Here is a 121,391-nt window from a genome sequence, read left to right on the forward strand (position 1 = left end):
CAAATAAATAGGATGGCAAATAAACCATAGGACCTTCTGAAGAAGGTCTAATGCAATATACCTTTCGGGAATATGGTACGCTTATTACACCAGAGCTTTCTGGGTACAACTGCTCCAATGCTTAAAACCTCGATATTTAAATCCAACTTTTCAATGGGTGGTCCATTTAGAGAAGTCTTTAGGCAAGGACTGGTAACCTTAGTTGTAGTTCTGATAATGGTGCTTAAGGGTGAAGATGATTCTTGATGGGAAGTCCCAAGATCAACCCCGAACAGCTTATTACCATTACCCTGTTGTCCAGCATCCCTTGAACCTGATGGGAGATTTTTATTGCAGAGAACAAAAGGAGAATTCAATTCAACAGGACTTCGAGAGACTGATGAGCTGCAATCAGAAATTAACTTCATAGGAATACTATGGGACCTTCCACCACAATCAGAACCCACTCTTCCGGTTTCTACTACATCTGAACCAAGAACTTTCTGTTTCTTAATCACAGGTAGACAGGACTCAACCATATTGAGAGAGTTTTTATTATTAGCACTATCAGGCATTTCTCGCAACCCACTGCCATATTCATCAGAGAGACCCTCCAGATTTAAATCAATACACCCACCCAGCTGCTGTCCACTGTCATCTTTTATGATCACTGCTGCCTTATTCAAGAACCCATTCTCTACTTCTGGCCTGGCACAAGGTCCACCACATAAACTAGACAATCCCAGTTTCAATTTTGGAATAACTACTTCTGAGGAACTACAAAGATCAAATTCACAAGTCATGTTACCGTTAGGGGATTTCTTCCATTCCCTGGGAGCAACAAAAACTTCTTTCCTTTTGCACCAGACAATCAGGCCTGGTTCCCTGACTCGATTGGTCCAGCTTCGGGATGCCAGCATTAGTCTGATTGAGAGCAACCAATCCAAGGTCCTTCAAGGCCCACTGATTTAGAGAATTCAATTCACCTTCTAAAGCTTCCACCAGAACATCCAATTCATCCAAGTCATAGCGGAAAAGTATAAACTTCTGGCCTACTTCACATGGACAGAGAAGGTTTGCATGTTTAAGACATGCAAAGCGATCAGGAGAGCAGTTGCAACTTGCAGCAGATAGGTGTAAGTCATAGAAGCATGAAAAACATTCTCTATCATGCGTCAAATCAGCTTCAGTGTCCATTTTTCGGGACCGCAAAAGAATTGGAAGAGAGTCTATTCTTTCATGCTCCATATTAACTCGGATCTAGAAACCAAACAAAATCACAAGTCACATCTAACACTTACTTTAATATAAGTTAGCAGATTATAAAAGCCAGACTCACCTTAACAGCCCTACTGAGTATCCCATCCTTACCACAGACACTTTTCCACCTAAAATTTTCCATGCTTTCCTTCCTGAGTACTGAGAGCTCCCATAAAGCCCGTATAGCTTCACGAGCTGCCCCTAATAGCAGCTTGTCATGGGATACAGATGTCTTGCGACATTGCTCACTATAGAGCTCAACAGCACTTTGTCCATGTCGGAACCAATCAACTGGAGCAACGTTCACAGCCTCCGCACAGTTGAAGCCACAGTTGAAGCCAGAGTGGTATGCCCTTGGAAATGTCAGAACAAATTCTCCAGAATGTTGGATAGCACGGTAAACTGGAACACCCTCAGATTTTAAAACTGATGGGGATAACTGAGTAACCTGTTCCAAATGTTGAAATATAAATTGCCAAATCTTGAGTAAGGGGAGAGAGAAGGCTACACATCTCTGTAACAAGGGGACAAATACATTGCAAAATAAACAGAGCACCAATCAGTGGTACCTGTTAATATCCGAAGCTAAATACTACTCTATTTTGATCTTGTGAAGGCTCAATTCTTTGGCAACTTAGGACAATTAAAAATATACCAGGCCTCCAATGAAGAAGCTGTGCATCATCAACCAGTAAAAATGTTACAGGAAAAGCCAACTTGCAATTGGGCGTCATTGTCCTGATCTTGCATCACAAATTATCTCTATCTCTAATGTTCTAAGGACCAATCTGAAAGATGACTTACATGAAAAAATAAAGGGAACAAACCAAACAACATACTTGGGATGTGGCAGTTGAAAGATGAAACTCTTTGTTTTGGTTGCTAAGTTGGTATAATATATGAAAACAGACCATTCAGAACTGGAAAATTAGATAAAGCTAGAGAACCAGAACCATAGATTGCAAATTTCTGGAGGTCCACAAGGTTCACCACTGAAACTTTACAAAATTTTGTACCCATCTTTCTGTTTTAAAACCAAATGCTCTACTTTAGATCCAATCATGGTCAAACAAAAATGTGAAAAATACCAAACAAACTCACCAGTTCATGAAGTAAGTCAGGCTGCTCTTCAAACAAATCCGGTAAATGCTTTCTCATTGCATTTTCCAATTCCACAGCTCTGCTTCCAGGGACTCCATACCATATTTTTGGTTCACCCCAATGAAGATAGTTTAAAGAGTAAAGGTGATGGTCTTCAACATGCTATTGCCAGCAGAGAAAACAAAAGCAGGAATAGAAATCAGCTTTGATAAAGAAGGTGAAAACAAAATACATTTTTTCTGTAGTCTAGAGATTCAAAATGAAGAAATGTATCAAAATGCAGATGTAGATGGGATTTCTGGAAAAAAATTCTGCCAAGCACATTCTCTGGCCTTTTGGAGGATGATATGGATTGTAAAGTATACAGTACTACAGCACATCTCTCTACCATATTGGGTACATGAACTGTACAAGTGACTTGGTTTTTGACAATCACCCCCCCCCCAGCGCACGGGAAGAAAAAAAAAGACGACTCCAAAAAGAAAAAGAAGAACCCACTCTTTGCCAAGCAGATAAGAACCTTAAGTGAAACTTCACAAATATAAAGTGACACGGCATACCAATGGAATCACTAGTCATATCAACCATAAGTAGTCAGCTAGTTCAAGATCAAAATTATATCGTGAAATGCAAAAACTCCAGAACATAAAAGATAAAATCATTTTTATATAAAAGATTTGTCCTTCAAAGAAACCTACAAGATGATATGGTTAGACAGTACAAGTTTCCCTAACACTACTAACAACAACAATAACTCAGCCATGTCGAAACTAAATGGAATTGGCTACATGGATTCTTTCAAAATGAAGTACGGAAAACTGACTTTCTCAGAAAGAAAGTAAATAAGGGAGGGCATTTTACCGTTTCTATTGTATCAATCTACCCTTGTTTAATTCCTGTAGAAGGTGGAGCGTACAGGGCAGATGACTTCAAAGTGGCCTTCCCATTCATAGTAATTATAAGGTTTTCAACATCATCTGGGTATTAAAGCTAGTCTCTTATGGTAATGTTTAACTATATAATATATCCACCACACAGCTCAAAGATTCTATCAGAAAAACAGATAAAATCTGACTATATCATAACAACATTCCTCTCCAGAAGATGATATTCACTGAAATTAACAGTTCAACAAAACAGCCTTTGTTACCATTATGCCAACTATGCTGTACAGCACACCTTCCTTCTACAATTGCTTTGACATTTAACATTTTAATACGTGAATACAAATCCCTATGTTTTTATATTTGGCACTCAAGAAATTGGGGGGGAAACATAGAGTAAGTATTGAAAAATAAGCAAAACTATATCAGCTTTTGCATACAACAGAACAGCAAATTTCAGGATAAAGTTTTCCTTGCCTGACCTTCATTATAGTAGGATACAAGGATTCAAGACTTACCCAACAAAAGGATGAGAAGCACATCCCAATATATAACCATGGCACTAAAACCCCTGAAATATCTTCTTTTTCAAAACTCAGTACAGATCCTGGTAGGCGAGGGAAGTTGTTTAAATTCCACCCTGACACCAGATACCGATCACAGTTGCTTCCAGTTACAGATGATGAGACCTTCGGAAATCCACTTCCGAACACTCCGGTTTCCAAATCAGCACCATAGCAAACCTGCAGTTACAAGAATGGGAAATCATGTACATTCAAGTGAAGGAAAATATTTTGCAAAATTATTTTTCCATACCTCAACCTCATCCGTTGGTTTCTCAATTATCCGCCAATATTCACCTTCAATATCCTCGACTGATGGAACCCACTGCTTTTTGGTCTCAACACTGCCTCCTCACCTTCCTTTATTCCAAAATAACGCTTTTTGAAGTCATTTGCATATTTTTGAAAGTCTTCGAGAGTAAAATCTAAACCACTTTGGAACCCAAACTTCTCATCCATGTCAGACGCAACACATTCACCAGCTTCATGAGCTCCTGAACTGATCCGTCTACGGGTAGTTTCCATCCCTGAACACCGCCTTCTTTTGCGCTTCCTTTGGCTACGACTTTTGTATTTTTTTCTCATGGGCTCCCTGTTTTGAAGTAGATCAATTTGCTGGACACGTGTTGAAAACTTAGCACATTCCCAGATGCTCATATCTCTTAAAGGGCAGGGTGGCTTCCATGAAGGAGGTGGTACAATCCGGCATATGCCATATGGCTCAGCTATTTCACGTATCCTTGCTATGTAACCAATGGTATCTTCAAATTCCTGACAAATGAAACATCATGACAAATAGTAAACAACATGTGGCTCAACCAAACTCATCAGATGATTTCAAGCCTCCATAGTAAGGATGAAAGATTACCTCTTCATTGGGATAAAAAACGGGAGCATCCTCAATGAGTGGCCTGCATGCTTCTTCTGGATGCCATCCAGCAGATACCTAGTTTAACATCTCAACATTGTATAAATCTCAATTTTCAATACAGGTATAGATTGTCATCAGTAACAAAGCTGGTAAATGCTGTTTAGAGTTTCCACAGAATTTTTCTTGTTACCCTTAGTCAAGTTCCATGCTAAATCCACATTCTCATAAAAATATTTTTTACAGAAGTTTCAAGCAAGAAGATTTTGTCATGACAGTAGCAGTGGATGCTTCAAGTACAACAGTAAGGAGTAATATATTACACATTGTGAAAAGGCTTATCTCAGACAAGTTGAGTTGAGTTGAAGTAGGGAACAAAGTACACAATGAGAAATTGTACACTGTACTTAAAACTACACAGTGTGGAGAACTTGTATGGTGCAATATTGCCTCCAACACATGAAAGTTATGCCTGTTTTAAGTATTCGTAGCTTAGCTGAATACAGATTCCATAGAGACTGCAACTCAAGTGAATTAAACTATTTAGCCAATATATGGATAACAGTTCCCACAAGTCCACGACTAGGAAGGATTAAAATTTAAATCTGAGCAGGAAAGGAAGGGTCTAGCTTTCTGGCCAAACATCTAGGGAAAAACATAATTATTTTTTTTTTCAATAAGTAAACAACATCAAATTAAATGAATCGATGGATTAAAAAAGTATTTTCTTCATATATTAAAGAAGGCACAATAATATAGTCAGAAGAAAACTGCTTATGAAAGGAAGCTGATGGTATTAACAGTGGGCTTCATCTTTGAGGAAGCACAATAATATAGTCAGAAGAAAATTGTTTATGAAAGGAAGCTGATGGTATTGACAGCTGGCTTCATCTTTGGGTGCATAAAATTCACGTTTGAACTCTTTGTTGTTGCACATAGGAAGAGAGGGAAAAAAGAGAATGAGAATGAATTTCATTATGGATAACCAACTATGATCATACCCTTCATTGTGACCCACATGAGATAGCGTCAGTAACTTATTATATTGTAAAAAATTCCTTCCCACACCAAACTAAGTGATTCCTTTGAAAATTCAGCAATTTCATCTGTTTCCACCAAACTATAATAGAACATGAAAACAAGGCATCTGATTAAGAGTGATATCAAAACATGCTGTTTCAAAAGCCCACTTCTAGACCAAAACATAAAAAGGGGAATAATAGACAATAAAATTGTTGCTCTAATGCTGGTTCTCTATCTGGGACACATAATATTTTCCTTGAACAGTCAAATTGTTTGTCTATATGAGGAACATATTCCATCCAAGGTGACAACTCTGCTAGATTTTATGTTTTTATTACGTACTTCAATATTGTTAAGTACTCATGTCTTAACTTCAGCTTACCTCTAAAACTCGATTATTCCTATTTTTATTACTCAGGAATGTCTCATCAAAACTGTGAACACCACAATTCAAGAAAGCCACTAAAATGAACTTAACAACTAGGATTAGGGTTATCACTTATCAGTAATACTATCCACAAGATACCACCATTAATAGGCATGACCACAAGAAAAAAACAAAAACGATCATACCAAGTGACCACTTCCAGAGTGCTTGGTATGACCATTGCTCAAATGTACACAGCCTTAACCCTGTTTCTAGAGAGGCAGTTTCTAAGACTTGAACCCATGACCAAGCGTCCAGCAAGTGAGCACTGGACCTTCTGTATGATTACAAAATATAGCCACTAAAACCAGAAAAAATAAAAGCACTTAATATAACAACTAGTCAGTGTACCTTTTGAGGACTGCTTGAGCATTCCATGGTGCCATCAGTTTGCTGGATGCACCTCATTGTTTGTTCCTGAATAAACAGTTATTATGAGATGCATATGGTCAAAACACAAATTATTCCCTGTCTGCAACAATGCACCTCTCTAACATAATCCACCTATCATGATAAAGTAAAATATTTTAAACCATTCACCGAAAAAAAATTTTTGAAAACCCAAGCCATAGGAAATCCACAGGTCCAGTCACCCATGTTCAACTGTTGGGCTAAAGCAGGTTCTACGTATGTCAATTAATAGGCAGCCTAACTTTTGGCAAGACAAATAACGAAAAAACCATGTAATGCATTTCAATATTACTACTAGTATGTTAAAATCCATATTATAGAGTTTTAACAACTTTGAAAACCCTAGTGAAGCAATATAATAGAAGTAGATAGAAACAATAAATAAATCTAAATTTATTTTTAGTTGCAATACTAATTAATAATTACTACATTATTTACCATGGATTAGATTTCAAAAGTACTAGTATATAACTATACACCAAAAGGGCCAAATTAGATTTAAGAGGAGCTGAACAGGATGCATCTGTGTACTATTATAAAAGACAAACATTGATCCCTTTGATTTTATTTCACCCATGTATATGCACTGAAACCAAGAGATTGTTGAGTCCAGCTTAGCCATCCAAAGAAGATGTTAAAAGGTTTTACCATGTGATGGAAAAGAGAGGACAGAAAAGAAGAACTCTATGCAACTTTGTAAAGTTTAACCCTCCAAAATCAGATTGAGAATAAAAGTTACCAAAATAGATCAAACTAAGGATGCACCTCACGAAATTAGGACAGAAACAGTTGATGAAAAGCAATGAACTAGAAAGAACTTGAGATATGAAGAAATCATATAAAAAATGTAACAATAAAAACAAGCTCCATGAACTTCTCATCCACTTCAGAACTAATATTGAATACCCTGTAGCAAACCTAGTTTTTATGCAGAAAAGAATGCTTAACCTTCACTTTCTTAAAACTGCTAGGCTAAATGTCCATTTTTTTACCTGCTGTGCATCATTAGTCACTTCCATGACATTACTGCTTGAAATTATTGAAGCAGTATTTGATCCCCTACTTATGTTAAAGGGAGTATCATGCACAAACTTTTCATGACTCAAGATTCCAGGATGTTCTTCTTTTAAGCAACTCTGAGTCTGGACACATTTTGTTCCCATTGAAAATTGTCTGCAAAAGAAAAATATTGGCAGAGGAATCTATATCAGGGATCAAAATTATCAAACTGCAAGACTAATAGATAAACAAATACAAAATTAAGAATAACGCAGGAAATTGAGTAAAACACACGATCCCATTGTGTGTCTAGTAGCATGTAAAGTAGGCCACATAGAAACTAAGAATAACGCAGGAGCTCTACATGAACAGTAAGCATAGGAAACAAAATTGCTGACTGAACATACAAAAGGCCCTAATAAATGAACATCTGAACATTCATCTCAATACTCATCTTACCTGAAATCATACCTTCTTCTACGCTGCTTACGAGAACCCATCCCCAAAACTAAAAATTTGAAAATCAAATGTTGGATCTCTAACTCTTCCAACAATGAACGATAAAACTCTTATTTGTATACAGAATCACAGATAAAGGACATAAAATTCTTCACCCAAATATTAGGTTCCTATCAGATTTGTGATTCCAAATCTGGTCATCTGTCCATCCGCAAGTTCTCAACTGTAACTGAATAAGGTAAACAGATATCCAAAACAATTAAAACGCATCTGTAAATGGCAAAATCCAGTCTGATGGAACAAATAATCATTCACAAACAATTGCCTTTCTTCCTTGGAAGTTGTGAACTGAAGTAAACCAGAAAACTGAGAGATCGACAAGGAGAAGAAGGAGGAGGAGGAGTAGAGAACAGCGAGCAAAGGGAAGACAATAGAAAGTATGAGAAGCCTCTATCGTTGTGAGGATCTCCAGCAAACTGCAGTTTTATTTATGGAAAACCTTCAAACTAATAATTAAAACCAAAAAAGGAAAGAAGAGTCCAATATGGACTTAAATATTTTCCAAAATCTCGCTCAAGATTTCAGCCATATTTCCCTTTCCCAAAATGCCCTCCCAACGCTCCCCCTTAAGCTGGAGAATAAACAGCAAATGCTGCCAGCTTGTTACAAATATAACTCACTCTTTCTACCCCAAGGATTTAAATAAGTCAGCCAATTCTTTTCCTGTTCAAACCATAGAGAAAATTGGACCGAAATTGTCGAAATGTCGGCGTTTTTCAAAACCGAAACAAAATACAAGGATAGGCACACAAAATGTTTCGTATAGACCGAAACGATACGAAACTTCTGCCAATACGACACGAAATTTTGTATCAACCCGAAACGATACTTCACATGTTATAAAAATGCATCTATTCGACAGAATTTCGACATTCCACCATTTCAACCCATATCACCCACTAAAATTTCAACAAATTTCAACTTTTTTTTTTTTTTCTTGCTTTCATCTTCTAGAATTCCATTTCATTCAAACACTAGATTTGGTCTTCTATTTGTGGATTTTCTCAAATCTTGCAAGGTGAGTAACAAACTTCCTCATTTTTTTTTTTTGTTTTGTTTGTGCCTTAAATCTTCTTGGATTGCTTCCAAATTTAAGTATGTTTACTTTAGACTTATGAATTTGTAATGTCAAAATTAATTTTTGGTTCTTCCTACTATTTTTTATTTTTCTGTTATTAAAAATTATTTTGTAAATTATGTATATTGCTAGACTTGTATTGTCATTTGTATGGGGTGCAAACGGAAGAGGGAGACATGGAACAAAGTAGACTTGTAATTGGTAACATTCTTACTTCTTCTTATATATAGTATATACTTGAATGTTACCTTTTCAATGGTTTTTTTGGTAAACTAGTAGTTCCATTGTGTTTATTATGCATGAAATAGGTAGTATGCAAGAATCCAAATCATTTTGAGACCATATGAGGCCCGAAATTGAAGTTCGAATTTTCAAAAAGAAAAATCACTAATTTAAACCGAAATTTCAATCGAAACTTCAAAATTTCGGCCTTTTTCAAGGTCAAAATTCCTGTTTCGACCGAAATTTTTTTCCTTCGTTCAAAGGAGATCAGTCCCTATTACAGCTTCTCAAAAACAAAATGCGAATCGACTTCAATATGCTTCATACAATTATAAAATATAGGATATGATGCTATGTGAATAGCTGCCAACTTGTCACACCACAAAGACGTAGGAGACTTATGACTAAAGCCAAGTTCGCCCAAAAACAGCCTAATCCACATCAGCTTATGAGTGACAAGTGCAATGGCTCGATACTCTGCGTCTCTGACTCTGCATTGGACCAAACAACCATTGTTTGCTACTTTACTCTTCCAAGACAAAAGATTCCGTCCAACCAGGGTACAATAGCCTGAGGTAGATCTCTTATCAATTGGTGAACCAGCCCAATCTGCATAATAAAAAGATCCCTCAGTTCTCTTGTGTGTTTGTAACCGTAATTTGTGTAGAGGAGCCCATGGCTAGGAGCTTTTAAATACCTCAAAATGTGTGCCACTGTATCCCAATAAGTGGTCCAAGTACTAGGTAAAAATTGTCTCACAACACTAATAGGAAAGGCAATATTAAGTCGAGTCACAAACAAATAATTTAGTTTTCCAACTAGCCTTTGATACTTCTTTGGACCATCAAGGGCTTCTCCATCTCAGGCACAAATTGTATATTTGGATTCATCGTGTTATCCAAAGGCTCTGAACCAAGCATCCCTATTTCAAATAATAAATCAATCACATACTTTCATTGGGATAAAAGGATTCCTTAACTAGACTGAGCCACTTCTATTCCCAAAAAATACTTGTCTCCTAAAATCTTTGGTTTGAAACAATTTCTGCAAATAGGTCTACAATGCATCAATCCCAACTATATCATCTCTAGTAATAATAATACCATCCACATAAACAAACAAAGATATCCTTCTTGTACTAAATTGACGGAAGAACACTAAGTGATCACCTCCACACTGTGTCAAACCAAAATCTATCACAGGTGGAGTAAATCGGCCAAACCATGCACGTGGTGACTATTTTGGTCCATACAATGATTTCTTCAAATAACACACCAAACCATTCTCTACCTAAGCAACAAATCCTAGAGGTTACTCTGTGTAGACTTCCTCATGGAGATCCCCATTGAGAAAAACATTCTTCACATTTAGCCAAAACAGGGGCCAAGGAAAGGTAGCAGTTAAGGAAATCAAGATCTGAATAGAAGTGAGTTTCACCATAAGGGAAAAAATCCAGATAGTCCATACCATAAACCTGAGTATATCCCTTTGCCACAAGTCTAGCCTTCAATCTAGCAAGAAAACCATCAAGATTTACTTTCCCTGCAAACATCTAGCAACATTTAATAGCAAACTTCTCAACAGGCAAAGAAACAAGTTCCCAAGCATGATTTTCCTCTAGGGCTACCAACTCCTTAGTCATCACAACTGTCCACCTAGGACGTGACAATATTTCAGACGCAGACTTAGGAAGAGGGTGAGATTCAATGGTAGAAAACAAGTGTCTAAAGTGGGAAAAATACCAATGCATGAAACAAAGTTAGAGATGGGATACTGGACACAACTTCAAGTGCATTTGCAAAGAGCAATAACATGGGGACATACCACAAAATCCATGGGTGTAGGAGGCAAAGGTGGAAGATCAGCATGAGTAGGAGGGTCCATAGATGTTGTCGAACGTCGCCAATACACAGTAGTGATCTCCGTTGGAATAGGCAAAAACGGAGGCCGAGCTGTAATAGGTGAAGAAATAATAGGGAGATCCTCATTAGGGAGGAGTCAATCACAAGCTCAAAATAATAAGAAACATATTCACGAGAATGAAACGTGAACAGTAATAAAATAGTTTTAAAATCCAAGTGAATGACAATGGTAGCCCTTCTGAGTTCGAAAGCATGCAACCAACATGCACTTAAGAGCTCTTGGATCAAGCTTGGACAACCCAAGACAGTGGTCTCTAACAAAACAAACACTCCTAAATACAAAAGGAGGCTACTCATGTAAAAGGATTAGTAGTATAACGAGGAATATGGGATACCACCTCTTAGAATAGGCGGGTTAATGAGATAGCAAGCAATTAATACAACATCAGCTTAAAAAGATTAGTGGACCTATATTTCAAACAGTAAAGAGTGGGTGACTTCCATCAGATGGAAATCCTTCCTTTATGCTACAACATTCTATTGTGGGATGTCGACACTAGAAGATTGATGAAGAATGTCATTTGATGTCATTTAAGTGTTAAAAGAAGAGGAACAAAATATTCTTTTGCACTGTCATGTTGAAGAATTTTATTAACTTCTCCATTATGTGCTCTGATACCATGAACTGTGGTAAACCAGAGAAACAAAGAGATGAAGAAGAAGAGGAGCAAAGAACAAGGGAGAAAAGAGAAGACAAAGGAAAGTATGAGGAGCCTCTACCGTTGTGAGGATCTCCAACAAACTATAGTTTTGTTTATAGACTATCTTCAAACTCACAATCAAAATGAAACAAGGAAAGAAGAGTCCAAAATGGACCCAAATATTTCCCTAAACCCAGCTCAAGATTTAGTACCCTATTTCCCTCCCCCAAAATGCCCTCCAACAGAAGTCAACCATGTATTCAAAAAGACAGTAAATTTATCCTAATAAAAGTGAGTTTCTCAAACTTCAAAAGCAGCAGGCACTCACTTATGACATATGGCACAGAAGCAAGGGATAAAATTGAGGTTGAAAACCGTAACAAGATTCATATAGAACTACCGAAAAACATAAAGTCTCATATATCATAGCGGAGCTAAATAAGCATGACTGTTCATTTTTACCATTTTTTTCTCCAACCCCTGACAAGAGGAATTATAAGGTAATAAACCCCTCATGGAAGGACTATAGCTATATAATTTTAAGATTTCATACACAGACGCTATTAATAAGTCATGTATCTTAGGCTACATCACAAGGATAGTGTAAACACCAAACCAGAAAATTAATTGCTAATGGAAAGATTCTAAAAAGCTTGAAGCTCTACTTGAAAAGAACAACCCTAGCTTAACAAATCAAGCATCCTTGCAAGCAATGCCAAATTCAGGGCTTTACTGTTGATCTTTTATAAGTTCTGCAACATGTAATGGATAATTGAGCTGGAGTTTACACTCTTGTAGAATAGCTAAGAGCACCTTGTTACTTCATTCTGTCTTTGCATATAACATTAGATGACCAAAGAATGACTTCACTTTTTCAGTAGCTTTGTGATCATGAAGAAAACACAAATGATCGTTCTTCCCCCCCCCCCCCCCCCTCCTAAAAGCTTATCCAGGGTTGGGAGAGTAGCATCCTTCTTTCTTTTTCCGCTTTCAGGAGAAGGGCTTTGCCTTCTCTCTTCAGCAGAAACAGAAGTCATGCAAGTGGAGGCCAATCTGACTCCGACTTGGGCTTCTTTCTTTTTCTGCTTAGCCGGTGCTCCCTCACTCACTCTCTCCTCCTGCCATTTTCTCTCCACATTGACATGTGGACCCATGTGTGCAAACCATGCAGTTTGCCCTCATCTGCTCCTCATTGCATTGATTTGAGATATTTCATCCCAAAACAGCAGCAGGTAGATCCACTATGCTGAATTAATTTCAAACTTAACTCCCAAATCTGCATGAAATACAGCTCATGAAAACCAAATCGGATCTAACTAGACACAATGCTGATTCCTAATCTTGTTGAGGAATTCTGTATATTGTTGCAAAACTTCCAAAAGAAGAAAGCTGTGCAATAGATTGACACAGAGTGTACCATCCAACCCAGAAGAATATCTGTAAAAGCAAATCCATATCTGAAACAGGGGCAAAGAACAAAACTAACCTCTACAACACAGAATCCTCTAGCAAAAAAAAAAAAAACTATTCCATTGACATAAAATAAATCCAACCCATTCCCTCCCCCCAAAATTGTGAAAAAATAAGAAACCTGATTCTGACACACCAAATCGACTTACAAAGATCCATAATTTTAGAACTGCTATAGAGAATTTTTCCAGCACCAAACCCCAGAAGATAAAAAGGTATGACGGAGGAGGCAGCTGGATCCTCAGAATTCAACAAAAGCAGTTCTCATAATGTAAAAACCCTCAAATACCAAAACCCAGATACCCAGTAATGAGACTTATTCTGTCTTTTTTGATCTTTATCACAACAAAATCATCTTATGGAATCTAATAACCAAAAAAAATGTCAATACGGACAAGAGATTCAAGCAAATCAAACCATCCAAATCCAACCACGAAACCTAAACATTTAGCGTTCAATCATTAAAGATAACAATTACAAGAATGATAAAATAGATAAGACAGAACAATACCAAAACTGAGAGAACTCAACGACCCAGGATCATACTTTGAAGAAACTCTTAAATTAAAAACACCAAAAATATGGATACTGGAACACCTAATTTGCAGCAGACCCACATACTCAAATTCTCCAGTTATTTCATGAAAAGGAAACCCAGAAAGGAAAAGAAAAAATCTAGAAAGAATAAAAAGAATATACATATAAGGAGGCAATGTAAACTGCCCCAAAAAGATAGAGATACCTTAATAGCAGCTAAATTTCCACATCAGATGTAGCGTTGTTGCAGCCTACAATCTTTTCTACATTAAAATTTACACGTCCTTCTCGTTATCAACAAAATGATAACAAATCTAATCCTAGCACACTGAAAAAATTACTCTTAAAAAGCCGTATAGGAAAGTCGGAGAAGGTAGTTGTTCCTGAAAGGTAGAAAGAGAGAGAAAGAACACGTATAGATTACAGCACGGATAGAAGGGTTAACTAACGACGCTCAAAGGCACGCAATATTTAACTGAAATCGGTGACTCCAACCAACCAGGACACAGCTACCTTAGCTTCTTTCCTTGATGTCTAAGAACCCAAATGTGTCTTATGTCCTGGAAGAAAATATAAATAAAATACGTTTAAATAAGAGTGTTAATTTGTAGACCGAATCGTTAAAACTGAATAAAGTCCGATCCGAACCGAACCTTAATGGGCTGTGTTTGGGCTGAGGGTGGCAGAGCTCGCACCAACCCGAACCCAAACTGCAACCCGTTATATAGTTTAACATTAAATATTGTTTGAATCATCATATTACTACTAGATAGTTGGTATAGACTATCAAAAAAATTGAACATGAATTCATGAAGTAGATCTTGTGCAACAAATTCATGAGCCGACTGGGAATTTCGTTGCATGTTCTTTTGAATATATTGTGCGTGCAGTGAACTCTTGTGCGGACTTCCTGGCTGGATTCTCGCAATCCACCCAAGAATTCCACCTTCACCCCCTTTATCTCCCTTGAAGCTCTTTCTGTCTTATTAGGAATGATGCTAATGGGAAAAAATTCTATCGTCTGTAAACCCTTTATTTTTTAAAATTTTAATATAAAGCTACCTTTCTCCAAAAAAAAAAAAAAAAAAAATTGAACATGAATTCAAAAAACAAATAGTCATTCTACTACTTGTAAGAGACAATTAGAAGGATTAAGTATGAATATCCAATTGAATGTACAAAGTTTTTTTAAATTAAGTAAATATTTATTAAGTATGAGAATGTTAATTAAGCATGATTATATTTATCGAGAAATATTTCTTTTGCATATCAATTAAATACCAACCCAAAAGAGAGAGATTTCAAAGAAGGAAAAAAAAAAAAAAATCAACATTCTCACGGGACAAGCAAATTTCAAGACAAATCAATCATAGCACAAGTTAGAATTAAAAGGTTTTTTGTTTGAAGATTTGTTTCAGGACTATCCGGTGAAGCCTAAGGAATGAGCTTGTAGTTTCAATGTTACTACTTATTATTTGAGTTCTTGATTTCTGTAAGGTGGTAGAATTTCTACAACATGGAATGACTTTCCATTTTTTAATGAAAATTGATCAATAGCAATTTTGTTTTTCATAGAATTTTGGCTCTTACTGTAGGATGCTCGACTATTTATTTTTATTATTTTTTTTGCATACCATAAATTATTAGCCCAAATCGTTAGTCAACCCGAATATAGACCGTTAGCCCAAATCGTTAATTAGCCCTAACCGAAACCGCACCAAACGAAACCGGCCCGAAACCTCTCCAAACCGCACCGTTGACATCCCTATGTTTAAACAAGCCCAAAAATATAAACAAAAAATTACAAATTGCACATTTTAATGTGGCCCAAACTTTAGGTTGCACGTTTTACTGTCATAAATTACAAATTGCATACTCTCAAAATTACAAGTTGTACGATCATAACTTCCATCCAAAATTCTGTTAAGTCAAGTGTGAAATATCCATATTACCTTCAATATGGTATAATGACTGTTTTACCCAAGGTTCGACATGTTGACTCGTGTCGCCGTGTTGGACCCTGGCGACACGGGCGACATGTCGTCAAAAGTCTCTCGACTTTTGGCAAGGGTTCGATGAAAAATCGAACCCCTGTTTCGAAGGGTATTTTAGGTCATTTTGACATGAAATTTGATGTGTAACCTAATTTGAGGCCAATAAACACATTGGGAGTGTTATTTTGACCTAAAACATCACCTAACCTAAAGTTTATAATTGGCATATGTCCAGCTATATGCGAGCAAAACTGGAAGTTTGGAAAATTCATACAAACTAATGTAAATATGCAAAGAGAACACAAATACACAAGTAGTAAAGAGATGTATTAAAGTTTACAATTCATTATACAATTATGTTGAGTATGGATCATGCTTCACATATTGTTGCCGACGGATATGGGCGTCCCGCTCCCAGTGAGCAAGGCGGGGGTGTGGGGGCAGCACCCTCGGAGCTTTTAGAGGCCCTATGTCAATTTGGCAAAAAGCGAACGAAAAATCGGCAAAAAACAAACGAAAGGCTGTTATATATGGCGAATGTAGCGATATATCGCCTATTTTTCGGCGATATATCGACTTGTCGACGACATATCGCCGACACAGGGCGATATGTCGCCGATATTTTGTATATATTGTGTCGCTGGGGGGAGTCGTGTCGCCCCCAGCAACATGGCGACATATCGCCCTGTGTCGGCGATATGTCGCCGACACAATGAACCATGGTTTTAACCTCAATTCATATTTAAACGTATAATTACTCAAATACCCTCTTAATGTTAGATTGTGTAAATACCCCCCAACACCACATTCTAAATTTATAGCTTCAATGGGGGGGGGGGTGAGAGAGAGAGTGTGTGAGTGTATGCGTGTAAAGGAATGAAAAAGACGATGATGGAATAGGTGTGAGGGGTATTTCGATAATTTACCTCAAAGGGCATTTGAGTAATTGAAGTTGTAAATTTAAAATGAGGTGTTGAGGGTATTTACATAATTCAACATTAAGAGGGTATTTGAATAATTACACATTCAGATATGAATTGAAGGTAAAACAATCATTATACCATATTGAGGGTAATATGAACATTTCACATTTGGCTTGACAGAATTTTGGATAGAAAGTCATGAGCGTGTAACTTGTAACTTTGAGAGTGTGTAATCTGTAATTTAAGGCACTAAAGCGTGCAACCTAGAGTTTAAGTCTCACTAAAGCATGCAATCTATATTTGAATGCTTTAGGGTCCGTTTGATTACTTGAGTCTGGAGATTTCAAAAATCTAGAGATTTCAAATTTATGGAATCATGATTCATAAAATTAATCATTTGGTTAGCTTGAATCTTTGGAATTAAATCAAAAGATTCATCCTAAAAAAACATCTATGGAGTCATGGTTCAATATCTAATGCTTTTATAGTAGGGGTAAAATCTAGGTGAAATCTCTAAATTTCATGAATCTATATATTCACTTTTTTAGCGTAAAAAGATGAATCCCTAGATTTTTTGAATCTAGGGATTCACACAACTAAATGGATATAAATTTCCCATTTGTGAATCCAAAGATTTCAAATCTCTAGATTCATGTAATTAAATAGGCCTTAGGAATTTGAATACTTTCAAAGGTGTCAAGACCGCTAAGGGTATTTGAGATTTCACATCTTTTCTTTGCAGATGACCCTTTTTATTTTTATTTTTCTTTCATATATATAATGGAGGTGTTATCTAAGCTTCTAACTAGCTTAAGGTGTCAAGACTACTGGAGGACATTTGAGATTTCACATCTTTTCTTTACAGATATACCATCTTATTTTTTAGAACATTCTAGATGTTATTCAAATTGTCCTTGAGTTGTTTGCAATCATGACTACGCAAGTGATTTGTTTTGAAAAAAGTGAAGTGCCATTTAGCCGGAATGTCTCACAATCACAAAGGCAAAATCGGAACAACTCAATGTGAGCCATATTTGGTGCAAATGACCCACAACTCTTTGATCTTCTACCATCACCTTAACACATACCATGGCTGGTGGATTTTATATCCCAACTTCTCGATGTTTTGGAAGAAAGAAGTAAAAAACTTGAGGCTTTCCAAAATTAGAAACTAATTAGTTCAAAACTTAGCACTACAAGCTAGACCAACTACCACAGGGGATTGGGAGGATGTAACCCCAAACTCAATATGTATTTACAATGTATAATACTATAAACTCTTTCTCTCATCAAAAAATAATAAAATAAAACACCACTTATAATGTATTCTAAGCTTTAAATTATAAAAATACTTTGCCCTTTAAAGTCAATGCAAGGTTGGTAGAGTGGTAAATATCCATACTTCTCAGTAGAGAGGTCTTGGGTTCGCAAACAGCGTCTCCCCCCTGATGATGTAATCAAAGTGCGCACAAGCTGGTCCGGATGAACCTCAGCTTCCAAAAAATAAAAATAAAAAAACTTTGCCCTTCAATGGTTTTTTTTTTTAATTTGAAAAAATTTTAGATACAAATTTTTTTTTTCTTTTTCTGAAACAAATATAATATGCATGTTTTTTTTTATTTATTCTAAGGCCCATAAATCCAATACAAAAATCACTTCTTAAAAACATGCTCAAATCATGTTATTATGCAGACCCAAGTTCCATATTTGCTTATAAGTTGATGATGTGCTTTGAAACTTATCTTTGAATGCATCTTTTTCTTATTGAATTCTGACAGACAGTATTCATGTCTAGCTTTCATAGCTCAGTTGGTTAGAGCACCCGTTTAGTAAGCGGGAGGTCTTTTTGAGAGTTCAACTCTCAATGAAAGCAATTAAAAATTTACTATAAACATTTTTTTTACATATAAAATTTCCCTTAAGAAAATACCATAAACATCATTTTCACATATAACTTTTTTTTTACTTCAGTAGAAGAGTGGCCATTGGAGTGCTCATGCCACAAACCCTAATTGTATATTACTAACATAGTCTAGAGTAAATTCAATTCAGTTCCAACCAAACAAATTCATACTTGAAACCAAAACCCAATATTAGGGAAAAATTTTCTCTATATTTGAACCAAAATCGATTCATTGCTGTTTGTATTATATTAATTGGCTTACTCTAAAGCTTATATGTGAATATTGTGTTCCTATGTGAAATTCAATGTTCAGCTCTCTTCTAGTTTTGTTCATAAATTTATGAAATCTTTTTTCTTGGAATCAGCCATTTTTGGAACTTCCAAGAATCTGTGGGTTTCCTTCAAGGGATGCTAGATCTACATCATCTGATAATCATGATGTTACCATCTAGATTAGATGTGATCCAAAAAGAAACCAAAATTAGGATTTGGGTCAATTAATTAAGATTAGTTTTGTTGAACTTTGTTGAGGAATTTGCACAAACATAGCAGGGTCACAACAGGATTTAGGCTCGATTCGCGTTGTACAATGTTTGATCCTTAATCCCAAATTAATATTACATAAGTCCTTATCATATATAAAAGAGATAATCAGCTCCTCATAGCTCGATATGGGACTAAAGTTTCCGTTATAAAAACCATAGGATAGAAGACACGATTAAAACATATATTTATATAAAAATATAAAATAATAAACTTTAAGTTTTAAACATATTTATAACAAGTTTGACGAAATCTAGGGGTTTTGAGACTAGGATTAAGAAGGAGTCTACTTGTGAAGGTTTCTGTTAAGAAAAAACCAAACAGGAGCTGAATAAGGTTGAGCAGCAAGGTCTTATGGTGGTGATTAATGCAGTTAGAAAAAAGCTAAAAATGCAAAGTTTTAGGGCACGATGGTCGCTTAACGATAGCTTTAATGGTGGTTGTGTTGAAGATGTAGAGATGTCATTTGAAATCTATACAATGATGTTGACCACGGGTCTCTGTTATTGGTTACTTGCCATGAAATTAATTATCCGTAACAAGAAATAGTGTTGTAGTCTCTGTTGTAGGGATGAACCTTTTGCCTTTCTAGATTTTAAGGGTAACAGGTGAATCGTCTACAATGATAGTGGGTTGTGATGGTTAGGATCTTTCCATCGATGATCACGACTAAATCACACCCAAAGATGGATTCTCATATCCGAATCAAGGGTTGATTTAGTTGAAGGAGGTAAAGGGTAGTAGCACTGGTCATTCAGCTTCAATACCCTTGCCAAAAGGGTAGTAGCATGTATGGGTATCTAACCGTGCAATCTAGACCTCCTAGGTATGTAATTCAACAACCATGATAGTGCTGGGGGCATCAAAGAACAATGTCCCATACCACAGTCCATTGATATCCCAAGCTAAGGAAACCCAGTAAGGATACCCTCAATCATAGTTACAACACTTCATCATTCAATATCACATAATAATTCAAGTACATCCAATCATCATTCATAACATATCATTATCAATGGGTTATTTAAACTATTGGCACAACAAATTATATAGTCACTTATGCATTCAAGTTATAAACAGCTCATCACATTACATGCCAATTCATATATAGAAATATAACCTTACCTGTCAAAGTGAAAAAGTTACTAAAAGTGCAATCAAACTTCACAAATAACAAGTTCAGTAAACCTCAGAAATCACCTATATTAGGGCTAAAAAGATTCATTAAATCCATAAGTCAAAACAGAGCAAAGATCAAGCTGACAGGGCCACTGTGACTCAGCCGGTCGCTTATGGCAGTTGGTTGGGTCAATCAACCGCCCTAACCGACCACCCCTCTTTTAGGCAGAATCTCAAGTCTGAAATTTCAACTTTTGATCATGCATCCTTGATATGTTTTTGGGATGATCCAAATCCGAATTTCATCCTTAACATTCCAAAGAGTTCATCTCATTCTACATATACATAGGAGGAAGATTTAGAATCTACTTTATCTCCTTCAACTAGATCAACCCTTGATTCGGATATAAGAATCCATCTTCGGGTGTGATCTAGTTGTGATCATCGATGGAAAGATCCTAACCATCACAACTCACTATCTACAGAATCATGGAGGAAAGAAAAACACACTACTAATAAAGAGAGACCAGTAGGGAGAGTGTGTGATTAACTAACCTCCAACCGATTCACAAGACTGGTCAAGAATCAAACCTTCACCGTGATTCAAGCATTCTTTACCACTGAACACGTGTACTTTGCCTCCTAACTGTCCACAGTAACCTCCATGAATAAAATAATATGAAATTAGGTCGTGGGTGACTATTTATAAAGGGTCAAGGGAAAATAAGGGTTTAAACTCACAATTCTACCTGGCCGGTCACTTGGGACAGTTGGTTGGGTCAATCAACTGCCTTAAGTAACCACCCCTAGTTCTTTTCAGTACTTGGGTGTTTTGCTCAACCGGTTGATCCCTGACACCAATCTAACTTAAACCAACAAGTGGGGGATCCTTACCTTGATCTTGGACATCTTCAAACTTGACTTGTCTCAAGCTAGAGATCCACCTTCCCAGTCCATCAGGATTTCTACTAGATCTCCTTCGGTTTCCCAGTATGGCAAGTTCTTCATCAATATAATCCAGGTCCATGGGCTCAAGGTATGGATCATGGGCTTCAATTAGGATTGTCCATAGCTTCTTCCGACGAGAACTTCGAGTACTCAAACTTGTAATACAGATCCCACGTTAGAATTACGGGGGTTGTTACAACCAATGCCAAACTCTTGAGAAGAGCCTCCCTTCCTGTTGACAAGAGTAGTGGTTTGGTCCGGCCTTCTAGTTTCTTCTCCACCCGATCTATAATATCATGGAACAACTCAACCTTTGACACCCCAAACACCAATGGAAGACCCAAATTCTTGGAGGGGCCACTTCCATATGGAATCTTCAAATGTGAGAAAACCAGTGTTTGATCTTTGGTGGGATGGTGGGGCCAAATCATAGTGAAGATTTTCTCAAGTTCACCCATTGACCTATTGCTTTACAGTAAGAGGTCATAATATCCGTAGCCTTATGCACATCTTCCAAATTCACCTCTCCAAATACCAAGCAGTCATCAATGAACAACATATGGGTTTGTCTAGGCCCTTTGTTTATAATTGGATGCCCCCTATAGTTCTTGCTGATTCAACTTTGTCCATCACTGCACTAAACGCATGTGCACAAATGACAAACAAATAGGAGCAGAGGGGTTCCCCTTGGCGCAACCCTTCTAGTGGGTGTAAAGGAACATCAAAAATTTCCATTAATTAGTAAAGAGTATTCCATAGTAGTGACACAAGCCATGATTCTACTGGTGAAGACCTTTGAGAACCCCATCTTTTTCAAAACACTCTCCAAGAAACCCCACTCTATTCAATCATACACCCGTTTCGTATCCAACTTTATCACCATTAGCCTCCTCTTCCCTTTAGATCTCTTCTTAACACAGTGAAAAGCCTCGTGTAATATCCAGCCCTATTCTAACCTTGACCCTGACCCGGATCCACTGTTGTATTCAGGTCCGAGGACCCTAAGCGGTGGAAGAAGAGATTTATGGACCATCCTGATTGATGATCATGATTTGGAGACCGAGCCCATGGACATTGACAATGATACCCCTTGCTTAAATGCATTGTCAGTGTTTAAGGAAAGTCTGCGCATCGGAGAAGATTAATATGGTTGATGTACCAAATGACCTCCTGTGCACAATCCGAAGGTATTCCCCGAAACTAGACTTCTTGATTGAATTGTGGAAGAAAACCTCACTCAATTTGACCTTGTATAGCCTTTCAAATCCCTACTTGAAGTTGTTGTTCTAAACCTGAGTTTTCTGCTGAAAACATTTTGGTCGATACCATTGACCAAGGACCATCGATCAAAATGTCCCAGTCTGCCAAGTTAATGATTCCATGGAGTATTCCTTTTCTATTTAATATAACCTCGAGCCTTGAGCCTTTTGCAATCATTTTTCTCACCTGGGAACGTGGGGAGAGCTTCCCAAAGCAGCTCCTTGGTTAGTGTGAAGGGTATCTCATCAAAGACACTTAGTTTATCATTGATTCTTGCCTTCATCTTCCACACTAAGGTATGACTCTTCATTCCACTCTCTACCCTACCATTTCCTGCTCTTTTCTATTGTCATCTTGCTGATGGGACATTTGGAATGGTGCTGCAACCTTGCAACCACCACTCCAAGTGCCTACTCATGCTCAATCCATGATTCCCTTAGCCATTCATTGATGCTAATGCTTATATCTCATGCCTAGCATATGTATTCCATGATTTACCTATTAACATCATACCATTTGATATCAAACTGAGCTATAGAGTGTATTATGTTCATGTTTAACATTGCCATATGATTCCAATCGAATTTCTATTAGTTCCTCTAGCTATTGCATGCTATTCCTCATCAATGCAATCAATTCAAACTCATGCCATGATGTTTATCACTTGAACTTGATAGCTCAAATTGGGGCTTTTTAATTAGACCATTGGATTGGGTTAATTCCTTGATTTATAGTGTCCTACTACTGTTGTTAAGTATGCCTCCAAGTTTCGATTGATCCGAACACCGGAAGACTCATTTCGGACCAAAATCCCCAAAATCCACTATTCCGCCGAGGACTATTTTGGTCGATCATTTTGGTCGATACCATCGACCAAGACCATCGACCAAAGTTGTTGCCGACGCAACCTTGGTCGGTTTTGACTCAAATGACATCCGATCTTCCCGACTTCTTTTCTAACTTATTATTGATGCTTGTTTAGGGCCTTAACACTTCTATTGGACTATTCTTGGTATTCTAAATTCATCATCAACTCATCCAAGGTAAGGATGGTTATATCCATAAACATATAAGTCATCAAGTATTGACTGTGCTTTATTCAAAGAATGAAATCCCTAAATCTCTTTCAATCATTATGATCTCTGTTACATATGTGTTAGAACAGTAACATTTAAATCTTTATACATTGGTTGTGTTACTTTATCATTTTGATTTGCTTATGTTTATAATGATTCGTTTCAATATCATGATTTGATTACTATTATGAATATGCATTGGATGCATGAGAATGATGAGATTTGATGTGTGATTGCTTACGTATGACTTGGGATTGGAGGGTGTCCTCCTGACACTTCGTCCTTGGGCATCGGAGGGAATAGTATGGGATGTTCTCCGATGGTGCCTATCGACACTCTCCCGAGTTATTGGATGACATACATAGGATTGTCTAGTTGTGTGGTTAGGTTCATCCTTGTCGTGTCGACCCGAATCGGAAGGGCATTGAGACCGAACAACCCGTGGTAGTGTATGGTTGGATGGGCGCTCTAGGCCGGTAGCCAATCCGGTAGGGGACATAAACCATGCTACGAGAACGAAAGGGGGCCATTTATTGGTAGAGTTGCATATGGATAGACTTGGGCTCACGGGCGCTCAAGATCGGTAACCAATCCGTGAGAGGACGTGAGAGCTTCCCGTTTACTATATGTGGATGACCAATAGGGTTGATGAGTCCGAAATCCAGGTTCGCTGACTCTAGTGTGAAGGATACCGGAAAGGATCGCCGGGGCGGGGAATGGACGTATCCTGAATCGGCTTGACCGATTGAGTAGATGACTTGCATTGGGCTAGGCTTGCTGTGACATGCGCCAGATGTGACCAAATGGTGATGTGAGAGAGCGGTGACCGATCCCCTTATCATGGTTTTTGATGACTTTACCGATCTTCCCCGGCATTCCCAAGATATGGAAATGGGAGAGTGACTGACGACCCGAGAAGTACGGTGCTATGACTTAAAGCATGTCTACCTTAGAGACCAAAGCATTCATAGAGTTAGGCTCATATCTCGCATCATATGTTCCATATCACATTGCATTATTATATGTTCGAATGTGTATGATTTCTAATTATGGAATAACTTCCTTGCTGAGTTCTTCGAACTCATTCCTTTTGTGCAAATGTTTTAGATTACATTCCGGACCGAAGATTACGATGGCACCTCCTATGAGGCGGACTATGATTCCACATACTACCCTCCGGGTAGTGGCGTCGGTGAGGATTCGTATATTGGAGCCGAGGAGGATTATTATTCGCACCGGGGTTAGCCCCACGGTTGGCGGGAGCGGCAGCCTGGGTTTACTTCATCCGTCCTGGTGAGGAGACTACCATTAGTATAGAAGAAACCCTAGCATAGTGCCCCATTCCCCCGGTGTGTTTGTGGAACCTTGGATTTTGTAATTAACTTGTCTTTGAATTATTCCGGTGATACTTGGATATGTAACTAACTTGATTTAATACTTTTCCGCTGCTCTGAGAGGGTGACTACCATACCTTCTCACCCTTTATGATTTTGATCATACCTTATTTATTATCTATATTCCGCACTCTGATTTAGTTAATCTTGTCTTATTCATGATACTTGATATTAGCTGTTTTACCATTGATTATTACTATTCATGATTGTGTTACCATGTATGTGGGAGGCATGGACCTCAGATCATTGATCCTTGGACTGTGGATCACATCCCGAGTATTCCAAATGGGGTACCGGCTGGGTGGATGTGACACCTTGTGTGTCATCATTATATTGTCTGAAATTGATTTGCCTTCAAGAAAGCACATTGTTCCTCTACAATGGCATTAGGAAGCACTATTTTTAATCTGTTGGTCAGAACTTTGGTAACCACTTTCATACAAACTCTTACCAAGCTGATGGGTTGTTAATGATCAATTTCCTCTTGTTTAAGCTTCTTCGGGATTAAATTGATTAAGGTGTCATTGGCCTTCTTGGGTAAGGTACCTGTAGTAAAAAATTCTATAACAAACACAATTAAGTCAGCTTTAATTAGTTCCCGGTATTTCTAGAAGAACAGGGGAGGGAAACCATCCACTCCAAGAACCTTCAGAGCACTAATTTGATGATGTGCTTGATGAATCTCTTTTTCATTCGAACTAGCTTCTAGCCATTCTTTGTCAGATTCCCTAACGCAAGGACAAATATTTGCCAATAACTTCTCCATTCTCTGCTCATCACAACCTTTAGAAGAAAACAAGTCTTTATAATAATTTCCAAAGAGGGTGTCGATTCTACCTTCTGAATTAGTCCACTCCTTTGAAATTGTAAGTTTCTTGATCCTATTGAGCTGCCTTAGTTGGGTAGTTACAACATGGAAGTAAGACGTATTACGGTCGCCACTAGTTAACTAGTCCACTCGAGATTTTCATAACAAAGTCCTCCTCCTGCAGTAACAAACCTTCTAATTTTCATTGCAAAGCCTCCTCTTCCTCATATGACACTTCCTGTGAAATCCAACCCTAACTCGGAAACCCTGTTCTTTGTAGGTCTAAAGACCCGAAGTGATGGTAGAAGGCAACTATGGGCCATCTCAATGGAAGACATGGTGTTTGACCTAAAACCCATGGAGATTGATGATGGAGTTCCATCTTGGAAACCTTGTCAGAGTAGGAGAAGAAATTGCACCTTGAGGAAGAAGAGCTTGGTTGATAGACTTAAAGCCTAGTTGGACATGGTTTGAAGGTATCCCTCAATGCTAGGTGAGTTGCTTGATGAGTTGGGAGAGGTCCCATTGAAAATTTGGAGGTTTGGAGCTTCAATTCCCTGACTTGGGCTTGTTGTCAACTTGGGTCGACTGGGCCAATCGACCCACAGTCACAGGGACTATTTTGTAAAAACCTCTGATTTTAGGGTTTTTGATGCTCTACTTAATGGGACTACATGGTTTTCAACCACACTTGTTTCTAAAACTTCTGGAAAATGTGGAGAACCTCTCTCAAGCCCTCTCCTTGGTGTTGTGGAAGATCCATTGCGAGTTCTCCAGTTCTTCAGCAATTATTCCTCAGTAAGGTTAGTAATCTCCATTAATCTTCTATTGATTTCTTCTCATTGCTGTGATTATGAAGATGGTTTTGCATCCTTGCAAACACCTCTTCTTCAATCTCTGTAGTTGCGAGTGAATCTCCATTCACTCCAATGCTCCTATGATCTACGCAATTGAATTTCATGAAAATATCTTGTGAAATCTTCATGAAGGTATGATCATTCTATTGTTTTTTATTTCAAAGCATGTTAGATTCATTCTTGTATTAGTTTCTATCATTGATCTACTGTTGTTATTCTTCTAGAGTGAATTCTCATTCTCTCTAGCCTCTTCGTTGAATCCATAGATTGTTTTCTCTGAAAACCCTATTTTTTATTAAATTAGAATTCCATTCTCTTGATCAATGTTGATGTCTAATCTATGTAGGTCATCTTAGATTACTGTTCTAGAAGTTTCTTTGAATTTTTGAAGTGTTTTGAATACCGGAAGATGAGTTTCGGATCAAAATTATGATTTTTGCTTCATACTGTTCATTGGGTTGACTAGACCAATCGACCCAGCCAGGTTGCCTAAGCTGACGTAGTAATTGATTTCTTCATCTATTTCAATCCATTTGACTTCTAATCTTCTAGGGTTTGTTCCTAATGATTGAACTATGCTTATTTAGGGTTTGTTTGCTAACCTTAGACCTATCCTCTTTGTTCCTCCGGAAATCTTTGAAGTTATTTAAGGTAAGGACGGTTGATTCACTAATAAATTAGAATGCATGATCTTTGGTTTATTGATAAGGATTTGCATGATAATACTATTGTTGTCTTAGTTTTCTTATAATTATATTACTATTGTAATTTCTTCAACTACAGTAGGTCTTGTTCATGTGATTCTTTTATCAATTTGATCATGTATGATTGATTATCTTTCAGTGTATTGAATTATCAGTTGTGTATGAGAATGATTGATTTTGGGAATGTGATTGCTCAAGTATAATTGGGGAATGGGAAATGTTCTTTTGACATTTTTGTCTTTGGACATCAGTGGAAGTGGTATGGGGCATTTCCTATGGTGCCCCTTGACTCTTTCCTGGATTATTGGTTGACATACCTAGGGCTTGTCTAGCAGTGTTTGGCTAGGATGTCCTTGTTATATCAGACCCGATTCGGAAGGGTATTGAGACCAAGTAACCCATGGCAGCAATGGGGGTTTGTGGGCACTCAAGACCAGTAACCAACCCGTCACATTGTGGGGGCCATTCATTGGTAGGGTTGCAATAGTAGACTTGGGCTCAAGGGCACTCAAGACTGGTAACCAACCCGTGAGAGGACATGAGAGCTTCTCGTTTACTATTTGTGGATGACCAATAGGGTTGATGAGTCCGTAGTTCAAGTTGGTTATAGCCATAGGATATGCTGACTCTAGGGAGAAGGATACCGGAAAGGATTGCGAGAGGCGAGGAATGGAAGTATCTGACTTTGACTTGATATAACTAAGTAGAAGACTTGCATTAGGCTAGGTTTAACCTTGACATGCACCAATACTCATACCAATGGTGATGTGAGAGAGCGGTGATGTCACATCCCGCCCTAAATTCACCAAGGGGGTACCCTATCTGGATTACCCGGGGAGTGAATCACAGTCCCGCCGATCAAGTTTAGGAACGATCGTAGCCACTTAGCACAATAATATAATCAAAAGCAAGAATAATTCCTTGTATTCAAATAATTTAATAGTAAAAGTCAAGAAAGGATTTCAGAAGTATCACAAAGGACATCAGAGTGCGGAAAAGATACCAATAAAATAAATGATCAACATGCGGAAATGAGGTGGAAATTCACTCTACAACATTAGCGGAAGGTAGATCGAATAAAATTAAGGGTTACAACCGGTTCCCAAAATGACAAGGGAACGAACTAAACTACGGTCTCAACAAATCAATTAAAAAGGTTAAAAAGAAAATGGGACGATATCCCAACACTAGCACACAAGTGCAAAGGCCAAACTGCTCCAGATAAGTCCCAATCTCGGACTACTAGTCTTTATCAACTTGTACACCGTGACCAGTGGGGTACGGGTCATCAACTTGGTCTTCAGAGTGTTGACCATCAAAATCAACAGTGGTGGTACCTGCAGTAGAGTCTAACAAAAAAAGTGAGTTCAAAAGAACTCAGCAAGGCAGGTTATTCCACAATAACATAGATACATGATACAAAACATAGCATGATGCAATATGATATGAAACACATGATGCAATTATGATTCTAACTCTATGTATGCTAGTTTCTATTGGTAGACATGCTTTAAGTCATAGCACCATACTTCTTTGGGTTATTAGTCACACCCCCTCAATCATACAAGATATCTTGGGTCTGCTAAGGAAGTTCGGTAAGGTCATCTAAAAAAAAAACCATGGTAGGGGAATCGGTCACCCCTCTCTCACATCACCGTTTGGTATAAGTACTGGGCGCATGTCACAGTAAAGCCTAGCCCAATGCAAGTCATCTACTCAGTCGTATCAAGTCAGATCCAGATACGTCCATTCCTCGCCCCCGGCGATCCTTTCCGGTATCCTTCACACTAGAGTCATCGTAATCCCGGATTACGGACTCATCAACCCTATTGGTCATCCACAAATAGTAAACGGGAAGCTCTCACGTCCTCTCACGGATTGGTTACCGGTCTTGAGCGCCCGTGAGCCCAAGTCTAGCCATTTGCAACCCTACCAATAAATGGCCCCTTTCGGGTATCCGTAGCATGGTTTATGTCCCCTACCGGATTGGTTACCGGCCTAGAGCGCCCATCAAACCATACACTACCATGGGTCATTCAATCTCAATGCCCTTCCGATTCGGGTCTGATACGACAGGGACATCCTAGCCATACATCTAGACAAGTCCTATGTATGTCATCCAATGATCGAGGAAAGCGTCGATGGGCATCTTCGGAGAACATCCCATACTATTCCCTCCGATGTCCAAGGACATAAATGTCAATAGGACATTCCCCAATCCCAAATCATACCAATTCAATCACATTCTCAATTCCATCATATCATACATAAATGACATTTCATCATATAGAAAGATACATACCATAACATGATCAGTTACATATGAATTTATTAAGAATACATAATCATGATAACAAAAGAATATGTAAACATGGCACTACTATACTTGAAGTACTTATAACAGTCATATACTGTAGGAAATACGATAAAGAAGGTAAATCTACTAAGTCTCTAACATAGAAGCAAGAATCACATAATCTATGTAGTTATGGTAACAACCGTCCTTACCTTAAGTCGCAATGATGATAATCCAACAATCTTAAAAGAATGATCCAAAGATGGTAATAAGACCCTAGACAAACATAAATGAAATGTTAGAAAAGAAATCGGGAAAATCGGAGGTCGAACGGATCAAAACGGAGCAAGGTTGCTGTCAGCAACAAGTTTGGTTGATGGTCTTGGTCGATGGCATCGACCAAAGAGGATCGACCAAAATTGTCTTCGGGGCTGCATAATGGGTTTTGGGGATTTTGGTTCGAAATGGGTCTTCCGGGGTTTGGATCGATCTGAAACTTGGAGGGATGATTAATAACAATGTAAAAACACTACCTAGCAAGTATTATCACCATCCAATGGTCCAAATGAAAACCCCCAAATTGAGGTCCTATGTTCTAAAGACAAGAATCCTAGCATTCATGAGAAATTGATGTAATTGAAAGGGAAGCTAGAGAATTAGTTGGGGAATAGGTTAGGAACATGATTACAATCACTTGCAAGCCAGAGATTAGACTAATCATACTCCACATCTTAGTTTAGTATAAGAAATCAAGTTGTTAAGCAAGGAATCATGGTAATGTATATGCAAGGATCAAGATGCAAGTGAGGCATAGCAAGAATGAAGGAAAAACAAGTATAAATGGGAAGAGACATTCATGGCAAGGTGTTTGCAAGGTTGCAGCACCTTGGCCATGGTCTCATCAGTAAAAAGAAGAAGAGAAGTGGGTAGGATAGAGAGCAAGAGAGAGAATCATACCTTGGAAGATGATAGTTGAAGAAGAGAGACAATGATTCTTGTAGAAGATCATCACCCAAGCTAAGGAGGAGCCTAAGAGGAGCTTTCCCATGTTCTCAGGTGTTGAAATGAGTGAAATATCATTCTAAGTTCGAGGTTTCACTTAAATTGATGAAGGAATATCCAAAAAACATCTTTTTCTCGATTCTGGGTAACTTTGGTCGATGGTCTTGGTTGATGGTATCGACCAAAAACATCGACCAAAACAGGTAACAGGTTTCAGCAGAAAATCCAGAAATAGTTCAGCAACTTCGAACAGGGATTCGGAGGGCTATACAAGGTCAAATTGTGTGAGGTTTTCTCCTACAAATCAATCAAGAAGTCTAGTTTCCAGAAATATCTTTGGATCAAGAATGGGAGTTCATTAGGTCCACCAACTAAGCTCACCTTCTTCGATGTGCAAGCAGGATTTTCCAGACATAGTTCAGCAACTTCGGACAGGGATTTGGGGGGCTATATGGGGTCAAATTGAGTGGGGTTTTCTGCTACAAGTCCATCAAGAAGTCTAGTTTGGGGAAATATATTCGGATTGAGCACAGGAGTTCATTCGGTATTTCAACTAATTCACTCCTCTTCGGTGCACAGATTCAAAACTAACACTGACAATGCTCTCAAGTGAGGGGCATCATCGTCAATGTGTAAGGGCTTGGGTTCCGACACCAAAACATTAACCAAAAGGGTCCACAAGTCTCTTTTCCCCCACTTTGGGTCTTTGGTCCCACAAACATAACAGACTCCGAGCCGGGTCAAGGTTAGGATAAGGCCAGATATTACAGGTCTACCCTAAGAGAAAGGTCTGGCATGACTTCTTAAGGCTTTCAAAGATAATAACACTGAAATCAAGGTCCAACTTTAAGGTCTAATATCAAACGAGTCTTTCTTCACCCAAAACAAATAGGGTGTCCTGGGCTAGGTTTGGGCTGGATGTCACAGGTGACCTAAATCCCAGCCATGGAATGTTCGAGAGGGATGCAGGACCCAATTACCACCGGAGAACCCAAGATACCGAGATGGTTGAGGGAGAGTGATTTGAGACCTACCCAGAGGAGTATGGTGCTATGACTTAAAACATGTCTACCAATAGAGACCAGCATACATAGAGTTAGAATCATACATGCATGTCTGTTTCATATCATCTTGCATTCCTTATGTTTTGCTATCATGCTTTATTGTGTTATTATGGAATAAACTGCATTGCTGAGTTCTTTTGAACTCACTCCTTTTTGCAAACATCTTTATTAGACTTATCTGCAGGTACTGATGACTATTAAGGCTAGTATTACGAAGCCCAAGCGGATGACGCATACTACGCCCAAGGATGATGCATACTATGCCCAAGGTGCTGGCTACGATGACTATGACAGTGAAAAATTCCACGATGACGGTGTATCATACCGGGATTAGTCGCACCCATGTGCTAGTTCAGCGTTATCTAGATACTGAGACTTATACTTTTAGAAGTGTTCTCTATAGGCTTGAAGAGACACTAGTTTAGTTTTTGGTTACTTCTTCTCTATTCCTCATATTTTGGGAATCGGTTGTAATCTTTCTTTTTACTTTTGATCTACATTTTCGATGTACTATAGAGTGATTTTCCGCTACACTCTACACTTGATTATTATATTGGTATCATTCTTTTTCCGCACTTTGATTATATATCTATGTATTCTTTTGAATCTTATCTTGATCTTTCAGTTAATATAGTGTAACATTGATTTAGTCTTGTTCTTGATTATATTATTGTAAATGTGGGAGGTTGATTTCCTCGATACTAATCTTTGGGGCTGTGGATCACACACTCGGTTATCCCAGATAGGGTACCGGCTGGGTGGATGTGACACTTTCCTTACAAGTTTACTTTGTAATTTCTCCAGTTGTCGTTGTGCATTTACAACGTCGTCATGTATGTTGCGAAATGTCTGCTTATTCCACTCTTGAAATTCTTTTCTACAGGTACAAGTTTATAGAATATCCTTTCACCATCACTTTTGCATACCTCTTTCTCCCAGGAGTTCCAAACCAGTTGGTTGAACTCCACATGTCGTAGCCACATGGCTTGAAATTGGAAGGGGCTTGGGTCTCTCTTCGGTGCTCCCTCTGTCACACCCCACCCAGCCAAATTTGGCCATACCCGAATACCCGTGGGGGTGATACACCGCAGGACCTAGGTTCAATGACAATACCATACAACACATGATATAGTATAATTAAAAGGACAATAATAAACCAAGTGCAAGTATACAGTTATCAAATCTGAATTATAAAGAGGTTACAATAATCCGTCATCTAAAGTTAATCAAAATGGACATCAGAGTTTGAAGGAAGAATAGATTGTCGCAGCTGGAATTTAAACTAAACTGGTTCCCTAATGGAATCCAGCCTTGTAAGAACAGTCTTTGCAAGGGCATGAAGCTCCATGTGAATCTAGATCTCTTCAGTCACTCCTTTAACAAGGTCTACCGATGACAAATCCTCCACTTGGAAGGAGTCCTCATAACCTGCAATATATTCTAATAGAAACAGACATATAAAGAGGAATGAGTTCAACAGAACTCAGTGAGGTCAACTCAATTATAAGATTCCACACCACACATATAGCAAGAGTATTGACAATATAATTAATGATAATGACATGATATATGAATGATTATGATATTATGCTCTTAATTCTATCATGAGGTCTCTATGGTAGACACACATTAAGTTTAAACACCAATCTCCTTTGGGCAGTCTCAGTCACTCTCCCTCAACAAGAGACGTCTATTGGGTTCTCCGCAGTTATTGGGTAAAGTCCTGTCAAGCCATGGTTGGGGTATAGGTCACCACTCTCTCACATCACCGTTTGGTATGAGATTTGGCGCGTGTCAAAGATAATCCTAGCCTAATGCAAAGTCATATGGTCTTGTACTACATATGGTCCGGATATCTCCCCTCATGCCTAGTGCCCTTTTGGTTCGATACCTTCCCACCTATGAATGGAATCCTCAACGGGAGGCATCTGTTGGATCCCATTCCTTAACCCAATGGTCATCCACATATAATGGACAGGATGCTCTCCATGTCCTCTCACGGATCATTTCACCGGTCTTGATCGCCCAGGAGCCCTTATCTATTATATGCAACCCTACCTCTCTATGATGATGGTGGGCCTGCTTGACACTCAGGACCCAACCACTAACATCACTAGTTAACCGGCTTCAATACCCCTGCCGGAAGGGTAGTATTACTCATGAGGTTACCTAGCCAAACACTTCTAGACACTTAGCATTCATGTACTTAGCTCTAGATGATTATTCATGTAAGTTCACTAGGGTAATGAGCGAACCCACAACCCTAGTTTGAAACATAAAATAAAAAGAGTAATTTAATCCAACATCATCCATATATCTTCACATCAATAATTTAGGATTTGAAAATAAAAGAAAAACTCACTCCATTCAATCTCATCCATCTCATCCATTCTCATATTATTTTCAAAGAATATTGAAAATGGAAGCAAACATACTTTCATACCTTTCATTCGTGCAAAGTCCCACACATGAATACAAGAAAATAAATACTAAAGCAAGGCAAGATATCAATAATGAAATTTAATTAACATGATTAAACATGCAAGATAAGGTTAAATATATTCCTCACCTTTCTAGTTAGTATAAGCTCTCCAAAGTTCCACAAAGTCACACTCACGAGTTGGTAATTATAATAAAAATAAACCTAATCATGTAAGAAGATCAATAGACATAAATTAGAAGTCAATTGGGTTTTAATAGAGTTCCCATAATCACCCAACAAAAGCTTAATCTGCCAACTAGGTTTGAACCCATCGTTCTCAACCTAGTTTCGGCAAAAATCAATATTTCACCATCGATTCGAAGTCAAATCGAAATGAAACCTTGGGAATGTCTAATTGGAAGCAATATGGTCCTAAGGGTACCTTCAATTTGATCCAATTCATTCTGAATCAAAAAGCCCCAAATTTGGCTCTCGCGAGTCGCCCAAGAGCGTCTCTGAGAGTCAAAACGCGAAATCGTTTGCAACGATCCGCACAAACCACTCACAAATTAAAGAAAAACATAAATAAAACTATTTACAAGCATTTAATAGACCTAACATGCAAAAACTACCCAAATCCATCATTTATTGCAAAGAACACCCCATGAAACCAAGCTTAAAGAAGTGGGTTTGAGAATTCTTACATTTTCTAACGATTCCACAATGATCCGAGTGCCGACACGCTTCTGAAAGGTTAGAAACCTTTCTCTCCCTTTGGTTTCTCCTCCTCCTTTAGCCTCAGCCTTGTACTAGCCTTCTAAAATGTGAGTATGAGAGGTTAGAAACTCAAAATAGGGTTTTAAACATGAAAAACCCGATTTTGCCCCTGAACTGGGCAGGGGTGGGCGGGTTGGCCGACCGGCCGTGATTGAGGGGTCAAACAAGGTCCAAATTAGGATATTTTTGGCTTGGTAGAAAGGTCTTTTGACGCTCTTCGATTTTATACCTTATTCGCGTTAATTGGATTCTCCATCGCCAATCTACGGACGTTCCAAAATTGCCCTTTTTACACCATCGTGATTAATCTTCTCTCTTCTCTTAAACTCTAGGAGAGTTCTTGAGTCATCAAAATGGTCATCCACCAATATTGGATCCATTTCCAACCCTTTAGGCTCCACTTGAATGGCCCACAATTGTCGTCAACTCGAGGCCCATTTTTCTCGGTTTTGAAGTCACGGGTTTAAGGGGTAGAAATCTGGGGGATTTCACACCCTCAGTGTCAATTAAAATGGGTGAGTGATCCAATCCCAACATAGCTTGATTGTATACTAAAGCCTCTGCATACTCCAATCACCAATTCACATTTGCTAGAGCTCGATCAACTCTAGTTCGTATATTTGCCTCCCATTTTCATCAATTATTCCGTGTAAATGACACTCCTTGTGATTGCAAATCAATAAGTCCACCGCGATCTATCATCTCCTGAAAACCTAACATTGCTTGACTACCTATACACTTCCCCCTTAATTTTTCCTGCGACCTCTGAATTGAGTTAAAATCCCCTGCTAACAATCAACTGCATGATCTTCCTTCTCCCAAATGGATAATCTTCTCTCAAACTGTGCAATGTTTTGATTTGTCTGTGTCACCCCCCAACCAACGGGATCTGGTCATACCCGAAAACCCGTGGGGGTGACACACTTCAGAACCAAGGCTCACAGCCAAATCCAGAACACAACACAATATAGCATAATCAATGAGCAAGAAAATATTAAAATGACAAGTATTAATCAAGTTTTAAAAATGTTATTACAGTCATCCAATATATAATTCAAAATCAATATCCAAAGTTAACCAAGTTGATTCATCAGAGTTTAAGAAGAATACTTGTTTGTAAGCGGAAGACTAAGTTTTTGACAAGACTTCCAAGGAATAAGTAGCACTCCCATCTATGGGTTCACAACAAAGGACATAGCAAAGGGCCACGAGGGAAACTACAATCTCAAAAGGTACCGTCGAGCCCTCAATAATACCCAGCCCTAGAGGAGCGTTTGAGCATGGGCACGAATCTCCATATGAGTCCATCTCCTCGCTAGCCGGTCCCTCAAAGCATTCTATCTGCAGCAGATTCTCCATTTGAATAGAGTCTAGAGTCCTCACAACCTGTGATAAGATATATATATATAAAGGAGTGAGTTCAATAGAACTTAGTTAGGTCAACATTGTCATATATCATGCATCCATCATGATTTTCCATAGCAACCCATTTATGTATATGATAATAATATGAATAATGAATAAGCATGCAAGTATATGCCCAATTCTAACCATGAAGTCTTTGTGGTAGACACACATTAAACTATACACCAGCCTCCTCTAGGCAGTCTTGTCACTCTCCCTCAACAAGAGGCGTCTCTTGGGTTTTTTTTGAGGTTGTTGGGTCAAGTCACATCAATCCATGGCTGTGGAATACGTCACCACTCTCTCACAACACCATTTGGTTTGAGAACTTGCACGTGTCAAGGATAACTTTAAGCCCAACGCACAATCATATGGTCTCGTACTACATATAGTCTGGATATCTTTCCACAACGGGAGGCATCTCTTGGTTTCCATGCCTTAACCTTGTGGTCTTCCACATATGTATAGGCGGACGCTCTTGTGGCTTCCACATGGAAATTGCACATCGTGCTGAAAGTAACATGAGCCCAACACTATACATGCAACCCTACCACCTTATGATGGTAGTGGGCTTGCTTGATGTTCACAAGACTTAGGCACTGACATCACGGGTTACTCGGCTTCAATACCCCTACCGAAAGGGTAGTAGTATTCAAGGGTTCACTAGCCAATACATTTAGACACCTATTGATCATGTATTGATAAGCATGCATTTACCATTATTTATTTGATTTAATTCCCCATACTTATTTAATTAAAGAGATCTAATTGAGTATTTTTGTGTATTTTTCAGGAATAAGGAGATTTTGGATATTAGAGACAATATGGAGTAAATTGGCAAATATATTAGATATTGGTGGATTTTAAATCATGGCATTCAATCTTGCTGCTCAAGAAATCATGAAAGTGAGATCTTGCCAAATTGGAAATAGGTTGAGGTCTAAGGAACAATTGGTAATAAATCTGAAAATCGGGAGCAGACCTACCTTCAGTATTTTGGGCATATCTCTCTCGTATGAGCTTGGATTTCGATGATTCAAGATTCTATGAAACGATATTAAAAATATCTACAACTTTCCAGTTTTGAGTTTTTCCAAATTCAGAAAAAATAAAGGTCAAATAGACGGGTAAAGAGGGGATTCATTGTGTGCGGAGACATAAAGAGAAGCCAACCCGGAAAGAAGGCGGCGAATCGGCTCTCATCTCTCCCATTGCTGAAGAAGAAGCCACATCTCTCTCTCTCTCCCTATGTTTCATTTTTTTTTTCTTATGAACTTTGTAATAATGAGTAGCTAGTTCCTTTGCTTTGGGATGTAGATGAACCATGCTTATTTCATCAAGTTGATTGTTCTATATCTTCTAGTTGATTGTGTTTGAGTTTGGCCAAAGATGTTCTATAACTCAGCGAACTAAGCGTGCCAAGCTTCCGCGAAGGACGTTAGTCTTGCGAAGATAGGGCATATCTAGGAAGATCATCCTTAATTTACTTTGAAGTGTAGAGTATATCGGTTAGGGAAAAGCATTGGGGATTCGAAATCCCAAAGATCTTCACATATTCACAGTTAAGGTTTTACATTAATTAATAGATTTAGTTTAAATATAGTTTTGTTAAATTCAATCTTAGTAACTTAGCCTTTTAGTTCCCCATAGTTCGACTCCGTACTTTCTGCTTGCTAGATTAGTATAGGATTTTATTTTTGATTGGTTAGCGACACGATCATATACCTAGGTCTAAGTGAATGTAAGGTCACCAAGGTAATGGGTGAACCCACAACCCCAATTGATATATATACATACCCGAGGACAGTGTCCCACCATCAAATCCACACACACATCATAATCACTTCATCATTTATGTAATTTGAAAAGTAAATAAACAACACATTACATTACATTACCTTCTGTTGTGCAAAGTCTCACGCAATTCAAATAATTATACAACATCAATGAAATTAAACAATTTAGATGAATTCAAATGCACAAGGTAATGGTGATGTATTTCTCACCTGTTAATGTTAGCAACACTCTCCAAAGTCCAAAGAAATTCACCAAGAGGGTACAATCAACTTAAATTAAGCCTAGAAACAAGAGAAATCAAATGGAGGTAAGTCGGGGATTGATCGAGGGTCAAAGAGGGTCAATACACATGCCCAGTATAGGGGGTGGTTGAACAAGCCAACTACGGCTGGTCGATTGCCCCGGTCGAACTCTAGGGTTGCGACAAAAATGGTCAATTTTGGCCTCGTTTCAAAATCAACTCAAAAATGGGGGCTTTGGGGTCTTCAATCTAATAGGATTAGGGTCTCCAAAACACCTTTCAAACATCCCAATTGATTCCCAGATGAAAACCCCCAATTTGGGTTACCTGAGTCTGCCCGCGGGCTTCCTAGAGAGGTCAAATCGGTATCGAATACAAAGCTTTGCACAAACCAACTGTAATATCCAGCCCTATTCTAACCTTGACCCTGACCCGGATCCACTGTTGTATTCCGGTTCGAAGACCCGAAGCGGTGGAAGAAGAGATTTATGGACCATTCTGATTGATGATCATGATTCGGAGACTGAGCCCATGGACATTGACAATGATACCCCTTGCTTAAATGCATTGTCAGTGTTTAAGGAAAGTTTGCGCATCGGAGAAGATTAATATAGTTGATGTACCAAATGACCTCCTGTCCACAATCCGAAGGTATTCCCCGAAACTAGACTTCTTGATTGAATTGTGGAAGAAAACCTCACTCAATTTGACCTTGTATAGCCTTTCAAATCCCTATTTGAAGTTGCGGTTCTAAACCTTAATTTTCTGCTGAAAATATTTTGGTCGATCATTTTGGTCGATACCATCGACCAAGGACCATCGACCAAAATATCCCAGTCTGCCAAGTTAATGATTCCATGGAATATTCCTTTTCTATTTAATATAACCTCGAGCCTTGAGCCCTTTTGCAATCATTTTCTCACCTGAGAACGTGGGGAGAGCTTCCCAAAGCAGCTCCTTGGTTAGTGTGAAGGGTACATCATCAAAGACACTTAGTTTATCATTGATTCTTGTCTTCATCTTCCACACTAAGGTATGACTCCTCATTCCACTCTCTACCCTACCATTTTCTACTCTTTTCTATTGTCACCTTGCTGATGAGACATTGGGAATGGTGCTGCAACCTTGCAACCACCACTCCAAGTGTCTACTCATGCTCAATCCATGATTTCCTTAGCTATTCATTGATGCTATGCTTCTATCTCATGCCTAGCATATGTATTCCATGATTTACCTATTAACATCATGCCATTTGATACCAAACTGAGCTATAGAGTGTATTATGTTCATGTTTAACATTGCCATATGATTCCAATCGAATTTCTATTAGTTCCTCTAACTATTACATGCTATTCCTCATCAATGCAATCAATTCCAACTCATGCCATGATGTTTATCACTTGAACTTGATAGCTCAAATTGGGGCTTTTTATTTAGACCATTGGATTGGGTTAATTTCTGGATTTATAGTGTCCTACTACTGTTGTTAAGTATGCCTCCAAGTTTCAGATTGATCCGAACACCGGAAGACTCATTTCGGATGAAAACCCCCAAAATCCACATTTCCCTCTCAGAAGGAAATTTTGGTCGATCCTTTTGGTCGATACCATCGACCAAAAACCATCGACCAAAATGTTGGCAGACAGCAACCTTGGCCAATTTTGATCCAAATGACATCCGATCTTCCCGACTTCTTTTCTAACTTATTATTGATGTTTGTCTAGGGCCTTAACAATTCTATTGGACTATTCTTGGTATTCTCAATTCATCATCAATTCATCCAAGGTAAGGATGGTTATCTCCATAAACATATAAGTCATCAAATATTGAATTGTGTTTTATATAAAGAATGGAATCCCTTATTTTCTTTCAATCATTATAAGACTATTACATATGTGTTAGAACAATAACATTTAAATCTTTATACTCTTGTTGTGTCCTCTTATCATTTTGATTGCTTATGTTTATAATGATTCGTTTCAATATCATGATTTGATTACTATTATGAATATGCATTGGATGCATGAGAAATGATGAGATTGGATATGTGATTGTTTTACGTATGACTTGGGATTGGGGGTGTCCTACTGACACTCCTGTCCCTTGGGCATCGGAGGGAATAGTATGGGGTGTTCTCCGATGGTGCCTATCGACACTCTCCCGGGTTATTGGATGACATACATAGGACTGTCTAGTTGTGTGGCTAGGTTCATCCTTGTCGTGTCGACCCAAATCGGAAGGGCATTGAGACCGAACAACCCGTGGTAGTGTATGGTTGGATGGGCGCTCTAGGCCGGTAACCAATCCGATAGGGGACATAAACCATGCTACGGATACCTGAAAGGGGCCATTTATTGGTAGAGTTGCATATGGATAGACTTGGGCTCACGGGCGCTCAAGACCGGTAACCAATCCGTGAGAGGACGTGAGAGCTTCCCGTTTACTATATGTGGATGACCAATAGGGTTGATGAGTCCGAAATCCGGGATTTCGCTGACTCTAGTGTGAAGGATACCGGAAAAGGATCGCCGGGGCGAGGAATGGACGTATCTGAATCTGACTTGACCGACTGAGTAGATGACTTGCATTGGGCTAGGCTTTACTATGACATGCGCCAGTACTTGACCAAATGGTGATGTGAGAGAGCGGTGACCGATCCCCTTACCACGGCTTTTTGATGACTTTACCTATCTTCCCCGGGCATTCCCAAGATATGGAAATGGGAGAGTGACTGACGACCCAGAGAAGTACGGTGCTATGACTTAAAGCATGTCTACCCTAGAGACTAGCATTCATAGAGTTAGACTCATATTTGCATCATATGTTCCATATCGCATTGCATTATAATATGTTCTGAATGTGTATGATTTCTAATTATGGGATAACTTCCTTGCTCACTTCTTCGAACTCATTCCTTTTGTGCAAATGTTTTAGATTATATTCCAGGTACCGAAGATTACGATGGCACCTCCTATGAGGCGGACTATGATTCCACATACTACCCTCCGGGTAGTGGCGTCGGTGAGGATCCGTATATTGGAGCCGAGGAGGATTACTATCCGCACCAGGGTTAGCCCCACAGTTGTACGGGAGCGGCAGCGTTGGGTTTACTTCATCCGTACTGTGACACTCAGCCTACCATCTAGCCTAGAAGAAACCCGAGCATTGTGCCCCATTCCCCTCGGGTGTGTTTAATGTTGAACCTTTGAAGTTTGACCGTGATTTCAGTTTTACTTATCTTTTAAATTATCTTTGGAAGCACATGTAGACCTGTCCCTTTGAGTTGATCCAATGTCCCAAAATGAGGGATGATGTCTTTGTGGGCCACCTCGAGAGAGGTATGGTTATCATGACCCATTCTCTCACCCTATGAATGTATACTTTAATGATATTGTCTTCCTTATGCAAACCTTATTTGATTTAATCTTGATCTTATTTGTGATGAAGAACTTGGTTGATGGACCTAAAGCCTAGTTTGACCATTGATTGAAGACATCCCTCCATGACTAGATAAGTATTATGATGGGTTGAAAGAAGCCCATCCAAAAATCTTGAAGTTAGGCCCATTAAATCCCGGTATTTTTCCAAATGGGGTACCGGAGGCGGTGGATGTGACACCAACAATCTTTGGGGTTTGGAGAGCTTTATGGCTTTAATTTCGTGGGAAGCTATTCCCATTATGTTCTACCCAACATCAACATAGCGCGGGATCGACCTTGAACATTCCTTGCTTATAAATAACCAATCAAAAGATAGGTTAGAAAAGAGGGTTTCATGAAACCTGCTCACCTTTCACTATTTGTGCTATCTAAAAGGGGGAACTCCTGTGATTCACGCTTAATCTGTTTCTAAGCCTTGGGACGAGCAAGGGAAGATCCACCAAACTCCTTGGGTTTCTCCACTCCCAAGCTCTTAGCCCCACTCTAATAGGGGTTTAAACCCAAAATGTCTTCTTAATTCATTCTTTCCCACACTTGGGTGGGGGTGGTTGAACCAACCATGCAACTAGCCCTTTATCTCTCTCATTCGTGAGCTGATTCCGATGATCTTCAAATGGGTAGAAAGGTCATTTCAAGGCCTAATAAATGGTATAGTTTATGTCACATCCACCCATCCGGAACCCATATCGGCGATGATTCCTGAGTTTGTAATCCATAGCCCCAAATGATCACTTTCCGGAATTATTATATCCACGTAGCACAATGGGGAAGTATAATCAAAAGCAAGAACAAATCATTGTATCCTCAAGTAATTTAATAATAGAAGTCAAGAAAGGATCCTCGGACCATGGATCACCCAAAAGGAGACATCGTGAGTGAAAAAAATGATACCAACAACATAAATCAATGGAATGTAGAGTGAGGCATTGGAACCTCACTCCACAACCTTCTTGATTGTAAAAGTTTGATCAAAAGGAAAAGCTTTATTCCAATAGGCTTTCCAAAATAAAAGGGGAACAACGAACTAAGGTCTCAGACGAATCTAATAAAGATCAAAATTTTAGAGAAATGAGACGATGTCCCTATCGCTATCTTGGGTTGTATTAGTCAAACTTACTTGATAAGTAACTCTCACTGGGAGTAGTCTTCAACTCTCTTGAGGGTCACCATATGCCCTACTGCCTTGAGTACCATAAGAATCATCAACCTTGGTCTTCATAGTATTGATCATCATGATCAACATGGGTGATATTGGTAAGTCTAACAAAAGATGTTGCAAAAAGGAGTTAGTTCAAAAGAACTCAACAAGTATTCCATCATCCGGGCAATAAACATCTTCTTTGGGACACACAATCAAATGTAAACATAAATGCAATGATATGAAATAATAAATCCGTAGTATGATCTTCTTAACTCTATCAACGTGTTTTCTTGTCTCTAATTGTAACCTATCATTCTTTAAGTCTTTACGCACCATACTCCTTCTGGGCCTGGGTCACAAATCACATCTCTCATCAGCCTTCCCAGTTCTTGGGTTCTCTGTTTGAGATCGGAAATGGGTCCTGAAACCTTCCCCGACATCCTTGGTCCGGGGTTTAGGTCTCTCTCACATCACCATTTGGCCCGAGATCCATGAGCGTGACCCTGGACAAGAGATAATCTTAGCCTAATGCAAGTCATCTATTGAGTCACATCTACTTAGGGTTAGAAACTTCTGAACATTCCTCGTGCGGGAAACCTCATCGGTAACGTTTCCCTTAACCTAAACTAGATTTCCTTCCCAGTTCTTGTTAGTCTCTTGACCCTAACAGTCATTTCATCAAGTTAACGTGAGGTCCATAATCCTCTTCACGGCCGTTTGTTACGATGAAACTCTTGAGTTCCAGGGCCCATGTTCCACTTCTGCAACCATACCAATGAATGGCCTCTCACGAGTATCCACAATGTGATTCATGTCCTCTCACGAATATAACTCACTGGTCTTGAGTTCCCACAAATCCCCATTGCTACCATAGGTCACTCAGTCTCAATTCCCCTTCCGATAGGGGCAGATATGACAAGGGTTTCCTAGCCAAACACTTCTAGACATGCCCTAGATATGTCAACCAAAAATCAGGGAAAGCGCCAAGGGGCACCATAGGAATGCGTCCCATACCACCTCCACTGGTGTCCAATGACAGAAATGCCAAAAGGGCATTCCCCATTCACAACCTAGGCATTCACATCACATCACAATCATGATTCCAAACATGTCACACCATAGTCCAAATCACATTCAACATCATTTATAGTTGAATCCAGTATGTAAGTCACAACATGAGTAACCTATTGTAATTGCAGAAGTAATGTAATGTAAAGAAAGTAAAACAATAGTAGTTGAATCATACATTCGAATCACATCATAACAAGGTATGTAAATATGCATATTGTGAGTGGAGTACTCACCTCGTATTCGACTTCATAAACTTCGAGAAGAGATCAATGGGCAAGTCCCAAATCACCAAAATAACCCTAAACAAACATGTATTGAACATAAGGAACAAACCCTAATGATCGGAGACGAAATGGAAGCAAAACAAAGCAAAACTGAGGTCACTTACTCAGTTGGTCGATTGGTTGGCAGCTTGGCCCAGTCGACCAATGGAACAATACGGGGCTGTAAACCCTAAATTGTTCATAACTTCTTCGTTTGAAGTCCGATTGGTCCAAAATTCGAAGGGGAGCTTCCTATAACAGATTAAGACTATCTAAGAAGGTCTAATCATCAAATCATGGTCAAAATATAGGATCTTGATTGAGCCATAAAATTAGGGTTTCAACATATATAGTCCATGGCTATCATGGAAAGATTAGGGAGAATAAAGATTCACCCTAGGTAAAGAGAAGCAAAGAATTTACAATCAAGAAAGTGTTGGGGAGGATCCAACAATTAATAAAGGATTAGGGTTTCCCAATTTGGTTGCCCTCTCATGAGGGTTACCTAAAATCAACTCTCAAAATAACCCAATGTAGGTTCAGAGAGGGTAAGGAAAAAAGGGGGATCAACCCAACAATCATGGGGATGGAAGGAAAGATTGTAACACTGATGTGAGACCTTTCCCACATTCACCAAGATTAGTAGAAAACTAATGAGGGAGTAATCAAGAAAACAAGAAACGTCACCATATGGCTTCAAGAACTTCAAGAACATAGAGTGAATTAGGGGATTCACTCTAAGAAAGAAAGAATAATATTTTAAAATCAAGAAAGGTATTGGGTAGGGTATAACAATGAGAGAAAACAAGGTTTCACATAAAGTTAAAGGAAACAAATTCTAATCATACAATTAGGGTTTTACCAATTAGAATCTATGTATCCCACGGGAAGACTAAGGAAAATAAAGATTCACCCTAGACAAATAAGAGTAGAAATACAAAATCAAGAAAGGTGTTGGGGAGGACCCAAATGAATTAAAAGTGGATTTGGATTCCCCAATTTGGATATTCTCTCATGAGGGTTACCCAATTTGGATAAACTCTCATGAGGGTTACCGAATTTTAACTCTTAAAATAACCCAAGGTAGGTTCACAAGGAGTAAGGGAATCATAGAATTAGTATTAATTCAAAATCAAGAATAGCATTGGGGAGGATCCATAAAAGTAATAGAAACATTAGTTTTAACCAATTTGGTTACCCTCTCATGAGGGTTACCCAAGGGTTTCCTCCCAAAATCACCCTACTTTTGGTTTCCCATGGTAAAAGGAAAATTAGGGATCAACCCCTTATCATGGGGATAGAAGGAAATACTATAACACTGTTGTGAGACCTTTACCACAATCACTAAGATCAGTAGAAAAATAATGAGAGAGTGATCAAGATCTTAGGTAAAGACAATTTCAAGAATCATCACCATATGGCTTCAAGAACTTCAAGAACATAGAGTGAATTGGGGAATTCACTATAGGAAGGAAAGAATAGTATTTTAGAATAAAAAATGGCATTTGGGAAGGATCCATCAAATTAATAGAAATTTAGGATTTTCAATTGGATACCCTTTCTTGAAGGTTACCCAAAAATTCCTTCAAAAACAATCCATTGCAGATTCTAGGGCTGCAACTGGGTTGGGCTGGGCCGGGCTTTTGCAATCCCAAGCCCAGCCCTATATGTTCTAATTTGAATCCATTTCCACCCTAACCCTAGTTCAGGGCTAATGATTATTGTCCCTAGCCCTAAGCTCTACAAGGCCAAGCCAAGCCCATTCCCGCCCTAATTGGCCCTAATTGGGCCGGGTCAAGATGGGTTGGCCCTGATTGGCCCTGACCCTCACTAGCCCTAACCTTGATTAGCCCTGATTGGCCCTGTCCCTAGCCTTAATTGGCCCTATCTTGGCCCTATCCTTAATTGGTCATATCTTTGGACCTAAAATATCAAATGTAAATACATAAACAAATAAATAATTATATAATAATAATAATAATAATAATAATAAAAGTATCATAAGTAAACAAAAAATAAAATTCATAGAAATATAAGATGATTCAAGCTCATACAATAAGTTTTTTTTTTTTTTTGGTAAACAATAAGTTGATAGTGTTGCTTTAAACATAAATAAATTCATACTCCATAATTCTATATTGATCTCTGAAAGTCTCTCATTGCTTTGATGATGAAAATTGAAAACCTCTCCCATTACTTTGGTGATGGAAATTGAAAACCCCTCTCATTGGTATCCTTATTCAACAAAAAAAAAAAAAAAAAATCATATTCAAAACTTTGTTAATAAGTAAATTAACGATAATTTAGTATTGATATTTTTTTACTAGTTAAAGAAAATTATATTTTAATTACAAACATAGCAATCTGTCCTTAATAAGTTTTTTTTTTTCCCTGAAATTTCACATTGGAGGCAAAAGAAAGATGTCAATATTCATGATGAGAAGTTGGGGTGTAGATTTATTAGATATTAATTCTCTATATACTAGCTTTTATTATTTATAATATATTATCTCGCCTTAATAAAATAAAATAAAATCAATGGTTTTTTTGAACTAAAAATGACTTAGTTCGAAAAATAAAAATTATCTTAAAAACAATATAAAAGTGAACTCATAGTCTAATATGATTAAAATGACTGAAGGTCAAAGTTTGAGACTTATAGTTATATCAATGTTAATGTGAAGATTAGGGTAAAAATCTAATACATGATAAGGGTCAAATTAACATTAAGACTAGAGCCAAAATTAGGGTCAGGATCGGGCCAAAATCAGGTGGATGCTTTACATTGCTAATGAAGATATAATTTATTTTTATTAATTTTTTACAAACATGATCATGTTTTTAAAATTTGACACGTGTCAAATATTCACCCATGTGGATTATAATTAATTTCTCTACATATGGGTGGAAGGTCTAGACTCAAATCATGGCCAAAATCATGGGCCTAGATCAAGGCCAAGATTAGGGCCACTATCGGGCACAGGATCAAAGCCAAAATCAGGGTCAAAATTAGGGCCAAAATCAGGGCCAAGATTAGGGTCAAAATCAGGGGCAAAATCAAGGTCAGAAACAAGGCCAAAATCAAGGCGAGAATCGGGGCCAAGATCAAGGTCGAATCGGGGCCAAGATTAGGGCCAAAATCAGGGCGGAGCCAAAGAGTAATCCCAGGCTCCGCCCTTGGCCCTAGTTCAGGGGCAGAATATTTTGGCCCTATTCAGGCTTAGGGCCGCCAGGGCCAAACTTGCACCCCTAATGGCTACTCCTCTACAGAAGTAAAAAAAGTTACATGTGAAAATGATGTTTATGGTATTTTCTTTTAAGGAAAATTTGTTATATGTAAAAATTAGTTTTACTTACCTCAAAAAAAAAAAAATTATAGTATTTTCTTAATTGCTTTCATTGAGAGTTGAACTCAAGACCTCCCGCTTACTAAACGGGTGCTCTAACCAACTGAGCTATGAAAGCTAGACATGAAACTATTTTGTCTCTATTTGATAAAAAAAAAAAATAAAAAAAAATAATAAAAAAAAAGATGCATTCCATATAAGTCTCAAAACACCTCATCAACTAATAAGCAAATATTTTACCAAAAAAAATTATGGGGATAGAAGGGAAGGTCATGGTAATGATATAAGACCTTCCTCACAATCATAAAGATAGGTAGAAAAATCATAGAAAAAGTCATCAAGAGACCCAGGTAGGATCAAATACAAAGAACATCACCATATGGCTTTAAGAAAACATAGAGTGAATGGGGGATTTACTCTAGGACTAAGAGAATCAAAGAAGAGGCCATTACAGTAGTGTAATACCTTTCTCATAAACAAGAAATCAGAAGAATAGAAGAAAGAATAAATCAAAGAAGAAACAAGAAGATTACTAACCTTTGTAGAAGAAGAATCGACAAAGAAACTCGAACGGATGCTTGGAGATCTTCCTTGGCTTTGAAGAGGAGGTTCTAAGGTCCTTCCCATGTTCTCCAAAGGCTTAGGAACATAATGGGGTTGATTACCACGAAATTCCAATAAATAGATCTTCAAAACCCTAAAAAAGTAGAGTTTTACCAAACTACCCCTTCCTGGGCGGCTTGCCCAAAAATAGGGATTTCAAGCTCTAAACTTCAAATTTTTTGGATGGGCTTCTCACAACACATCTAACAACTTACCTAGCATGGAGGAATGCCTTCAAACCATGTCCAACTAGGCTTTAGGTCCAACAACCAAGCTCTCCTTCATCAATGAGCAGTTCAACTCCAAATCAAGTAACGTTTCATGAGCGAACACCATCATTAATATCCATGGGTTTCGGGTCAAACTGTTAAATTCAGCCCTATCCTAACCCTAACCCTAACTCGGATCCATTGTTGTTTATAGGTCCGAAGACCCGAAGCGGTGGTAGAAGAGACTTGTGGACCCTTTTGATTGATAATTTTGAGTCAGAGTCCGAGCCCATGGACATTGACGATGATACCCTTTACTTGAATACATTGTCGGTGTTTAGTGAGAATCTGCACTATAAAAAAGAGTGAATTAGTTGAAGTACCTCATGGACTCCCATGCACAATCCAAAGGTATTTCCCAAAACTAGACTTCTTGATTGAATTGTAGAAGAAAACCCCACTCAATTTGACCCTGTATAGCCCTCCAAACCCCTGTCCGAAGTTGCTGAACTAATTCTGAATTTTCTGTTGAAACCTGTCTTGGTCGATCCTCTTTGGTCGATGCCATCGACCAAGACCATTGACCAAAGTTTCCCAGACTCAAAGTTAATGATTCTTTGGAATATTCCCTATTCTATTTGTACAAGCCTCGTGTTTTGAGCCCTATTCTAATCATTATCACTCCTGAGAACGTGGGGGAGCTTCCCAAAGCACCTCCTTGGCATTGGTGAGGAAGATTCCACCCAAATCATTGTCAATCATTGTTCATTGTCTCCATCAACAACTACAAGGTATGATTCATCACTCTCACTCTCTATTCTATTCTTTTCTACTCCTTTTATTACTATTGAAACCTTGGAGTTGATGCTACAACCTTGCAACCATCACTCCAAGTGTTCACTCTTGCTTAACCTATGATCCTCTCCCATGTCCATTGATGCTATGCTCTCATTTCAAGCCTTGCATATGCATTCCTTGATTTTTTTTTCTTAATTTCATGCATCCTTATCATAAACTGAGGTATATAGTGTTCTATGTCTATATTTAAGGCTAGCATATGATCCTAATTCAATTCCTATAAGTTCCCTTAGCTAATTCATGCCTTTCCTATGCAAATGCAATTGATTTCAAATCATGCTATGATTCTTGTCTATTGAATTTAGTAGTCTGATTTGTAGTGTTCTTATACTGTTCTTAAGCATCCCTCCAAGTTCCGGATCGATCCGAACCCTGGAAGACCAATTTCGGACCAAAATCCCCAAAATCCAATATGCACCCCGAAACTATTTTGGTCGATCATCCTTGGTCGATGCCATCGACCAAGAGCATCGACCATACTTGTTGCTGGCCGCAACTTCAACCAGTTTTGACTCGTTTGACCCCCGATCTTCCCGATTTCTTCTCTAATCTCTTATTTATGTTTGTTTAGGGTCTTAACACTATTATTGGATCATTCCTTTGTAACTCTTGGATCGTCATCAACTCAACTTAAGGTAAGGATGGTTATCGCCATAAACACATAGGCTATGTACTTATGTTTTGATGTTTATAACTTAGTGAACATAGCCTCTTAATTGCTTTTGAATATCATAGGACTGCTATACATGTTTTAGAACAATAGTATTGTGATTTCATATACTCTTGTTATAATGATTTATTATTCTTGCTACTTGTATATATGATGGATCATTTCGATGTTATGATTTAACTTTTATCATGATGATGTATCAAATGAATGCGATATGATGGACTTGAGTATGTGATTGCTTAGGTATAACTTGGGATTGGGGAGTGTCCTATTGACGCTTTTGTCCTTGGGCATCGGAGGGAATAGTATGGGATGTTCTCCGAAGGTGCCTATAGACACTTTCCTGGGTTATTGGATGACATACATAGGATTGTCTAGTTGTGTGGCTAGGATTGTCCTTGTCGTGTCAGACCCGAATTGGAAGGGCATTGAGACCGAACGACCCGTGGTAGTGTTTGGTTTGATGGGCGCTCAAGACCAGTAACCAACCCGGGGGAGGACATAAACCATGCTACGGATACCGGAAAGGGGCCATTTATTGGTAGGGTTGCAAATAGCTAGACTTGGGCTCACGGGCGCTCGAAGATCGGTGAGTCATATCCGTGAGAGGACGTGAGAGCTTCCCATCTACTATTTGTGGATGACCAATAGGGTTGATGAGTCCGATGGGTAATATCTGTGACCAGTGTGAAGGATACCGGAAAGGATCCCGAGATGGGAGGAATGCAAGTATCCGGATCTGACTTGATACGATTGAGTAGATGACTTGCATTGGGCTAGGCTTTACCTTGACATGCGCCAATACTTAGACCAAATGTTGATGTGAGAGAGCGGTGACCGAAACCCCAACCATGGATTTGTTCGAGAGGGATGCAGGACCCAATCCCCCCGGTATTGAGTGATTGAGACTTACCTAAAGAAGTATGGTGCTATGACTTAAAGCATGTCTACCATAGAGACTAGCATTCATAGAGTTAGAATCATATTGCATCATGTGTTTCATATCATATTGCATCATGTTATGAATTGTACTTATATGGTTATGAATTATGGAATAACCACCTTGCTGAGTTCTTTTGAACTCATTCCTTTTGTGCAAATGTTTGTTAGATTATCCCGCAGGTGTTGAAGACTCCAATGGTGCACCCTACGAGACGGACTATGATTCCACATACTACCCTCCGGGTGGTAGCTACGGTGAAAATCAGGGTTATGGTGCCGAGGAGGATTACACTGCGTACTAGGGTTAGCCCCATTGTGGTGAGGGAGCGGCTGTGCTGGGCTTTCTTTGTCCACACTTATAAAGATATAATTATTAAGATAGAAGAAACCCTTGCTTAGTGCCCCCATTCCCATAGATTTTTGTTAAACTTTGGGATATGTAATTAACTTTCACTGAGTTACTCTTTAGATATGGGATTGTAACTTAACTTGATTTTACTACTTTTCCGCTGCCACTGAGAGAGCGATTTCCGCTCACATTCTCTTTCTTATAATCATACTTTTACACTTGGTATCATTTATTTTCCACACTCTGATTATCTATTCGTATCTTATTCATGATATCTGTTATATATTGTTTTTACCTTGATTATCATTGTTCATGATTGTGTTATCGCGTATGTGGGAGGCATGGTCCCCGATGCTTGATCCTTGGACTGTGGATCACATACCCGGGTATGCCAGATAGGGTACCGGCTGGGTGGATGTGACACAAACACCATGTCTTCTACTAAGATTTTCCACAAAGTCTTCTTCCTTCACTTCAGGACTTCGGATCTACACTAAGGGAGAGGTCTGACTTGACTTCCTAGGACCTTCCAAAGATAACAACACTGTACTTAATGTCCAACTTCAAGGTCAAACATCAAACAAGCCCTTCTTCACCCAAAACAGATAGGTGCCCAGTTAGGGTTGGGCTGGATTTCACATTCTCCCCCCTTAAAAAATTTCATCCTCGAAATCGGGAGAGTGCTTGGCTTCCAAAGAGATTGAGATACTTCACTTTTATCTTGACTTCATTCTCCCAAAATTTTCTTTTGGGGTAAACTTCTACCCTACAACTTCTTCCAAACGAAACTAGGTAACTCATATGGCAGACAATAAATCAAACAATGCATATGGTATGTATGCAAGGCACAAGCAAAGAGTAGATTAACAACAAGAGTTTAAGAGTAACGTATTGCTCATGACATCTTGATTTGGTTCTAACTGTGAAACCCAACCCTGACCTTGACCCGAAAACCCTGTTGTTTGTAGGTCTGATGACTCGAAGCAAAGGAAGAAGTCAACTATGGGCCATCTCAGTGGAAGACTTGATGTTTGACCCAAAACCCATGGAAGTTGACAATGGTGTTCTATATATGGAAACTTGTTCGGAACTAAAAGGAAACTGCACCTGGTTGAAGATGATTGTAGTTGAGGGACTTGGAGTATTATTTGACTTGGTTCGGAGGCATTTCTACATACTAGGTAAGTCATATGATGTGTGTGGAGAAGCTCTTTAAGTTTGGTCTTGGCTTGGTCCTTCAAATCCCTATCTTGGCCTTGCTATCATGCTTGGTCGATTGCTTGGTTGATTGGGCCAATCGACCAACCAATCGACCAACAAGATCTGTTTTGTTGTTTAGGTCTTGGTTGCTCTATATATTGTTGTCTATGGGATTAATCCGTCTCCTCTGCGTCCTAAGCCCTCTGGAATTTGTGGAGACTCATTTCCAAGCCTCTCCTCTGCATTCTTGGTGAGATTCTTGCAAGAACTCAAGCAATCCTTCTTCTTCTTGCATCTAAGGTTTGTAATTCCTCTCATCTTCTACTTTTATTGTTGTTTTATATTTCTAATTGTCTGAGACAGTGAAGATGATGCTGCATTCTTTGTTAGCAACCATCTCTTCACTAATCTCTTTATATTCTTAAGGTTTTATGATCATCAAAGTGATCTTAACCTTAATCATTACAAGTTTTTCATGAAGTCATGATCCTCTTCTTTGATTCAATCTTTGATTCGATCCTTAAGCATGATTAGATCTGTTTTTCTTGGTAGATTAGTGTATGATCTCTGTTTATTCTTTACTAGAATGAGAATCCCTCCATCTCTGGTTTTCCCTTTTAGTCCATACTATGTTTCCATCAAAAACCCTGATAGTTACTATTATTGAAGGTTTTGTTTCCAAATTTGTATATTTGTGTTTTGATCAATGTTAGTGTTTCGTCTTGCTCTTTAGTGTTAGAATACTGTTATAGTAATCTCCTCCAAGTTTGGTGATGTTTTGGATCATGTAAATCAAGTTTCGGATCAGAAACATCAATTATGTCTCTTATCGACTCAGTTGACTCGCTTGGTCGACTGGGTCAGTAGACCAACCAATCGACCAAGCAAGTTAGTAACTCTGTGTTTGGTCTGTTTAGAATGGTTTGACCTTCTATCTTTTAGACCCCTTTCCTAATAAGGTATCTATGATTGTTTAGGATCTTCTTACTAAGTTTGGAACCATTCTCCTTGATTCTTGGGATATTCTTCGAAGCTATATAAGGTAAGGACTGTTACTTCTTTAATTACATAGATTGCATGAATCTTAGTTTCTATGTTTGGAATCTTTTGGATTCATTACCATAAATGTATTCTTTTGTTGTTATACTACTGATGCAAGTACTTCAACTGCGGTAGCATTACACATATGTAATCTTTTGTTTATGAATATCTTTTATTGTTAGTTGTATATGAGATTGTTCATGTCATTGTGTATTTTCTATATGATGAGTTACTGGAAGTGTGTATGATATGACTGATTGGTGAATGTGACTGATTAGGTATGGTTTGGGATTGAGAGGTGTCCTTTTGACACTTCTATCCTTGGACATCAACGGAAATAGTATGGGATGTTTCCGGGGGTGCCCATTGACACCTTCCTGAACTATTGGTTGTCATACCTAGGGCTATCTAGTAGTGTTTGGCTAGGATGTCCCCATTATATCAGACCCTAATCGGAAGGGTATTGAGACTGAACAACCCGTGGTAGCAATGGGGATTCATGGGCGCTCAAGACCAGTAACCAATCCGTGAGAGGACAGGAATCACATTGTGGATACTCGCGAGAGGCCATTTATTGGTAGGGTTGCAAATGGATAGACTTGGGCTCATGGGCGCTCAAGACCGGTAACCAATCCGTGAGAGGACGTGAGAGCTTCCCGTTTACCATTTGTGGATGACCAATAGGGTTGATGAGTCCGTAGTCAGGGACTATGAGGACTCTAGTGTGAAGGATACCGGAAAGGATCGCCAAGGGTGAAGAATGGACGTATTTGAATTTAACTTGATGTAACTAAGTAAAAGACTTGCATTTGGCTAGGCTTAACCCTGACATGCGCCAATACTTAAACCAATGGTGATGTGAGAGAGTGGTAACCTATACCCCAGCCATGGATTGTCCTGAGGGAAGCATGACCCACTACCAAACGGCGTTGTGTGATGAAACCCTCTTAAAGAAGTATGGTGCTATGACTTAAAGCATGTCTGCCAATAGAGACCAGCATACATAGAGTTAGAATCATACATACATCGTCTGTTTCATATCATATTGCATCATGTTATGCTCTGTAATCATGTTATTTATGTTGTTGTGGATTTAACTTGCCTTACTGAGTTTCTTTGAAACTCACTCCTTTTGTACAATATCTTTTGTTAGACTTCTCTACAGGTTCTGAGTACTATGACAGTCCATATGAGGAAGCGCAAGGCGAAGAGGTATACTTCACACAAGGTAATAGCAGTTACGACGATTTCGGTGAAGATCTCTCGTGTGATCATGCTTCGTACTATTATTAGCCCAACCGTGGAGTGGAAGCATCCGTGCCTAATTTCAGAAGTCTACACTTATAAAGACATTCTTTATAAAGTTGAAAACTCTTTAGCTTAGTTTTATTACTTCCTTTTTGAGAACAGTTGTAATTTCTTTTCTTTCTTTTGAGCTACTTTCCGCTGCACTTGTGGAGTGAGATTCCGCCTCACCCTACTTCTTTTGATTAGATACTTATATGTTATCTTTTGCACTCTGATATTATATAGTCTTACTCTTTCCTTATTTGGATCTCTTATTTATATTATTACACATTGATTATTTCTGTTCATGATTATGTTATTGCTTATGTGGGAGGATGATTTCCTCGATACTTGATCTTCGGGGCTATGGATCACACACTCGGATATGCCAGATAGGGTACTAGCTGGGTGGATGTGACAGAGTGGTATCAAAGCCCAAAGTTCAAGGAAATCCTAACCACAGAAAACAATAATGGAACATCCCTGAGTCATAGATCTAAAAATGACTCAACTACTCTTATAAGTGAATAATAGAACACTTGGATTAGAAACTTACTTAATGAAGCATAACTGGATCTTTTGAATAATACTCAATAATTATATTTTAACGAATCTCATATGATGCAATAAAAGGAAGTGCATAATACACAATAATAAAGAGAAACAAAATGAACTTAATTAATTTTAAGAAAAGTTTACAACGATTACATCTGATAAAACATAATGGAAAATCCTAGTACAATCTATCTAGGTGCTCTACTCTGATCTCTGAATGCTCTAAAATCCTCGGCCATCTGAGTAAGTTGAGACTCTATACGCTCCTGCCATGACTCCATAGTATTGTACATCTGTTCCTATCTGACCTCCATCCTCTCTAGCATGGAAACCATCGATCTCATCTGTGCACCTAGATCCGAAGTCTCTGGAACTGTGTGTGAAGGACCTCCAGTCTCAAAATGTGATGATCTAGGAATCTCATGATGCTCTGGATCAGCCTTGTGCATCTCAGTGTCATCCCCGGCCTAATCATCGGAATCTGAACCAGCATCACCCACATTTGCTGGAACCTCATCCTCCTCAGTATCATCATCATCCTCACCCTCTAGACCTAGAGATCTCACAGTCTGAGTAAGCCGCATCTGTCTGATGGTCCTCGTCCCGATCGTATACCCCAATGCTCTAGTGACTACATCTGCGCCCTCTAGACTCACCCCGAAGTGCTGGAAAGACTAATGTCGTAATCTCCCAAAACAAAGGTTCCTCATACTCGGATGCGCCACTAGATCTATCATGATGTTCTAGATTATGTAGGATAAGTCGCTCTAGAATCCCATGAAAATACGGTATATGGCTAAGGCCTCCATCATTGTGACCCTATGATGATGTTCGGCCTTCGGCATGATGTTTCGGCCCACAATGCGACTGATGATCCAAGCCAAATCTATCATTTGCCCACTGTTCCGTGGAAAGTAACACTCTAAGTCGCTCCAGAGAGTGGCACATATCTCGTGAAGCTCATAGGGCAACAGGTAGCGGTCCACCTCAGCTCTTGAGGGTATCTATATGCACTGTCGTGGATAGTAAGGCACCTGGAGGATCTGTGTCAGTGTCCTTGTGTAGAACCGAATCTCTGTCTCCATCACCCTGCTCTCAATGATCAGTCTGAAAGGACGGCCCTGTCCTCTGACCTCCTCAACAAACGTGAGGTTACTGAAAAACAACCTCACCAACTCTGGGTAGACGGGCAAGTCCGCCATGAAAAGATGGGTCCACTCTAAGGTGTCGAACCTCTGTCGGATCCTAAACACCCTCAACTCTCGTAGGTGAAGTAGTTGCCCGTACTTGATGTGACAGTAGTCGAAGAATGCCTCATTCAGGAACTCTACCTGCGGCGTATCAAAGCGGTCAAGTCGTAGAACCTCCGCTCTCGGCTGAGCAGGAACTCGACCTCTACCTCTCCGAGCTCCAACTAGACGGCCTTGACCGCGTCCTCCTCTCTGCATGGTGTAAATGTCTGTGGAAAAGACAAAAGACATTGTTTGTTAGAGTTGTTTCGAAATTTCAGCTAGAAGGGCATTTTCATAATTTTTTTGGAAAATTTCAAATTTGGGGAAAATGTGAATTGAACACACTAGCATGTGCGCAATACTTGGAATTGCATGATTATGAAGTTTATTTGAAGAAAATCGATCGAAATCTTGGTTTAAAGTCAAAAATTCAGCAAGAAGAAATTTGGAGATTTTTTAGATTTAGGTCAAAATTGGATTTTTGAAATTTCAGAAATTGGTTGAATCAAACTACATGTACACATCCACAACATCATTTCAAGCATGTAGCAATTGATTTCGTGCGAAAACTCCAAGCGATTTGTGAGAAATCGAAATTTTTCTAAAGATAGGCGATTTCGGTTACGAAAGTGACGTGAAAGTGCAAGATTGTGTTAGAACTTGTTGTCTAAGCATGACATAGTGTTAAAAACTCATGGAATATGTTTCTAAGTGCTCCTAGACATGATTTCTAGCAATAGACATAAGTAAAACATGGTTTTTGATGAAATGATAACATGAGAAGATGCATTTGAGAGATAAAAGAATGGCTTACCTTGTTGGATGATGTATGAGTGTTGTAGAGTTGTTGTTGAAGCACTAATCTATTCCTAGAACACTTAAAAGAACCCTAGAACTTCTTCCCAGTGCTCCCTCTCAAGTTTGCAAGGTTTGAAATGAGTTTTGAATGAGGATTTGTGACTTAAAATGTGAATTTTCACGTGCTGTGAGCCTTGGTCGACTGATTGGTCGACTAGGCCAATCGACCAAGCTATCGACCAAAGGACCTAGTAGCTCCAATTTCTAATGAATTTTGGAAAAATGTGATTTTTGTCCTATGATTAATTGTTTGATGACTAAATGGATATATTTGAGCATGATTTAAGATTTTAATCATTTGGACTTGTGGATTATGTTGAAACTTCGAAATTCGGTGTTTTTGATGTTTTGGGTTTTGCAGAATGGTTATGTTGAGAAGTGGTCATGGTGGATCTAGTAGCCACAGGAATGGTGAGATACCTCTTGGCGGTTCTGAGATACCCCTTGATGGTTCTGATCAGCAGACCCACACTGGTGATCAAGGTATTCATGACATACCCGATGCCCTGAACATCGGAAATTTCCATGATATTGCCAATATTATGGGCAATATGATGCAGCAGCAAGCGAACCAGTTTAATCAGATGCTAGCGGGTTTCATGACTCTGCACAATGAGACTTGTGCTGGTGCTAACGGAAATCCTCATGCCACAATCTTGAATGCGGAAAGTGATAAGCATGCATTTACCATTATTTATTTGATTTAATTCCCCATACTTATTTAATTGAAGAGAGCTAATTGAGTATTTTTGTGTATTTTTAAGGAATAAGGTGATTTTGGATATTAGAGATAATATGGAGTAAAGTTGACAAATATATTAGATATTGGTGGATTTTAAATCATGGCATTCAATCTTGCTGCCCAAGAAATCATGAAAAGTGAGATCTTAGCCAAATTGGAAACAGGTGGAGGTCTAAGGAACAAAATTGGTAATAAATCTGAAAATCGGGTAAACAGACATACCTTCAGTATTTTGGGCATATCTCTCTCGTATGAGCTTGGATTGTAGTGATTCAAGATTCTATGGAACAATATTTAAAATATCTACAACTTTTCAGTTATGAGTGTTTCCAAACTCCGAAAGAATAAAGGTCAAATAGACAGGTAAAGAGAAGGGATTCATTGTGTGCGAGAGACATAAAAGAGAAGCCAGGCACAGAGAAGAGAAAGGAAGCTTGTTGCTGAAGAAGAAGACCACATCTCTCTCTCTCTCTCTCTCTCTCTCTCTCTCTCTCTCTCTCTCCCCCTATGTTTCATCTTTATTTTTCTTATGAACTTTGTGATAATGAGTAGCTAGTTCCTTTTCTTTGGGATGTAGATGAACCATGCTTATTTAATTAATTTGATTGTTCTATATCTTCTAGTTGATTGTGTTTGAGTTTGGCCAAAGATGTTCTATAGCTCAACAAACTAAGTGTGTCAAGCTTCCGCGAAGGACGATAGTCTTGCGAAGATAGGGCATATCTAGGAAGACCATTCCTAATTTACTTTGAAGTGTAGAGTTATATCGGTTAGGGAAAAGCATTGGGGATTCGAAATCCCAAAGATCTTCACATATTCATAGTTAACGTTTTTGCATTAATTAGTAGATTTAGTTTAAATTTAGTTTTGTTGAATTCAATCTTAGTGACTTAGCCTTTTAGTTCTTTGAAGCCTGACCGTGCTAAGGCAAAGAAATTCTTTAAAGGATTGCGACCAACAATTAAAACATATCTCACTGTTCAGCCTATAGAGAGCTATGCTCAAGTGGTTCAGAACTCGAAAAAGTTGGAAGAGACTGAAAAGGAGAGCGCTCGTGTGCAAAGACCATGGCAGTCAAGGAATCTTGGTTTAGTGGGTCGTACAGAGCGGCTATATGAGAGCTGCACCTTACCCTACTCCTGTTTTCCAGCCTAGGAGTATAGGTCAGAGTCCTGGGTTTCAGCAAGCTGACCAGCATGGTCAGTATGGAGGGAATCGGAAATCAGTGAACATTCCTAATGCTAGGCCTGTGAATGCAAATCCTAGGCCTTTGGTTCAGAAGCCCCCAGTTGCAGCTACCCCAGTGGGACTTAAGGACTCTGTTTGCTTCTTCTGTAAGCAGACCGGTCACTTTGCTCGTGCTTGTCCAAAGAGGCCAGTTCAACAGTCTGCTCCTTTAGTGAAGAGTGCTCCTGCCCCTCCATCTGGTAGAGTGTTCAGTATTTACAATACTGAACAAGATGCAAACCATGATGTGGTTACAGGTACATTGTCAGTCACTTCTATTCCTGCATTTGTCTTATTTGATACGGGTGCCTCCCATTCATTCATATCATCTGCATTTATCAAGAAGACTAACATATCACCTGAGAATATATCTAGTTGTTTATTGATTAGTACTCCTACTGGATCTATGGTGAAACTAGATAAAGTGTTAGCTAAATGTCCTGTTTTGGTTGGTGAGAGAAGAACTTGGAAGCCAATTTAGTACTTCTCAATATGAAAGACTTTGATATCATTTTGGGAATCGATTGGTTGACAACCCACAAAGCTTTAATTCTTTGCTCTTCAAAGAAAATTCAGTTTCAGATTTGTGGAAGTTCAGTTTTCAAATTTCAAGGCGAAAGAGGAAGAATTGATAAGAAGACCTTGAGCGCATTGATGCAAGTCTGTGCATTAGTAGAAGATGCTTCATCTGAAAGCAAGGTTAAGGAAGAGAAGAAGATAGAAGAAGTCAAGGTTGTCTATGACTTTGTTGATGTCTTTCCTGGTGATCTGTCATGGGTTGCCTCCTGATAGGGATGTTGAATTTTCTATTGATCTAATCCCTGGAGCTGCTCCAGTATCTAAGGCTCCATATAGAATGGCTCCTACCGAACTGAAAGAACTACAAAACCAGTTGAATGAGCTCTTAGATAGAGGTTTTATACAGCCTAGTGTATCACCTTGGGGAGCTCTGGTTTTGTTTGTTAAGAAGAAGGATGGTAGTATGCGTCTATGCATTGATTACCATGAGTTGAACAAGTTGACCATCAAGAATAGGTATCCTCTGCCTAGGATTGATGATCTCTTCGATCAGTTGAAAGGCGCAGCCATATTCTCGAAGATTGACTTGAGATCTGGATATCACCAGTTGAAAGTGAAGTCAAGTGATATTTCCAAGACAGCGGTTCGAACAAGGTATGGGCATTATGAGTTTAGAGTCATGCCTTCCGGTTTGAGTAATGCTCCTGCTGTGTTCATGGACCTCATGAACCAAGTATTTCATGATGTGCTTGATAAGTTTGTAATAGTTTTTATCGACGACATCTTGATTTATTCGGAGAATGAAGAAGAGCATGTAAGGCATCTAAATCTCACTTTGCAAAGACTACAAGAAAATAAGCTTTATGCCAAGTTCAACAAGTGTGATTTTTGGCTCAAAAGGGTAGCATTCATCAGCCATGTGGTTTCAGCTGAAGGTATTTGTGTTGACCCCAAAAAGGTACAAGCAGTTGCCGATTGGGAAAGACCGAAGACTGTGACGGAAATAAGGAGTTTCTTGGATTGGCAGGATACTACAAAAGGTTTATTGAGAACTTTTCTAGGTTGGCTGCTCCCATGACTATGTTGACTAGAAAAGAAAAAAAGTTTGTTTGGACTGACGTGTGTGAGAAGAATTTTCAAGAGTTGAAAGATAGATTGACAAGTGCCCCAGTTTTGACTATACCTGATAGTTCCGGCGGTTTGACAGTTTATACCGATGCGTCAAAGATTGGTTTGGGTTGCGTGTTGATGCAACATGGTAAGGTCGTAACCTATGCTTCTCGACAATTGAAATATTATGAGCGCAATTACCCCACTCATGATTTAGAACTTGCCGCTGTTGTCTTCACTTTGAAGATTTGGAGACATTACCTCTATGGTGAGAAAATTTCTATTTTCACGGATCATAAAAGTTTGAATACTTCTTTACCCAAAAGGAATTAAACATGAGACAAAGAAGATGGTTGGAATTGGTCTCTGATTATGACTGTGACATTGAGTATCACCCTGGTAAGGGAAATGTAGTTGTTGATGCTCTTAGTAGGAAAAGTCAGAAGAAGGTGCTGGACTTGAATGCTCTGAGTCAACCTCTGTTGTCTTCAATTGCAAGTGTTGCGTTTAGAACTTCTTCAAGGGCCGGATACTGAGATGACCACCTTTCGAGCTCTTCAGCCAAGTTGGAATTGCTGAGATGCCTACACTCACAAAGAAAACAAGAACGGACCGGCCAAGTTTTGGCCGGGGAACCGCCTCCGACACCCAAGTCAACCTAGGCAACAATAAGAGTTCTTGGGAGAGTTCTCAAGATGTAATGAATAACTGGTAAGATGAATCTCATACCTTTCTCCATGTAGGATGAGGGTTTATATAGAAGATACCTGGAGGTGGCGCTTCCTCGGATCTCGCATAGTTAGTTGAAGAGTGGGTGAGATATCTTCGGAATAGTGACTCCTTCTTTGGTTGGCCAGATAGAGCCGTTATTTGCTAGTTTATCTCCCAAGTTCTTGAAACGGATATGTTGAGTAGTTATTCGTAACTAACTCCTTTGACATAGTCAAGAAGGTCTTCTGGGATGAACTTCAAACGTGGCTCCTAAGGGAAGAAAGCGCACTTTCCCGAGTGGGGTGTGTCTCTCCCATGGAGATCGTCTTGAACCTTCTGAAGGAGGGAGACACACCTACCCGAGTGGGGGGGGGGTGTCTCCCCAAGGGTGTAACAACCCCCGTATTTCTAACCCGAGATCCGTATTGAAGGTCCAAGAACCCGAAGGTCTAGTCGGGTAAATTTGTGGAGTGTTCGGATAGAAGTCCATGATCCATACCCTAAAACCATGGATCTAGATCCCTTGTTTGAAGAACATGCCTTGCTTGGTAGTTGGTCTTCTGGAAGGCAAGTGATGTCTGGAGATGTCCGGAATGAAGGTAAGATCTCTCCCATCTCTTCTTTAAGGCTAGGTTGTACTTGGATATCAACCCCCTAGCAAAAGCACCCTTGTATGGCAAAATACATGGGGGCGGTTGCTAGTGGTGGTCGATCAAACCAAGCGACCGCCTGGAGCGACCGCCCGGTCTGTTTTTGGGGTTTTGCCCTATTTTGCCCCCTGACTTCTATAAAAGGTAATCCTCGTCCAATTTACAAATATTTTATTCGTGGTTACCGTTTTTGGAGGTTAGACGGCTGCGGAGAAGTGCCGAAAGCGGATCTGAAGTGCTAGCAGTGATCTGGAGATCAATCCTTCCCTGTTTCTGGTATTCTGAAGTGAGCTAATGGATTCACCCTTCATCCTTTATCTCCTTTGTCTTTCAATTTTGTGCGTGTTAACCCATCCCCTCATCATGGTGGTTACCCTTTTGATCAATTGTAACTCTCTTTCCAATCTTCTTGATGTGATTAATCCGAAAACGAAACCCTGCTTTCGTAAAAAGGATAGATCCAATCAAGGGGAAAGTTCTGGGTAATCCAATGATGGTAATTGTTAGGTTTCCTTTCACCCTTTGGCTATAGGAGTGTTAGATTCGAGATTTTGGCCATGATCACTCGAAATCAGGATTGAAAATAGGAGATCAGAAGCTTGAGTTTCGGATTGAAACTCTCTGTTTTTGGGGCGGTCACTAGTGGCGGTCGCTCAACCTAAGCGACCGGCCCAAGCGACCGGCTGGTAAACAGTGACCAAATGACTTTTGGTTTTGATCCAAATTGATTCAATTGACTTATGCATTATTGTAACCATGTGTTTAGGTGTTCTCTGTTTGAAGAGAAAGTCTTGTAATAGTTTACGGATTCCGTTTTACAGACGATTTACTTATATGCAGGTAAGGACATTCAATCCTATCTTTATGAATAGACTTAAACATGCTAGTCTAGTGTCTGTTAGCATTAGTCTTTCATTATGTATGCTTTTGTAGTCATGTATTACATACTGATCTTGTTATATTACTGTTGTTTGTCTTGTTTACATATATACTTTGTTGGTTATGAATGTGATATACTGACGATGCATAGTATGAGGTTCTGATGGATGAGGTATTCCTTTGGGATATCTTAGCTTGGGATATCAGAAGGCTGTGGAATGGGACACATGCCTGCTGATGTCTCCAGCACTGTCATGACTATTGGATGACATTCTTAGGTAGAGTCTAGAATTGCATGGCTAGGAACCCCACATGCTACTACCCTTTAGGTAGGGGGATTGAAACCGGATGACCCGTGATGACAGTGATGTGACGTTGGTCCACTGTTAGTCATGTAAATGGTAGGGTTGCATATGTTAGGGTTGGGCTCATGGACGTCCAAGGAACGGACCGGGAGTCGTGAGGAGTCATGAGAGCTTCCGCCCCAATAATATGTGGATGACCATAGGGTTAAGGAGTGGAGTCCAACAGCAGTAGCCAGTCCGTGAGAATTCTCAATCCTAGGTTGCGAAGGATATTAAACCGAGTTGGTTGGTGCCATAGGGGATGTATCTAGACTTCATGTAGACATGTTACCTGTATGACCTTGCATTGGATTAGAAACCCCGACATGCGCCAGTACTCATTACCAATGGTAGTGGTGAGAGAGTGTTGACTTAACCCCAGCCATGGTTTGAGAGCCAGTGTGGACCTTCCATTTTGCCCAGGATCCCTACAGAGGTAACCAGTCCTTGCCAGACAAGAGTGACTAGACTTACCCAGAGGAGGGCTGGTGTATATCTTAAAGCATGTCAGCTGTTAGAGACTTGCATAGTTAGAATCTTAGAATCATTCATACTTTGCACTCATTCATATCATTTATGCATTTCTACTTTGTTGGATAATTGATGGGAATTGTAATTGTTCTTACTGAGTTCTCTAGAACTCACTCATTTATTGTATATGTTTTATTAGCCTTGCACGATGGAGGAATTATGCCGGAAGATGGACTGGTTTCCTATGAAGGAACCTTCCCGTATGAAGAGGATGTGGCACCGGCAATGGGAAATGGAGATAGCTTGTGCGGGAGCTCCTGCGAGTGCATAGAGTGCACTTATCGCACCTATTGATGGACAGAGACGGAAAGTGGTTAGACAGTTCGCTCAGTGAATAGAGAAGAACTGGAGGACCCCTTTTCTTGAGATTCATGAAAAATATTATTTAGCCTTAGAAAAGGAAACTGGAAAGAAAATAATATAACTCTTTTTGATTGCTTCCGCTAAACTCGTATTCATTTTAATTCATTATTCTTTCCTTTATTATTTTTATTGGAGTATTGGGGCTCCTGTAATTCTTTAATTCATTTATTGAACATTTTTTGCTCTCGATTGTCTTTATTTGTATTTGTTATTGTTGATAGACTAAAACCATGGATCCTGTGACGGATCACTCCCACGGGTTGTTGGGCGGGTAATCGAGACCGGTGGGTGGGGTGTGACAGAGGGGGTTCTCTTGAACCTTATGAAGGAGGGAGACACTCCTACCCAAGTGGGGGTGTGTGCCTCTCACCTGAGGGGGTTCTCTTAAACCTTATGAAGGAGGAAGACACACCTACCCGAGTGGGGGTGTGTCCCATTAATGCTTCCCGACCTTAGTGAGAGTTGGTTCATGCAATCATTTGCATTCGAAACCGATTCAAACCTCTCAAAGACGCCCGCAAGCAGACACTAACAACCTAATTTGGGGGTTTTTGCTTGAGAACCAATTGGAGTGTTTGAAAGATAATTTGGGGATCCTAATACTGTCAATTGAAGACCCCAAGGTCCCGTTACAAGTTGATTTTGAATTGGGGACGAAATTAAGCTTTCTTGCTAGGGCCCTATACTAGGCGGTCGACCAGGACGGTTCAACAGGCCCTATATGGCCCAAACCCCTACCCCCTGTTCGGGTGTATGTTATACCCCCCTTTGATTCCGGATGATTCCCGATTATTGCTCATTTAATTTCTTATGTTTCTATGGTTATTTTAGGTCTCTTTTTAGTGGACTTCATTGGGACTTGGAGATTTATATAAGCTTGAAAGGTGATGAATATACCTAATCATATCTTGTATGAATGATGAGTTAATTAAATCTTCAATAGTTATCTTGCATTGTTTAATCTTTTACATTTTGTTATAAAATTGTGTGTGACTTTGCGCTAACGGAAGGTAATGCTAATTATATTTTTTCTACTTTTAAATTTTCATGAATTGTTATATGAGAATGGGTGTGACTGTGTGGGCTTGATTTTTGGGACTATGTCCTCTTATACTTATATACCAACTAGGGTTGTGGGTTCTCCCATTACCCTAGTGACCTTGTATATATATGCACTTAGACCTAAGTACATGATTGTTAGGTGTCTAGAAGTGTTTGGCTAAGTAACCCCATAAGTACTACTACCCTTCCGCTAGGGGTATTGAATCCAATTAACCCGTAATGTCAATAGAGGGGGTCCTGAGAGCATCAAGCAGGCCCATTGCCATCATGAGATGGTGGGGTTGCATATGTATGGAGTTTGGGCTTGTGTCACTTTTAGCTCGATGTGTGATTTTAGCAGGGAAGCCACGAGAGTGTCCGCCTATATATATATATAGATGACCATAGGGTTGAAAAATGAAATCCAACAGATACCTCCCATTGAAGATCCCATTTCTAGGTGGATAAAGATATTGGACCAACAAATGCCTCCCATTGAGGAATGATATCCAGACGATATGTAATACGAGACCTTAAGAATGCACATTGGGCCTAGAGTTGTCCTTGACACGCACCAGTTCTCATGCCAAACGATGATGTGAGAGAGTGGTGACTTATATCCCCAACCATGGATTGATGTGACTTGACCCAAAAACCGCGGAGAATCCAATAGATGTCTCTTGTTGAGGGAGAGTGATTGAGACCGCCTAGAGGAGACTGATATACAACTTAATGCGTGTCTACCATAGAGACCTCATGATAGAGCTAGAAGCATAACATCATATTCATTTATTAGTCATATTATCATTATTAGTCACATATGTGTGATGTGGGAATTATGTGGATGAATGTTTGATATGTTGTTAAGTTGAGCTCACTGATTCTATTGAATTCATTCGTTTTATATGTATGTTTTGTTAGATCTTACTGCAGGTTATGAGGCACCATTTAAATGGAGGATTCGTCGTCGGCAGAATATTTTGAGGGAGCGACTTGCGAGGAGGTGGACTCGTATGGAGCTTCTTGCCCGTGCCAGGACTACTCCTATGAAGATGGGTATCAATGGAGAGTCAAGAGATATCTCCGAGTCGATAGTGTCCCTCGTAGTGTTGTGTTTTATTTTCATTCTTAAAACTTTAGAGAGGGGCGATGTCGCCTTCCATTAAAGTAACTAGAATTTTCCACTGCAAACAAACAATTCTTCCTTCTAAACTCTAATGTTCAGTTTTGATTAACTTTAGTTTATCTTTTAACTTTAGTTGATGGATACTTGTAACCTCATTGATAATTCAGTTTTCATAACTTCAATGTTGATCTTAATTTATTCTTATCCTTTGATTACGCTATGTCATCTGACTGCATGGATTTGTCACTAAAACTTGGTCATGTAGTGTATCACCCCCATGGGTATTTGAGTATGACCGGATCCAGCTGGGTGGGGTGTGATAGCCAGGGTAGGCATTGGGCTGGTAAGAGAGTGTGATGTGTGGTGTACAGTGCACATGACAAAGCTGATTCACAGTACGGGCAAGAGGGATTACAAAAATAGTATATGAGCCTTGTAGCTTTCAATCATCCTCCTAGTTTGTTGCGAGGATTAACTGGAGTGAATTCCCTTCCTCTCTAATATTCTAGCCAAAGGATTGTTCACCTTCCGTAGAAATCGCGACGTTCAACAATTTTGCTTGTTCCACTAAATGCCCATCTGGTGGTGTGCCACAAAGCAGTGCCGAGAATCTACGCAATGGGTTGAAGATCCTGCTGTTCTCACCTTCTCTAATACCATAGAACCTCATACACCAAGTACCATCATAGCCCAAGCATCCATATATATGGTAAAAAATGGGTAGCCTCTCATATTTCACTCCCACCTCCACAAGATCATCTGCATTCAAAAGCATTGGTTATAATAGCCTTCAAGGGGTGTGAAATATTTATCCTTACTCTGCAACACAAATAGCTAATATGCTGCCCAAATTGAACTCTTGCAATCTTCATGGCCTTTAACAATATACCAATCTTCCGCGTGAGCTGTATAGCCATTTCATCTTCTGGGAGTTCATCAGAAAGATTGTGGAATTGAACCCAAATATTCTCCTCTTCAATTGTCCAATCCTCCTCCAGCTTCCATCGTTCCAGAAGAAGTAGATTTCCAAAACCGACCATGGACCCTCCTCCAAGACATTGAAAACATTCACTGGATGCTAAAACACAAACTTGAATCTACCTTCCTTATAATCGGAAATCTGCACCGGAAACCGTAGGTTCCAAGGCTTTCAGTAGAGCCTCCATAATTGCCTGTTTACAGTAAGGCTTCCCCAGTAAGACTGTGCCAATTAGTGCGTTTTTTGGAGACAACACAATTGCCTTCACACAACCACCCAAATAAACCTCCTCATCCTCTTCATCATGTGGTAAACCACCTCCTGCTTCGGAATGTGGTGACCTTGCATTATGCCAAAGCACACTCACAAGCAGGACACAACAACACTCACGGGAAGAAAACAGAGGTATAGTCATCAAGTTGCTGAATGCCTAGGTTTTCATGGGGAGTTTTTTGTGACTGAAAACAATTAAGTGAGGTTTTGTAAAATAAAAAACTTACATTTCCCTTCACCCAATGGGCAAAATGATCATTTCAATTTCAAAGTTACCAGAAAAGTAACCGTGGTCTGTGGGTAACTTATAATCTAACATTGATGAAATTATTTAGTTCTTTTGCCTTTAGTATTGTTGTGGTTATGTGTATGCGTGGTTATGGTATTTCAAAAATGGAACCTGTTATGCATAGCCAGAAGAAGAGATCATTCCTCAAGTCTGTCTTACCCGATTCATTTCAACAACTTGTACTCAAGTTCCTCTCTGTCTCTTCTTGGCATGCATAAATTTATCTAACAATACACTATTTTTTTTTACCAATCTACAATAGACTTAAGACTATAAGGTTGCTAACTTGTAAATAAGTTCTATTGCATGCTATCCCAAAAATGCCTTTTGTGAATTTGTAGATAAGAAGTAAGAGACAAGGGAAGACAAATTAAGAAACCATCAACCACATCAGAGGTCTAGCATGATAAGATGAAGGGATTCAATTTTCACCAAGGTTGAAATAGTGCATGTCAGATGGATAGAAGCAAAAATACGAGTTGGAAACCAAAGGGTTAGAGCAACATTTTTTTTTTTGTAGTGGATGGTTTCCGGTAGGGGTGAAAGAAGAAGATGAGTGATTTTCTGTAGGGTGAAAGAAGAAGATGGGTGAAGGTTCGGTATAGTATGAGAAAAAAATGATGTTTGGTATGAGAAATAATGGTATATTAGTAATTTTTTTTTTTCTATTTTACATGAAGGTATTTTAGTCATTTAACCAGTGAATTTAGCTGGGCTTAATGGTGCTAATTTCTACTGTCACGCAATGCAATCCTGGGCACTTAAGAAGGGACACAAGTTTTGGTCTAAATTTACTGAATTAAATGTAAAATTTTATGTAATATATCAATTGTAGAAAAGCCCCAACCCCCCCCCCAAAAAAAAAAAAAAAAAAAAAACAAAGCCCATCTGAGTAGATGGGTTTTATTTAATCAATTTAGGCCCATCAGTTTCCTTGCGATGACTCTACATGCCAAGGCCCGTTAGCTTCACCCGCTCTCTGGGCCATGGTATGCATTTTTGAAAATGCGAAACAAAACCTATGAGGACTGAAAAAAAATCCTCAGTTTCGGTCAAAACTGTCGAAATTTCGTCGAAACTTGTTAAAACCTCGAAACATGTCGAAACTTATCGAAACGTTGATTCAACCCAGCTGGACCAGCTAGTTCATGAGAAAAAAAAATCCCAAATTTCGTGTGAAATATGGAAAATTTCCTAGAAACTTGAGAAATTTTGTGAAAACTTGAGAAATTTCTTGGAAACTGGGAAATTTTGTGGAAACTTGGGAAATTTCGTAGAAACCAAGGACTTTTTCTTGTAAATTTTGTCGCTTTCTCAAATTTTCAAAATTTTTGTTTATTTCATGTTTCCCCAAATGCCACAACAAATACCCCCTCTATCAGGACTTTCCCATCCAAATCGCGTATTCCTTCAGACTAGTTATCTTAAGCATGTTGATAGACTCATAAAGTTACAATTGTCAATTACCTTGATAACCATAGGCATAAAATGTCATAGGATGTCTATGTTTGTTGGTTGGAAGAGAGGATGTTACATGCATAATACTGCTCAGCTCACAGTGGATCCACTTTTGACACTTTTCTTGGCACTAAGTTGTACTTTCCTTTTATTATCAGCTATTTTGAAGTTATAAATTATATATTGAATGTTATGTGCTTAAGTAATTAAGTTTATATTGTATTTTTCGGACAACTCTATATTGATATTATATACATTGAATGACATATATACTTTGATTTATTTAGCTAAATACAGCCAATGTATTATTTATACTCTAATTAGCTTAAATACAGAATCTCACTCCAAAATACTCTTTAAAACTTAGTTGAAATTTGTACGGAAAAGTCCTCAGTTTTCTCGAAATTTTCTAAGCTTCCACCTAAATTTTCCATTTTCACCCGGTCGAAACTTGAGTTTCTCTTTAATTTTGTACTATGCTCTTGACAACGCTCTTTGGTTGCTTCGAGTTTAATTCCGTTCAAGGATAGAGATTCAGTCTGAACTCTGAAGTCCGAACTCTCAATGGCTAGCAATTGCAGTTATTCTTGCGAGACAGCAGCTCAAACTCAAGAATGGATTAACGCCATAATTGCTTTCTTGAAACCTTACAAGTTTCTATGTGATGCTCATGTCGTCAATTTCTTCAAGGTTTATACCATTCCTCTTGTATTGGACTTCGCTGAAATATCTTTAGTTGCACAACTTATATGTGTTTGTGCTTGTGCTTGTCACTGTTATTTCAAGCTATTACAGGATAGGTTATGGGAATCTATTGATGAGCAGTGGATGGAATGTCTCCGGAGAGAACCTGTTGAGAATCTTCTCAAAATACCGTCTGGAATTGTCCAGGTTAATTTCTGACTTCTTTAAGTTCCTTTCTTTTAATTATTTGGTTTTAGTCTTTAAAATTTTCTTCTATCCGTTTAGATTACCTCCAGCGATTTTTTTTTAATGAAACATATTTTGGTCATGCTACTGTTGTTGAGATGATGTTAGGAACCTCAAGAGGAAAATCATTAGGATATACTGTGAATTTACTAAAGGAATAACTAAAAGAAGTTGAGAGTGAGAGGTCTGTATTTCTTCTTCTTCCCCCCCTCCTGGTTTTAGGTGTAAGTGTTTTTGTTCTTCATGTTTTTAGATGCAACTTTATGGATGTTTTCACCAGTGATTTGTAGAAGAGAGTAAATAAGAAGCTGGAACGGAACAAGAAGTGAGTGACTACTCAAATGGGTCTAGTCTCCACCTTGCTTCTTTTAATTCTGTGTGGTGCTGTGGATATCTTACCTCATCTATGGCGTCCAAATGGGAGCCAAAACCATTATCGAATCAGCCCTAATGATGAGACCATAATGCACGGTATTAAAACATGAGGATTCTGAGTTTTTAATTTTTATTTCTGCTTTGGTTCGATTCTAAATTGGAAAATCAAATAGAAAACAACAAGAGATGAAAGCAAAAAGTAGTAACAAAGTTAAGACACTAACCTTGAGTCTGTTAACTTTTGAGTTTAAACCTTCAATCTGCTTCCCTGTTAAATTTCAGCATTTCAGTTTTTCCAATCTCTTATTATACACCTAATGTTTTGATATGAAATTGCATATGCAAGCTTTAGTGGTTAGTTTCTATTGTTCCGACTCATTTAGCACTAGTTTTGTTTGTAATTGTCATCAGTTGCGTCTTCTTCACTATGTTTTTGGTTCCTTGTGCTATTCATGTATTGCACCATTCAGAGCACCACCAAATTTATATGCTCTGGTTTGAACTTGGTTCCAGGACTAGATGACTGTAGTCTCAAAGCTACTACGTAGTTTATCTTGGCTTTGAAAGGTTAGGGGTTTTAAAACTTCAAATCTTGGGGTTTTAGCTGAAATCCCCATGTGTCATTGAAGTCTGGGGAAATTTTTTGTTCTTTTCCTCATCATAACCTCCTCACTCTCTCTCTCTCTCTCTCTTTGGTGATTTATCTGTGCCATTGTAGTCGTTTATTGCCATGTTGGAAATTTTGTCAGAAAAATTGGAATTTTTGCCAAATTTATACATTTTCTTAAAATTCATAGTCTGGAACCTCTTCTTTTCCTCTTCCTCATCACCATCTCCTCTCTTTGATGAATAAATATGGTGCCCCTAGTAGTTGTTTTTACAATGTTGGAAATTTTTTTCTTTTGATGTTAGGATTACTGGCCTTCTTCACTTAAGGAATTTATTCTTGTGATGCGATCTCTTGTGCTTCCTCAAGAACAGCCAGCACTGCAAATGGTATGTTTGTGAGGTTTGTACCTGTTGTTTGGTGTTCCTATATCAGTATAATTCATTGTGTAACTAAACCTTTTCAAATCGCTTATGAGTTTTTTTTTCTCTTAATCATATTTATTTACAAATTTCATGGATATATTAGGTTGTATGGGAACAAAATCTTTGTAATTGGATAAATTCTGCTTCTTGAGTTATGGCTAGCACTATACAACAGGTGGTTTGTATTCTGCAACAAAAATAATTTTAACTAGGAATATTAGGAGTAGACGGCTGAATACTCTGGTCAAACACCCTTCAATTCCATCCATCCGACATTAATTCTTTGTGAAACATCATCTTCTATATCCACATCTTTGTGAATTAGAACCTAGGCATCTGAAATGGTCACTTGGTTGGTATCTCTCTCCTCAATTTTCTCCATGTCCTCATTCATGGAAGTATGACCGAAGTTAAATGGTATTCTCTGCCTTTGTTCTGCTAATCTTAAATCCTTTTGTTTCTATGGTCAATATCTACAGCTCTAGCTTAGCATGAATTCTTGCTTTTGTCTCATCCACCAAAAAAATATCATCAATGAAAGCATACACCATGGTACCTCATCTTGGATTTCTTTGGCTAACTGATCCATGGTAAGTGTAAACAAGAAGGGGCTAAGGACTAAACCCTGGCAGAACCCAACCATAATTGGGATTACCTTCATTTGTTTCCCCACAGATCTTACACTTGGTCACCACACCCTAATACACGTCTTTAATTACTTTATGTAGTTGCTCGACAGTAAATATCAAGGAAAAATATGAGTTGGTCTCAGTTTGCCTGTTGATAAGGTCTTGATTGAATCAAAGATTTAATCTAGACTTCAGTAATTTGGGCTGGCAATTGCTGTTGCATTTGGTGTTTGGTCCCCCAACTTCAAGAAAGAAAACTTACTTGACCAACTCAAAGCACATGGTCTTTGGCATTTTCACTGCAACTGCTGCTTAGAAACTTAGTGGGCTGTAGTTAGTTTGTGTATTATAGTACATTCCTCTATGCTATCAATATAATTTTGGTTTATTAAAATTGCTCAAGGTCCTGGGAAGATGCCATGTCCTCAAGGTGAAGGAAGATTAGAAGTTTGGTTTTCTCATGCTTGTTGCACAACCATGCCAGTTCAGCGACCAATCCGTTCATAACTATCTGGAAAAAATGTAGGCATAGCAAAGACCAACTTGTGATTCGGACCTGGAACTGAATGTTCTTCTTTGTTGCATACTTTCTGTTTAAGGATTTCGTCCCATACTCCTTGGTGGCTTTTGGTGTTTTATCAGCTAATCCCATATCAGAAAACTCTATTGATAATGAGCGACCATTTTTGTCATGATAAAGTGAAACAGAAAATATCCTTGCTTGAGATGGCAACCTTACAACAACTTCAAATTCCCCATCTCTAGTTTGGCAATAAGACTCTTTCTATTTGTTGAGCATAAACTTGTCTATGGGCTTTGCTGTAGGGTTAGTACCAATTGTTGGCCATGGCTGTTGGTGTTGCTGAATCCATAGGAGGCCTCTTGATATATCCTCCCCACCAAATGGCAAGGTCATTCCAGTAGTAGGTACTGCTACTCCTTCCTCAATCTAGATGATTGACATCATCTAAGCACCAACTTTCACAACACATGCTGTAGAAGGGCCATTTCCAACAGCAGCACCAAGACCTTCCTTAGAGTCTATTTTTTTCTGAATGCAGTCCCAGTTTGAATACGTTGAAATGGCCATTCAACCTAACCAAGACCTCAAGCCAAATCATATAAGAGCCCCCCGCATTCTCAGATGCTGGCAACTGTGGCAATTGCAGAAAATCAATGGCAAAGCGCTGAATCTCTGGCTTACAGTGAATCAACCCCTAAATTCCTCACCCTTAGGTCCAAAACATCTTAGACTTGTGCAGTAAGGAGGATGAGTCGTGTATAGTACGTGCCACAAGGACACGCCTGTCACCCGTACAGTGAAATTAGACTAAACTCAATGACCATTATAACTTTCTGCACCTGGAGATACTTAAAGGTTAACCTTGAAGTAGACCAAATAGGTGGACCACAAGGTGGACCACAAGGTGGGTCCACAACTCTCTAACTAAGGCCTATTATTCTGATTATAGATTTTACTCTATAAATGATATTATATGTGTGTTGACTAATGATTTAGATGATGAAATGTGGCAAAAGAAGAGGATATAGAAATTGAGGTGTAATCACGAGATTGAAATTAGAAGGCTAAGGTGATTACACTTATCAGGATAGGTGTCACCATGAAGAGAGACATAAATCAAGATGCCAAGAAAATAGGAATAGTAAGTTATAGGTGTCAATGTCACAAGGAAATGAATGAAAGAAAAAGGGGGGTGGTGGTGGTGGTGGTGGTGGTGGTGGGGGGGGGGGACACTTAAGTGTAAATGTGTCAACTAAGTATCACTAGTTAAGGTTTAAAGTGTTAATGAAAGAAAAAATGGGGGATACCTAAGTGTATATGTGTCATCTAAGTATCACTAGTAAAGTGATAAAGTGATAATGAAAGAGAAGGGGGGAGTCACCTAAGTATCACTAGTAAAGTGATAAAGTGATAATGAAAGAGAAAATGGGGTGTACCTAAGTGTACATGTGTCACCTAAGTATCACTAGTAAAGTGATAAAGTGATAATTAAAGAGAAAAGGGGGGCACCTAAGTGTATATGTGTCACCTAAGTATCACTAGTAAAGTGATAAAGTGATAATGAAAGAGAAAAGAGGGGACATTTAAGTGTACATGTGTCACCTAAATATCAATAGTAAAGTGACAAAGTGATCATGAAAGAGTAAAGGGAGACACCTAAGTGCATATGTATCATCCAAGTATCATTAGTAAAGTGATAAATTAATAAAATATAGGAGAAAATGTGTAGTGTGTAGGAGAAAATGTGTAGTGTGTTGACACCTAGCAAGTAGGGCGTCAGACGAACAATCAACTTTAGGTGTCAAGAAAGTAGAAACTTGAAGAAAAAAGAAAAAGTTTGAAGAAAGTCGTAGAAACTTGAAGAAATTATTATTTTATTAGTTTGCCATCCTTATAAATAGGAATGAAATTTCCCATTTGAAGGGTGTAATTTCTGATATAGATCATAGAGTGGGGGTTTTGCATGAAGAAAGAAAGAGAAGTAAAGGGAGAGGAAAGGGAAGAATTCGCTTGGAAGAGAGAGAAAAATTGAGAAGAAGTTGTGGGTTGGAGAGAGAGAGAGAGTAAGAGAGTAAAAGTGTAGAAGTGGTACAAGGATATTGAATTTTTCCCTGCATTAGGAATTTTGGGGGCTTGGCTCGCATATCAAAATAGGCATCCATCATGGGGTAAAACGGTAAATTGGTAGCGGTAGGCATCGGGTTTGGAAGGACAAGAACAAATCGGCATATCGGTGAGTATTATGATTCAATTCATACTGTGTACAATTTTACCATATTTTTAACTATCATGACTTGTTTGAAAGATTTATGCATTTTGATGCATATGACATATACAATAATATTTTATTGAATAATCAATTGTTTCACCATGTGATTATTCTATGCATGATTTATGTGCATACATGCAAATGTTTATAACTCTTTTGTTATGTTTAATAAAGTAATGATTTTTTTAAATTTATTGATTATTCTTTATTCTTGCATTTTAAATTATTAAATAGTAATTTAATAAATGCAAGATTAAAATGGAATATAAGATATTGTGTTTACAAGCACTACCCTTGTAAGTCCTATTAGGCATTGTGGCTAGAGTTTAAAGTGGAAAGATTGGGTCTAAACCAATGATAATAAATTATGAGGTGTACATGGCCTTGTGCTTAGAGAATGAAAACCACTTCGGTGGTATAGTACCCACTTCGGTGGTATTGCCAATTTGGTTGCTTAGAGAGATGTAAATCCTCCATGGATGTGCTTAGGCTTATGATTGTAATGGAAGAGAAAGAGAAAAGATCATATTTTGAAGAATTTGAATATTTTATTTTGAGATTTTTTTTTTACATATATTACGAGACTGAATGTTTTATGGTACATGCATTGACATGTATTTAAAAAAGATGGAATATTTTATTTTGAAAATATGCATGTCATGTTTTATTCCTGTATGTAGCATGATTGTTTTATAATATTCATTGGGCTAGTATAGCTCATACCCCATTATTATGTACAGGTAGACAGCTGAAGAATAAGAGTAAAGGCCTAGCCATCCAAGAGCAGGATTGAGAGTTGAGGTCTCTTTTAATCATGCTAGCTATTTGAGTTTGTATAGGACAGTTATATTTAAGTATTTTAAGGGTTTGTAAGATAATAAATATTCAATTTGGTAGTTGGAGTGATTTTGGAGCCTCCAACTACTAGGGCTAGATGGGGTCCATGGCATCTAAATCCTATTGGGTGACATGGCACTCACCTCTTCTTTAACCATTTTTTCTTAGTAACAAAATCAAAATTTTATGGTAAGACAATGGAAATGCTAATTTATTAAGAGAGGGAAAACATAGAAACATATCATCTGATGGCAGTTGCATACTCCATTTGTGTTTATGAATAAGTGCAGTCATCCATATTCCAAATCCACAACTATTGAACTGAACATTTATTGTCTTATACAAATCCTTAATATACTTAGACATAACTGTACTATATGAATTGAAATAGCTAGCAAAATTCTCTTTTCTCTTTCTCTTTTATTACAGTCATGAGCCTAAACAGATCCTTGAAGGATGTACATCTCTTTAAACCACTGAAGTGGCTACTCTACAACACCGAAGTGGCTACCTCTACAACACCGAAGTGACTACCTCTTTAGGGCACAAGGCCATGTACACCTCATAATCTACTATCATCGGCTTAGACCCAATCTTTTCACTTTAATTCTAGCCATAATGCCTAATAGGATTTACAAGGTAGTGCTCGTCAGCACAATATCTTTTATTCAATTTCAATCTTGCATTTATTAAATTACCATTTAATCATTTAAAATGCAAGAATGAAAAATAATCCATAAATAAATAAATTCATTGATTATTTAATCATAACTAAAGAATTGTAAATACATGCATAGAATAATCATATGCTCAATCAGTTGATTTTTTTCATAAAAAAATTAAATAAGTCATGCTAGTTAAAAATCCAGTAACAATGTACATAGGATGGATGAGATTATAATATTCACAAACATGAAAATACCATAGAATTGTACATAATGATTGAGTCATAATACTCATAAATATGACGGTTTGATCTTGTCTTTTAAACCGAACCCTCTCCTTCACCAAATTACCATTATAATCCTCTCTTCCTCCTTTCTCAAACAAACTGCCTTCTTCTCTCTTTAATTCTCTCTCTCTCTCCTCCTCTTTCTCTTTTCAATTTTCTCTCCACACAACTCCCACTCTATGATCTATATCAGAAATTTCCCCTACAAATGGGGAGATTCATTCCTATTTATAAGGATGGCAAACTAATAAAATAATAATTTCTTTAAGTTTCTACTACTTTCTTTTAACTTCTTTCATCCTTAAGTTTCTACTTTCTTCTCTTTTCTTCTTCAAGTTTCTCTCTCTTGTTGACACCTAAAGTTGACTATTGACTCCTTCCTTGTTAGGTGTCAACATGCTACACCTTTTCTTTTATATTTTATTATTTAATTTCTTTACAAATGATACTTGTGTGATGCGCATATACACTTAGGTGTCCCCCCTTTCCTCTACTAATGATATTTAGGTGACATATGTATACTTAGGTGTCCCCCCTTTTCTCTTTCGTTATCACTATATCACTTTACTAGTGATACTTAGGTGTCACATGTACACTTAGGTGTCCCCCTTTTCTCTTTCATTATCACTTTATCACTTTACTAGTGATACTTAGGTGACACGTGTATTCTAGGTGTCCCCCCTTCTCTTTCATTATCACTTTATCACTTTACTAGTGATACTTAGATGACACTAGTACACTTAAATATCCCCCATTTTTTCTTTCATTATCACTTTATCACTTTACTAGTGATATTTAGGTGACACATATACACTTAGATGTCCCCCCTTTCTTCTTTTATTATCATTATCACTTAGATGACACAAGTACCCTTAAGTATCCCCCATTATTTCTTTCATTATCACTTTATCACTTTACTAGTGATATTTAGGTGACACATATACACTTAGATGTCCCCCCTTTCTTCTTTTATTATCATTATATCACTTTACTATTGATACTTAGGTGACACATGTATACTCAAGTGTCCCACTTTTTCTCAAGTGTCCCACTTTTTCTCTTTCATTCATTTCCTTGGACATTGACACCTATAACTTACTTTTCCTATTTTTTTGACACCTCGATTTTTGTCTCTTTATAGTGACACCTATCGTTGATATGTGTAATCACCATAGCCTTCCAATTTCGGTATCATGATTACACCTCAATTTCTACACCCTCTTCTCTTGCCACATTTCATCATCTAAATCATTGGTCAAGACACATAATATCATTTATATAGTAAAGTCTATAATTAGAATAATGAGCCTTAGTTAGAGAGTTGTAGGCCCACCTGATGGTCCACCTATTTGGTGTACTTAGAAATTAACTTCTTAGTACTTCCGGGTGCTGAAAATTACGATGGTCAATGAGTTCAATCTAATTTTGTTGTACGGGAGAGCGGCGGACAAAAATACGTTTCGACCCAGTTGTAGACCAAGGGTCCAAGCATCACTATTAACCTAGGGTATTTGAGCATATCCACACAACATTAAAATAATAATATAATGAGATGCGGGGCATTACAACACCTATCTTCTTTCCTGTAGGGTTTTAGACCTTTAAATGGTTCCTTAGGAAAGTTGCCGCAGCCAGCCAGTCCTCTGGAGTCTTCTTCATACAAGAGACGCAGCACTGCCATGGTTTGGGTCACTGTAGCCTCCCTTAACATTGCCATTAGCTTGCCATGGATTTGGGTCACATATTTGGATGGTCTTTGGGTTGCGGTCATTGCTTCAATTCGTGGACTAGAGGTTGAAGACGATGGCCCGGTCCATTGTGAGTTTGGCAGGACCGTTGTTTGGTTGACTCCTCAATTTGAGCTGGTTCCAAGGTCGGACCTTGGTCCAGTTGTGTGGGTTAGCCCCAACTTGAAGTGACGGTTGGCTGGGCCTTGAATTAATGGAATGGAATTGGGCCCTTGCCTATGTGCTTCCTAGCCCACCAATCAGAATGGGCCAAGAGCTTTCTCCTTTATTGTTGGGGGTGCCCACAATCCTTGGTTTATTTTGCTAAGCCAATTGCTTTGGTCTGACCAAAGGTCTAATTGTCGCTCGGTTCCACCTTCTTCTTCTTCTTCCCCGTGGTTCCAACCCTAATCTCTTTGATAGCCACCGGATCTGGAGTAATGCCTTCTTCTTGATCGTGGGCAAACCGTCTCCTCTCTCCCACTATCGCCCTTACTCAAGGGGGTTTCACCAACATTATCTCCCCCCATACGTCCCTCTCTTTGATATGTTGGTGTTTGTGCAACTCCCTTTTCCCAACATCCACCATAATCACCGCCTATCACCACAAGACTTGAGTCCACCACTTGGGATTTGGGCTTGTTGAGATTGTAAGGGGTATTTCTCCCTATTTTGTATACAACCCTAGCAAGGGGCTCATGGATCCCTTCCACTCTTTGGTCTCTGGACTCTCCCTCCTCTGTGCCATGAAGACTTCTCTCCTCACTATCAAGCATATCATCGTCCCAGCATTGCCATCAAAACCCGTGACCTTGTTGTTCTCTACAACACTGATATTTCTTTCAGCTTTGTCATCGAAATCAATTGCAGGGCCTCCTTGAAACTTGGCCAATCAAATTCTGCTAACTTCTTTGATAAACCCAATCCTAGGCATCCCCTTCCAAGTGTTGGAAAGCCTTACCCAATTGATCCTTGTACTCAATTTTGTGTGCCCAACAGTAGAGTATGACCTTTGTAATACATCCCTGCACATCCCCTTCGCTGGAAAATATGGATGATCCAATCTCCATATTCCTTCCCTCGGATCGAAAGAGGCTCTGATACGAACTTGTTAGGAACCCACGAATCAAGCATGAAAACTAATATGATTTAATTACTAAAAATAAAATGAATAAACACAATGACAGATAAACTGGTTACAATGGTGCCGGTCACCTCACAACTTATGCTGCCCCTCAGCCATATGCTGCCCAAAATCTTTCACAAAATATTTGATAAGGATACCCTTCCCTCACATCTCCTCCCCCGCCCCTCTTTATAACTCACCAACCATGATAACCCACTGTCTCTCCTCCACATGGCGTCCTCCTAGGGCCCTAACAATACAAAATTAAGATATTGTATCCAACAGTCGTAAGAGCAAATCAGAAAGTGGTCACGCTCATCCACTCTTTCCTAATATAGGCATAAGGTGTGTGAGACATTTGGTGCTGCATCTCTGCCATCCACAGTGTTGTGTGTGACCAATGTTCTTGTCCTCCCCCATTTACATTTTTTTTTCCTTTAATGTTGTAATGGTCAAATTCAATCTCCACTCAAGCACATGATCATTAAACTACTGCAAATTGTTAAACGAATAAGAAATCACTTGTTTTTGTTTGTAATAATGGAACACACATAAATTTCATGTGGTTCCTACACCAATATGGTGTGCTATGTCAACGGGTGAACAAGAAGAACTTTCCACAAATTGAAAGGAAAGAACATAATGGAGATCTAACATAAATTTAATGTGCGTTCAATAACACCAACCCAAAACCCTAAAGCGAAAAGCCCAAATCTCTCAATGATCTCGTAGGCAAATATACGGTACACACACACACACACACAGAGACACACACACACACACGCATATATAGAGACTCCAATTGGATAAACGGGTCCATTGGGTCAACCCCTCGGCTTCCATCATATATATATATATATAGATAGATAGATAGATAGACTTCAATCGGATAAACGGGTTTGTTGGGACTCGAGCCCAAAGCCCATCATAGATATAAGCCCAAATCTGTGTATATGATCTCAATTGGGTCAAGCCCTATGCTATCCATATGGATCTCCAAATGGCTAACGGGTCCATCATTTGGGTTGCTCTCCAAGATATGTTGGTGTGGGTCCATCTTCGAAGTCGGGTACAAGAATTTGGGTAACAACATAACAAAGATTTTCTTTTTAAATTTTTTTTTGGGTGGAAAAAAATGGAAACAATGTGCAGCTCAAATGCTGCTTCTAGCATCAAGATGTTTTACTTCAAGACAAAAAATGACTAGGGGTAACAACGCATAATTGTCAAGGAGTTCCTTAAGTGCATTGCCGTGCTCACCTGGTTCCTCCCCCTGCTTTAACACTTAGTCTTGCCTTGAGGCTCTAGACATACTGACAACTATGGTTAAAAGTATTGAAGCATCTGCTTATTTTATTTTCAGTTGGTTTATTGGTTTTCCTCATTGTTGGTATGGTTAGGTAAAGCTTGTTCCTTTTGTATTGATTGCTTTTTTGCCTGTTTATTGTCTTGCAGATGTTTCCCAATTTGCATGTGGCTTCTCTTAGTAGTGTTCTTACCCAAGGCATGAATCTGAAGAAAAAACATGAGGTGCATGATCTGTGAACTTTTTTACCTATTCAATGTCTTGTTCTTTTAATGATGTGTTTGTGTTTTTTTTTGGTGCCGGGGGGGGGGGGGGAGGAGATGCTCATAAATCATACCTAGATATTATCAGTATGGATGCGAATTAAGTCAATTTGCAATACTTTGAAACATCATCATGATCTTGCAGTCTAGACCTGGTCTAATGTTGCCGTAGATTGAAAGTGATCCACTAGGGGTCATTTAACCAAGATCATACAGAACTAGCCAATTCAAGTTTACCAAAACTGAGTGTGAGATCCACTTGAGGGTTAGGGCTGGCAGATTTTATCAAGTTGATGTGGAGGAGAATATATGCCAAAAGTTAAAACTAAATCAGGCGGTTAAATCTGGAGTCATGGAGGATTCTTTAGTAGAAATAGGACTGCAGGGCAAAAGGTTAAACTTGAGGTAATCCTGCAGAGTGGATGGCATGAAACTTGAATCAACTCTGTTAGGTTTAGGAGAAGATTCGATCAAAACTTCAGTAGGTTCTTATGCTTAGATTTGGCTGAAAACACCTTCTCATAAAAGGGAGTTGCAATTTTGGAAACAGCATCTTATTTGAACTTGAGACTTAAATGGAATTGAATCTATAGACTTGGGTTTAATGGAATTTTCATGCAGCAAAGGACAATTGAGCATGGTGGATGATATATCTACCCTACAGGTTGGTTTTAGCTGACCAAGGTCTCCAAAATCGAAAATAGGACCACCGGGGGGGGGAGAAGGAGAAGATTGCTTACTTTAGATCCCTTCCCCCAGTACAAGCTTCCCAAGCTTTATTTGTATAGATCTCTGAAGAAGATCGTTTCCACAGCCAAGGAAGGAACTAGGGTTTCAAGCACCCAGTACCCACAATCCTCATGGACTTTAACCACCATGGAGACTAGAAAGTGGACTTTAAACACTAAGCACAATAAGCTACCTCGACTCTAACATCAACAGTTCAGCTTGCTCATTAATCTGGCATTTAAACACCAGGAGAAGCAAGGCAGAAGCCAAATTTTTTTAATGCAAGAATCATTTTCTAACATTTTTTGTTCTTCTTAATTGATGGGGCCTAAATATGGGCTGTAACAGGAATACAAACTCAAGCTTAATGAGGCAAGTTAAACTACCTTTGTTCCTAGTAAAATTAGACTTTTAACTATTAGGACACTCACCCCAAAACAAAATAAAACTCTATTAAATGCTAATTGAATAAGTAAAGACATATTTGACCTTCATTAAATGGTACCACAGTATTCTAATTAGGTCCACATGACCTCTAAAACAGAAATTACTGATTAAATAAACTTATATTTGTGTACCACCCTGGTATACATATTTTTTGGCCCACAGGGGAGGCCCATTGCCAAGCAGACAGATGGAACAAAAGGCCCAACCGTTATATCACTCAACCCTAGGTTTATTCCTAGGAAAACAGGGCCAAATAGGGGTTGGATCTACATCATGGTCGGGATAACTACAAACAAAATATCGGATCTGCATTGATTTGATCAAATTTGTGTAGATTTAGTCATTTTCCGGGATTTTGATTTGAGTTTTCCTAGATTTCAACCATGGTGTCTCTGAAATGTATTATTCATTGTACATGGGTTGGGTGTTGATGTGATATGCATTGTTTGTTGTCCTTTGTAACTTCCCACTCACATCATTAATTATTTCTTAAAGAAGTATTCAACAGTATGTTTATCCATTGCTACATAATTTATGTGTTATCCCCAATTATGTCTTGTTGCACTCAAAAAATGTGTAGAATGGGCAAATATTAGATGATGTTTCCTCTCTCTCTCTCTCTCTCTCTCTCTCTCTCTATATATATATATATATATATATATATATATATATATATATATTACAATTTGAAGATTTAAATTTGTTTATTAGGTCTAATGCAAGATTCTCTTATAGTTTTGGATCCAACTATGGTATTTTCTCATTAAAACCACCATCTTGAGATGGCTGGGAAAAGATTCCTGGTTTCAACCATTTCGAATCCTATCTCGGTTTTTGGATAGTCAAAAACTGAGGTCTTGAACCTTGTGCTTTTGTACCACACAAGCACCCACTACCTCTATGTATTTACTTCTTGTTGCAGTTTGTAAAATGTAGACAATTATTTTTTATTCCTTCTCTTCTGATTAGGCAAAAGGAGACCTTTTTTTCACAAGACAATTCTGAGTCTATTATGTATTTTTCTATGCTGCTTTTTCAGTTATCTTGGATTTACAGCGGTGATGTTCATCCAAACAGGTGGAAATTCTAGCTGCAGTCGTAAATTCAACTGCAAAAAAAGTTGGGGGCCAGACAATAGTTGATGTTGGTGCTGGGCAGGTACATCTTTCTTTTTAATCTTCTGTTCATGCGTGAGAATATGTTTACATACTGGACGATTGTATTGTGTATTTCATCATATCAACTTTCTTGTTTCAGTGTAAGTTTGTAGCCTTCATGGGCAGTTATCTAGCTCTCTTGTATCATGTCCTGTTTCTGAACAATTACTATTTTTTTTTTTTTGGGGGGGGGGGGGGGGAGAGAAAAGAACTGGATTGGAGGACCCAAGGAAAGCCGATTTTGACCAAGGTTATTAGAAAAGCGATTGGACCCACTGAAGGTGCTCGCCGCCCTTTGTCCATATTTTTAATATTACTACTTTTTAATACAAATACTTTTTATAATAAACTAAAGTACTAAACAAACATTCAACAATCACATTCATAAAAATAAAAATAAAAAAACATTCAAGAATCACAATTATGAAAAATTATCCAAAAAAAGATTAAAAACATAACTTCATCTCATCAAGCATCATAAAATTCATAACAATAATTATGTAGTATGTACTATATCAGTAATCAATGTGAAAAATGAAAATGAAAGTAGTAACTTTACATTCTTACTTATCTCTATGATAGTGTGACGCCAAATAAGTGTTTTGCACTCTTGTGCATAGATCAGTAATCAGAATTGATGTATCACATATTTAAATTTATAGACGGCATTGTAGAATAAATTATGATTAAAAAAATAATAATAATATGCACAAATACAAAATGTAAAAAAAGCGGTTACTTTAGCATCTAGGCGGCAATATGGCACAAAAGGCGGCAAAGCGGTAGTGCCTAAGCAAAAGAGCAGCAAGAAATCAGCCCGTTAGTTAAGCGGAAACAATTTAAGCGGTTCAAAAACCGCTTTGCCGCCTAGGCGCGCCTAGGCAGACGCTTTAATAACCATGATTTTGACTTAATAGGAACCTGTACGAACAGAAAAGGACAACATTGCCCTGAAAGTCCACCCAACTACTAATGTTCATGACTCTGAACAACCTCTTGATTATATTGTGAAGTTGTGATACAACAACACCTGGGCGTGCAGGTATCTCGATGTATTGGACAAAATGGTCAGCGCTGTAACTATTGAGAATAGACTTGTAAACGGATTGGATTCGGCTTGGATACACCAGTATCCGAATAGCAAAACTGCTATCCGAATCCAAATCGGGTGGAAATTTAAAGAAGGCATCCGAATTCGAATCCGAAACTTTACCGGATATCCGATAATAATCCGATCCAATAAACTATCCGATTATTGATTGGTGATTGTCATTTTTTTTAATTTTTTAATTTTGATTTCCAATTACCGATTACTGGTTTTCTAATCCAATTATCAACTCTTTTTAAGAGAAAAGGATGTTTAATACTTTACTCTAACTGGATACTTTCCGATTTCAATTATCCGATTACCGGTTACCGGTTTCCGAATCCGATTATCATCCCTTTTTAGAGAAAAAAATGTTGATTACTTTAGTGTATCCGGATATTATCCAATCCAATAACCAATTACCGATCCATCCGGTTGTTTATCGAATGGATATGGATATTTTCCGGTAAGAAAAATTCCGGATATTGACCACCTTAAATGAATATGAATGCAAATTTGGAGGCGGATTTCGGCTATACATTTACAAGTCTAGTTGAGAATGTGCATGGTCCAAGGCTGCTGCCTTGGCGTGCGTGTCTTTGACAGCCTTCCTTGGTGCTCAAGTTTTCTACTTTCCGTTTTAGAAAAGGTTCCTTGGTCATGAAGAGTTAGAAAGCACAAAAGTTTCTATTTTCAACATAGTTTCTATTTTCATGTTCTTTCCTTTGTGGTACTTTCTATTTTTTTGGTACTTTCTTTTCTGTTAGATGTAATATTAGTTCCTTTTTTGGAGGGCAAGATAACTGGCTTTTCAAGTTGTAATTCAAATTAACAGTATTATGAATAAGAAGGCTGTGAGTCTAGGACTCTCTTGCTAGAATTGCAGCCCATTGTTGCTGGTTCTTCATCTCTGTTTTCTTCTTCATTCTCCTTCAAGTTCATCAACTGTTTTGGTTGATTAAAGCTTATTTCCTAACATGGTATCAAAGCTTTATTAAATCAAAATAGGGCTAGTTCTTAGTGTCCTCTTCTGAAGTCTCTTTTAGTGCTTTTTTTTTTTTGATGAATGAATAAAATTCATTACCAAAAAAGGAACCAATCGCTCATACAACAAGCACAAATACAACAAAGCTCAAGTGCAAACACTGAGCACAAAACTCAAGCACTGACATTGAGAACAAGTGAGCCAAGCTCAAAGGAAAGCAAAGAAAAGCAAATACCCTATTTTTTTGATTTTTTCTTATTCTTCCTCTTCCTGGAGGAATTGAGGTCAACCAGGAAATCATCACCAAATGGGTTGTGCTTTTTAATGGTGCAACTACTTCTTCTGCAACCAACAAGATAAGGATGAATCACTGGGCAGGAGGTAGGAGAGTCGATAACGATCTGAGTAGATGGATTGGAGTTGCAAGCTATGGGTTGGGAGGAGCACAGGGGCATTGTTAAGGGGAGAATTGCAAGGGTTAAGAGTGTTAGGCCCGTGGGCCGAACCATTGAGAAATAAATGGCTGGGGAGAGAAGATGTGGGCTCAGGAGAGGTAGAAGGGCTTTGGGTTAGGATGGGTTCAAGGGTGTTTAGGTTGGTCTACTGGGAAGGGTGTGGGCCAAGGAGAGAGTTTGGGGTAAGGACAAGAGGGTTGGGGTTTGAGGGAGGAAGGGAGACAGGAGAGAAGGATAGTGGGAGGCTCAACAACATGGAGACAAAGGTTAGGAGGCTCTCTGGCGGATCAGCTAATGTCAGTAGGTTCAGGGTTAGAAGGTTTGGGATTGGCATCAATCCCGGGAAGCTTTTTCTTGGATAGGAGAGTGTTAGAGACAGCTAGGCAGGAAAGGTTATTTTGAATGTCACTTGAGAAAGTGGCCGGATTAGACTTGAGGTTTTGCCGGCAGCGGATGCAGATAGTAGGTGATGAAGCAATGGCGGCTGAGGGAGGAGCAGCAACCGGGTTGTTCCTAACAGTGTCTTCTACCTCCGATGTGTTAGCAGCGGGAGTCCTCGACAGTGAGTTGGTGGAACTCATGGGAGCAATAGATTTCACAGGTTTACAACCATTCATAGGAGAAGTAGAGGTAGGTGCGGATGAGTTCGGGCAACCAATATTGGCAGGGAGACAGGAGTTTGAGTTATGCCTGGATGTGGCACAGCGATCGCAGCGGGCCGGAACCCAATCGTAGACAATGACTTGATTGTATTTCAGGCCATTGTCATCTTCAATAGAGATGAAAGGGGGAAGGGGTTTGGCAGCAGGGACCTCCACACAGATCCAGGCATAGGATAGGCGCTCCATCTTGAGAGTCTTGGAGTTGGAGTGGAGAGGCTTGCCAATGGCAGAGCCAATGCGACTCAAGCAATCCTTGTTCCCAAATTCCAAAGGGAGTCCTGGGAGATTGATCCATAAGGGGAGAAAGCTGAAGTTGACTTTTTGAAGAGGAATTGCAGGTTCCCATGGTTTGAGAAGAATAGGAGATTTTCCCACATACCCCCCCCCCCCCCCGGGCCCCCCCCCCCGCCCCCAAGGGACGAACCCCTAAAGGAGCTCGGGATAGTGTCCGGGGAGGCCCCCCCCCCCCCCCCCCAAACAAAAAACCAACCCCCCACCCCCCCCCCCCCCCCCCCCCCCCCCCCGGCGGGCCCGCCCGCCGCCCCCCAAAATTTTTTTTCCCCCCCCCCCCCCCCCCCCGGGGGGGCCCCCCCTTTTCCAGGGGGGGGGGTCCCCCCCGGGGGCGAGTCTTCTACCATGCATGCATGCAAGGGAGTCAAACTTGAAGAGAAACATTGCAGAGATGAGCTGATAAGTTTTCATGAGGTCTTTTGCCTTCCATTGCTTAGAGAGAGAGGCGGTGAGTACACCAAGAGGAGCAGGCCCAAGGATTTGGCCAATATTGGCACTTTGCCATCTAAGAATGGCCTTTCAGTTGCAGAGGATGGGCAATGGACAGATGGGGTGGAGTTACCTGGGGAAGGGGGGAGGGATAAATGAAAGGGTAAGGTCAGATGAGGAGGGTTCAGAGGAAGGAAACAGAGAGTTCCAGGCTTTAGGATTTACAAAAGCAGAGAGGTGGGCAGAGCCGTGAATGATGGTTGGAGGGGGGGAAAGGGACAGGCGGAGGGGAGGAAGATGGGTTGGGAGACAATTTTCTAGCACTCATAGAAAGACAAGCAGCATGCAGTGGCAGCACCAGCAAAGGCCTGCTCAAGCAAGCGGTGGCAGAAGACGGAGAAGAAGAGGGAGGCAGCAGCAGCAGCAGAGGTAGAGACCCCAGCAGCATTGGACTTCGCTGTCAGCTACATGAGGGAAGCCCTGAGACCCATTTTTGGACTTTCACCGTCATCTACTTGAGCATCAGTCCGGCTGGCCATTTGCTTCCAGTGGCAGAAGATGGAGAAGGAGTGGTCAGGCTGGCTTATGCAAGCAGTGGCAGCGGGAGAGGGAACACCCCTATCTCCACTTGTCTACTACTTGCTACACCACAAAACAAGACTACCACAAATAATGAAACAATAATCTACTTTTAGTGCTTCTTACTTTGGTTTCAGCCACCTAATGCTGAACAAAGTTTTATGTTAGATCAGATGAGTATATAAACTGATTTATTCTACTTCTTCCCTCCTACTTTTCCCAAAACATGATCGATTCTTTTGATCCATTATATTCTGCATTCTGCAGATGGATTGCTCTTTATTACCTACAATTTTTCCTCCATTCTGCAGATCTGTTTCTTTTCTTCCCTGCAAATATCTATTCAGTTCTGTGTTGCAGAATTTTTTGCTATCATACTTCAAGTTTTGGGCAATTTAGCTGTGACATCTTCTTTCATACATTATGTCTTCAATTACTGGTGATTTGACTATAAGCACAGCTGAATCCAAGGGTTCTCAAGTAGATCTGGTGAATGTACAGATTACCTCCATCAAATTAAAAGGTAATCCTAATTATTTGCTGTGGTCCCAAGCAGTTCGTGTTTACATACTTGCAAAGGGTAAGCTTAAGTTCATTGAGGTTAAACATCTTGTTGAGACTGACAAGTCCTACCTTAGTTGGACTGAAGATGATGCAATCATCAAAATTTGGATGTGGAATAGCATGAAATCCGATATTGCTGCCAATATTATGTTTCACAAGATTGCCAAGGGGATATGGGATTACTTGCAAGAAACCTATTCCTAGGCTAAAAATACAGCAACAATAACTACAACAATAAGCCTTGTCCCAACTAAATGGGGTCGCCTACATGGATTCTTGCCTTCCAATCAGTTCTATTTGAGGTCATGCTAGATACAAAGGCCTAAGCTATGCATATCCTTTCTCACCACTTCTCTTAGGGTTATCTTAAGTCTACCCCTAGCTCTTTTAGTTTCTTCAATTTGGATTATATCACTTCTCCGTATATGAGCATTTATTGGTCTCCATTGAACATGGCCATGCCACCTCAAACGACTTTCCCGAAGCTTATCACTTGTGGGAGCAACTCCCAAACCAACTCTAATATGATTATTCCTTATCTTATACTTCCTAGTTTTACCACTTATCCATTTTAGCATCCTCTTTTTTGTTATACTGAGTTTATCTATATGATATTTTTTAACAGCTCAACACTCTGCACCATACATCATAGCTGGTTGAACGATGGTCCTATAGAATTTTCCTTTAAGCTTTAATGGAGTACATTGATCACACAAGACCCCGGATGCACCTCTCCACTTCATCCACCCTATTTTAATTATTTGGAAAACATCATCCTCTATATCACCTCTTTTATTTATAATTGAACTTAGGTACCTAAAAGAATCACTCTGAGGAATCTCCTTATCGTCAAGTTTCACCACCTCATCGTTTGCCCAATCATGACTAAAGTTACAAACTAGATATTTTGTCTTCGTTCTAATTAATTTAAAACCTCTTGATTCCAAAGTTGCTCTCCATGATTCTAACTTGATATTAATCCCCACTTGAGTTCTCATCTATCAACACAATATCATCAGCAAAAATGCTACACCAAGGGACCTTGTCTTGAATGTCTTTGGTTAATTCATCCATTACAAGTGCAAATAAATATGGGCTTAAAGTTGATCCTTGATGTAGCCCTACTATAATTGGAGAATTCATTACTTTGTCCCAAGCTCAAAATACGACTCGGATTTATAGTACTTATGAAAAGCTTTTTCAATTTCAGCAAATTGGCAAGTCTCTGTAGGATTATTATAATTCTTTTAAAGGGATGATGGAGGAGTTAAATGTCTTTCAACCCCTCCCTATAGGCATAAAGAAACTTAAGGCATAACACAATGATTTTTTTTGCCCCCAAGTTTATTACGGGGTTGAACCCTGAATTGAAATCTATGAAAGGACATATTCTTGTTGGTGAGCATGTCCTTAATCTTAGTGAAGCATATTCTAGACTTCAATGGATTGCTTTGCCTAAAGGGGGTTTCTTTGGAAATAACACTGAAGGAGATAATTCCACCTTTACTACATCTAGTGGAAGAGGACATGGTTGTGGTTTAGGGGGAGTTAGTTAACCTCTTGAAGTCTTGGTGTTCAATAGTCTGATAAGGCATCTAGGCTTTGTATTCATTGTGGGAAAACTAAACATTTGGTGGTAGCTAGTTGGGCCAAACATGGAAAGCTAGAGTGGGCCAAACAACTTGCTAATCATGTCATATTTGATGGTGGTATTGACATAGTAACAATCAACGTTAGGTTCTGGATCTTCTTCGGGGGAGTTTTCTAAGACCCTTTGAGATGATGTAAGTCAAATTCAATTATTCGCCGCCTACAAGATATTGAGACCGCCCTTTCCACATCCACTGATACTTCTGCTGCCACTTTTTCTTATGCAAGTAACACAACTCTTCTCATTTCTACATCCACCCTTTGGATCATTGATTCAGACTCTTCTTCCCATATGACTGGTAAGTCATCACTTTTTAATTCTTTTTTCAAGTCTATTACTAATAATTCAGTTGCCATAGCTAATGGAACTTCCACACCTATTTTAGGTTGTGACAAGTTTCTCCTATACCTTCTCTTACTTTTTTATCCATTCTTCATGTTGCTAATTTTCCCTTTAATTTGTTGTATCTGCTAGCCAGCTAACTAAAGCAGAATTGTTTAGTAACTTTTTTTTTTCTTCCTAATTCTTGTGTTATCCAAGACCTTCATACGAGAAAGATGATTAGTGGAGGGTGTGATAGGAACGAACTCTCTATCTGGACAATGCTTCTTCCACTACTGCGAGCTCTTTCTGATGATGGTGTAGATGCTTTTTAGTGGCATTGTTGTTTAGGCCACCTTTCCTTAGCTAGATTAAAATTTTTTTTTCCTTCTTTAAAGTTAGTGTTTTGTGAGGCGTGTGAGTTGGGGAAGCACCACTGTGCCACCTATCCTCCACACTCTGACCCTTGTAGTGAGTCTTTGTTTTCTCTTGTTCATTTAGATATTTGGGGTCTTCGCAGAGTTAGTAAAAGGCATGGATTTCAGTATTTTGTTACTTTTGTGGATGATTTTTCATGTTTTGCATGGTTGTACCTTCTAAAGGATCAAACTGAAGTTCTTGCCTATGTTTAAAACTTCTTTTAATTAAGTGAAGACTCAATATTCTCATCCTATTAAAGTTTTTAGATCAAATAATTCCTTGGATTATGTACAAAAGATATCTCTAATTTGTGTTTCTCTTAGAATGATTCATCAAACCAGTTGTTCATTCACTTCTCAATAGAATGGAGTGGTTGAACACAAGAATCACCACCTCTTGGAGGTTGCATGTGCTCTTTTACTTCAAATGAATGTTCCCAAGAGTTTCTGTTGTGATGAGATTTTTACTACTGGTCATTTGATTAACTAAATGCCTATGACTTTACTTTCTGACAAATCTCCACTTTCAATTGTTTTTCCTAATGGAGAACCGTTTTTAGTTCCATCCAAATTTTTTGGTTGTGTTTGTTTTGTTAACATACCACATACTGTGGATGAACTTTCTCCCCGGTCTGTTAAATGTATTTTTCTTGAGTAATCACATAGTCAGAAAGGTTTTCACTGTTATGATCTTGTACATCGGAAACAATTTGCGAGTGTTGAGTCTGTTGACGTGATCTTTTTTGAGAATACCTTGTATTATACTAGTCCATCTCTGCTTGATGAAAACTATGTTTTGAACGATGCTCCTCCCATTTCTTCTTTAGTTCCTTCAGACGACAATGTCCCTCTACAGATTTATTAGTAAAGATGTAAGTTAGAGGAGTGTTTGTGGGTCATATAGATCCTCCTTTTGATATTGACATCTCTCCTTTAGAGGAGGTTGAAGCTGGTCCTATTGTAGTTCCCTCTTCATCCTATCCACTTGTGGATTCTTCTAGTGGAGATCCTACTCCTCCTTCAGATGACCTACCAATTGCCTTGAGAAAAGGTACTTGTACTTGCATTTTACGTTTTAACATTGTTTATCCTGTTTCTGGTTATGTATCTATGTCTCATCTTCCTCCTAACTTTCGTTGTCTTTCTCTTTCTTTGTTTGCCATTCGTATTCCTATCCATCATAATGAACCCCTTAAAAATCTTTGCTGGAAAACTGTTATGGATGTGAAAATGGATGCTCTATAGTCTCGTCATACAATGTTTTTGGTAGACTTGCCTTCTCATCATACATCTTTGGTAGACTTGCCTCTTGGGAAAGAGATATGGTCTGTCGTTGGTGGGTGTATATTGTTAAGTATCATTCTGATGATACGATTGAATGACTTAAGGCTTGCTTGGTAGTTAAGGGCTGTACACAAACGTATGGTGTGGATTATTTTGAGACTTCCTCTCCTCTAGCTAGACTTTATTCTGTCTATGTTGATTTCTATAGTTGTTAATTATGATTAGCCTCTCTTTCAGCTTGGCGTTAAGAATGCTTTCTTGTATGGTGACCTCAATGAAGAGGTGTATATGGAGCAACCTCCATGGTATGTTGCTCAAAGGGAAGACAATGCTCATGTTTGTAGGTTGCATAGGGCTATCTATGAACTTAAATATTCCCTACAGGCTTGGTTTGAGAGATTTAGCAAAATTGTGGAATCTTTTGGATTTACCCGGTGTTATTCTGATCACTTTATTTTTGTTAGACGACGGGGTGGTGGTGTTGTTATTAGGGCAGTTTACGTCGATGGCATTTTCTTTTTCAGGCGGTGATATTGGGGGTATCAATGCATTTTAGACACACACTTAACAAAAATCTTCCCAAACCAAAAACTTGGGTTAGTCTTCAGTATTTCTTATGGAATTGAGGTAGTTCGAAGTAAACAAGGAGTTAGTTTGTCACAAAGAAAGTATGTGTTGGATCTTTTGGCAGAAACTGGTATGCTTGCCTCTAAACCTTCAAATATTCCCATGGGTCCCTAGTTGAAGTTAGGAGTGGATGATGGTGAGTTGTTAGATGATATCAATCATTATAGATCTCTTATTGGGAAGCTTATTTCTCTCATCATTACTCATCTTGATATTTCCTATTTGGTTGATGTGTTAAGCTAGTTTATGCAGTCTACTAGAAAGGCTCATTAGGTTGATGCAATGAGTGCTTTGATATCTCAAGACTGCGCCTCAAAAGGGGCTGGTTTATTGACCAAACAAGAGTATGGATTTGATTGCTTTCTTTGATGCAGATTGTTTAGGGTTTACAGCTGATTGCCCATCTACTATGGGTTATTGACCTTTCTTGATGAAAATCTTGTAACTTGGAGGAGTAAAAAATAATCTACTATTGTCCATTCTAGTGTTGAAGCAAACTATAGAGCCATGGTCCCACACAGTTGCCGAGTTGATGTGGCTTCGTTCCTTGTTGGAGGAAATGGGATCCCAATTTCCAGTCCTATAAAAATGTTTTGTGATAATCAGGCTGCTACTTATATTGCCAGTAATCCAAGTTTTCATATAAGATAGTACGAAGCATATAGAGGTAGATTGTCACTTTGTTTGTGATGCAGTCAAGAAGAAAATTATTGAAACTCCCTTTGTGAGTTCTGCTTGATCTAACGGATGTGTTCACTAAAACTCTGTTTAAGCCAAGTTTTTAGTCTATCTGTTGCAAGCTGGCGTTGGAGGCTTGTATGCTCCAGCTTGAGGGGGAGCTCTGCAACTAACTAGAGCTTTGTGGTGATCCATTACTGACTTAGCGTTCGGAGGTGGCTTCCCGACTTTGCGGTTGGCCCACGTCAATGTAATTACAGAATCAATCTTCAACTAAAAACATGAGGTAGAGTGATCAAGATCCCTTCCTGCGAGCTGATTGACCTACCTCTCTCCTACCAAACACAAAAAGGGATGGTTGTGTAAGAATACTTACACCAACCTAGCCAATGAGAGCTCACCCACGACGAGACTTGATTGTCTTATTCATGTTCTTCTTCAAAGTCTCGCCTCGAGGTTCTCTCGATAGACGGTCTTGCTCGAAGGTAGGATCTTGTTCTTCATCTTCTACTTCCACTGATGTCTTCTTCTCATGGTACAGTTTTGGAGCGACAAAACAAGTTTTTTCTTGGAGCGCATCATAGGTACAATATGAGTTTTTTCTTGGTTGTGGCGACCTCCATCTGATCCAAGAGATTGCGTGTTGTTTGGCTGGCACCTGTTGTATATCTTTCTTGAATTTCTGAATCCTTTCTATATTTTGAAGCTCAGGGGGGGGGGGGGGGGGGCATTACATTGTTGAGAATGCACATGGTCGATAGCCTTCGTTGGTGCTCAAGTTATCTACTTTCCTTTTTAGAAAATGTTCCTTGTTCATGAAGAGTTATACAACATAGAAGTTTCTATTTTCAACATAGTTTCTATTTTCATGTTCTTTCCTTTTTGATACTTTCTATTTTATATTAGATGTACTATTAGTTTCCTTTTTTGGAGGGCAAGGTAATTTGCTTCTCAAGTTGTAACCCAGACTAACAGTATTATAATAAGAAGGCTGCGATTCTAGGAGTCTCTTGCTAGAATCGCAGCCCATTGTTGTCGGTTCTTCATCTTCTTCATTCTCTTTCAAGTTCAGCTACTGTTTTGGTTGATTAAAGCTTATTTCCTAACAGCAACATAGAAATTGCAGCTGATCATAGCCATTCATTCATTTCATTTATTTTTCCAAAAATTTTGATATTGCCGATAAATTTATTTAAAAGAGAGGGAGAGAGCTTCAAGTTCTTAGGAAGTTCTATACAAGTCATATATGGTTAAGGAAAAGGCACATGCATATGGACATGCATCATTTCTAAAGAATAAAGGCAAAGGGAGTGAATGCTTGATCAGTTTTCCTAAAGAAGGCTATACAATTCTTCCTTAGTCCATGAATTGACCATCCTGATAATCTCTCTTTTCAAGGCTGCGTAATCTACATGTATTCAATCAATAAATAACAAAGATGAAGAATAGCTCCTCCTCCTGATCTATAGTCTGAGGTTCCAATCGATAACACCAACTCTTAATGTTCCTATTTGAAACCAAAAGCGACAAAATAATTATGCTCAAAATAATATTCTACAATTATTATCCTTGACTATATATATTTTAAAATTAAAATTACATGTGGATTGATGAAAAACAAAAAAGAAAAAAAGAATTGAGCTGTATTTTCTCAAGCTGCCAGTATATGGTATGTTCATTTGACTTGTCTTCTATGTCAAAGAAAATCTTTCTCTTTAACTTGCGTTTGATATATAATTTCAACCATAAAGCTTTATCTAGCATATCAGTTGATCAACTTCATTTCTGTATTGCTTTAGGGTTATCTTGCGCAAGTACTATCTTTCCAGTACCATCTCTCTGTGCTTGCAATTGATGCTTCTTCTCATCATGGGGATGTTACAAATGCTAGAGCAGAGCGAATCAAGAAGCATTATTTGTCAAGAATGCGCAAAGCTCGGTATGGAATGAGATCTTATAATCAAAGCTGTTTCATAGAGGAAATCCCAAGTATCCATGGGTTAGATAACGTAAATCTTGGTAACACAAAGTTGGAAATAGGGATTCCTGCAGCGACCAGAATCAGGGGATGTAACTATACACTAGTGATCTGAAATATCTCATCATCCAACTATCATCCTACTATCTGATGGGCATATACTCCAGCTTGAAGGACACTTGGATAGCAGATTACAGCATCAGAAGTTCTCCCCAATCCAATGGTAGGATCTAATTTATGATCACTTCCAGAATTAGAAGTAGCTTAAATGAAAATTAGTGATTTGGTTTATTCCAGAACTTTAGAAAGTCAGCGAGACTTGATTTAGAAACAAGAAATAGACCAGTTGCTGCAAGGCAGAATAAAAACTGATGCCAGATAGAAACTCCCTGAATCAAAGTAGAGGGTCACCGATTTAGAAATAAACCTGATCAGGAACTGATGAGAACAGAAAGTAACAAGTTTTGAGAAGTGAGAAAGGCAAAGCATTTAGTAAGTAGCCTGGAAAATGGAAAGAAACAAGAAATAAGATGGTACAATGAAGCAATGATATTGCAGCAAGTTAATTGTAGCATGCAATATAGTGAACTGATGGAGAATATCTGCAGACCAATGAATAGACTGAGCCTCTAGCAATAAAAAATTGTCTTAGAAGGATATATAAATAGAACAAAATCGATTACTGCTGCATGCTTCTAGGGTGGTTGGAATAGTGTTCTGAAAAGGAGAGTTGATGTGAAGTGCCAAAGAGGATCCTGCATTACAATTTACAATGTGATCTGTTACTTTAAAAGGAGTGCAGGAGTTAGTAGACAGAAGAACCAACAGAACTGAGGGAAGAAGGAAAGGGAAAAAATAATAGGAAAAGAAGAAGAAAAAAAAAAAAAATGTAGGTATCTCACCAAATCCTGCTTTGGCATTCCACTAAGGTTTTCCCTGCCACATCCGACAGTAGAGCAGTTTTTAATCCCACAAAACTATGGTTTCTCCCACAAGCACTCAAGCTCAAGGTTAAGCTATATTGCAAACCAATGGCAGTGGGAATGATACCCTACTCTTTACTAAATTTTTTAGCTTTATTGAGACAAGTAAAACTGTAACCTCCTGTTTATGGTAAGGAGAATCCTTTAAAGTCTTATTCATGTTAGAAAGCTATTCTGCAACATTAAAAAACAGAAGGTAACTGATTAATCTCTAATATTTGGATATGTAGAGTTGACTCATTACTCATTACAATACTTTATCCAAATATATAAAGCCTATGCCTCATACAACCATTTGATCACTCAAACTAAGCCTATCAATCCTCTTACTCCAGTTTGATAGCCAAGTTTGCCGATGGCCTTGTTCTTTTGAATTACATCAGTATACTAGTGATACATTACATGAAGCTTTATGTGCAGGAGTTGACCATTATATGGGTCTTACCTAGGAAGTCTAATCTATTCGAAACATGCTTTCCTAGATTTGTCTTTTCTGCCTCTCATCATCTGAAGTTCAGTCAATGCAGCCGATCAATTTTTTTTTGTGGACATATTTGCTAATGAAAAGATTTTGGTGGATGAAACTGCAAAAAATAGGAAATGCTAATCAGTACTTGCATATAGCAAGAGGAAAAGAGGAAGAAAGAGGAAATAAGAAAATTGGAATAAAATATAAAGCTGATTGATTAGGAGATGTTAGATTCCCTTACCAGAAGCAATAGGTAGGTCCAGTACAACAAAGCCCATAATAGATGAGCGATTACTCATAAACACTTAAAACAAAAAGATTAACAATCTTTAGTGCTACTACACTAATAAGTATAAATTAATCAGAAACAAAAACAGGGCTGCACCTGCATGCTAAGTTAGAAATATGAAATGCACTTTGAAGCAAAACTTTTTACGACAAACCAAACAAACATTTATCTTATGGATTATTACTTAAGTGAAAATAGGACTGAAAACGAGGTGGTCAAGATTGATATTATGGAGATGTTTCAAAGTGATAATTTCAGATACAGGTTCAGTATCATTTGTCAAGGGGGAGAAATTAGGGATGATTTTATGAATAGAATAAGAGTAAGGTGGATGAGGTGGAGAGAAATGTTTGTGGAGTGATGTGTGGTCAATGCATTCTATAAAATTCAAGGGAAAATTTTATAGATTAATTGAAGGACATGGAATGATGCATGGAGCTGAATGTATGCAGTGAAGCGACCAACGTACACATTAATTAAGGTAATCTAGAAGATGATGTTTATTTGGATGAGTGGTATAACTAGAAGAGTTAAAATGAAAAATAGACACTTGAGAAGTCATCACACTAGTATAATTCTTGTAAGTAGAGAGAAATTCACTACTTCAATCAAGGTGGCATGGATTGGTGAATGATATGATTCAGATTGAAAGAGCCAAATGAGAAAGGGAAGCACAATATGACTTTGGGAGCGGGGTTGAGAAAAATATATTCATAGATCAGGGCTGACTACAATTATTGATTAAATAGGTTAAATTGTGTTATAGGACCTATGTAGCTCTCTAGCTGACTATGTTCAGTTGGAAGAAGGCTTACTTGGTGTGGGTTATTGAGGTTGGTCACCCAGCCTGGATCCACCAAATGGTTATCTCCAGATCCTTGCGTGTTTTATGAAGTTGGACCACTGCTATAAGTAGCTTGCTAAATCACCTCAAGTAGATGTTCCCTCTGCCTTATGGGTATCTTATTTCCTCTTACAGTTGTGAGCACTTTATCTTAGGGCTTCCTTTTGTTTGATGATTTCTGATAATTCTTATGTTTTTGTTATGTCAGAGCAGCTAATGCATATCTAAGTGTGCCCCAGACAGTCACCTGCCGTGTTTTGTCAACTCAAACATTGAAATCCTTGAGCAATTATTTGCTTCATAATAATAATGGTGGACAGTCCAGGCATAATGTAGGAGGTGTAGCAGATGTGGAGATAGAACCCTCTTCGTGCAAGGATCCAAACAACAATGCTTCATTGGTTCTTGCTGGACTCCATGCTTGTGGAGATCTTTCAGTTACCATGCTTAGGTTGGTTCCAACATTCATCCAGTTTTTTGATCTACTTAGTTGTGACACTATTTATGAATTCAGTTTTTTAATACATCCTCATCACATCTTACACACCAATGTAGTAGGCTAGTAGCGTCTTATCGAGCAAAAATAAGTACAGTAAAACTACTCGTATCCCTGCTAAAGTATTGGGAGAGCGTGCACGCACCATTCCACAATTCACAATGTTGGTGAATGGTAATCTAACATGCCCACAAGCTTTGTTTACCCCTTTTTTCTTCATATATTGAATCCTTTGGACTAGCAAGGTCCGTGGTCTAGAGCTTTCTACCATTCTGTAGGAAGTCTAGATACTTTGAGAAACCTCTAGAAGCTAGTAGTAGGCTGTAGAGAGTGGAGAATACATTTTGGCATTTATTATATCCATGGGTGTCTATAAATAGGAATGGCCTCACTTGGCCAAGGCACCAAAGCAAACAAGCAGGCTTCTAATTTGTAAACTTAAAGTTCAAGTAATAATGCTCTCATTCTCCCAAACTTTCTGAGTGTTCACTCAAGATCTCTTACCAAGTCCCTCAAGGTGTGATGAGAGATCTTATGCGGTGGTACCACATTGATGTTGTGTGTGGTTAATGCTTATGAGATCGTACTTGCTTGCCTTAATAATGCTGGCATGGAGTGGCAGTCATTGCTAATATTCCGCAGATGTCTGCAATATATGCACTTGAATGCTGAAGGGCTCTTCCATAGTATCACTCCTTGCCCATGTGTGGTCTCCAAGGATGCTACCCAGTGGCAATTTTAAAAGGACTTTGATTAGTAGCCTCATTCATTGGAAATTGTATTAAAATTCCACTTCTAGCAGTTCAACCCTGTCTTGTTGATTTGCATTCGTAAAAAGCCTAAGGTACAGCTCCAACAATTTGTTGGTACACTCATGTTTAAGTTGTTAAGGGTGTAAATATCATACCCCCCTCCCCCCCAAAAAAAAGGAGTGTAAATATGAGAATATCAACGTGAACAATTCCATCTAAAGCCTCCCTATCTCTGTGGGGATCTCTTACTGATGGTTGATCATGAAACAAGCCAGTACTTGACGGCATATTTTAGCCTTTTAGGTAACCTTTTCACCTTGGCTGTGCAATCCCTCAGCCGTACGTAGAGAATTTATCAACGAAGACAACAACTATTGTTATTGACCCACACCCTTCTGATTTGGTTAAGGTCAAGGTTTAAGGTGTTGGTGTTGGGTATTGTATCAAAAAGATGATTTTAGGATGCATTTAATATCATATTGGAGGGATGCGGATATGTAGGAGAGTGCTCAGGATCACTAGGTCATGTTAAAAAAGTAGAATGGAGTACAATAAAACAAACATTCAAATGATTACATAGAAAGGCTGAGGTATTTTATATGTACTAGTACCCCCGCACCCACCCCCCAAAAAAATAAATCAGGTACCATATTGTACAATATCACAGTGGTACATAAAGATATAATACATATTTGAGGATATAAAGAGATGCATAAGACCTTGGGTATGGCCATGATGAAGTCCAAGAAACACTTTCTGCTGGTCTCTCTTTACTCTTTGAATAGTGGCTCTAACAACCCACTTGGTGGTTGTTGCTCCACATTGTAATGTGAACCAGGCCTAGGGCAAGGGTTATTTGGTAATTCTCAAGGCTTAGGGTTCAGCCCAGGAGCTTCCAGCAATAGAAAGATAGGTTTCCAAGGGGGCTTAGGCTGTTTAAGCCTGCTGTAACTGAGTTTTAGGTCTGAAATAATATAAAGTTTTAAGTTCGGATCAGAAAATAGGAGTCCTAGGACAACTTGGACTGGACTTTAGGTGTTGGCTGGGTTGGAAGAAGGCTAGGTTTGCTGGCTCTGTGATCCAGAATTGAATTCTACTGCTGTTCTTTCAATTAAAGGAGAATCTAATTGTCAAACTTCAATAAAGTCTGGTTTCTGAATTTCTGGAAATTTCTGCAAGTGCCTAAGGTTGAACATGACATGCAGGTTTTTACTAATTCTCAGAATTTGACAGATTTGGGGAAAATAAGAGTAGGACTGGGCTCTAGAGGCTAGAGGGATTCTAACAAGGGTGGATTGGCGCTGATTGATGAGGGAATATGTGAGTCCTAACTAGGTTGGGATTGGAAATTGTGGGGAAGAAGAAAGGGGAAGGAAATGGTTTAAAACTTAGGGGAGGGGTTGCAAGGCAGGGGCAGGGGCTAGGTGCGATGGGTCTGGGATGGTCTTAGGGCCATAGATAAGAAAGGGGAGGGGTCTTAGAGCTGTGGCAGTGAAGGGAGGGGAAGGGAGAGGTGGCAGACAAAGTGAAAGGCCTGGGTTTGGAGATGGATTTTGTACTTACTTGGGAAAGGTGCTGGAAGTTGAAGATCTGATGCTTGTGGTCTTGAAGACGAGTTGCTTGAAGACTGAAATGTTTGATCAAGGGTACTTTGCTGATTGCTGAAGAAGGAGAAAAATTTCTAACCAAAAACCCTCAACCAAGGCCTACCCAATGAAGGAGACCCTGGTCCATACTCAACAATTCAACTAGTTCATCCAAACTGAATTCAAATTACAAGGAAAGGCTATTTAAAGCCTGGGAAATAATGATTCAGACCCAACTTGGACTCCTTGACAGTTGGGGATCCACTTACAACTTGGACTGGACTCTTAAAACGAAAAATAACTTTAAAGTAAACTCCTAACAGATAGGATCCTCTTTGGATAAGAAACCTTATCTAGAACTAGATTGGGACTTTTAAAAATAACTTTGACTCATAATAAAAGACTCTAGCAAACCCAGAATAACTCAAACTTAATTATTAAAATTCTGAAATAAATGGTAAACAAAAATTAGGAGTTAATTGAGGGCTAAAATTCCCAAAATACCCCTCCTGCGAGTTTCAGCCAGATTAAGGAGGCCTTTTGAGCCCACTTGAGGGCCTCACTTGCTGGTTCGATTGGGGGCCCATTTTGTGTTCACATCACGTTGTCTCGTTGGAAGAAAAGTCCTCACTAAGGCCTTGATGTCAACCCTCAATTGAGGCCAATGGTATGCCACTTCCGACAATGCTCATGTGAACCGCTGCCATAGGTGACTAGCCCACTCATTTTTGTGATACTCAGGTCAAAGTCCTCCTTATATTGTTCAACTTAAGAACACAAAGCTTTCTCCTTTTGGCCAGGCATTTTTCCAAGATCTTGTTGAAATTTCACGTAATCTCACAGAATATTTCAGCCTTGCTGGATGTTGAAATAAAATGATATGTGATACCTAAGGAAGTCCAAGTTCATATATATTGTTTTGCCCAAATTTTTGAGCAGTACATCACTCTGCCTTTAAATAAATCCAAGTATCAAACAAAGTGAGTTGAAATTTCGACCCATTTTATTGTTTTATTAGGCATGACAGGGAAGAGGGAAAAACCTGTTTTTTTTTGTGTTTTCCTGGACAGCTCACTGGCATCCATACAAGGTTTGAGCAAGTAATTGGTAGTAGAGAAACATATTGGAATTGGTTTTTTTCTTCATTGTTGGAAGATATATGCAAGATTCAAAGTTGGAGGTTGTATCACTTTTCCAAAAATAAAATTTGCAAGAATTAGTATTAATACTTGGTGTTTGGCCTACGTTTGTTTTATGTGTTACACACTGTCGCTGAATCTGTGACTTCTCAGACCTGCAGTTTTTAAATATCTGTATTAAAATTTGGGTACAAATGCACGACATTTCTTTTTTAAAAGAAAATAGGTATCATTGGTCAATCTATGGCCTCATAGATCAGTGATAAAGATCCAATTGAGCTTTACAACAGTATAGGAGGGTCAGAGGATGAAGAGGATCCCCTATATGAGTGGGTGAGGGACTAGAGTAAGTGTGTCATGGATCGACTTGGGGGCTCGACCCCTAGATTGCTTGTAATGAGTACTAATGTGAACAGGTTTATGGCTTTTCAAGAGGGTTATAGTTGTTCACAAACACACTGACCTTTTGAGTCGGCTCGCAAGGATGGTGATGGGGCTAATAAAATTTGCAAGATGCATTAGGGATGCCACCAGCCAGAGCCAGAGCCAAAGCCACAGATGAGAGTTTGGTTGATCATGCTACATAAGATGCTTACCAAGTACTCATGCAAGCTACTAGAGAGGCATTCATTTGCTGATTTATATCACCACCTTTGCGGGTGGATAATAGTATGGAGCCCATGGACATGTTACAAGTTTGACTGACATTTTGAATGCCCGAGTCTGGAGGAGAATAGTGAGCATGGGGGCAGTGGAATGCACCACCATATGCCTCAGGGAGCACCAGTTTTGACCGCTAGCTATGGTGGTCATCTCTTCATTGTGATCACCAAGGATTAAAGTAAGAAGTGTATGAGCTGATACATATTAGTATTGGTCGCTATTGATATGATAGAGGGTGATATGGTTCTGATAAGCCCCTTGTGTCATGAGTCTACACTCGTAAGCGTGGCAAGGGGATCCACGCAATCTAATCAAGAAAAGATCTCCAGATTCGGATTGCATTCAGATTAGGAAGGAAATGGTTGTGAGATCTTGCGATTCAGATTGAGATCAGATTGCATTCAGATTGCCTTATAGGTTGAGATTTGGGATGATTTTATTAGATTTGGGGAGATTCTATGGAGGGATATTGTAGGCAAGTAATTACTATTAATAGGGGGAAGGTAGAGAAAGTTGGTATGCTTTTGGAGTTATTAGGGAAATAAGGGAGAGGGCGTTTGCTCTTGGGTAGCTGTAGGTATTCCTACTGCTGGTCGTAGGCTATGTTTTGTTTCAGCATTTAATCCAAAGTTCATTATTATTATTACTTCTTTGTGTTGTTCTTCCATTGTTGAGTCACTCTATTTGGGTACTTAACAAATTGGTATTAGAGCCTTCACGATCCTAGGGAGGTAATGGCACTGCCTTCATTTTCTGGCGAAGGAGAAAGTCAGAGATGGATTCTAGAAGTTATGTTGTTCTGCTGGGAGAACCAAATCGAGGAAGAACAGTGGCTAGGAGTGGCGATCCAACATTTAGAAGGAGAGGCACTCGACTGGATTTATTGCAAGGACTTGATGGAATTTACCTGGACGAACTTCAAGAAGGCGTTGGTTAATGATTTCGGTAACGGGAAGGTTGCAACGAGTGTTCCTATCGAATCAGCATCGGTTCTTAGAGATGGGGAATCGCAACACCACTCTGATCAAGTGCAACAAGTGGCCGATGGTAGTGGCCAATTAGTTGCAGAAGTAGTTTCAGTTGCAGAAGTTGTTTCTCACCGAACCATTAGAAGAATGCCAAATAGAGGTTTGATGGTTGAGGCTATTGGTTTTAGTGGTGGAATAAGGAGCGAGGGTCACATGATTGGGTGTGGGAGATGGTCGGCGGCATGGCGGAACCAGAAGTGGCGGCGAGAAGTTCTGTTCGTAGAAAAGGGAGAACACGACGCTGGTTGAAGATTTTTAGGGTTGGTTTGAACCAACTCAAACTGGTTTACCGGTTCAGTTCACTCATTGAGAACCAATGTTTTTCTAATTTGGGCCCAACTCAGGTACGCTTAATCTCACACTCAGGGCCCAAACGAACCAAATTTAAAGACTGGGCCATCTGGTTCCCTAAGAAACCCCCTTGGGCCCAACCCATCCCATTAACCCCAAGCCCATCTCATTTCATTAACCCATATTTCTTAACCTGCTCAAACGAATTATCTTGGGCCCATTCCACTTTTATGACCCAAAGCCCAATTCAGCCCATCAACCCAACGCCCAACCCATTTCTTTTAGCCCATGTTCTTAAGTATTTGGACCCCACCCATTTAACACATCTATCATGGGCCTGGCTCGTTTCGTTACCCCAAAGCTCACTTCTTCTGATTATTAATTTGGGCCCAATTAAGGCTCAACCCAAGACTCTGTTTGAACCAATGAACCAGCGGTCTGACCGAGCCAAGAAGGGGACACACCATCGTCTTCAACCTCTCGAAACTGAGATGGAAAGAGAGGCCGCGAGAATGGGGCAGAATATTACTCCACAACCACTTCCATCGTGTTTGCAGGGGAACGGAGAGTTGCAGCTCACACCAGAAACCTTGATCAGCATTTGTTTCTCTAGTCACGGGTGCTAGAGGTTCTAATTTAATGGAAAGGTCTGCCTCCTTGTGAAAATACTTGGGAAACCTTTGATGAGATGCAGTACCAATTTCCAGATTTTCACCTTGAGGACAAGGTGAAACTGTTGGAGGGGAGTATTGATAAGCCCCTTGTGTCATGAGTCTACACTCGTAAGCGTGGCAAGGGGATCCACGCAATCTAATCAAGAAAAGATCTCCAGATTCGGATTGCATTCAGATTGGGAAGGAAGTGGTTGTGAGATCTTGCGATTCAGATTGAGATCAGATTGCATTCAGATTGCCTTATAGGTTGAGATTTGGGATGATTTTATTAGATTTGGGGAGATTCTATGGAGGGATATTGTAGGCAAGTAATTACTATTAATAAGGGGAAGGTAGAGTAAGTTGGTATGCTTTTGGAGTTATTAGGGAAATAAGGGAGAGGGCGTTTTCTCTTGGGTAGCTGTAGGTATTCCTACTGCTGGTCGTAGGCTATGTTTTGTTTCAGCATTTAATCCAAAGTTCATTATTATTATTACTTCTTTGTGTTCTTCTTCCATTGTTGAGTCACTCTATTTGGGTACTTAACAGGTTCTTTCTTTAACTGATAAGTATGATAACTCATTGGCCGATATGGTCCTATGTGACGGATACATATTGTCTCTCCATTAATCCCAATCCGATCTTCCGTTTGCATACCAGAGAAGAAAACAGAGCAAGGGCCGACTTTTTTCCCAAAAAACTTGCTTGCCCCTCCATTTGCTCTGATTCAACAGTGAACAGTGACTTAAATCAAACATTCTTCACTTCGAATCATTCAGCATTCATAAATCTTGGATCAAATAAGTGAGAACTACAAGAGAAGGTATGTTTTCTAGAAGCTTGAGGTTTTTTTGTAAGGCTTAAAACTGTTCACTTAGAACCCCTTTTTTTTGCATTAGTTACATTAAATTGAAGTTGGTATAGCTTACAAAGTCATAGCATCAAGACTCAGTTATTGCATGGATTTGTGCTCTGATTCTTGAATTTTCTTAGAATGGTGAAACTTGTCAAACATGGGTCATATATTGCCTATTTATAGTGTTGTTTTGCTCCAAAACTTTGAGTCGGTATTTCCATGCATATCATGCATATATACAATACAGTGCATCTCTTGAAATCACTTTCCAGTACAATACCTGATGCCAATACTTTAGCCCTTGCACTCAGTGCCCTTTATGCATGAGAGTCACTTTCACATCGAGTCAGATTTCATGCACATCGTATTTCTCTTCCCAGTCTTCCAGCCATAAATGCCAAAGCAGTTCCATAACTACCGTCCAGTAGCAGTGGCTCTCAGTTGATTTCTTCACAGTCTAGATATCTGTATCCTAGATTAGGATAACTTCTGTGTATTAATGATTCCATATATAGGGCTGCTTTAGAGGGCTATAAGCGTTTTTATTTGTCAGACTATGACATGGCCAGCTTTGTGATGCAGTTAGAGGATAACTTGATTCTGCAACCAGCAAAATTTTCGTTGTTGTGATCATTCTGAAAACTTGATGTGTTACTAGAGAGTGTAGGATTCTAGAAGAAGCATAGGGGTGACTTTGGTAATGTAACTTGAATGCATTTGTGGCAAAGCATGTATGATGTAAATTTGATAGAATGGGTATGCTCACTCATACATAACATGTTGGCATTCATGCCTGTAAATTTTATAGAATGGGTATGCTCACTCATACATAACATGTTGGCATTCGTGCCCTTTATGCATTTATAGAATGGGTATGCTCTCTCTCTCTCCCCGTCTTTTCTTTGCTTTTGTAATAAGATTATTTTAGCTTTACTTCATGTTTTGGATCTGTTCTTGGTGTTTAAAATGGTTTTAACTTCCGTAACTTTTTCACAGGGCACATGATTGAGGAGTTCTAACAAGTGGGAGTCTTATGAGTTTATTTATTTAGGACTTTTGATTATTATGAAAACAAAAATGGAATTATGAGTGTTATTTTTTCTGGACTTTGTGCACCATTAAATAAAAGAAGGAATGTCTAACAGGTATCATTGTCTAGGACTTTTTTGGAGTGTGAAGAAGTCAAAGCTGTGGTTAGCATTGGCTGCTGTTACAACTTGCTATCTGAAGAAGGTTCTGTTGATATTGGCTTTCGGGGTGGATTCCCAATGAGTGAAAGTGTTAAATCGGCTGGCTTTTCTTTTGGTAAAAATGCTCGTGATCTTGCTTGTCAGGTGGAGTCATTGAGACACCTTTCACTTATTACAGTTATCCTTGGTTACCCCTTTTCTTTGATGTGAATCTGGAGGTTTTATAATATGGAAGTACTTTAATATCTTGTATGTAAGGAAAACACCTGAGAAACGAGCCAAAGACTAACTAGGTAATTGAGATTCTTTGGGAGTGGGTTGGCTGATTAGATTGCTAGGGAAGTAATTTCGGCAGCATACTTGAGTCCCACTGGGCTGGGGAATCCTAACAGGTGATCCTTTTTTTGGGAGAAGGTTCTCAAAACAATGTCATTGTAGTTTTACCTTGGGTTCATAAACTCATTAAGCATACATGGAAAATGCAGTATTATTATTCTCCTACCATCTCAATTAAATTGCTCATTCAGCTGTAAGCCAGATCAGCTAATATATTGGCTGATCAGCTTGCTAGGCTGGTTTTAATATGTTGGTCAGATATAATCTAGAATCATGAAGGTTTTATAATCTGCATGTCCGAGAGAGACATTAACCGCTGTGTTCTGCTGGTATGACATTTGAGGTCACATAGTTGAATGTGGGAAGTCAGATGACATTCGAGGCAAATGACACATATTGAAGCCTTTCAATTGGACTTCTACAGAACCGGTGCAGAAGCTGGTCCAATTGAATGGTCAAACCCTCATGAGTGAACTTCAAGTTGGTTTCTAATGGCACCCATTTCAGAGAGACCTCGGCTTTACCTTTGAAATCCCTTTTCCATGTATTTCGGTTGCAAGAGACACTGTGGGGAAAGAAATGCTAATGGGTATCATGATTGGACATAAAATCGTGCTTTACACCTACTTCCCTTTTCACCAGCACCTTACCATTCACAATAGTTCATTAAATCAGACAAACCTTATTCAAATGAATAAAATCCAATTAGATTATTGTAAACACATATGGATAATATAAAATATTCCAAATATTGCTAACATACTATTAACATGGAGATGCAAGGTATTAGACTTGTTCTATTGGCTGAGTTAGTCCAGCAATTACAGTTTAAGGATTATCTGGCTTGTCAAGCTAAAGTTATTAAATTTCTTTGCTTTCTGGTTCTTATATCTGTATCCTCTGCCATCTTTGATCTAATAACTGTAATGCAGGGCATTACAATTGTCTGTTGACTGAAATAGTCCGTCGTTACGGTTTTAAGGATATCTGGCTTGTCCAGATAGGTTATCAAATGTCTTTGTTTTAGGGTTCTTATTTCTATATATGGTGGTCCTGTTTGATGTAAACGTCCACTGGATGGCAACTGTTATGTGATGCTTTGAATAGTGTCTTTGTTTCCTCGGCAGTAGAGGTTGATCCACTGTGGCCTAGTGGTCACAATGTGAGTTTGAAGACTGTCTCTGTGTGAAAATAGGAGTAACTGTAGGGTCTTATACATTATGAGCCTCCCAGGCACTGAAATGGCAGGAGCCTTGTGCACTGATTATGCTTTTCTTCTGATATTTTGCCTGATTATTTTATAGATTAGTGAATGTTGTTCAATTTCCTTTTTCCATTAATTTTTCTTTGTTGGGGGGTAGTGGGAGAAATATACTCACTGTAAAGATCTATGTATAAAAATGATGATTCAGGCATTCTATTCTTGTAATTTGAAATTGTTGACACGAGGGATGACATGTAGGGGTAGGAGCATGGGGCTACTTGCATTTGACGTTCAAGCTCTACCAGACTAGATTATTTGTAAAAAGATATGGAGGGAGTGCTTTGTTGGTCTCATACCACGTAAATTTATGTACCATGTCACAACTTTTCTGACTATAGGATTCTTGGTTCAAATAACTTATAAGACAAAATTGCATGACCTTGCTTCACCTTGCAGAGTGCAGAGAGGTGGAGAAATCTTACCAGAGATGCAGTTCTTCAGAATTTTGATCTGCATGCTTTCCGTGCGGTCTTTCAGATGGTAAATAATGTTTTCCCTTATCTTTTTAATAATTAATTTTATTTTTCATAATTTGCTTGGTCACTCATCGTTCTGCTAGATATGCTCAAGTTGGCTCATGTTCTTGTGGTGTGAATTGGTTTCTTTCACTGTTTCACAGCAGGAGTGTTTTTCTCTCTGTATTGTTGCCCTTTTTTTTTGTGTGGCAGCAGAGCTTGTGATAGTTGTTAACTTGTTTGCAGTACTTCTTGTATTATGTATTGTCTAACTAATACTCATGCAGGGCACGTGGTAATATATGACAAAGCAAGTTACTATGCTGTCTATGCTGCATTTCAGGTTCCCTTGTTTGAACCATATAAATCTAGTAATCATTTTGCAAATGATGGACTCCGATAAGACCCTGCTATTATCCCTGTAATCTCTGGCAACTCTCTACAGCACCCCTGATAATTCCGGCACTGATTCCTCACTGAGGGAATTTTACTCGCTCAAGCCTACTGAAATTGTTAACAGAAATGGAACAGGCAGATAATGAACAATGAGCAATGGAATACGCAGTTAATTAACATTTGAATGCATATGAATTCCCTTAACAATCGGTGAATTCCATTACAATCATCAAAACCCTCACATTACCCTAGTAACCTTACAACTGCTACTGCTACTAAACCAGTGAACTCACCCAGTTCACTAACCTGAGAGCCCTTCTCTCACCAAAGCAAGCTTATACCCAAAAACACTAATTCAATCCCTCCCCTTTTCCCATCTTTCCCCTAATATACCCTAAAACCTATGCCCCAAACAAATTCCTAACTAACCCCTCTCCACCTCAGCCATACCCTCTGAATTTTCTAACAGCAAGTAGCTCCTCCCTAATAAGTCCCTGCCACATGTCCTTGCCTTTTGATGCTGTCCACCCACCTGGTTGGGTAATCCCCTAATCATTAGTATTTTATCAGACTCACTTATGATGGAGGAAGAAAATTCCGATGTGGTCAGATTTCAGAATAGTAATTTCAGGAATTTACTTATAGATTCCTAAATATAAATCAGAATTAAGTACATCCACATAATGGAGATCAATGAGGTGGTTGAGACTTGAGAGGGAGAAAAGGTAAGTCAATGGCTAAGTTGCTGGTTGAAAAATTATCAGATTATTGAGAGGTCGCTAGGTGTTATAGAGTTAGGATTTAAAATAAAAAATCGCTTTTTCTACAATATGGATTCAATGGTAGAGAATGGTAGGTTTATGTATGATAGTCATAATGACTATTGTAAGACTATGGGGGGGGGGGTCAAGGCAGTGACTTAGTGAGTTCACAGCTGCACTTATCAGTGATGATATGAACAGATGCATACAAATTGAGTTCCCTGGGTGTATGTTTTTTTTTCTGGTGATATTGTGTTGGTGGATGAAAAAGAGTGAGGAATTAATGCCAAGTTGAAGACAGAGAGCAGCCTTGGGATAAAAATGTCTTTAAGATGTAGAACAAAGACAGAGTATATAGTACGTAAATCAAAGGGACATATTCAAAGTGGATATTCTAGATATTTGGGCTCTACCTTCAATAAAGAATGCAATATCGAGGATGATCTTGCTAGAGAATCAAATTGGGATGGATGGTGTGGAGAGATGCATCAGTAGTGTTGCGTAATTGGTGTAATCCTTTAATTTTAAAGGGAGTCTTTATATAACCATCATGTGACAGGCTACAATGTATATTGCAGAATGTTGAACAATAAAGATGCAGAATATAAAATCAAGTGGGCAGAAACAGGATGTGAAGTATAGGATGGTCATAGTAAAGTTAAGAGTAAGTTGCTTGAGATGGCACAACCATGATCAATGGAAGCCTTTGAATGATCCTGTTTGGAGGATTTCTTTGATTCAGTTTGAAGTAACTAAATGGGCCAGGGGCTGAGACAATAACAGACATGAGAGAAGTAAAAATGGTGTAAAATAGGAGCAAAATATTCACCCAAAAAAAAAAAGGAAAAAGAAGAAGAAGAAACAAAGGAGTAAAAGAAAGCGAAAAGGAGTAAAGGACAATAAGTGAGGAATGAAGTCAAAGCAGTGGTCAAAGGAACATATCAGGAGTGTCCCTTTACAAGGGCTTGGCAACATGGATCCTTGTCCACTAAACAACTGTTTGTGGTCATACAAGATTGTTCCCCGTTACATGCATATCCTCTTTCAATGCTTCTCCAGTAGACATTTTTACTCCAGCCCTACCTCTTTAAGTTCTGTCAAATAGAATATGCTCATTCTGCCTTACTGGTGCGTCTGTAGGTCTTCAATGGACATCGTCTACCACCTTAATCGGTTCTCATAGAGCTTTTCATAAATTGGTGAAACTTCCAATTCATTTATAATACAATCATTCCTTACTCTCTTAGTCTTGCCACCTCATCTCTGCTAAACTCTGTGATATCTGTACTCTCTTGATGGACCTTTGGCCTTTTATTTTGATGAGAAACATCATCTTCTACATCCTTCTTTTTGTTGAAGATTGACCCAAGATATCTAAATCATTCACTTTGTGGTAGCTCTCACTCCTTGAGTTCCACCACATCATCGTCTCTCATGCTTTGGATGAAATTAGGCCTCATTTGTTTTTCCTTTGCTCTACTTGAATCCTCTTGGTCCCAAACTTGATCTCCATAATTCCACCTTCACATTAATCCCATCTGTTGGTACTTCTGTCAAAAGAATATCCTTAGCTAATGGTGTACACTATGGAACCTTATCTTGGATTTGCCTGGTTAAATCACCTATGATGAGTACAAACAAATAAGGGCTTGAAGGGCTTGAAGCTGAACCTTGTTGTAACCCAATTGTAATTGTTAATTGCTAATTGCTACCTTAACCCTTTGCAGTGTTGACACTCGTCACCATGCCCTGATACATGTCCTTAACCATGTCTGCATAGCAAATTGAGCTCCTCTTCTCTAGGACATGCCAAAGAATTTCTCTTGGTACTCTCTCATATCCTTTTTCTTGGTCAATAAAAATTGCATGAAGGTTATTTTTTTTGTAGGATCTCAAAATTTCCATAAGCCTCCTTAAAGGATAAATAGCTTCCGTTGTAGATCTCGTTGGCATAAAATTTTTCTCCAACATAATAGGTCTTTTCTTATATGGGTCTCAATGAATTTTTCACCCATATAGTTTCATGGTATAACTCTGTAGTTTTATGTAGGGGAGTAAACGGATCGAATAGTGGCATTACCCTATTTGAATCCTATTATATTTAGACGGATTTCGGATAATATCCTATCAGTTTCTAGATTGATTAAGTAGGACTCAGATGATATTTGGATAGTTATTCTTTTACATGCAAATTGTTCTAAATGGGTATGAATGCAAATTTAGAAGCGGATTTTGCTAATGTATTTATAGCCTTAGTTTTATGCCTCTATGGTTACTGTAGTTCTTAATGTCACCTTTATTTTTATGAGAACTTAAGTGCTTTTTTCCTCCAATCACCTGACATTTTTGTTGTACTCAAAATCTTGTTAGATAACTTGGTAGCCAAGATATCCCTTCTACTCCTAAACTCTTCCATACATCAACTTTTTTGTTTTTTTATTTTTTTATTTTTTTTGGGGTGGGGGGGTGGGGGGAGGGGTTGGAAAGAATTGATCAGCAAGAAAACTGGTTAAAGGGTCACTATTGATTTGATTTATCTTAGAAGAAGCCTAACATATGTATTTATTGCGTCAGTTTCTTTGTTAGCAGTAGCTAGTTGCTTGTGCTAACTATTTAGTACTTGGAGGTAGTTACTTGTGTTTGTTGTAACACAGACTTATAATTTAACTAGAGACTTCACACAAAACCCAAATTACAAAACATATCCTTTTTCTAGGACTGACAATGACAATATGTTTCTGCTTCTCATCCTGAAGAAAGGAAATCAAAAGAAATCATTTCTTCCATTATGGTTCTTTTATATAGACCCAAAATTGAAGGGCTTGAGTTGGTCTTGTGGAATTTGGGATTCAGCCTCCTAATTGGCTCATGCATTCAAGCCAATAAATGACTGGTACGTGTCCGCTCCCGATGGAATAGACTTGCATTTGGGTGGCACAAGTAAATAATGCTTCCCCAACCTCTTGTTGCAGTTCATTTCATTATGATTTTGTTTTTCTTTTCTTCAGTGCCTAACACATTATGTTTTTCTCAAAGGTTCTTTATAGATATTACCCGGAAGTCTGGAAAGCAAGCCCTTCAATTGGGAGGCAAGGCAAAGCTTTGCGCCGTCAACAGCAAAGGAGAGTTCTGGAGACTAATCTGCATCTAGAAGAATGTAATGTCTTTCACTTCAACTACTTCCTGTGGGCAATACAAATAGGAAGGAATTTGCCCTACTAGGAAGCCTTCTTTTGTGGGGTAGGCATGGATAACATAGACATTATATAACAAGATTGCAGAGTGAGAAGACGACCCCAAGCAGCAACAAACTAGACATACCCCAAGTGAAAGTACATGGCATTCCCTCCCTGGGCTGGGAGGGATTAAAGTTCCATTCAGGCCATTCTAGTCAAAAAGTTCCTTTCCTGTCAAGTCTGCAGTCTCGTTTGTTGATCTTGATTTGCATCTAAGCAGCAGTTCAACATTATGTCATAAAAATCCTATGCGTATTGACTTTATGTGGCTGTACCAGGAAACCTAGTGGCACTAGAGTGATTAAAAGGAAAATCACTGATGGTGCAGATAGGTTCACCAAGTAATATGCCTGCTCTAATTTTCAGTTTTATATCTTGGACCGTGGTTGGTACATTCATCGAGATAGTCCATTATATCATGTAGCAATCACAGCATTGCACATGATACTGGTAGACCCACCATTTGATGTACCCAACATATTTTTCTCCTTTGCATAATCAGGGCAGTCAGATGATCATAGATTGATCATATGATGGAATCATTGTTGGTGGGACTCAGTAGTGTTCATTTTATGATAGATTCATACTGTTCTATAGATTAACTGCCAGGTAATAGCATTTATGGGTTAACTAAATGGTTTCTAGACTTGGTTGATTGAGAGTTTCATTTCTTCACTCTGAATTCTAAACCTTTTTTTGTGTTTCAGGTAACCGGTCATGCTCAACCTCTGAGGTTGATTCACTCTCTCCCAAGATACCTTCTAACAGCCATGTGGGAGAATGTTCTAACATTGACACTGTTGACAAGTACCCTCTGTTTGAAAATTTCTGCAAGTCTGGGCTATGTCGGCTGGGTCTAGTACATTCACGGGAGATTGATCTTTTTGGAGTATGGAAGGAAGCTCAAAGTTTTTATGTATGTTTCTCTCGACAAGTATGCTTGAACTGTGATGACATTTTAATTTTGAAGAATTTTATCTCTAGATGTGTATTAAAATTTGATAGCGAGAACACTTAATGATAATGTAGTGATGCATGTGTTAAACTATGCTGATTGAGTATTGGTCATCATCTATTGCAGGAGTTTGTGGGACCATACTGGTCACTTAGGGCTGCTTTGGGGCCTCTGTTGGAAACTCTCATTTTGCTTGATAGGTTGTTGTTCCTTCAAGAACAAGGCAATTTGGTGGAAGCTACTGCTGTGCCTATATTTGATCCTAGATTATCACCACGAAATGTGGCCATAATTGCTTGGAAAAAAGATCCAAGTTTTATTCTGTAGATTGACTTGGTAGTCTTCTGTCTTTGACTCTGAGCACCCCATCTGCACACACGTGATATATATGCATATTGTTCATCCATCCAGGTCTACTTGATTTGTTCCATCAATGTCATGTTAATTGGGTTAGGTTCTCTAAGAAACTGATTTTTATATAACAGCTGGCTTTCTGAACAGAACATACAGGAGCTTCACTGTTTTAACAGATTCAATTAGTTGACCTGTTCATGAATATTATCCTGGTATAAATTTTTCAATGATAGAAATTGATTACATCTAAATCATGTCATTTTCGTTTCCATGTAGAACAATAAGGCCAACTCATGGTAGTCAACTGGGACAGAATTTTACCTATCATCTTTTGGGACCTTCGGGGTAATTTAAGAAAGAGAGAAAGAAGAAGAAGAAGAAGAAGAAGAAGAAAAAGAAGTGTAAATATGAATGTTGTTGATATATTTTATGATGGATTCTGAGATTCATAAGACAAGATGAGAATTGGGCATTTAATGTAAGTTGTTTCCTCAGGTTGCAGCATTGGACAATAAGAGAGGCTAGGAAGTTTAATATTAACAAAGGTGAGAGCTGCTGATACTGTGGGATGGTGAGCCTTCCTTCTAAGCAATGTTGGGAAGTTGGACTACCCTAACCGACTTTATCTACCCAGAACACAAAACTTTATCTCTCACAGATTATTTAGAACTCATTGTTCATTCTTCCTTTCAAATTTAGTGAGAGAGAAATCAATCAGATGTAACGTATAAAACCAGGCATCTTATGGTTAGAGATACCCCTAGAGTTGACCCTTGTCAAGTGTAATATTCTACTCTTTTTTTTTCTTTCTTTTTTAGTCTAGTCAAATTAGAATTAGAAACCCCCTTAAGAACACCCCAAAGCTTATCAACATTCTAGTTGCAAAGTATATAATACCTCAACTGTCATTTATATTTATAACTTTTTGGCCTTAAGAGTACTCCAAAGCTAATCAGCATTCTAGTTGCAGAGTATATAATACCTCAACTGTCATTTATATTTATAATTTTGGTGCTTTCCACATTTGTTAGGGTCAATTATAGACTATCTAGCCTATAGCTTAGTTAAGGTTCATAATAGTATATATGAAAGTTGTGCTGCTATCAATCATGACAGTTATGTCAATTTGCTGGAAGGTCAGGCTTCTATGGTTATATCAAACTTTTGACTAGTCAATGCTCAAGTGGTTCATTAATAAGGTTATGTGAGTTCCATGTATGAGTTGCAGCAGTATAATTTGTGCCTCACTGAATGATTTCATGGAGTTCCCATAGTAAAGAATTTCTGTTTGGAATTGTTAAGGGGAACTGTTATAAATTTAGGTTATGAGGTAGATTAACCATTCCCACTGAAAGAGCAAGAAGTCCAAAACAGTAAAAATTGTTTAGAATACAGAACCTGTTCATGAATTTGACACAACTATGCATTACTTTCTTGTGTGACCAAAGCAACAGGTTTCATTCGGAGCAAGCTCTTGTTATTGACCTTCTGAGAGCAAGTTTTATCTAATAGACATATTTCACTACACAGATGTTGCCTTGCCAGCTAACATGCATTTGAATTTGACTATTCCAAAAAATGACCTTTCATGGCTTCATACATATTGTCCCTATTCTATTCTATATGTTATATAAATAATCTAATAGCCATTTTAACACTAGTTAAATTTGTGAAGCCCAATCCTTTTCAATGATGACATGGGAGCCTTGTGGCAAGGATTACTAAGTTGCTGTCTGGATAGAATTTAGAAGTACAGACAGTTACTGGTGTTAGGACTGGTGAGAAACAGAGAGGTTCTCATGGACCTTTTCCTTCTTCTCTGATCTAGTGGAGTGGTTTTTTATTGTATCATGAAATGCTGATAAATGGGTCATGGATAAGGTCATGATTTGTATGTTGATCAAATGTTTACTTAATATTTGATGACAAATTCAAGTCTATATCTCATTCTTTTCAGTTCTTACTAAACCCCGGAGCCTCCTCGCATTTCATTCACATATTCAGAGGGCTCCGATCTTTTCAATGCTAGATGTGGGTTCCTTCTTAAATGTATGGTGAAGATATGTGATGGATAGAGCAATCTTTTACCCTCGTAACTAAAAAATCCGAAGTCAAAAAATAATGTTGAATATTAGGTTCTCTAAGGACCATGTTTAGGTGGGATCCACATTGGGTATGTGGTGGCTTCTTCACTAAGATTATATCTCAAATTACTTCTCATCTTTAGTCATTTTTGAATTCTTGGAGCAATGTTCATCAGCTAGTGGGAACAATGGCATTCCCTTGAGAGTACCCAGAAGTCTCTAGGGTTCCATATGCTACTTGTTAGGTAGGAATGAGAAGGACAGCTATATTTGGGCTGATCTAAGTCACCTAACTCTCATGACCCACTCAATTCCCAACTTGTACCCTAAATATTCCAAGAAGCTAGCAACCACTTAAATTAAATGATCAATTGGGATCATATGGTGTTAATTAATTAGCAATTTGATGATTAAAAAAATATATAATGTATTGACATATATAGTAATTAAAAGAGAAAATATTAGGCCGGTGCCAAGGCAAGAGCTGTGGGTAAGCCATGACATGGTTATTACGTTTAATTAATCCGTCGTTTAGCGATAATTAATTGTTTTAAATTAATTCATTCAGATGACATTGTCAACCTCATTTAACCTCCTGGGTAGGCTTTGAAGATAGTCTTTGTGGAATGGGTTAATTCAGATTTGTTTGTCTAAAATGAGGAATCATGCTGGAGATGTTCCAACCTATGAATTTGACTCATTCACAGAATCATGTCAAGCCCAATTGTAAGGGCAAAGGAAACAAATACAATTAGTATGAAATAACTGATTTGGGGTAATCTAGTTTATTTACTTCCTAAGCTGTTAAGGCAAGGATGATTGACTTAGGTTTAATGAAAATTCAAATTGGTTTTCTTCTCACAATGGTAGAATTTGAGAATCTCTTGGAATGTGTCCAAAGTGGAATGGGTTAATTTTCCTATTTGCAAAGTTTCATTTTGCATTTTTACTTTTTCAATGAAGACTTCCACAGTTTTAACAGACTATTCTTTTGATATCAGAATACAGAAAAAGTAAACCTAGAAATGATCATTAAAAATAATCTTCTATGTGTTTTAACGGGATTCATTTTGATCTATGTAATAGATTAGAAGACTTTATTCCAGTCGTTCTATCCGCTTCGGAGCTTTTGAAGTGCTAGTCAAATACATAACATGATATGAAATATTTTAAACCTATTGAATTTGGGAAGAAGATTTAGTGAAAAGAAAATCAAATACCTAACAACTAAGAAACCAGAAATTTCATGGCAAGGAGGGGAATCATCCAATACAAGAAGGACAATTTAACCTTGTTTTTATATTGATTGGATGCTTTCAAAGCTACATCACTTGTGGAAATAATTTGAGATTTTGTCTCTTATTTTCACATGTTACAGTATGGTAGATATGAGACTTGTCTAAGGAAAAAAAATGAATTGTTCTTGACAGCTCTGGACATTGTTTGGCCTGCTAGGTCATCTTCCATGTTTGAATCATTTAGAAATAACCTCTCTTTGCTTCCTTGTCTGAATAAAAACAGGCAAAGTAGATAGCACAAAAGTTAAAAAAAAAAATATGGAAAAATATCAAATGGTCATAATTTTCAACTTAATTTGAACAGATTTGTCAAATAATAGCCATCTCTCGGTTAAACTGAAGCATTTCTTATTTTTTAAAGAAAGAAAAGCTAGAAAAGCTTGTCCTCATTGTTCATGACAAGAACTTTTCTCCATGGCTACTATTAGCTACCATCTTTAGATTGATTTAGTCATTCTAATTGTTTAAACATTTAGTCTCCTATTTTACTTTGTGGAGCTTTGATTTGATCATTATATTTTTTAAATATTTAACAAGATTTTCAACGCCCATCCACCATAGATTGTATTTGAAAGCATCAAACTTGATCTTGGGTGCCAACCAAATGGTGAAGTTGGTAAAAGCTTTAATTGGTCTAGATGAGATTTTGGTATCAAAACGTGCATTTGCTCTTACATCATATTTGCTCATCTCTCTAATTATTTTAAGGGAGTTTAATATTATAGTCGATTCTCTGGTAAAAAAGGCCTTGTCATCCGTGCGTAAGATCTTCTGGCATGAATTTCCTAATTCCATTAAACTCTGTGTAGATGAAGCCACAACTTGTACACGCGATTTCATTATATAATTAAATCTCGTTCAAATACAAAAGAGCTAGTGATTCATATTACCTAAGTAGACTGCAAATATGACTTCAATAGAGCTGGTGTATAATACAAGTTACAAAACCATGAAGGTGTTAGACACCTCAGTTTATCAGGTTAATCTAAATATATTTAGTTAATCAAAATAAAGTCTAATAGAACATATAAAATATTAAAATAAAAGAGAGGAAAACAAAATATCTGAACACTAGACATTTTCTACTTACAGAAATGCCATTGGCAAGTCAAAATGAAAAATTTTGGCTAGATGCATAGGATATATGAAATGATTAATTTACACATGTGATATATTATCATAAAATAATACTATCAGAGACAAATGAAAATGGCTACATAAATGTATAAAATAAATCAAATTCAAATAACTATCTAAATTACCCTATAGTCTTGAATATGATTTGGAATGCATAATCAATACTAATATATTGTTTATAATAAAGAAAATCAGAATATTTAAGGAATAATCCTCCCCATATTCATTGCTACTGTCAGTGCTATGATCATTAATTTTCTTTTATATATTAGTCTTTTTTGTAAATATAAATTTATATGTTGAAAGGTTTTTGATTTTTTGCGTGAAAAACATCTTTGCAATATTTTTCAACAAATAAAACTTTTAATTTTTTAATACTTAGAAGTGAAAATTTTGGTTGAAAAATTTTCAAGCACAAGTTCAAGAGGAAACATCTTATGATACCATGCAACTTTTTCTTTCTTAACTCAAACTTGGATACAAACATCAAGAAATGGTTGTTGTGGACCCCTTCTTTCTTAACTCAACTTGGATACAAACATCAAGAAATGGTTGTTGTGGTTGTTTTTTTTTTTTTTTTTTTTTTCTTCTTTTCTTCATAATAATAATCTACTACTTTATATGAGATGAAAGAAACTCTAAGGTCTATAACAATAAAGAACATAATCCCATAAGAGTGCTGAATAATGTAAACACATGGATTTTCATCTATACCATGAGTTTACCATACAAAGTACAAATCATGATGATAATCATACACACAACACAAAATCATGTATATGTGACTATGTAAAATCCTTTTCCCCACCCACTTTATTGTGTGCATGACTACATAATGAACATCTAAACAAGATAGATTGGAGTGTAGGACTTTTTTGGAATGGCAATGTCCTTTTTATAAGCACAGGGAAAATAGATGTTGATTCAATGAAGGAGGCGATGGTGCAAATAAAAGCCTTTTGCAAGGCATGATGAGCAAAGCAAATGAGTTAGGAGTATAAATCAAAGACATCTAGTGCCAGGAAAAAGAATATCTAGCTAGGCTCAAAATCAAAGACTATAACACATTGCCTCTAAATTTGATACCCCTTTTGGTAGAAGTTACAACCATTACTAGAAATCTTAACTTGTGCGAACTCCCACCCCATGGAAAAAAATGGTTACTAGATCTAATTCCATCTATTTCTGTTCAAAGCAACTATATAGGACTCTCCACTCTTAAGTGTAGCTATAAGCGTTATCCCAACTGAATGAATTTTACTTTTATCATAAAAAATAAAATAAAAAACTTTACATGAAACTTTTTAAAATAAAGGGGAAGAAGCTAAAATAATTAGATAAACATCACATCCTCTGGGGTTGGCTTAGTTGGCAAAAGACTAACACCTCGTAGTATGAGGTCAATGGTTTCAAATCTCGTTGGAGTTAGGATTTTGGATCTTCTATCTTCGTGGGTAGAAGATGTGCACCCCGCACATTTCTCCACCTTAAATAGGAAGTGTAGATCCACCTCTAAGCTTTGATAAAATGAACTAAGACGAGACCACAATAGGCCTCACCCCTAATTTATGATTGGTTTATAACACCATCATCTACCTCTCTATGGGCAAAAGATCTTGACTATAAGGTCAGGGAAGAAGCTTTGGTGTACAATTAAATTATATATAAAAAGTCACTTTGTGAATATACTATTTTAAGGTTATATATAAAAAAAAATACTATGTAAATATAATCGTAAAGTGAGCCAAATGAACCACATATCTTAAAAAGATAAATAAACAAATGGACATCACAATCCAAAGGTTAAACTTGCATTAGTA

General features: G+C 38.5%; 2 protein-coding genes and 2 non-coding genes across 4 annotated transcripts in view; 2 read left to right on the forward strand and 2 right to left on the reverse strand.

The window, feature by feature from the left end:
• Positions 1-14,094, reverse strand: part of LOC149005549 (lysine-specific demethylase JMJ18-like) — a 17,280-nt gene extending 3,186 nt beyond the window's left edge. Inside the window, 12 exon segments of the mRNA XM_089167774.1 lie at positions 62-794; positions 796-1,239; positions 1,319-1,687; positions 2,341-2,502; positions 3,743-3,967; positions 4,041-4,135; positions 4,138-4,558; positions 4,656-4,733; positions 6,457-6,522; positions 7,509-7,689; positions 11,159-11,286; positions 13,879-14,094. Coding sequence (XP_089023900.1) covers positions 62-794; positions 796-1,239; positions 1,319-1,687; positions 2,341-2,502; positions 3,743-3,967; positions 4,041-4,135; positions 4,138-4,558; positions 4,656-4,733; positions 6,457-6,522; positions 7,509-7,679 — 2,764 coding nt within the window. The 5' untranslated portion in view covers positions 7,680-7,689; positions 11,159-11,286; positions 13,879-14,094.
• Positions 14,095-18,615: 4,521 nt separating this feature from the next.
• TRNAT-AGU (transfer RNA threonine (anticodon AGU)) lies at positions 18,616-18,694 on the forward strand. The gene has a single exon. It is a non-coding gene; the product is annotated as a tRNA-Thr (tRNA).
• A 29,048-nt stretch (positions 18,695-47,742) lies between these two features.
• TRNAT-AGU (transfer RNA threonine (anticodon AGU)) lies at positions 47,743-47,816 on the reverse strand. Its single transcript has one exon. It is a non-coding gene; the product is annotated as a tRNA-Thr (tRNA).
• A 22,377-nt stretch (positions 47,817-70,193) lies between these two features.
• Positions 70,194-115,805, forward strand: LOC149005552 (S-adenosyl-L-methionine-dependent methyltransferases superfamily protein). The gene is made up of 12 exons (XM_089168639.1): positions 70,194-70,434; positions 70,540-70,635; positions 71,962-72,045; positions 81,600-81,674; positions 83,967-84,047; positions 95,878-96,017; positions 98,850-99,092; positions 107,265-107,439; positions 109,292-109,375; positions 113,544-113,664; positions 114,451-114,659; positions 114,825-115,805. Exons 1-12 carry the CDS (start codon positions 70,309-70,311, stop codon positions 115,023-115,025), a joined length of 1,635 nt encoding a protein of 544 aa, XP_089024765.1. The 5' UTR covers positions 70,194-70,308; the 3' UTR covers positions 115,026-115,805.
• Positions 115,806-121,391: the final 5,586 nt, after the last annotated feature.

The sequence above is a fragment of the Hakea prostrata genome, chromosome 9, assembly GCF_041222555.1.
Source record: "Hakea prostrata isolate BN-2017 chromosome 9, UWA_Hpros_2, whole genome shotgun sequence".
NCBI lineage: Eukaryota > Viridiplantae > Streptophyta > Magnoliopsida > Proteales > Proteaceae > Hakea > Hakea prostrata.

Excerpts from the sequence above, each read along its gene's own strand:
- LOC149005552 (XM_089168639.1), top strand. The coding sequence starts at position 70,309 with ATGGCTAGCAATTGCAGTTATTCTTGCGAGACAGCAGCTCAAACTCAA. Across the intron at positions 113,665-114,450 it reads TAATCTGCATCTAGAAGAAT|GTAACCGGTCATGCTCAACC; the intron begins GTAATGTCTTTC and ends TTTGTGTTTCAG. Across the intron at positions 114,660-114,824 it reads AGGAAGCTCAAAGTTTTTAT|GAGTTTGTGGGACCATACTG; the intron begins GTATGTTTCTCT and ends CATCTATTGCAG.